Source organism: Polypterus senegalus, chromosome 13 (assembly GCF_016835505.1).
Source record: "Polypterus senegalus isolate Bchr_013 chromosome 13, ASM1683550v1, whole genome shotgun sequence".
NCBI classification, from domain to species: Eukaryota; Metazoa; Chordata; class Cladistia; order Polypteriformes; family Polypteridae; genus Polypterus; species Polypterus senegalus.
The window spans coordinates 143,304,595-143,436,427 of NC_053166.1; the positions used below are offsets into that span (position 1 = coordinate 143,304,595).

General features: G+C 41.1%; 1 protein-coding gene across 1 annotated transcript; it reads left to right on the forward strand.

Annotated features, from left to right (window-relative positions):
- Positions 1–33,638: 33,638 nt before the first annotated feature.
- emp2 (epithelial membrane protein 2) lies at positions 33,639–120,344 on the forward strand. The gene is made up of 5 exons (XM_039774552.1): positions 33,639–33,812; positions 90,819–90,934; positions 103,167–103,257; positions 109,103–109,243; positions 119,669–120,344. Exons 2-5 carry the CDS (start codon positions 90,857–90,859, stop codon positions 119,836–119,838), a joined length of 480 nt encoding a protein of 159 aa, XP_039630486.1. The 5' UTR covers positions 33,639–33,812; positions 90,819–90,856; the 3' UTR covers positions 119,839–120,344.
- Positions 120,345–131,833: the final 11,489 nt, after the last annotated feature.

Genomic DNA, 131,833 nt, shown 5'->3' on the forward strand with positions numbered 1-131,833 from the left:
GTTATTAGTGTATTGCCGATAACGTGTGTTTATTGGAGCACAAAGCAAGGAATACAAAGAAGTACTGTAGGATTTTACTTCTATTGCGGTCCATGCCTGTGTATGTTCTTCTATTTGTGTCCAGGTTCTTAAGCCTTCAATTCTGACATTATACCTTCTATTCCCATCTTCTAAAGCAGCCAGTCTGTCTCCAAGTTTTTCTCCGAGTTTTTTACATTCCGAACTGACATTTACTGCTCTTTCCTCGGCACTGGCAGCTAGATGTTCGGCTATTTCGATCCGATTCGTGAATGTCTCACTAAGATGCTCCAATCGATCAGCAAGCGTGCTCAGTTTAGCCGAGTTTTTCTCAATGCGCTCTTCAATTTTACCCAGCACCTGTCGAAGTTCAAGTTGTACCTCTTGACGCAGCCTTTCATTTGCCTGTTGGAATTCCTGTCGCAGCCTTTCATTTGCCTGTTGGATTTCCTGTCGCAGACATTCATTGGCATGTTTCATCTCCTGTTTTAATTCCTGTTTCAGTCTCTCAAGTGCCTTTGCCGTTGCTTTCTCATTAGCCTTCTCGCTTTTCTTTATATCTTGCGTGAGCTCAGCGAGCAACACTTTCAGTTCAGATAGCTCAAATGTGCCTTCTTGTACCGTAGATGAAGCAGCAGACTCTGCTGAAGCAGGTGTCCCGCTGCTCCAGTCCCGCGTAATTGCGTAACTGAAGCCGCGGACCTCCGCCTTTTCCAGTTTCAGGTAATCCTCTCCAATCGGCGAGCTATCCACATCTGCACTCACGATCGCACCTTCGCTCCCCTTTTCGCTCTCAGCCGGCGACGATGTAGCGGACCGTGGTCCCGAGGAGTCTGTACTTTCGCCCATCTGATCCAGGTCTGTCTCTGAGAGGCCGTATCTCGAACTAGGGCTTGCTGATCGCAGCTTGGATGTAGCTTTAGTCTTCGATTCTTTCGGAACCCCCTTTCTTGTTGGCCATGTTTATATGTGTTTACATATACTGTAGCGGTCCCTCTCGGGTTGAATAAATACAGGATATCTCAGAATAATAAGCAAATAATATGAAAAATAGCACCACTGCTAGCGGAGCTCCACTTCAGACGTCCATCTCTCGCATCGGACGAGACCAAAGCAAATGCATTATTTTTTAACGCGTTATGGAGCACATGCATCGAAGCTTCTCAGCTGTGCTTGTGCTAAGAAAAGGAAACATTTTAAAAATAACGTAACACGATTGTCAATGTAACCTTTTGTAAGTAGTGCCTGGAGGATTCAGTGTGGAGAAACTCTATAGAGACAGCGTGTGTATTAACTTGTGGATTTTTCTGTAAGTATTTGGTGGCAGCGTCACAAAGTCACTTCTGTAAGACTGCGTTGGCTGCGGAGCTCAGCTCAGAGCGAAATGAGGTGAATGGGAGGGGAGATGATGACGTGACTCCTCCACCCGCCTTAACTGTCAATCCCCCACAAACACAGTCTCTCAGAATTTGCATGAGCACAGCCCTTCACCTGCAATTTTAACTAAGTTACAAAGTGATCAAAACTCTCGTTTATATCCTGCGTCCTCTCATTAAACTTTTATCCTGCATTACCCGTGGGCATGACAAATGCCAGCGGCAGCGTGTCTATGAACTTAATTTAAACTTTAGGTTTACACCGTGCTTTGTTTCCGAAGTAGCAGCACTCATGAATATGGTTGTATGTGTCACTCGCTCACTTCTTATTGTTTCACTGCCTTCTCAATTATATAATGCATGTCTTCTTCAGCGCTTTTTGGATCTCTTCCTGGTTTTCTACGTACTGCGTTGACAGTCAGTTCACGTGATTACGTGGAAGGCGTGATGATGTCACACGAAACTCCGCACCCCACGGCTTTCGAGCTCAACTCCATTACAATATATGGAGAAAAATAGCTTCCAGTTATGACCATTACGCGATGAATTTCGAAATGAAACCTGCTCAACTTTTGTAAGGAAGCTGTAAGGAATGAGCCTGCCAAATTTCAGCCTTCTACCTACACGGGAAGTTGGAGATTTAGTGATGAGTCAGTGAGTGAGTGAGTCAGTGAGTGAGTGAGTCAGTCAGTGAGTCAGTGAGGGCTTTGCCTTTTATTAGTATAGATATTTGAATGATGTTATTTCTGTTAGTTTTATTAATTAATTCCTAAAGTCATGCTGTTCCTTTAAATAACCAGCCATTCCTTATACATTGTGATTGGTTCCCAAGGATGCAGGGCCACCATGACATCACTGCTACTGGCTCCTCCCTCTGGCTTTAAAGCTCTAAGGCTACCAGTGCTGCTACTATTTGCCCCTTTGCAGATGCAGAGTAATGCAGCTCAACTACAACTTCTTTAAATAAAAAATAATGAAATAGATTTGTAGAATCACATTGTAGTTTTCTTGTATTCTGAGAACATTTTCCATGTGTTTCGCCATCAGGGAGAGATTTGTACCTCTTGCTCCTGACAAAGTGTCACCAAACTATTTTTTGTGAGGTTTTTTTCTTTTATTATTTATACAGTTGTTTAGATTTACATTTATTTCCAGGTAATGCTTAGTGATTAGTTGCTTAGTGATTAGTTGCATCGGGACTATTCTCTTTAGCCACCTTCTTGTCTAACAAAGGGCACGTCTTCCTGCACATCTCTAGTGAAAGCAGCAGTCACACCCCATTCTTTTAAAATTACTTTAAGTATCTAATGGTAAAATAAACTAACTACAGAAATGCTAAAAGGATTATCTCAAATCACTGTAACATAACAATAGTTCAGGAACAGCAAAAGACGTCATTTGTAATAAAAACATAAAGGTCAGCACAATGGTGAGCACTGCTGTATGTCAAGCCAAATTAACATTTAGAGATACCTCAAAGTGCATCTTAAGATATCTGGGAATGCATTTAAGATAACTGAAAATGGCACTCCTAAATAAGTCCTAGTGCAGTGAAACTCAACTGAGGCCCAGAGGTCTGCAGTGGGGGCAGATTTTCATTCCAACCAGTTTTGTAAATAGAAGCCAAGCCTAGCAGATAACAAACCTTGGTATTTAATTATATGACTTGTTAGGGCTTTCATTCTTCAAAGACAAATCTTTATCACACAGTAGATTTTTAATTTTCTGAGAACATTATCCATATTATGGTCTGAAACAGATTTGTCCATCTTGGCCCTTCCCTTCTCTGTCATTTATTTTAAAACATTGTATTAAGACAGATACTTCATGATGCAGGTACAGATGAATTCGTATCTCTCTATTATAAAAAAATTCTTGGGAGGGAGATGAGACGTGATCTTCTCGAAAGACACTTTGACATCCCGTGAGACAAGGCAGTGAGACAAAAGAACAGCTGCTGTACAGGCTTTTAAATGATTGCCGCGCAGCGCGACAAGCAGAACATGCAGCTTGCCAACAGCAACAGCAAGACAGCAGCTGATCCGACCGCATCTCCTTAACGTGCTTTCAGCCCCCCCACCTTCACAACGCAAGCAGTGTTATATTTTCATTCCAACCAGTTTTGTAAATAGAAGCCAGGCCTAGCAGATAACAAACCTTGGTATTTAATTATATAACTTGTTAGAGCTTTCATTCTTCAAAGACAAATCTTTATCACACAGTAGATTTTTAATTTTCTGAGGACATTATCCATATTGTGAAACAGATTTGTCCTTCTTGGCCCTTCCCTTCTATGTCATTTATTTTAAAACATTGCATTAAGACAGATACTTCATGATGTATGTACAAAGATTTAAATGGAAGTATAAAAGCTGAAGAGCTGCTGGATCCTTTGTCATTTGCACCTCTTTATTAACTGATGGCTGGTTAAGAAGACAGGTGACAATGAATGCCTTAATGCAGTTGTTTAAAACTAAAGTATTCACCTCAGGCTTCTGAATCATATCAAACAAGTTAATTAAAATGAAGTCCAAAAAACATACTGCTTCAGTAATAAATAAATGGGATCTAATTAAAAATTTGGTTAGAGCAACAGCCTGCAGCCAGTGTGGACGGTCCTGACCACAGTTGTGTGTGTGTGTGTCTGTGATGGACTGGTGCCTTGTCCAGGGATTGTTCCTGCCTTGTGTCCAACGCTTGCTGGGACTAACTCCTACTTCCACAAATCCCTGCTCAGGATAATGGATGAATTACAGTACAGATATCTGAAAGTATGTCTATTTCCAGATATCTTTAATACATTTTAATATATCTCAAAAAGATTTTAAGATATCTTGAAATGATATGCTGCTCATTTTATGATATCTCAAATGCATATCAAGATATCTTAAAATAAGCCTGCAGACATTCCAAGATATCATGAACTGCATTTTCGATGTCTCAGAATGACTTCCTCTATAATGGCGTAGGTTCTCAATGAGATTTCCTATTTATTTTATGGCATCTTGAAATAAGCAGGAGGCTATTTTAAGATATCTTCACATTGACTCATATTTCAAATACATTTTTAGACATCTCAAATTCATTTCATGATATCTTAAAATAGATCTCTGCTCTATTTCAGATATCTTAAAATGTATTTCAAGATATCACAATTTTTTGTTTCTTTAAAAAGTCGTGAACTTATTTTAAGATATCCAAGTATCATTTTCTGATATCTACAATTTAGTTTTTCTGCAATGCAATTAAAATAGACAGTAAGGTCCACTGAAAGATAATTTTAAAGCAAGTGATTTTGAGATATTCCAAAATGAGCTCCAGATATTTTAAAACACATACAAGACCAACCTGACATATCTCAAATGTATTTTGGAATTTGTGAATTTTTGTGAATCTACTTAATGGCATTTAACAATCTATCATCTTAAAAAATATTTTTTTAAAGGAATTCATTAATCACTAGATACAGATGATGATGCCATGGCAAGCAAGCATTGTTGACTAAGTGATCCAGCAAACAGAAGAGAGATCCCTCTGTCTGATGTGTCATGTTTTACATAACAAGACAGAAAGGGGTAAAAAGGGAAGAGACTGTGGCTGAACACATCATACTTGGAAACCATTTGCACACCATCAGCTCCATCAAGCAGCACACTATTGGCAGTCAGAAAATGATGTGAGCTTGCAGTACGTGGGAAATGTGAATCTGTGCTGGACAGTTGTCACAGAGTTGTGTAATTTATCATACCCTGTGATTTCTAGTTGTGTAATTTAAAACGGTCTGTCAACAAGATCAGTAACTGCGGTCATCATGTCTGACACCCCCTCTGTTTAGTCTTGGTGGGGCCCTAGGTTGACCCTGTTACCCTATATGTTCTTCATTACATGGACCATAACAGAATGACCTAAAAGCCATACTTTTACCATACTATCAGAATTAACTGTAGTTCTACAATCAGAACAAGCAGGAGTAAAAGGTACAGATGAATTCATATCTCTCTATTATAAAAAAAATCTTGGGAGGGAGACAAGGGAGATGAGACGTGATCTTCTCGAAAGACACTTTGACATCCCGCGAGACAAGGCAGTGAGACAAAAGGACAGCTGCTGTACAGGCTTTTAAATGATTGATGCGCAGCGCGACAAGCAGAACATGCAGCTTGCCAACAGCAAGACAGCAGCTGATCTGACCACATCTCCTTAACGTGTTAAAAGTGTTATATGTCCCACAAGAAAGAGATTTAACCAAGCCCGGGGATGGAACTAAAAGACAAAGAGTAGATGACAAAGTAGAAAGAATTCAAAAATGTTGGTGTGGTACACATGCACAGCAGGTTAAAGATAATGGAAGTACGAAATTTCCAAGGTTCAAAAAATGGATAGGAAAGATCGCATTAGTGCAAACAAATGGAAATTATTACTCGGTGAAATAACAGAACAGCGAAAAGAGATTGAATATATTGTTCGGATTTAAACTTTAAGTTGGAGATTTGTAGATCGTTTAATTCATGTTGCCAGCAAGAAGATTCCAAAAACGTCGTTGCAGTATGAAGTCCCGTGAGAGGGAGACTTTTATCATGAGATTCTTTCATGTCACGCCCTACTTACAACTATTTTCAAACAAGATCACTGTCATCTAACCTCTCAGTTATGCGAATGCTTTTGTCCGACACACTTCCTGCACTCTCAGCTCTTATAAATTTTATCAGGACAGTTTTATATGTTCTAAATGACATATCAACGGCAAAGTGAAGAAGAAAGGGCATGAACAAACAATCGAGAAAGTAATTTTATTTATTAGTGGTAAAGAAACGATATTCACTCACAGGCATAGATATATGTTGCGCTGTCATGATGTAAGTCCAAACAAGGAATCAAAATTCAATGCGATCTTGAAGAAAAGTTCATTCCAAATATTGTTTTTAAAAATGTTTTAAAGTAAAAGTGAAAATAATACCTATGTAACAATTCCCATGAAAATAACAATCTCTCTCTGTCACTACACTGGTTACCTGTGTCATTCAGAATTGACTTTGAAATACCGCTTATGGTTTACAGAGCCTTAGATAATCTCACTCCATCTTATATATCGGAATGTCTGACACCTTATGTTCCAAATCATAACCTTAGATCTTCAAATGAGTGTCTGCTTAGAATTCCAAGAGCAAAACTTAAAAGAAGTGATGAGGTGGCCTTCTGCTGTTATTCACCTAAAATCTGGAATAGATGACCGATAGAAATTCACCAGGCTGATACAGTGGAGCACTTTAAAAACTGCTGAAAACACATTACTTTAACATGGCTTTCTCATAGCTTCATCTTAGTTTAATCCTGATGCTCTGCATATTCAATTAATTATCATTACTATTCATGGTGGCTCCAAAACCCCTACTCTCTCTTCTGTTCTTTTCCTGGTTTTCTGTGGTGGCGACCTGCGCCATCACCACCTGATCAAAGCACCGTGATGTTCCTACCTTGATGGATTAAAGACCAGAAGTCCACGTGACCGTCATCATCAAGTCCTTCCACGAGAACCCTGAATACAATGAGGACTGATCATTTATGTTAGGTAGAATGCCCAGAGGGGGCTGGGTGGTCTCGTGGCCCCTGAACCCCTGCAGATTTTATTCCTTTTCTCCGGCCGTCTGGAGTTTTTTTTTTTGTTTTTTCTGTCCTCCCTGGCCATCAGACCTTACTTTTATTCTATGTTAATGAGTTTTGTCTTATTTTAATTCTTACTTTGTCTTTTTTTCTCTTTCTTCATCATGTAAAGCACTTTGAGCTACATTATTTGTATGAAAATGTTCTATAGAAATAAATGTTGTTGTTTAAATTGCATATCCGGTAAATACAACAACAACAACAACATTTATTTATATAGCACATTTTCATACAAACAGTAGCTCAAAGTGCTTTACATATTAAAGAATAGAAAAATGAAAGACACAATTATAAAACAAAATAAATCAACATTAACATCGAATAAGAGTAAGGTTCAATGGCCAGGGGGGACAGAAAAAAAAAAACTCCAGACGGCTGAAGAAAAAAATAAAATCTGTAGGGATTCCAGACCATGAGACCGCCCAGTCCCCTCTGGGCATTCTACCTAACATAAATGAAACAGTCCTCTTAGGATTTAGGGTTCTCACGGAAGGGCTTGATGATGATGATGGTCACGTAGACTTCTTCCTTTTAATCCATCCATCATTGTTGGAGCATCATGAAGCTTTGAGTAGGTGGTGGTGGCGCAGGCCACCACCACAAAGAAACCGGAAAAAAAAACAGAAAAGAGAGTAGGGGTCAGTACCGATTTTAGAGCCACCATGAATAGTTATTTTGTGGAGATTGAACATATAGAGTATCAGGATTAAGTTAAATTACGATTAAAATGAAGTTATAAAAAGGCCATGTTAAAGTAATGTGTTTTCAGCAGTGTTTTAAAGTGCTCGACTGTATCAGCCTGGCAAATTCCTATTGGCAGGCTATTCCAGATTTTAGGTGCATAGCAGCAGAAGGGCCGCCTCACCACTTCTTTTAAGTTTTGTTCTTGGAATTCTAAGGAGACACTCATTTGAGGATCTGAGGTTACGATTTGGAATATAAGGTGTCAGACATTCCGATATATAATAAGGGATAAAACCCGGGGATGGCCAAGCGAAGTGAGCATGGGGCAGAGCCTCCTAGTATTACAGATAATATTTCCCCAATATAAACAAGTAGAATACAAATGTTGGCAAAATAAAAATAATGTAACCTGGTTTATGTTAAACATCCAGTATGCTTAGATGGCCAGGCGGTGGTCTGTCTTAGTCTCTGGCAGCCTACACTGATTGTCACTCTGTAGTCCCCGACACACCAATGAAATGGCTCAGGCACAACCAAAACCCCAGTACTGACGCATTGGTCAGCATTTTCTCCAGTTTGAAAGGATGCACAAATGTAGTTACAAACAAACAAGGAAGAAAGGATAGGCAAGTAATTAAGTTAAAAACTGGCCCACACTTGTCAATTCTCCCCTCTCTGTTTAGTAATGAAACTTCAGGAATTACAATGGCTTTATTTTCCTTTAAAATGAGATCTTATTAGATAATGAGTTTTCTGCCCGTTTAAGCAATTTAAAATATGAGATTGTTTGATATTAATGAAAAAATAATATTAACTTATATGCTAGATATTATTTCCAGTTACACCCTCCACCTAGAATTTGTGTAAAGTGCCACCAAGTTTTGGGTGACTTTAAATTGGCCCAGTGTGCATTTGCAGTTCCTGCCTTGTGCTTGATGCTGCCAGATCAGGTTCTGACCCTCCCTAACCCTGACTGAAATTAAGCAGGGGTGAGAATATTATGTTGTATAACACAATGAAGACCACAGGATTACTAATGGCCATTCTGTCAGCCTTTAAGGATCAATTTCATACCATTAGTGCACACAGAGAATCACACCAAGGGTTGGTGGACATTTATTGTTTATTCTACTACTAAGATTTCAAGGGATTTGAAAAACTTCAGTTTTGGATTCTATGACCATACATTTAATAAAGTTGAAATCAGTGATTCCCATGCATTCATTTTTAAAATCAATTATTCCTCTGGCAGCAGAGAGTGGAAAGCAGGAATAGATTGTGAAACGGAGGTCCTTCAGTCACAGCAAAGGCAAACAATCCATTTTTAAATGAATATAGCAGACATTTGCTTCTGTAATTAGTCAGATAAGTAGGCCAAATAATGAATTAGTGTCTTAAAAATGTGCTTTATTAAATAATTACAAAGAAAGTGTCTATGGGATGAGTGCCAGTCATTTTTCCTTTTGCCATATTGAAGACATTATATTATTCAAACTCTAGACAAAGAATGTTGGCTGACTTCACAGATTTTGCAATAATCCAGTTGCATTTTGTCTCAAAGTTGAGACCAATAAACTTTCCAAAGACGGAAGCCTGTTTCTGGCTCAGGTTTGCTTGAGATCATGTTTCTATAAAATGCACATCTTTGCATTTGCTGAGCTATGCTTTACATTTATGTGTTAAAAGGAAAAGTTTACGCAGTTATTTGCCATGGCCTCACATGACTTTCCCTTTTGAGAAGAAAGGTCATAATAAAAATGGCAGAGTCTGATTTGCCTAATAAATAAGAGACTCGTTTATATCCTGACTAAAGAAAAAGAAACACCCATCACAGAGGAGTAAGCTGCTCGTCTGGAGAATAGAAGGCTGTAAAGGAAAGGCAATAAAGACCTAAAAAAGATTTTGATAATTTAAATGTACATGCACTGAGCAAATTATTAGGAACAGCTCTACACCTGCTTATCTATGAAATTATGAAATCAGCCACTCATGTTGCAGCATCTCAGTGCATAAAATTGTGCAGATCCGGGTCAGGAGCTTCAGTTAATGTTCGTATCAAATACCAGATTGAGGGAAAAAATGTCCTCTCAGTGATTTCAACTATGGTATGACTGTTGGAGATAGACAGGCTGGTTTGAGGATTTCTATAAGTGCTCATCTACTGCAGTTTTCAGACCCAACAGTCTTGAGAGTTTACACAGAATGTATGAAAAAGTTCTGTCGATGAAAATTGTCTGCAGACTTTCTAAGTATCAGAGTCCTAAAACACTCAAAATACCCACTAGAGAGAAAAAACATCAAACCAGACTAGACACAAAAAAGGGAAACCTTCATAAATAAAAAGATTTAATTTGTACCAAAAAAGCTTTGTAATAACATGAAGCTCCACAAGGCACAAGAGACAAAAGAAGTTGCCCGCAAGGCCAAGGCAATCCAGAGGCAAACAAGTCCTTATACATAATTCAGTAATCAAAGTCAATCCATCCATCCATCCATTATCCAACCCGCTATATCCTAACTGCAGGGTCACGGAGGTCTGCTGGAGCCAATCCCAGCCAATATGGGGCGCAAGGCAGGAAACAAACCCCGGAAAGGGCGCCAGCCCACCGTAGATTATAATTTCAGTACCTATTAAAAATTAACATAATTTTTGAGGTGACATTTTAGCAGCTTTTTGTAAGTTTTGAACCTGGGAATCAGCATTTTTTTGCAGGGATAATCAAAGTCAAAACAGAGAAAAACTAGAAGTATTACTTGTTCCTCCATATTAAGGGAAAAAAAGTTATTGGATCTAGTGTGTGCGTGTGTGTGTGTGCGTGTGTGTGTGCGTGTGCGTGTGTGTGTGTGTGTGTGTGTGTGTGTGTGTGTGTGTGTGTGTGTGTGTGTGTGTGTGTGTGTGTGTGTGTGTGTGTGTGTGTGTGTATGTGTGTGTGTGTGTGTGTGTGTGTGTGTGTGTCTGTGTGTGCGTGTGTGTGTGTGTGTGTGTATGTACTCTATCTGCAATGGACTGGCACTCTCTCCAGGAATTGTTCCTGCCTTGCAACTGATTCTTGCTAGGATAGGCTCCAACTGCCCTGCAACCCTGCCCTGGATAAGCAGGTTAGGAAGATGGAAGGACAGCCGTTCTTGACGATTTCACCAAAGTAGGTGTTGCAGTCACTGTCTAAGAGACTCATATTGTCTTACTAGAGGCTCCAGATCACTATGGAAAACGCGATCCTGTTTGTTATAAAAACATGATGGTGTATTAAGTGCTCTGGTGAAGAGATGTATTTTCCTGTTACTGGCTCCCGTATGGGAAACAATTTTTTGATGATAAGACCAATCTGTTTATATATATACTACTGCAAAAACTTGTACGGCCTTAAGAGAAATCTCCAATCGCTACAGCACATAGGATCACGCTTTAAGGATGAACATAATGGTGCACTTAGTAGTCTGATGCAGAGATTTGCATTGTTCCATGACAGCTCTGCTTTTGTAATTTGAAGCTGGATTTAAATAGTTACATCATTTCTACAGCCTAATGCATCTCTGCAGGGTCTCATATCGACATATCCTAAGTCTCCTTCTGTATGAAAAAAGGCTCCTGCTTATTATACTCAATAACTTACTGAATGAGACTTGCACGAAAATCTGTTACTCCAAAATTATTTTTCATTCTTTAACAGAATGTTGAGGAATAGCAGGCAAGTGTAAGAGTACCAAGTATAAGGTAGGAAACCATCCTGAGCAGAACACCAGTCTATCAGAACTGCATACACACCCATACACTCTTATGTTTGGCCAGTATTGAGTCAACATAGCGGGTCCATCAGCTAAAGCTTAAATTGGTCTTGGACTTCTCGGCTCTTTCTCTGTCTTTTGCAAACCTCAAGTCTGCAGTCTTGGTGTTATCTTTGACAGTAACCTCTCTTTTGAGAAACAAGTCCATTCTGTAGTCAAGAGTTGCTTTTTCCAGCTTTGTCTTTTAGGTAAGATCAAGCTTTTTTTATCTTCTAGGGATCTTGAGAAAGCTACTCATGCTTTTATCTTTTCTCGCCTTGATTATTGCAGGTTACAGTTGGCCCAGATTGCTGCCACTCACTTTCTGGTTGGGACAAGAAAGTCTGACTCTGTTTCTCCAATATTAGCTTCTTTACACTGGCTGCCTATCAGTTTTCGAATTGATTTTAAAATCTTGTTGCTAGTTTTTAAATCTTTACATGGCCTTGCTCCTACCTATTTATCTGAATTGTGTGTTTTACACCAGCCATCTAGAGTGCTTAGATCTTCTGGTCAGTTGTCTCTTGTTGTCCCTTGTACCGAGTGTCAAACTAAGGGGGACAGACAGGACTTTGGCAGCCGCCACTCCTCGCCTGTGAAACTCTTTACCTCGTCACATAAAGGAGTCGTCTACAACTGAACTGTTTAAAACGAGATTAAAGACTCATTTCTATTCACTTGCATTCCGTGACCTTCAGTAAAACTGATGGTTTCCTCATTGTGATTATGTAACATTGCTTCAATTTATTTTTTATTTTATTTATGTTGATTTATTTTATTTCTATTTATGTTACTTATGTTAATTGCATGTTTTTTCTTTTATTCTATTATTGTAAAGCACTTTGGCCACAGCACTGCTATGTTGTTTTAAATGTGCTATATAAATAAATTTGACATTGACAACAATGTATAACACCAAATTTGTAATTAGGTTTTATGTAGAAAGCAAACAACTTTGGCCAGTCAAGCCAAAGGACATCTCCGTTGGCTCAACTGACTTATTAGACTTGGTCTCTTTTTCTCAGTGAGTTCAGTTCATTCAAACACTGCTACAAATTAACGTGATATACAGTACTGTACATGACTTTGGCAAGCAGTAGGAAATTTGAATCACTGTGAGAAACCCCTCATGGGCATAGGAGAATGTGCCAACTCCATAAAGGTCTGGACTGATCTCACTCGCAATATTATCCATCCATCAGTCTAGATCCTTGGAGCTGTAAAGCAGCAGCATTAACCACTGTGTCATAAATTTGCATTCATGCCTTTGTAAAATTATGCATGATGCGTATTACAAGCTTTGTTTACTTATTTATTGCGGGCAAATGTGAGTACGTTTTAAACTGTCCTAGTGATATATGCCAAATAAAGCAACTAACATGTTGTCTGCTACATCTTCATGGAACCTTTTGTATCAACGTCTAGAAAAACACAGCTACCTCAGAGCGTTTTTGTAGCAACATTAGGGCCATTTACTTTTCCATTTATTGTGTCTTAAACCAATTAAGCTAATTTTTCAGCCAGTTTAGAGTTTTCTTTCTTCCTTTCTAGTTATCTGCAATTTCAGTTATCAACACATTTGTGATTTTAACTTTTCAGTTGGTTAGCTACTCTGCATACTGATAACAAATCTTTCAATATCTTTAATGCACGATCAAACTTGGTACAATCCATTCACGTTCATATGTGTCCAGAGAATAACCTGGCAGCATTTGAGTTTATATGTGGCCAGAGAATAACTTGGCAGCATTTAAGTTAAGTACCAGCCTTGGAGAGGAAAACATACTCAGATGAAAACACTAAAAAGACTGAAACTAAACTCACAGCCAGAAATCAAAAGTTCATTTAAAATGTATCCTGCATTAGGCTTGGGTTTTTTTAGGTGTATTTGCCAATTATGTGAGAAGCACCTACTACGATATCCATGTCTGTTTGCCTGTCTGTTTGTATGAAACAAACCGGCCTCCCGTGGACAGATTTTGTTACAAAATGGCATAGAAATTTGTTGGGAAAGTTTAATTTTACTTGAGATATTTTAAAGAGATCATGCTGTATAAAGTTTTTAAATTTCTAAATCCCCATTGAATGGTATTAGCAAAATTGCCTATTTTAAAACAGCAAAACATTCTGTGCAACCTCAACTACGAATTAGTGTACTCTTTCAATTTTATCTTGATGTAGTTACACAAATGTGCATATTTGTATCTATATAGATCTTGATCTGAATCAAAATAAAACGGAGGTGCTTATAGTGAGTCCATCAGCTAAAGCCCAAATTGGTCTTGGGCTTCTCGGCTCTTTCTCTGTCTTTTGCAAACCTCATGTCTGCAGTCTTAGTGTCGTCTTTGACAGTAACCTCTCTTTTGAGAAACAAGTAAATTTTGTAGTCAAGAGTTGCTTTTTCCAGCTTCCTAACCCTAACCCTAAGATCAAGCCTTTTTTGTCTAGGGATCTTGAGAAAGCTACTCATGCTTTTATCTTCTCTTGCCTTTTCTAGTTGTATTCTGGGATTAGCAAATCTCTGATATGCAGGTTACAGTTGGTCCAGTATCCTGCCACTCGCTTTCTGGTTGGGACAAGAAAGTCTGATTCTGCTTCTCCAATATTAGCTTCTTTACACTGGCTGCCTGTCAGTTTTTAAATTGATTTTAAAATCTTGTTGCTAGTTTTTAAATCTTTACATGGCCTTGCTCCTGCCTATTTATCTGAATTCTGTGTTTTATACCAGCCATCTAGAGTGCTTAGATCTTCTGGTTTAGTTGTCTCCTGTTGTCCCTCATACCAAGTGTAAAACCAAGGGGGACAGACAGGACTTTGGCAGCTGCTGCTCCTCGCCTGTGAAACTCTTTACCTCGTCACATAAAGGAGTCGTCTACAACCGAACTGTTTAAAACAAAATTGAAGACTCATTTCTATTAACTTGCATTCTGTGACCTTCAGTAATACTGATGGTTTCCTCTTTGTGATTATATAACATTGATTCCATTTACTATTTATTTTATTTATGTCCATTTATTTTATTTCTGTTTATGTTATTCATGTTAATTGTATGTTTTTCTTAAATTCTATTATTGTAAAGCACTTTGGCCACAGCATTCCTATGTTGTTTTAAATGTGCTATATAAATAAATTTGACATTGACATTATATATATATATATATATATATATATATATATATATATATATATATATATATATATATATATATATACTGTATACATATGCACACACATTTATGAATTATATATCTATTATATAAAAAAATGACAAAATGTCCAGTGTCTGTGCCCAAGCATAATGTCTTACAGTAGCTACAATGTCTGAGTAAAAAGGGCAACAAGATGCACGAAGAAACAGAAACATAAGGGCTGGCATATCTGATGGAAAGAGTTTCCTAAATGCATGGCATGATCAAACACAACAAACTTCCCATTGTACAATTGTGCTTTATTTTATTATTATTTTTTTATTTTTATTAAAATCAACTAACATTCCATACAAATAACTCAAGTTTGACAAAAAAAAAAAAGGTTTAAAACAAATCAACCCCCACTCCTGAGAAAGAGAGCTTGCCCAGCAGTGTAAAACTGTATGCTAGTAAAAATAAGTAAATAGATAAATTAATAAATGAATAAAGATAAATGGAGTAAAAGATTGGAGAGAACCTGCTTCCTCAATTTAAATGCTTATTCTAAAATCTTATTGATTAGATCCTGCCAGGTTTTGAAAACGTTTTGTACAGATCCCCTAAGTGCGAATTTGATTTTTTCCAGTTTCAAATAGTATATAACATCAGGTCAAATAGTCTATAACTTTAATATATACTGCATAACTATATTTTTATTTAACAGGCATTTCACTATGCTAGCTTTGTATATTCCTCTTTTTCACCTCTGATAGCTGCCATTAATAGCAAACAGATCCCCAGGACAAGTTAAGGAAACACCAGCAGACTGAATTTGTGGGAAGGAAGCCCCTGTTACGAGCTGTTTCAGTGTATGCAGGTGGGCAATCCTCTGTTGGCAAGTCCAGCTAAGCATGACGGAAAACCTCTGCATCAGTAAATTGTTTCTGCTTTAAAAAGCCTTCCCTGCTGCTTGGAGTGCAAATGGAAAAGAACCTGTGCATCAGCATCTCATTCCTCAAGGTGCTTTAAGTCATAAGTAAGCTAGATGATCCTACTAACTGTAAAAGTTTAAAATGCAAGGAAAGCAAAACATTATTTAGATATGAATGAAATATCATGAGGCATGTAAACTGCTGTACACATAGTAAACAATCATTCAGTCAGTACTATTTACCTTACACTAAACCAAACTCACAGCTCCACTATTAGCAGATTCTAATGATTCAATACTTCACTGACACTATAATTTGCCATCAGAATGCTATATTCACTTGATATCAATAATGGTCAATAATGGTTTACCTTTCACTTCTGTTATTACCTAAGATTTGTTATAACTGAATAGTTTGCAAGTCTCATGTAAATTACAATGGCCAGGCATGCTCTAGGAAAGATGGAATTAATTGCAATATCATTATTATTATTATTATTATTATTATTATTTAGGTTATGTTAATGGGCAATTCCAAATTTTAACTGTGTGTGTGTCCCTGTGGTAGACTAGAGTCTGTCCAGGTCTTTTTTCAGTCTTTTGACCATTCCTGGTGATATAGCCTTTGGAGTCAGCAACCCTCAAATGGACCGAGAGCTTTCTAGAACCAAGCTACTGTTCTCAGTCTACTGAAGGATACAGTGCCTGTCCAGCCCTCAAATGCACCTAAATGTTACACCATACGTACATCTTCCAACTTGCTTTCTCTTAATTATGCTAGGAAATACATTATTTAGATGTTTGTTTGATCCACTGTGGGAAACCTCAAATGCTGGCTGGGGCCATTTTATATAGGAAGCCGAATGGTGTTACATGCCACATCAAATGTGGTAATGTGGTTCTGATTTGTCTCTTTTATAATTTTTGGGGGTTGAGCAGATTTATCCTAAGCAGCCCTAAGAGTTTCAGAGGTTTTAAAATATGTTAGTTTCAAAATTATCACTAATTCCTTTTATATTTCATTTTAAAGCAGTTACTTTTTTGCATTTAACACAATGTCATTTGTTTTTACTTGCTTACCACAATTTTGTGATTTCTGCTACTAACGATGCCATCATATTTGCTAAGCCAAACCTGCTTTCAACTTGGGAGTCCTAATCACAAAAGTCCCAAAACATTTCAAAATGCCCACTAGAGGGGAGAAAACCATCAAAACCTGACTAGTCTAAAAACAGGAAACACAGAATCTTTATAAATAAGATCTGTTTTTTTAGAAACTCTATTAAATAACAATAAGCTCAGAGAAGCAAAAGAAGTTGCCTGAAATAGCAAGGAAATCCAGAGCACACATACCCCAATACACAAATCCAAAGAAGAGTCGGAAAACAGAGCCCAGAGGTCAAAAACCCAGCAATTCATAAAGCACAGAAAAAATCACAAAAAGAAAAACTCACCAACATCAGTGTATTCAATGAACCGCGGAGGACTGTGTGTTGTCTTCAGCCTTTATAGTGTTGAGAGCAGCCCTTACACAGTGAAGACCAGGTGGTCTCTTGGGGGTATCACCAACAAAACATATGAAACATAACAGAACAAACATCAACACGCAGAAATTAAATAACACACAAATCTAATAAGAAATACAGAATAATGGAAATAATTAACACCAGAAACAGTAATAACATAAACAAAACAATCAAAAATGAACAAAGTCAAACAGAAATCGCATCACATGACGTTACTAGTGCAATGCTATTTAAGCTGGAGTCACACTAAGCTCTTTGTCCAAGAATGTGGATGAATCTCTAAAACAAATTCTGATCCCTCAGTATTTGTTTTACTTCTTTTACCTCAAGGTTTTTGACATTGTTTTCAGAGAGAAGTCAGGTGTAGAACTTTGTTTCTTGGTGCAGAAAGAACTGTCTGCAAATAAAAATCAGCAAAATCAAGGAATTGGTTATTGAATTTTGTCACAATAAAGCGACTCTATGTCCAGTCACCATTCAAAAAATGGATATAGAGGTGGTGCATTCCTACAAATACTTGGGGTCCAAAACAATAATAGGCTGGACTGGTCTTGAAACACATACGATCTATATAGGCAAGGGTAGAGAAGACTCTTTCTTTCCTTAGGAAACAGTGTTCCTTTAATGTGGTTAGTGGCATCCTTTACATGTTCTACAACTCTGTGATGGCTATTGTGATTTTCTACACTGTTGTAGAAGTAGAGGAGAGGAAGAAAACAAAACTGAGTGCCATTATGAACAATGATGTCCATCCTCTATCTGACACATGAACACTGAGGACTTTCAGGTAACAAATTATTCAGCAGAAGTGCATCAAGAAACGTGATGGGTGCGACTTTATACCAATAGCAATACACCTGCAGAAAGCCTCATTGTGACTTTGTCATGTCAGAAGTTTTTCTTCCTCTTTAGTCATTTTGATGTGAGTTCAGACTGCAGTGAATATCTATTTATTTGCATTCATTTATTTAAAGCTCTTCTGCCAAAAGCCAAATTTCCCCCTGGAGATAAATAAAGTTCCAACTATCTGTCTAACTTTTGAGTTGTAGAGGAAATAGACTGAAACGTGATCCTCCACACTTTCCCTTTTTTGTACTCTTTAGCTTACTCTGTGTAGGCACTGCTGAAGGAACACACCATTGCAGGGTGGTGTAGATCACATGAAAGATGTGAAAGGGCAAGGAGCCAAAAAATAGAGGACACATTTGAGGATGTAACGTTCCTCTGTAACCTTTGTCTTCAAAATGTTATACTCCACTGCATAGTCATGTAGACCAGTAAATTACCATTTGTACCAATGTTAAGGTGGGCTCAACACCAACAGATGGTGACCCAAAGCCTGCAATGTGTAACAAAGTGCTCAGACTTCAGAGAGACCATTAAAGCCACACCTGAAGAGAAGCAAATATGTTTTAATTATGGTGCCTTCACAGAGCCATTCAAACCACCTCGGATTTATTTTTCTATTGCATCCCTTTTAATGTGTTTTAAGTTTAAATTGAGCAGAGTCTTGGTTGTTTAGGTACTATTTTACCTGGAAAGTCTTTTATTTCCACACCATCTTGAAAGACAAGTTAGCTATTCCTCTGTCATCTTTAAAGAACTACTTTTTATATTGGTATTGTCTGGATGTTCAGTGGTAAAAGAATTTTGCAGCATGTAGTCAGCCGATAAAGTAAATATTTGCTTAGGTCGCTTCAGGAGACTCTAAACGCTACTTGATCGTTAACAGAAAATTATTTGTTTGTGTAAAAGATGAAAAAAGGCTAACAAGGATATGTGGGGAAATGCAAGTCAAACATTGTAAAGCTCTGTACATTTGAAGGAAAGGGATGGGTTTGGAGTTTTCAATGTCAGACGGTGTTATCTGTACCTGCTGTATGTGCGTGGAATAACTTCAGTCCTTGATGGCATTCTGTCCAGATGACAGCTTCTTTAAGCTCACGTTTGAATAATATTTGTCCCTAAGGGTAAAGTCTTTGCAATTCATTCATTCATTCATTCATTTAAAATTAATTCCAGCTCCAAAGGTTGCCAGTGGCACAGACGTTATATTATATTACACTCTGTTCTTTTTAACTAAAACTGAGATGGCCTCTTCAGCTTGAATCTTTGATAGCACACGTGAAGCTGACAATGCTTTGCTTTAATGCTGCAGAATTAACTGAATAGCTGCTGAATGGCCACACCCTGCACCTGCTCGCATTGCAGACAGCCCAAAAGAAACCTGTTTTCAAACAGCTCAGCAGTTTTCCCACAAACTGTAATTTTGAATGCTATTTTTTAAATTTAATGAAGGGAGGAGCTGTAAACATACTTGAAATGTTATTACTAAATGAATATTTTAATTGGAGACGTATTGCATAACATGAGTCTCTAAGGCATTTTGTGGATTCAGAAATTATTCAGACCCCGTCCGTTTCTGCACAATTCATTATGTTGTAGGTTTCGTTTTAAATGGATAAATCTGTCACATCAATAACAAAGACATTTTTTCAGAAAGGCTTGCAGGTTTACGAAAAATAAAAAAGTGAAATTTCTGCTTTCTTTAAGTATTCAGAACCTTAATTCTGTACTTTGTAGAAGCCCTTTGGCTGCAATTACATCTTCTAGAGACTTAGCTACGGAAACTCGAAGCTGGAATTGCAGCCAAAGGGACTTCTACAAAGTACTGAATTAAGGCTCTGAATACTTCTATGAATTTCCATTTTTGAATTTTAAAAAATGTGTAAACTTTTCAGAAATCAGTTTTCATTTTGTCATTAATAGTCATTAAATTAAACATTGGCAAACATATTCATTTAAAATGAAATCTACAAAACAAAGAAGTGTGCAAAATGTGAAGTGGTCTGAAGACAGACAGATAGATAGATAGATAGATAGATAGATAGATAGATAGATAGATAGATAGATAGATAGATAGATAGGAAAGGCACTATATGATAGATAGATAGATAGATAGATAGATAGATAGATAGATAGATAGATAGATAGATAGATAGATAGATAGATAGATAGATAGATAATATTTTGGCAACATATTTAGTGTTCTCTTGGTTAATGAGACAATTTTGCTGTCTGATTTTGGGTCATCTCCCGGTTCAGAAGTGGTGAGGCGGCCTTCTGCTGCTATGCACCTAAAATCTGGAATAGCCTGCCAATAGGAATTCACCAGGCTAATATGGTCGAGCACTTTAAAACACTGCTGAAAACACATTACTTTAACATGGCCTTCTCATAACTTCACTTTAACTTAATCCGATACTCTGTATGTTCAATTCATCATAATAACTATTCATGGTGGCTCTAAAATCCGTACTGACCCCTACTCACTCTTCTGTTTCTTTTTCAGGTTTCTTAGTGGTGGCGGCCTGCACCACCACCACCTACTCAAAGCATCATGATGCTCCAACATTGATGGATCAAAAGCCAGAAGTCTACATGACCATCATCATCATCAAGTCCTTCTGTGAGAACCCTAAATACAAAGAGGACTGTTTCATTTATGTTAGGTAGAATGCCCAGAAGGGACTGAGACGGTCTCATGGTCTGGAATCCCTACAGATTTTTATTTTTTCTCTAGCCGTCTGGAATTTTTTTTTTTTTTTTTTTTGTTTTTTCTGTCCACCCTGGCCATCGGACCTTATTCTTATTCTATGTTAATTAATGTTGAATTATTTTATTTTCTTACTGTGTCTTTTATTTTTCTATTCTTCAATTTGAAAAGCACTTTGAGCTACATTTTTTTGTATAAAAATGTGCTATATAAATAAATGTTGTTGTTGTTGTTGGTTGGAGAGTTTGTGTTACTTACACTATACCACTTTTTCTTTTTCACTACTGGTTTGGTGACCCAGAGTTGCACTCTTGATGGCAGATTTCATGCCCTGACAGTGGAGTGCATAGGTGCTGCATCCATGTCAGTGTGGTGTCCTCCCTTCATTGCAGATTTGCACTTTTACTGCTCCTGCCCTCTGCCAGCTTGCTAGCTGGGCACCTTGTCACAATACAATTAGTAGTGCTGAAGCTTTAAAAGCAGGACAGATAAAATGTGGTGCTCTGGCTTCAGTGCTGCGACACACCCTAGAGTGACTTGCTGCTTGCTTTCTATCCAGAAACAGGCTGCACGAGTTGTACGGCTTTGTAAAGTCAGTCTAATCTGCAGGACTCTGTGACAACGGCGAGTGTGGAGAAGCAATGCATACAATAAGAGGGACTGCGACTCATGTTGTTATTTTTATCTTTCAGTAAGTCGTGTTACTGTGCAAATGGTTATCCTGATTTAATTATACATGTGTAACACAACACATGAAAGGGTGTTTGTAAAGCAAAGTAAAGGTTATCAGGTGAATCCAAATCTTAATGTTTACTGCTGAGGTGCTTTCACTGGAGGCCTGCCTTGCTCCTTAGCTGGAATGTGCTTGACAAAGCCTGCAAGTGGCCTCCAGGATACTAATAACGCAGGTGGCATGAAGGCACCTAGAATGTGCTTTACAGGACACCAGTCAAACACGGCTACAGATGACTGAGGGTGAAGTTCACCTTCTATGACTCCACCCCAGGGTAATTTTAACACAAGCAAGGTGGAGGCTCAGTTCTCCTCATGATACAAGTCAAAAATGGCAGCACTGAAAGTATCCCATAATCCCCACCAGGATGCTAATAAGATATAGACCAATTTCTTTTTTTTAAATTTCCGGTATTGAACACGGTAGTATGCTGCTAATCTGAGAAGAAAATGAGCAACGTTAAGTAAATGTCGGTTACACCCAGAACCATTGTTATTTTTGTGTTCTCAGAAAGTGAAGTGGCTTCTTTAAGACAAATTGTTTCCTCCATTACTTTATTCTCATAAACAGCTCTGGGTTGCCGGCCTCTCTTTTTTTTTCATATTGGAAGAAATGTATTATACCCAGACTTGTTTTTGGTCTTTCAGCTATGAGCATCGACCTTCCTACTTCTTGGCCCTAATCAGCAAGTGTGCTTTCTCAGCTGAGGTCTAATAATCCACTGGGAGACTAAAGAAAACTGGGCATTGCTTCTCCGGCACATTGTGTTGGCGGACAAACAGCAGTGGCAATGTCTTTCAATTTAAAAAGCTTGAAAATCCATATTCCTTTACTCACATGAATCTGCTTTCATAATGTTCCAATTTGGAGAATGAATTAGTCGGCAATCAGGAAAAAATGTCAAAAATCACATTAAACAATATATTCTGCACATAGCAGAGACTGAAAGTAGGTGCATTTTTGCAACACCTGTTTATACTTAACTGCATGATAACAATTTGAACAGCATTAGCTGGATCTCTCTGAGAGAAGGATATAGTTTGTTCTTGACAGCTGGCAACAAGGAAATGACAGTAACTGGATAAGTCTGCAACCAGGGGTGAGGCTGATGGAAATATGTTTCCAAAGAACTTGCAACATATTCATTCTCAGACACGTGAATGCTGGGAGTGTCTCACGGGTAAAGGTTCGGGTGTTATTGAGGGAAAGAAGGGAGCGAGGCACCTGAATTAACACGCTTTCCATTTCCTCTAGAATGGAAGAGAAGCCATCTGCATCAACTAATGTCGCCTCCAGTACACTCACCACGAGCCTGTCTCTTCTGGTCTCCAGGAGATTTAACTAATAACTAACACCACAACCAGAAGTCGGCGTTCCAAGACAGACCTAACTTTAGTGATGGACGGAGCTACCACCTGAAGTATACATGCACCATGACAGCAAGAGCATCACTGCAAGAAGATCACCACAAATTACTTTATCTTTATTTTCACCAGGACAATAAATGGGGTGTCCCTGCTGAGCCCTAACTCTTTTTTGTTGTCTCCTTGTATTTTTGCACATCCATCACTACTTCAAGTCTGCTTTATTTCTAATTCTACACTTAGAGTACATGCACAATAAACTGAATTGTAACATGGGCACTGAAGTCCCATACCAAAAACTCTGCCCACATTTAAATCGAGCATTTTGTTTCACATAGTTAGGGTGAAATAATGGCTATTATATATTAAATTTCAGGATTGTTTTTTTTAAATCAGCTACTTCAGCACACTACAAACTAGGCCTGTCTCTAAATCTCCAAGTTACAGGAGCACATCATGGCCGATTTAGAATTCATTAGCACAAGTAAGGAAGAGTGTCCCAGTACTCTGTACATGTTGACAAGAATGACCTGTACATACTCATAATAAAATGGACTTCAACTTTTTCCTTTCACAACACACATGAACCACTAGTGATAAGTACAACAGGCAAATTTTGATTTGCATACAGTTTTTTAAAACTGAAAGTAAAATTTGTTTTGTAAGCAATTTCATTATTGCAAAAAGTGAAAGTCACTAAAGACTATTTTTGGGGTTTTAAAGTCTTTTTGCAGTGGGGAAAAAAGAAATATTGCTCCCTAAACCTCATTAACACTATTGTGTGTACCTGTTGTCACACACATGTGCTTGGGGGACCACATGATGGCTCATATAAATGGAATTACACTCCCAACCAGGGGTTGGTGTTCTGATCGGAAAAAAAAAACCCCTCAAAGTCAAAAACAATACCAGGATAAAAGAAAAAAAAAACAGGAAGGACTAAATAATTATCTTTCAAATCAATAAAACAGGGTTTATCCATCATGTTTAGATGCCCCAGAAACACCAAGGGTTGACCTTTGTATCATCATAATATTGACTTCACAAACGAGCGCACCCCTGGGGAATTCTGGGAAAGATCTTAATGTATATCAGAAAATAAACCTCTGGTTGGATCCGTGTCAATTATAACAGGGAAAATCAAAGACAAAGTCAAACCCAGTCCGATTCCTGGAGACCTGGCAACCAGCTACCTCCAGGGCATCCTATATCAGAGTCTACATTGGGCCGTCCCATCCCATCCAATAATTCCAAGACTCCCAGTATCTCAGATGACTTTTCAACAGGCAGGAGAACATCTTGGTAATTAAAGCAGCAGTAGTACCAAGTGCCACAGCAAGATACCATGAAGAGAATTCTGATCTACCCACTACCTCCTCTCCCCATATTGTAATTACGTTCAAGTTCACATTCATGTTTAAGCAATTCAAACTGAACTAAGTCATTCATATCGATAACCTCCCCACTGTAATAGTTGTACGACAAAATCAGGATTGCTCACTCTGTTATAGACTAGGCCTGTTAAGACAGCAGATTTAACAGGGAAGCAGGCATCCATCCAATAGGCACCAAAAATTCACTAAGCCCAAACATAGAGCCATAATTCACCTAATGACAATTCTGATGGACTGGTTTTATAACTGGAATTGGTTTTAATCCAATCAAGAAAGACTAGACCTACCTTCAAAATCTAGCTGCCCTCATCTCTCAGGGGAACTGTGCTGTTTATTCAACAAAAATAAATTCTTGTACTCTCTAAAACCTGACAGTTGATGGGCCGCTCCCTCTTTGGGGAGCTGAAAGCTGACAATTTCTTCTTTCTGTGGACGAAAGTTGAGATACACTCTGTGAAGCTAAGCTGTGCCAGTGATTGAGCTGAGTGTGAGAAGACTAAAAAGCAGCCATTACTTCAAGAGAGGAACTTCAACATGTAAACTCTGGTGCCAGAAAGAGTAATCCTTTTCCCTATGAAGATGCAGAGAACACAGCACACCACAAACAAAGGACCACCTCACAAGGAGGAAAAGTGCACAAGAAAAATGCTCAGGAACAAAGCAACAACTCCACACATCATCAGACATCATCTTTAAGGACTTGGTATTGTAAAACTGATTGTCTGTGCCAAGATAAATTAAAACTCTAAATAGAAAGTAAACACCCAGCGTTTTTGTGTTACATATTTGTCTGTCTTGTAGCGCCCTGTCTTATATAACAATAGATATATGTAGTTATCATATTTATATAATGCTGGTGTTCATCAATAAATTGTATTATTCCATTTTCTCAAAACAAGAGTGCTTCAGTTACCTTGAGAAAGGTCTAACAGTTGGAGATCACCTCCTACAACAGAGAAAGGTAGAGAAAGTAAAGTAGGAGCCTCGCCAAATTATTTTATTAATTTCTGGCAATGTCGAAGGCACAACTGGTAATTAATTAACCAAGCCCAATCTCTTCATATTCCTACACAGTAATAAATACTAGTAAGGCCTCCATCCCAAACAAACTGAAATCATATACTGTATACTGTCTACACCAGTAAGATCCATTAACATAATAGGTAATAAATAGTGTTAATGCCTTTACTGAAATCAATAATTCATACTGGTAGTCCCTACTTATGCATACCAGTAACATCTCATTATAATAATCAATAATAAGTCCTGTTGAAACCAGTCCACCCATCATATATCATTAATTAGCAATAATTTCCGATGATCACGCCCCATATACTGTAATCAGCAATAAAAACTGGCATTGCACTGTATTTGTGAAATAAAAGGTGGATCTAATTTCCACATCACATTAGTGGTGAATGAAAAGGTTCTCTGTTGTCTCTGTAAAGCACTTTCAGTGGATTTGGAAAATGCTATTTAAATATCATGATTTGATAATTTCCATGTACCGGTAATATTTCCAAAAGATAATGAGGTAATCGATGAGGTGTTGCCATGAAGAAGTCTGGAGTGAATACAGTTGTCAATATGGGTGGTAACAGTGGTGGCCAAGAAATCTTCCCCAGCTAGGACCTCCATAGAGAGGAATTGCAGGTGTAGGTGCAGGATAAACCATGTTGAAGTCAGAGCACTATCCCCTGAGGTTTGTACTGACAAAAGGGACTCCTGCATGCCTGCTAAACAGACGGAATATGCCAGGCAGACACAAATTAGGCAGCTTTGAGGGGGAACCTGCCACCCTGCACTGCTGTGGAAGCGAAATGCTTTAAAGCAATTCAGGCTGATGAAAAGCTTCCTTTGTTTGTAAATCTCCTGTAAGTCTCTTCCTGTTAGTAGCATTTACCTTGTGGCCTGGGAGTAGGGATGGTTCAGGCTTCGTTTTCATGTGTGTGTGTGTGTGTCAGTGTGTGCATGTAGCTTGTCTACAGTTTGCTTGCTTGTCTACTGTGCTTTCAGTTATGGGTTTCAAATTGGCTCAGCAATTACTAATGTTTCACACTACTTTAATCTCTGCTCGACTTCGGACATCGATGTCTATTGTGACAGATTAAGGCGCTTTTCTTGCACCCTTGCACCCTCAGACCACACATCAGACACCAGATAAAAAGTCCAATTATTATTTATTATAATAATAATGTGCACAAAGCACCCTCCTCTCCACAATACTCCAATAACAATCACAATAATCAAATAAACAATAACCAATCCTCCACTCTCCCAGACACGTTGCCACCCTTCCACCCAGCTCAGCTCGTCCGTCTGGGATTTCCCATAGTCCTTTATACTCCTTGACCCGGAAGTGTTTGAGCCCTCAGTCCATGTGATTATCCAAAACTTCCGGGTCGGGCAATTCTCTTTTTCTTCAGCCCGGAAGTATATCATTCCTTCTATTTCCGCAATCGTGAATTACTTCCGGGCTATAAGGAAAGTATAAGTCCCTGGGCCTCCCTGCAGCGTCCTCTGGTGGCCCCCATGGTATCCAGCAAGGCTGTGGTGAAAAACTCCAAGTTCCATAATGCCCTGCTGGAATTCGGGGCCCTTTCATGTTGCAGGGATGGCTCCTTCTGGCGGTTTGGGGGTGTTGGCTGGGATACATCGCCGGCAATCCCTCACACTATAGATTGGGTTTCTTTCAGGAAACTAATTTCCAAGGCATTCGGTCCAAGAAAAAATTTGGGTTTGCATAACGGTTCCTCCCATAATGGACAGAATCACATGTTCATCTATGCTCCATTCACCAGCAAGTAAAAATATCCCTTCTAGTCAGGTCCTTGAGTTTCACTATTCAGGCTGAACAGTTACCCCCTTAAAGAATACAGAACTGCTCCCCTGGGAAGCAGGGGGTTATTGAGGAGCTGGGACTGGGGGTTTATGCTGCTCATACATATGCCAACTCTAAAGAATAAAGCCAAACAAACTCAGCCCTTAAAGCCACTCCAATAATAAGGTGCTTTATTACGTTTGTATTTTAAACCAGTGTTTCTCAGCTTGTGAGTTATGACCCAAATGGGGTTGCTGAACAATGTAGATGAGTTGTCAGCTTAAGTAAAAAATAAATAACAGCCATTGCTTTAACATTTTAGGAGGCTCCAGATTGCAAACTTCAGTTCTGTATCTAGTCATAGGAACGATTTGTTCCCACATACCAAGTCACTGGAACGACTGACATACTGCAAGTCCAGTTATTGGCAGGTGACAACCTGTTATACACCGCACACTTCACTAAGAAGGCCGACAAACATGGACACGTGCATTACAAGCTCTGTAGCATCACCTACTCTGAACTCTACCAATTCCATTTCAGCTTCACAAGATTTATTCCAAAAATCCTGAACCAAACAGGAGGGTTTAAAGAACATTAAACACAGGTTTTCTGGGGTATAGATTTACTTTTACCATGAAGCATGATGAGCAATGGCCATTGTGTGTTATTAGAACTTTAGATCAATCTAGATGAGAACAAACAAAGCCCAACAAAGCTTGCCAGTCCAATCCACTTAATTCTTCTAAAAAGTTCTTCTTGAAAGTCGATAAAGTCTTACAGTCTATCAAACTACTTGGTAGCTTATTCCAAGTGTCTATGGTTCTCTGTATAAAGAAAAAGTTCCTAATGTTTGTGTGAAGGTTACCCTTAACAAGTTACCAATTGTGACCCTGTGTTCTTAATGAACTGATTTTAAAATAACAGCCTTAATCCACTGTACTAATTTAAACACTTCAATCTTCTTTTGCTTAAACTGAAAAGGCTCAGCTCTTTTAATCTTTCTTCATGATTCATTCCCTTGTAGCCCTGGAATCAGACTAGTCGCTCTTCTCTGGACCTTTTCTAGTGCTGTGATGTCCTTTTTTGTAGCCTGGAGACCAAAGCTGCACCCAGTACACCAGATGAGGCCTCACCAGTGCATTATAAAGGTTGAGCAGAACCTCATTGGACTTGTACTGCACACATCAAGGCGCTATATAACCTGACATTCTGTTTGCCTTCTTAATGGCTTCTGAACACTGTCGGGATATTGATAGCGTAGAGTCCACAATGAATCTCAAAACCTTCTCATGGGATGTACTCTCGATTTTCCGACCGCCCATTGTGTATTCAAATCTAACATTTTTACTTCCTATGTGAAATACTTTACATTTACTGACATTAAATTTCATCTGTCACAGATCTGCCCAAGCCTGTATGCTATCCAAGTCCTTCTCTAATGATTTAACTGATTCCAGATTTTCTGCCAATCCATCTATCCTGGTATCATCTGCAAACTTAACCAGCTTGTTAGTTATATTCTTATCTAAATAATTTATATATATATATTAAAAAGAACAGCGGGCCCCAGCTCTGACCCCTGTGGAACACCACTCTTAACATGGGCCAATTCTGCTGAGGTTCCTCACACCATCACCCTCTGCTTCCTGTGTGTGAGCCAGTTCTGCACCCATCTAAAAACATCACCCTGAACTGAACTCCCAATTCTTTTAGTTTCATGACCGACCTCTCAGTTGGCACCTCATCAAATGCTTTCTGAAAGCCAAGATAAATAATATCATAAGCTCCACTTTGATCCTAATCTTCTGTTGCTTCTTCATAGAATTCCAGAATTTTAGTAAAACATGACCTCCTTCTTCTGAACCCATGCTGACTGTTCAGAAAAACTCCCATACTTGCCATGTGCTATTCAATCTTATCCTTAATAATTCCTTCCATTAATTTTCCTGTGATGCATGTTAAGCTTACTGGCCTATAGTTCTTTGGATCTGCCTGGTCACCCTTTTTATATAATGGGATGATATTTACTATGTTCCAGTCCTACAGAATCTCCCCAGTGCGCAGTGACCTCCTAAAAATATGCGTCGTGTTTATATACAGTATGTACCCGCTAACCTCCTTAAGAACCTGAGGGTAAATATTACCTGGTCCTGGTGATTTGTTTGATTTCAGCCTATTTAATCTGAGAGGTACTTCTCCCTCTAAAATTTCCAAATCCTTCAGTACCTCCTTAGTAGTCCCATTTACCGCCGGGAGGTTATCCACTTCCTCACTTGTGAAGACCTCGGAATAATGGAAGTTTAGAGCGCCTGCTGTTTCACTTTCTGTATCTTTTAATTCCCCTTTTCTGTTTCTGATGCACTTCACCTCCTCCTTGACTGTTCTTTTACTACTAAAATATCGAAAGAATCTCTTAGGGTCTTCTTTCGCTTTATCTGCTATGTTCCTCTCCAGCTGTGTTTTAGCCTCCCTAATCCATTCTTAATGGTTGTCCTTACATTCTCATAAGCCCTACGATTCACTAGATTCACTTTGGAGTTAATAGTCTTATATGCCTTATGAAGCTGTTTCCTTTGTAGCTTCCTTTTTAATTCTTTATCAACCCATTGTGGAGTTTCTTGCCTAAAACAAGCCGTCTCCGATCTAAGTGCCTTGATGACGCACATACACAGATGCCTCTTACCGTTCATAAATACAGAGTAACTGATTGGTCTGCTGTTGCCTGTTTTGAATAGGATGGATACGATTGGTGACTTTTTATACACTGAACGATGTTCCGACCTAATTGCTCCTACAATGAACTTCATCTTATGAGGGATGATTTGATAAAGGAATTGTGTTTAAAAAACTGAACAATAGAGGATTTTTAAAACTTGGACACCAAAATTGTACAGGAAAATTCGCTACTGCCCAGGGGCATACAGGACTCCTATTAACCATATCACTATTATCCTTTCAACTTTTTGGGAAAAACGTATGAAGAAATATTTTGGACAAAAATTAAACAAATAAATAAATACACAAACAAATCAAAATATTGTCAAATGTGAAAAATTAATGATTAATAATTGGAAATGAGTATAAATAAAATACATTTTGTTGCATATTTATTTATGTACTTACGTAATTATTTCTTTATTTATTCCAGTGACACAGCACGCAACATGAAGTAAGCCCTAAAATGAAAACTGGTCTCGTTTGACTCGTTAAAATACGAGAGGGTGGGCTCTAGCATGTACTGTTTTTTGATGGGTGAATCGTTCACAGAGAGTACCTGTGGACTTTGCTTGACGTGGGAATCCTGTGGCTCATGCGTACGCTTACATTTGTGACTGTGGGCGTCAGGTACGAGTGAAAAAAAAGCTGTCCAGAATTACCGTGCGAAGTGGTGACTTTAATTCCAGAAACTCCGAATTCATCATTAGCGGCTTGCATTTGAAGTGTGTGCTGTAAATGTGGCACTAAATAGCCAACGATTTACGTCCACTTGATTCACCAATCAAAAAACAGTATGGTCTAGAACCCGCCCTCTTGTGTTTGACGAGTGAAAGTGACAGTATTTGTTTTTTTTGTGTGCGAAATGAAAGAGGTAAAGTCAAAATTAAAAAGAACATCACAAATATATATCTAAAAACTTGTAATTAGTTATACTCATATTTAATGTTGCTTCAACACATCAATCTTTCTGGGGTTCCCTCTAGATGAAAGCATTTTATTTTAAACAACTCTGGACCATATGTTGTACAGGACATTACACTCTTATGACAAAAAATAAACCAATAGTTGTCTTCGGCAAAACTGATCTAAGGACTTAAAGTCGTGCATGCTGCATCAACTGACCCCAGGGGTTCACCCACTAACTGGATACAAGGGTTCAAACGTACTCGTTTTCACTAAACTTCTAGAAATGGGGATCAGTAATATAGGCATGTACTCTCTTAAAAATAAAGGTGCCAGAGTATTTCTTCAGAGCAATGTGATATGGGGAACCATTTTTGGTTCCTGAAAGACACATCCACCTGAAGGTTCCATAAAGAACCATTTACTGTATTCATTTACATCCGTTGTGGACTTTGGCCGGCAGCTTATCCTGGCCAATACCCCCAAACCACCAGAGGGAGCCCTCCCTGCAACGTGGAGATGCCCCGAATTTCAGCAGGGCATCATGGACTATGGAGTTTTAACGCACAGCCCTGCTGGATAACGTCAGGGCTGCCAGGGGACACTGCAGGGAGGCACAGAGACGTTTATTTTCCATACAGCCCAGTCACATGGACAAAAGAAATGATTTACTTCTGGGTTGAAGAAAAGGAGTTTTCACCTGACCCGGAAGTGTTGGATAATCACATGGACTGAGGAATCACAAACACTTCCGGGTCATGAACTATAAAGGACTGTGGGAGATCCCAGACGGGCGAGCTGAGTCGTGTGGCAGAGTGACAACGTGTCTGGGAGGGGAGGAGTGTTTATTGTATTGATTATTGATATAGTTTATGAATATTGTGGAGTGTAAGTTGCTTTGTGCACATTATTATTGTCTGAAAATACATTATTGGACTTTTACCTGGTGTCTGGCGTCTGGTCTGAGGGTTCAAGGGGACGACAGCACCCCCTATCTGTCACACTTTATAGAGGCTCCATACTATAAATAACAGATGGTAATAGATTTGTGAAATACCAGTGGGTTCCTGATTTTAAAAGGACTCTTGTTGTTACAATATGGCTTATTTTAGATTTTCTTAATCTGTTAGTGACCTACTAGGTAGCCTAAATATTTCAGTTTTTTATTCTACATTTCAGGAGGATTTTCAGAGCTCAAAGTACCAGCTTCATATTTAAAGAACCCTTCCCAGAATGAAATGGTGCTTTGTTGAGCAAAGGTGAAGATCCACACAACCCAGTAAGGAAACGTAAAATGGTTAAAATGACAGAAAATGCCATTACACAACCGTTATTCTTAAGGGGATGTGGAAAGTTGTTTTATGTCATTTCCAGGCTGCTGATCGTGAATATGGTCATATTTGTGATATTCGATTCTTTACCAGTGGTCCTGCTCCTCTAAGAGCCTCTCTCTCAGAAGATTAAAATATGGCAAATGTCAAACATTAACATGTGGGGTATCATTTTAGACTTTCATTTTAGTGATTACAAATATGATGTTACTTTGGGTTTTTGATTGTTTACTGAGACTCAGTCCCTCCATGGACCTCTATCACAAGGTGAAAAATGACAAATTTCTTTAACCACCTGGAATATTTTGACTTTAAAGGTTTACACTGAATTTTGCCCAAAATATTTCTTCATAAAAAGGAATCTGCACAAATAAAATAGGAAAAACAACCATGGAGTTCTGAGCTGTAATTTATTTTTTCTGTACTGCAATAAAATTTACTGAAGCTCTGAACCACACAAAGAAAAAATTAAGAAACAGCCGTAATCTCGCGAGTACATCAAAATATCTCCCATGTACAATAGTTTTATGTTCCTACGAGATGTTTTCAGGTACGTACGGAATACTTTCACATAGATATTTTCACTAATCTAACTTTATTTCGTGAAAGTACCATGTAGTAAGTGAAAAGATCTCGTGTGTGCATAAAAGTATTATACGTACGAGATAGTTTCATGTACGTACGAGACAGAGGTTATCCCATAATTTGTTTCATTGTGCGGTTCACAGCATCCGTAAAAATTAAATGTAACAGTCTGCATTATTGTGGCGTTGGTATTTAAAATAATAATAATAATAATAATAATAATAATAATAATAATAATAATAATAATGTAGCGTCTTTCTCACGCTAAACGCTTTTTTTAATCGATGGGTTCTTAAATTAGCTGAACGGTGGCTTCGCGGCACTTTAGATGGGCGGTCACGATGTCTTCAGTATGCAGGTTGTCTCAGACTGACCAGACGTTACGTTTTTCTGCATCATAATCCCGTTTTCCCCACTTTTAGCTGGCTGAAACGAGACGGGGGATCCTACCCTCCGATAAAGTACATTTCTACAAAGCTCAAGAAGTTCCAATGGGACGCCCCTTTGCGTCTAACACGCTCATTGGATTAATGGGCTCTGTCCAAGTTTAGGAATCACAAAAATCTGGTCAGGGTACACTTTTGGGACTGAAATCCCGACCAGGGTTGGGCTCAGATGCTGTTACGGTACACACTGCTGGATCGTCATTAAAAATGAAACATGGATGAAGAAGGTGCCTTATCTTGCCCTTTTATGCTGGTCTAGTAGGATGCCTCAAACAGCGCGTCTCGTTACTTAAAAAAAAAAACTATTTTGCAGGCAAGCGCCATATAAAATACATACAACAAGTATTAAACATCAAAAAGCTGCCCCATAAGATGTGCTTTCCCGTGCGTACACTACACAATAAACTCTGACCGACCCGTTTCATTTCGTTTAAACGCACCGCCTATCTTGCCCGATTATTTCTCGCCCCTATGCTGTCTGAGAAAACGGCGCCTCGGGATTCTGTTTTGACGGACTTTCCAGTCTTATTTTTTTTTTCTTTACTTCTGTGATGCGTCGTCTTTTGCGTCAACTTTCTCTTTCTTCCTTTTTTCCGCCAGTAAAACAACAAAATGTGCTCTCCCCGCACCAATCCACCCCCGCCCCTTCAAGTGGAGCACAGGCTATCCCGCCCAGCCACTCACGCACACACCACGCCCAGCGTTTTGGTCCCGACCTCAGTCCGATTGAGTCGCAGCAGTCGGAGGAGGGATCATCTTTCTTTTCCAAACTTCAGAAAAACATTAGCCACCGACATCGCGCTCTGTCACGTTTCTGTTTACATCAAGCCGCAAAAAACAGATTGGATTCCCAGCAGACCTTCATCCCGGTGAGTGTTTCCTTCTTTTTTATCCACTCGATTTGCTGCGCCGGTGGACTGCGTACACTTCTTACTTTGTGAACCTTCTTCTGTATATGAATTATTGCGAGACAGCTACACCTTTATGGAAGGGGATCGCTGGGGATGAGGGGGTTGGGGGAGCTCTTTCATTAACCAGAATATAAGTTTATGTTTTACGTGGATACTCTTACAGGCGCTGTCCAGCGTTTGATTCCAGCTTAGTTAACTTGTCGAATACCTGAAAGTTCTTATATCTTATTGAATCGTCACTGAAAAACTAATCGGAATAGGAAAAAAGAAAAAAAATCCTATATAACAGAGCAATTTCCCACGGTGCTCATTGTTTTTTAGAAGAAGGTGCGTGTTTGGAAAGGGAGGCAGGGGTGGTGCTCCTCCTTTGAAAACTAAAAAGCGCTCCTTGGACATTTTTCATCAGCCAAATTTAACAGCGAACGCCTCCGATAAACAGGCACTTCAGTGAAGTGAATGCCATTAGAAAATCGCGGAGAAGAAACTTATTGTTTTGCGCCACCTGGCGGCAAGCGTTGAGAATAAGGAAGGAAAAGTTTAATCGTAGAAAATCTAAAGGCAAGGCACACTGCTGCTGGCAATTTAAACTGGTTTTGTGACTGTTGCCAAACAGGGATTAGAGTCCTGACCACAGTTGGTTCTTCCTTCTTGATTTGCCCCAATGACTGAAGTCATATGCTGCGGGTCGGATGTGGAACAAGCAGCTTCAAAAGACTGATGGGATAGGTGGCCACTGAAGCGTCAGCACTGTTTTTGGTTTTACGATAAATTGCAAGTGAAGAAGACAAGTAGCTGAGAAACAGGCCTTCTTCATTTTCATGAATGACTTCTAATTTTGATTTCTGTCCACGTATGTTTTTGTGTTTTGGTTGCTTTTGCAAAAATGTGGAGTGCTTACCAATATGAAATATTTGTTAGTTGATCTTTACTTTGAACTGGCCTAATATTTGAAATCCCGTTGTTTCATTTTCTAAAACTACTTTGTCCTGAGTAGGGTTGTGGTGAAGCTGGAGCCTCAGGGTGCAAGGCAGGAAGAATTATTGGGTAGGATGTCAGAGGTTGAACAGGTAGACACACACACCATTAACAATTTAACTTTGCCAGCTCACCTAAACTGCATGTCTTTCAACTGTGGGAGTAAACTGGGGCTTCGGGAGAACATGCAAACTCCACACACAGGGAGGACCCGGGACGTGAACCCCGGAAAGTATGCCAAATAAATATTATAATACAAATGGAGGTGTATTATTATTAAGCACTAGTGTTGTATCATTTATTCCTTATCATCTTTATTGCTGTCATTGGAGACAAAGGTGGAAGATGAGAGGCTGATCTTTGACACCCACAGATAATGCCTTGAGGTGTAATGGAAGGTGCTCTGTTGTGCGCACCTCTTTGAGTTTTTCAGCGTGAAGTGCGGAGAATCTTGACTACCATTCTGGGTGGCGGTCATCCACTCACTGCTCTCAGGATTAAATTGTTGATCTTGAGGTATGGCGGTGATGAACCTTTGGTTTTGTCTGAATTGAGAGCCGCTTTGTCAGTCCTGTGACTGATGGTGTAGTGGTGTTAAAGGCTTTGGACTTCAGGGTTTCAGATCCTGCTACTGACACTGTGTGACCATGAGTATGTCACTTCACTTGCCCGTGCTCCAGTTTGAAAAATAAAAGAAATGTAACCAATTGCATTAGCCAAATGACATAAATGATATCTGGGCTACATGGCTGATCTAAGACTCCAGGTTGTGGATGATCACAGAATTTTTGGTGGACAGTGGCCCAGAAGGGGAGTAGGTGCGCTTAACAGGATGGACTTTATTAATAATTAGTGCCCCCTTTTATCTCTATGCTTTTAATTTCATACAATGAATTCATTTTTTCATCTAGTGGAAAGAGGTGAAGAAGTGGGAATTCAGGGTATACTCTTTAGGTGGGTGTAAAAATGGCTCAAACACAGGAAGCAAAGGGTTATGGCGAGGGGAAGCTTTTCTAAATTAGGTGATGTTGAAAGTGGTGTCCCGCAGGGGTTGGTGCAAATGCTACAGTTCTTTATAATACACACTAAAGCTCTGCCAAGAGTATAATGAACAAGCTGGTTAAGCCTGCACATGATACCAAACTAGGCAGAGTGGAAGATAATGGAGAATCACTTGAATCATTGCAGAGGCACCTGAGCAGAATACATGCTTGGCCAGACTGGTGACAGATGACATAAATATAAAACATTACACATAGGAAATGGAAATATTAGATATGAATATACAGTGGGAGGTCTGAAACCGATCTCCTTTAGATCTTTATGAGAAGGACTAAAGAGTCCAAGTGAACCTGTGCCCATCCACATGTAGACAGTGTAAAGAAGTGATCAAGAAGGCTCCTAGTATGTTAGCTTATACTCCACAAGGTCTGAAGTACGGTGTCCAGTTTTGGTCTCCACATTACAGAAAAGACATAGCAGCACTAGAGAAGATTCAGAGGAGATCGACTAGGCTGAGATGAGGACTGAGAGGTTTGAGCTATGAGGAGAGATGGGAAGAGTTGAACCTTTTTCAGTTTAGTGCCGCATTTGTGTGCTCTCGGACTATTCACAGGTCTGAGTTGTGACGTTTCACTTCAATGTGTTCATGGGAATTTCCATTTGGACTGTTGGGAGACACGTGAAGTTGCTGTTGATTTGTTACTTGGACTGAAAAAAGCAACAAAAGACAAAGTATATTCTTCATGAAAATAAAGAGCTAACTAAACGTATTAAATGTGTATCATTTCACTCCAAATGCAATTTATCCATAAAAACGGCATTTCTGGTGGACCAGGTGTGGTCTTTGGCCAGAATACCCCTGCAGTATGGAGGTGCCCCGAAAACCAGCAGGGAATCATGGACAATGTAGTTTTTATCCACAGCCCTGCTGGATACCACAGGGGCCACAAGAGGGAGCTGCAGGGAGGACCAAAGAGTCATATGTGCCCTATAACCCGGAAGTGCGTCATAGGCAGAGCGACGGCAGAAGTGACGTACTTCCGGGGTGAAGAAAAGGACTTGTACCGGACTGGGGATTGGGAACACTTCCGGGTCAGGGAATATAAAAGGACTGTGGCAGCTCCCAGACGGCGAGCTGAGCTGGGTGGAAGGGTGGCAACGCGTCTGGGAGTGGTGGAGAGTTTATTGTATTTGTAGTGATTGGTGATTTATATGAGTATAGTGGAGGAGAGGGTGCTTTGTGCACTGTGAAAGATAAATTAAGTCAACGTTTGGACTTTTATCTGGTGTCTGGCATCTTGGACAAGGGTTCAAGGGAGCGATAGTGCCCCCTATCTGTCACACAGGTTAGATTTTGAATTTTATATCATTTGCTAGCAAGCGTAGCTTTGTTTTCTCAGAATTGTCGGACTTTTAGTTCCAAGTTTGTAGGGAGTATATGTGGAATTTCCATCTCAGAAGCTCAGATTTACTTTTTGTCTGATAGCAGAAGCAAACAGAGGGGACATGACTGAAGTGTTTCAGATTATGAGAGGAGATCCCAGTTGCTTCTTTAAAATAAATTCTGTAACAACAACACAGGGACACAGTTGGAAATGTTTTATGGCCACAAACGTTTGAAAAGTAACGAACCACAGACTCACGGAATAAAATGTCAAGTAGTGTGGTGGATAGCAGGACTTTAGGGACCTTCAGATCTCGACTTAATATTATTTTGGACAATTGAGGTGAATGAGACGGATGGGATTATTGGGCTGAATGGCCCACCACAATTGTTCTAATGTTCTAAAAGGTCCAATATTTTACTACAGGAGGTTCTGTTAGTTGTTCCAGCATTAGCTGAAGGCTGAAATCCTACCCTGGTGCTATGGATGGTACAACAAATTAACTGTTAGGATTTGAGCTTTTTTTTTAAATAATTTTTCTGAGCCTCTCCTGAGGAATAAATATGAAAATACTGAAAGGTTTTTAATACTCAGGGAATTCTTTCTAACAACAAAAGAATTCTAATTCTTTTATTATTTTCTGGATTGACAAAATAAGAAGATCTGAGAGCCTTTCGTGTCCACATAGGTTTCTCAGTTTGGACTTGAACTGAGCTTGGTAAAACTTTGTCTAGCAGTTGCTGTTGACACAGGCAATGTGGTACTGATTTGAAGGAACTGCAACAGTGTTGTAAACAGTCAGTGGGCATCAGACTCTCAGAATAAATCTGGCATTGCTTCAACATGATTTTTTAGGGATGCAAATGCAAAATGATATACTGTCAAATGGTACTGCCAAAGTCGGTTTTTCCTTCCAAAGCAAACAGACATCCATTACAGAGGTGCTCTCACAAACAGTTTTATTGGTTCATGGGGTCATCGTTGTCACATGTACAGAGTCCAATGAAATTCTTGCTTGTGGTACATCATCACTCTGCGCTGCCATGATAAGCGAGCATGACTATCCATCCATCCATCTATTATCCAGCCTGCTATATCCTAACTACAGGGTCACAGGGGTCTGCTGGAGCCAATCCCAGCTAACAGAGGGTGCAAGGCAGGAAACAAACCCTGGGCAGGGCGCCAGCCCACCGCAGGAGCATGACTAGCTTACCTCAAAATTTGTGTCTTCTTTACTTCAAAACTGTGTGATGCTTTGCTGGGTTGCATTGAGCTTAATAAGCAGACAATGTTGTGCACTGTAAGAAACGGGTGTTGTATAAATCTGTAATACTTTACTAAAGCAGATCACGACCATGGCTGGATCTACCAACATCAGGATGACTTGGGTACACAGCCTGAAGCCCTGCTTGTGAAGAGGCCTTCTTATATGCAGGAGAGAACAGCACACACCTAAAAACAGGAGAAGTGCACAGTTGCACTGCCAGACACTCAAAGCAAAGTTCTGTCCAACACACACCCCTGCTCCACTTTGATCTTCACGGTCATACGCCTATCCGTTTAGACCGGGATAAAAAGCCTTTCAAGGAAAAAAAATGTGAGCTGGGGTTGGTTGATATGAGTGAGTCACAATGGGAGTAGGGGTCTAATAGGTCACTTTGTACATCTGATTATTGTGAAGAGGTTCGCATGGATGGTCATTCAGAATGAGAGGCCAGTTTAAAAAGGAGATGCAAAAGACACTGTTTTGCTGAAAACTACACGTTTTCAGAAAATTAAGCAACATGGTGATTTGAACAAGCTGTAAACCCTGCAATTGAGACTAATGAGAGTGACCTTGCAGATAGTCAGGAATAGGGCTGATATCACCACTTCCAGCAGCTTTAGCAGCAGTCCAGTCTCATCACACTGAGACAGACATGAAAAACAACACGTTAGACGACAAGGTCGCTGCTGGAGATAACAGCACCAAACATCTCACCTCATCTCATATTCTGAAACCCCTTTTCCTGGTGAGGGTCACGCCTAGATTTCCTTGTTTCTAGTTACAGATTCCAGCTCTTCCTGGTGTACATATGGGACCCCAAAATGCTCCGTTAAATATCACCCTTTTGCCAGAATGCAAAATGTTCGATTGACGCGTGTTCCGCACTTTCCACACTCTTTAATCTATTTGTTACATTCGTTTGGATACTCTAATGAACCACAAGCAAGGTGAAGTTGACCCGAAGTCTAGAAAGCCAATGTTTTTCCACAACTACAATAGCGAGTGTCGAGGGAAGGAGTGGGGTGGACGGGGAACTGAAAGGAAAGCTGATGTTTACTTCTGGTACCGAAAATGCCAAAATGTTGGTAACATACCATTTAAAAATGTGTTTTTCAATACCTCTCCAGTACCAGTATATAGCATAACCCAACTCTGCGCTTCGTTCAAGAATGAACTCCTCCAAGTAAGCAGCCGACTAATGAAGGCCACGTGTCTTAACAGGTGCCAGACATTTATTATTCTGTGGAATTCATGGTAATGACCACACCTTCAAAACTGGAATGTGAAGCCCCCATAGGATGACTAAACATGTGTGGTGCTTTGACACAGGGCGGTCCTTTATGAATTTGTAAAAGGTTCAGTGAAAACAATGTAATGAATGACTGTACCGTCGGCTCGTTTGTGTATTTTTTGATGAGAGTGCACACACTCACACACACACATACAGTGGCTAAACGATAAAGATTAAGCACAATTAATGTCCCGTCTTCTTCTCATTCTTGTCATGTTGTCCAAGACTTGCTTATTCACTTGGTGACACATCACTTTGGCCTGTGTCAGGATTCTGACGTGCTGCTCCCCTCTCTAACACGGTTATCAGTTTTGTAAACCACTCCATGACAGCACTCACTATAAAAAGCACCACAGAAATTTCTATGGCACTTGATTAGCAGCAAACCGAAATGGTTTTACTAGTACACTTTAGTGGCAGTTTTTATTTAGCTTGTATGATTGCAGTGTTACATGATTATTTTAGGGGCACCAAGTACGTCACAAGCTGGGATCTCTTGTAGTTACGAGCCACTAGGCCACGCTGCGGCACTCAAGTCAAAAACAGACTAACAGGAATGCTAGCTTTATATATCTTGGTTAATTTAAGTTAAAGTTATGTATGATTTGGCCTGGCGGTGGACTGGCACCATATGCAGGTGTTGCTCCTGCTTTGCTCCTTAGGAATGCTAGAGTAAAACATTTGATATCAGAAAGCATTTGATAAGGTGCCACATGAGAGGTTGGGCATCAAGTTAAAAGAAGTGGGAGTTCAGGGTGATGTTTTCAGATGGGTGCAGAATTGGCTCAGGCACAGGAAGCAGAGGGTGATGGTGCCAGGAACCTCATCAGAACTGGCTGATGTTAAGAGTGGTGTTCCACAGGGGTCAGTGCTGGGGCCGCTGCTATTTTTAATATATATAAATGATTTAGATAGGAATATAAGTAACAAGCTGGTTAAGTTTGCAGATGATACCAAGATAGGTGGATTAGCAGATAATTTGGAATCCGTTATATCATTACAGAAGGACGTGGATAGCATACAGGCTTGGGTAGATTTGTGGCAGATGAAATTTAATGTCATTAAATGTAAAGTTAGGAAGTAAAAATGTTAGGTTTGAACACACAATGGGCGGTCGGAAAATCGAGAGTACACCTTATGAGAAGGATTTAGGAGTCATAGTGGACTCTAAGCTATCAACTTCCCAACAGTGTTCAGAAGCCATTAAGAAGGCTAATAGAATGTCAGGTTATATATAGTGCCTGGATGTGTGGAGTACAAGTCACAGGAGGTTCTGAACAACCTTTATAATGCACTGGTGAGGCCTCATCTTGAGTACTGGGGGCAGTTTTGGTCTCCAGGCTACAAAAAGGACACAGCAGTGCTAGAAAGGTGGCTCTGAGGCTAGGGATCTGCACTGGCAATCGGAAGGTTGTCAGTTTGAATCCCGTAAATGCCAATAGGGACTCTGCTCTGTTGGGCCCTTGAGCAAGGCCCTTAACCTGCAATTGCTGAGCGCTTTGAGTAGTGAGAAAAGTGCTATATAAATGCAAAGAATTATTATTATTATTATTAGAAAAGGTCCAGAGAAGAGCAACTAGGCTGATTCAGGGGCTACAGGGGTTGAGTTATGAGGAAAGATTAAAAGAGCTGAGCCTTTACAGTTTAGGCAAAAGAAGATTAAGAGGTGACATGACTGAAGTGTTTAAAATTATGAAGGGAATTAGTCCAGTGGATCGAGTCTGTTATTTTAAAATGAGTTCATCAGGAACACAGGGACACAGTTGGAAACTTGTTAGGGGGAAATCGCACAAACATTAGGAAGTTTTTCTTTACACAAAGAACGATAGACACTTGGAATAAGAGACCAAGTAGTGTGGTAGACAGTAATTTTTTAGGGACTTTCAAAACTCAACTCGATGTTTTTTTGGAAGAAATAAGTGGATACAACTGGTGAGCTTTGATTGGTTGAATGGCCTGTTCTCGTTGAGAGTGTTCTAAGGTTCTAATAGGCTGCAGCTGACCTGTGACCCTGCCCTGGGCAAGTGCGTAAGGGGGGTGGCTGGACGATTAAGTTTGCTGGTGTTACATAGATGTTCTTAGTTGTATTCATGTCTCTTAAGTGTTACACTAACACAATTAATTGATTTTGAACCAGAGACATAATTTGTCACAGAGACTGCTGTCGTTTTTTGATAATATTTACATAGCGCTTTTGTAGACACTCAGAGCGCTACATAGACAGTAGGGGAGACACCACCAATGTGTGGCATCCACCTGAATAATGCAACGCCGTTGTTCCTGTGCCAGTATGCTTACCACACTTGAGCTGTCAGGTAAGCCCAGTTAAGACCCCTACAGGCCCCTGGCAGATGTAATGTACAGAGCTCCTTAACAGAGAGTCGATGATACGTGTAACAATGCAGTTGCCCAACACCCGGCCGCTAAGTGCAGTAATTCTCACTCTTTTCCTTTTGGCGATTTTGCCGCACAGAAACTCAGTTGTTTCACTAGCAGGGGGTATCACCCAGAATGCTCTGATAGTAGAACTACCCCTGCTATTAGGTGGTGAAAGAGAGGCTGTGTTTGGTAATTTAGTCAGGGCCATTGGGGGCACCCCAGCCTTTTTGAAGGATGCCCAGGGATTTTGTATAACCACAAAGAGTCAGTATACCTGCTTTATGTCTTATCCGAAGGATGACACCATTTTTAAAGCATAGTATCCCCATCACTGCACTGGGGAATTGGGATCTCCACACAGACCGCAGAGTAAGAGGCCTACAGATGGTCTCACCAACACCACTTTCAGCAGCAACCCAAGCTTTTTCCAGAAGGTCTCCCATCCAAGTACTGGCTGGGCCTGAACATGCTTAGCTGCAGGTGGCTGACCTGTTCCTGAAGTGCGTATGGTATGGCTGCTGACCAATTATTTGTCTATTTTTATATTAATCTTACTCAACATTAACAATACTCCAAACATGGTATGCCCATTTTCCCTATGCACAGTTCCTTTATGTTGATTTAACTCAAAACTCAAGTTTGAGGCACATGACTGTCCTATTAACTACTGTATATAAAAAAAAGACACTAAGGTCTGTGTGTCCAGACCCTTAGGGCAATCTGACTGATCATTTTGGCTTTGGTGACACGACAAAAATGGAAGTGCGAGCAGGAATAAAGGCACCTAATGAGACAGTCGCCGCACAGAAGGTAAGAAAGGTGCCTTGAAAATAAGCAGGCATGACAGGAAAGAAGGACCGCCGGTGAGGAGAGATTCACACACATATGAATCCTGAAGAAAGGCGCAGAAGGTGCACATAGGCCGAGAGGCAGCAAATATTTGTAACATGTACAATGGCTAGTATTTCCATAACGTCTAATATTTTGAATTAAAGGACAGCATGTTGCTGGGACTTCCAAGGAATCCCCACACCTTTGTAGACTTAGAACGAAAGTCTTTTCTGAATGCTGTGGAGTTTGTGTGGCTGTGAAGGCCAATTTAAGAAACTTTTTTTGATGCCCTGGCAAACTTGTTGCCCACCCAAAATCGGAAGAACATGTTTTTCTTTTTTTTCAATCCAACATGGCATGTAATTGTAGTATTACATGGGACGTGCAATCAATAGAAACAAATATTGATTATTAGATAATAATGCGTGAACTGTGAATAATGCGTGTTGCTAAGCTTTATTTCTTGGATTGCTATAATCTAAATGGATATTTGTTAATGTTAATTATCCCCAACATACTTAGCTAGCTTTAAAATAACCCTGGGAATTTATTTTTAAGTGCGTCACTTTTTAATGGGCTGATTTAATTGGTTGAAAATTAACACACACTCTTAAAAACAATGGAGCTTCACTGGGTTGTGTAGGTCCTGGTAGAGTCATTCTGGGACGGGATCTTTACGGTTTAGGGCTTTGGAAAGGTCCCTAATAAGGGGACAAAACAGAAACCTTTAATGAATAGTAGGCCACCTAGCTGAATATAAACAGGTCAAGAAAACCTGAACGGAGCCTACGTTACTGAATGCAGCTTCTCTTTTAGAATCAGGAATCCATTGGCATTTCACAGATCTGTTATCATGTCATTATGGCTATTTAAGAAGCCTATTACAGATCTAAACAGATAAAGGTTCTATCAATAACCTTCTTGGGGATAGCTGTTTTGGGAAAGAAAAATGGTTTCCCCAATGGCAGGGTTTCTTAAACTTTTTTGTTGTTGTAACCTGGTCCCGACCTCCTTAGTGTCTTCAAGATCCATTCCTTGACGATTGTCAGAACGGGGTGGGGAGGTCCCCTTTGGAGAAACGGCGTTGATTATCAAGGGGGTTTCTTGGAGAATCACTGGCCATTTCTCAGAGAAGGGATTTCCCTTAGGAGAATCTGCGCTGATCCACAGAGTGCGGGTTGATCTATCGAAAATCGTCTAAACTAAGTCAATTGTTTAATCAACCCATGGTGACCCATAACGATCCTCTTCACAAGCCATACGAGAAACATTCTCAAGACATACAGTACAACAGTGTTTAGAAATCTCTGTCCTATGGTGTCACTCTAAAGAGCCACACTGGCACATTTACTGTATTTTTAAGGGTATATCAGTTCATTTTATAATAACCATGTTCCTTAGGTTTGGGTAAATGAAAGCCTTTTACAGCTACCCAACAACACAATCTTAAACTGTTATTAGTTTATGCATAAAATGGCAACAAAAATGTTTACAGATTATTTAAACCAGTTACATGGGATATACAGTCATAACTAGATCAAGTAATGCCAAACATTTTATTTTTTTCTGTGTACTTTCATAACACAGTGCTGTATATATTGATACTTACCTTTCTTAAGCTTGTATTTATTTGACGATGGGGATCAAACATACGCTATCAAGTTAAAGTCAGATTCAAAATCTACAATATTCAAAACAAAATTTGATTTTAGCATGGTGTATGTGTGTGTGTCTTAAAAATATACTTCTGGTTGGAAAATTATGCCGTTTTTTTCCATTATGTCGAACCCTTGGGTGGTTACATCCCAGCAAAGACAGAATATATTAGAATGAGCATCTCCTATGATTGGCGATTCTAAATTGGCCCTAGTGTGTGCTTGGTGTGTGGGTGTGTTTGTGTGTGTCCTGCGGTGGGTTGGTACCCTGCCCAGGATTGGTTCCTGCCTTGTGCCCTGTGTTGGCTGGGATTGGCTCCAGCAGACCCCTGTGACCCTGTATTCGGATTCAGCGGGTTAGAAAATGGATGGATGGATCTCCTATGATATCCGCCCTAAACCCTGAGACCTACTGTAGGTACAATAATGACTTCCAAAAACTGTGACCTGACATTTGCGCGATAGACATATGCGCACCGACAAAATAGCGCCGATTAAAACGTGCCAACAAAATCGCGAAAGTTTCCTTAAATATGAATTACTAGTTTAAAGCATATATAATAATGTTTATTTTAGAAGTCAATATTATGAGACCCGGCATGCCATCAGCACGGCACGCAGATAGTCCTTAAGATCACGTCCTGCAATTCTATGTAGGAAGAATTACAGCAAGGGCGTCCCATTCTCTTGGCCTCTCTCGCGATTTTGTCGGCGCGCATTTGTCGAAAACCAGTTAGCGGGTTTGTCGGCGCTCATTTGTCGGTCGCGGTTTTGTTGGGGCGCAAATGTCTATCGCGCTTTTGTCGGTGAACCTCCAGAAACATGGATCTGTCTTCTTCAAACAAGTTGATTCGTGTTTGTTTTGTTACAAGCTCTAAGCCTTTTGTTTCTCATCCAATACTTCTCAAAACTGTTTGACTTACTGTATGACCAGAGAAGAGCGACAAGGCTGATTCCGGAATGGAAGGGAATGAGTTATGAGGAACGATCAAAAGAGCTGAGCCTTTTCAGCTGAAGCAAGTAGTACTAGGTTGTTGTACCGTGTTAGCCATTATGAATGTAGAGAAAAGCCAAGCAAAATGACACCTTTTATTGGCTAACTAAAAAGATTACAATATGCAAGCTTTCGAGGCAACTCAGGCCCCTTCTTCAGGCAAGATGTAATACAGAAACTGAAGTTTCCTGTGTTTATATCCACACACTAGGACAAGAAACAACAATGGTAAATTTTTAAATGAAAACTCTTAAAAATTTACCAAAATTTAGCAAAAAAAGATTAAGAGCTGACGTGACTGAAGTGTTTAAAATCATGAAGGGAGTTGGTCCAGTGGATCAAGGCCGTGACTTTAAAATGAGTCCATCAACAACACAAGGACACAGCTGGAAACTTGTGCAGGGTAAATTTCCAATAAACATGACTAAATTCTTCTTCATGCAGACACATGGAATAAGTGACCAAGTAGTGTGGTAGTGTAGGGAACTTCAAAACTCGACTTGATGTTAGGTTAGAAGAATTCAGTGGATAGGACCGGCGAGCTTTGCTGGACTGAATGGCCTGCTCTCATCCAGATTATTCTACTGTTCTAATAGCCAGTGAAATAGTTTCATTTCACTAGAATTTTGTACCATTTAGTCATCAGACTAGGTCTATTAATCTGCAAAGATAAGATACATATTTTTTTTTAATATACAAGTGCATGCACCTACACACACACACACACACACACACTTAGAGCCATTTATAAGTGAAGACAGCTGAGAGCTTGTTTGCTCTACTAGAGCATGTGCTTGATGATGAAGAGAAAGAAACAAACAGAGAAACAGAAACACAAGCACATGCTCACACAACACATGCTCACACACACACATCAGATCTTTAAAGGTCATTCCACCACCCCGGAACAATCTATGCAGCTCCTTTACTTCACTTGACCCAATGTGTTAAGTTTCAAATGAGATATTATTGACATTCTTTACTTGATTCAACTTCCTATTTTTTTTTACTCTTTATTTGTGTCATTAAATAAATTTTACATAAGTTAATGTATTAGATCTGCGGTGGGCTGGTGCCCTGCCTGGGGTTTGTTTCCTGCCTTGCACCCTGTGTTGGCTGGGATTGGCTCCAGCAGACCCCCGTGACCCTTTAGTTAGGATATAGTGGGTTGGATAATGGATGGATGGATGGATTAATGTACTAGATTGTATATTATTGTACAGTACAATTTTGTTGTATTATATTGTAAAATCTTCTGAGTGAAGTTTACATGGAACTACTGTGTAGTTCAGTGTTTATCAACCTTTCTGGTGTTGTGGCCCACTTATTCCCATGTAAGTGTCTTCGTGGGAGCCTCTTGTTGAATCAAGTGTGACCATCAGAGTATTTGAGGATCGAGTGCGATTGTCTGAGCAGCGACCCACTAACATTATAAACAACTCGCAACCCACCAGTGGCAGTCAGCAATCAATCCAGTGGTTGAGAAGCACTAGTGTAGACGATTCTGAACAGTTGTTCTGATGCGGCCATTGCATTGTGCAGTGATGGTTCACAAAAGCTCAGCCTGTTCATTTAGAGCAGGGGTCATCAGTTCCAGTGCTGGAGGGCCGCAGTGGCTGCAGGCTTTCGCTTCAACTAATTTCATAATTGCAACCATTTTATTTGCTGCTAGAGAAAAAATGTTTTTTGGGCTTAATTTTAGTTAACCGAGTTGTTACAATTAACTGCTTATTTCAGTTTTAAATAGTGGCATTTAGTCTTTAATTGTTCCCTATTTTCCTAATAAGCCTCTCTTTCATAATGCGGTACAGATGACAAATGAGGCACATTACCTGCATTGTGAGGGCAAGTCAGTTATGGCACTGCAGCCATGTGGTGCGATTCCCAGAGGGTGATCTGGCTTGCAGGACCCTCATTGTTGAGGACCCAAGTGGCTGCACCTGGCCAAGGAGATGCCCACGTAACACCTGGCAGCAGCAGATAGATAGATAGTCATTTCCTGGAGGTGGGACTGAACCTCATGTCTCCCTGGGGGGTTGCCAACCTGGATCCCAAGCTGTTTCATCGTGTGGTGGGTGCAGCAATGTGCTCTACTGGTGCATACACCCCAATCTCACCTGACATGGCCTGATGGCAAAGGCACCACCAGCTCTCCAGGTATATTGGGTTCTATTTTAAACTGGGTGTACATTATGAAGATTTTGTGTTGATTAGATGTTTAGAAAAAAAAAATGAGAGAGAAAACAAAAGGGCCAAGAAGTACAAATCTGTCTTGTTCATAACAAATACGGATTATATTCTCAGAAAAGGTAAATTCACAGTGGAATAAAGATTTGTTGTGCAAGACTGAAAGCATCAACAAGACATATTGTTAAATAACAAGTTTCATTATCAGCTAGGATTTGCATCGTAATTAGGAAACTGGTTGACATAAAAAACCTGCAGTTGCTGCACCCCTCCAGGACCATAATTGAGGACCCCTGATTCAGAGAGTCTAATAATGGAAAAATGTGTGCATAAAATTGGGGGTGGGCTATTGGGATATAATTTCATCTATCTATCTATCTATCTATCTATCTATCTATCTATCTATCTATCTATCTATCTATCTATCTATCAATTATATAGTGCCTTTCATCCATCCATCCATCCATTTCCTAACCCGCTGAATCCGAATACAGGGTCACGGGGGTCTGCTGGAGCCAATCCCAGCCAACACAGGGCACAAGGCAGGAAACAAACTCCGGGTAGGGCGCCAGCCCACCACAGGGTGCACATGCACACACACACACACACACACACACCAAGCACAATTTAGGATCGCAAATGCACCTAACCTGCATGTCTTTGGACTGGGGGAGAAAATCAGAGCACCCAGAGGAAACCCACGCAGACATCGGGAGAACATGTAAACTCCACACAGGGAGGACCTGGGAAGTGAACCCGGGTCTCCTAACTGCGAGGCAGCAGCGCCTAGTATTAAAATGTATTAACCAAATGTTTGTGATGCACCATCTGTTGGAATGACAAATACAATACATGTGTCTCTATTATATGCATTTTCTTATAGGATTCCTGAAAGCAGTGTTAATATTTATGATGTGCAATCTGCTGGAATTGAAAATGCAATACATTTTATTACCACAAATGTTTGTAATGTGCCATCTGTTAGAATGACAGAGACATAGCAACCAGACAGACATGCAGATACACAGACACTTATCCTTTTTTTTTATTAAAATGGATCATTTTTAGGTCAGTCCATGGTACCTGATGCTGCCATCCTGTCAGTCTTTCCATATGAAATAACTTGGTTCCACATTGACTGATTTAATTCAGATGTATTTATTTTTCAAGAAAACCTGTTGGGAAAGTTCAGCTTTCTATGAAATATTTCCAATAAAGCATGCTTTACATTTTTTTTTAAAGTTTCAAAAGCCCATTTGCAAGAGCAGTGGCAAAGTTTCGAAACTGTTTATCTAAGAAGAGAAACATTCCCTGTGACCTCAATTACTGAATTGTTTACTTTTTTAAATTTAGCTTCTGAGAGTTTATTTCAGATTGTAAACTTTCCTCTTTAACTCATCCATTAGCCTTTTCTGATGCCAAATAAATCCCAAGTACATTTTTTAAAATGCCAGCTGAGTCACACACATGACAAGACTTCAATAAAGATGTAACCTGTTCGTTGAGTACTACTTGCAGTAATGTTATAGTCCTCAGATGGCCAAAGCCCCTCTCCCTTAATGGTTTCTCGCCAGTGTTAGGGGGCAGGCTAGGGTTGGTCTGACAGGGTATATCCTTTTTGTTCACAATAATATGTATGCCTGTTTCAAATATGTGCTGGTGAGAGGATACATTGATGGTGGGCGAGTGTAAGTGTTAGATTGGTACTAAACTCTTAAATTCAGCATTAATGCCATCTTTTGCACCTAAGTATCACCACCAAAACCATTCAGAAAAAAATAATGGATAACTACAAACCAACCATCTTACTCCAGTCTCCCTTGTGCACCCTGCCATCGTGCGACACAATGCACCACTTCCCTCTTGGTAGCCATGAAGTCCGGATTGCATCAAAGAAGTTCAGATGTCAATGTGAAGTTCCAATTGCGTCAAAGCAATAAGGGGGTGAGGTGGGGGTCTGGGTCCCCTGTGAAATTATGATCACAATGAAGTGTGTAGTTGTGTTTCATGAAGTCTACAAAACAATAGATGCAATAGTGAATGCTAAAGTAAAGGGGGTGGTGGAGAGAAGTGTTGAGAAGAAAGCTCATGTTTACTTGCAGTACCGAAAATCGTAAAATTTGGGAAACTTACCATTTTAAAATTAAAAATAATTCACGGGAGCCTTTTGTTATGTTGTTTCTAACCTCTTTTCCTGATTCTTAGTCTTTTATTACTTTTGAAAGATAGGATGGACTTTCAGTTTTGATCATTGTGTGTCTCCTGACGTTTCTCTTCTACTCACCTCCATTATTTGTAATAGTTTATCCATCTGGAAAAGTATGACAGAGACTAGAAGTCTCGTAATGTGAGATTTGTTTAAGAGGATAAACTTAACAAAACATTCTCAAAACTATTTAATCCAATTCAAATACCATTTAAATTAACCTCTGCATTTATGTTCTAGTTTATCATGGCACTGGAGAGTGACAAAATGTTGTATCAGAACATTAGCACAGTCCAGACAAGAAGAGGTCATTCGGCCCAACAAAACTCTTCAGTCCTCTTAATTGCTCCTAAAATTAACATCGAGTCGAGTTTTGAAAGAACAATCTGGACGAGAGCAGGCCTTTCAGCCCAACACAGCTCGCCGGTCCATCCATCCATCCATCCATTTTCTAACCCGCTGAATCCGAATACAGGGTCACGGGGGTCTGCTGGAGCCAATCCCAGCCAACACAGGGCACAAGGCAGGAACCAATCCTGGGCAGGGTGCCAACCCACCGCAGGACACACACAAACACACCCACACACCAAACACACACTAGGGCCAAGTTAGAATCGCCAATCCACCTAACCGGCATGTCTTTGGATTGTGGGAGGAAACCGGAGTGCCCGTAGGAAACCCACGCAGACACAGGGAGAACATGCAAACTCCACGCAGGGAGGACCCGGGAAGCGAACCCGGGTCAGCTCGCCGGTCCTGCCCACTGAATTCTTCTAAAATAACATCAAGTCGAGTTTTGAAGGTCCCTAAAATCCTACTGTCTCCCACATGACTTGGTCACTTATTCCATATGTTTGCGGTTCACTGTGTGAAGAAAATCTGTCCTAATGTTTGTCTGAAATTTACCCTTAACAAGTTTCCAACTGTGTCCCCGTGTTTGTGATGAACTCATTTTAAAATAACAGCCTCGATCCACTGGACTAATTCCCTTCATAATTTTAAACACTTCAATCATTTCTCCTCTTAATCTTTTTTTGTTTAAACCAAAATGTTTCTGCTCCTTCAATATCTCCTTATAGCCACTGGAATTGGCCTGGTTGCTCTTCCATGGACTTCCTCTTTTGCTGTTATGTCCTTTTTGTAGCCCGGAGACCAAAACTGCACACAGTACTCCAGATGAGACCTCACCATTGCGTTATAAAGCTTAAGCATAACCTCCTTAGTCTTGAGAAAGGGTTCAGTAAGAATTTACCTAAATGAAAAATAAAGACCTTTTATTTTTTTATCTTGTCTCCAGCTAAACTATATTTGACACTTACACAGATCCCCTGTTCTGCTGGTTATAAAATAAAATCTGGATGCTTGGCAATTCTTCCAAGAAGAAGAAGATTATACCTCACACTCCTGTGGTCCCCAACCCTTCCAGTGTTCCAGACCTCGGGATACCACCCATTGTACAGTGGCTGATCTGTGTGGTGCCTTTTTCTCTGTTCCAATAGATAGATAGATACATAGATAGATACTTTATTAATGGCATGGGAAATTCACATACTCCAGCAACAGCATACTGATGATAAAATACAATATTAAATTAAAGAGTGATAAAAATGCAAGCATAACAGACAATAACTTTGTATAAATGTTAATAAACCGGTGGAAATGAAGAGTCGCATAGTGTTGGGGAGAAACGATCTACTCAGTCTGTCAGTGGAGCAGGACGGTGACAGCATGTGATGATCCTGTTCAGTGGATGCAGTGGATTCTCCATGATTGACAGGAGCCTGCTCAGCGCCCGTCGCTCCACCACAGACGTCAAACTGTCCAGCTCCGTGCCTACAATAGAGCCTGCCTTCCTCACCAGTTTTTCCAGGCGTGAGGCGTCCCTCTTCTTTATACTGCCTCTCCAGCACACCACCACGTAGAAGAGGGCGCTCGCAACAACCGTCTGATAGAACATCTGCAGCATCTTATTGCAGATGTTGAAGGACGCCAGCCTTCTAAGGAAGCATAGTCGGTCTGTCCTTTCTTACACAGAGCATCAGTATTGGCAGTCCAGTCCAATTTATCATCCAGCTGCACTCCCAGGTATTTATACAGTAGGTCTGCACCCTCTGCACACAATCTCGTCTGATGATCATGGGGTCCATGAGGGGCTTGGTCCTCCTAAAATCCACCACCAGCTCCTTGGTTTTGCTGGTGTTTAGTTGTAGGTGGTTTGAGTCTCACCATTTAACAAAGTCCTTGATTAGGTTCCTATACTCCTCCTCCTGCCCACTCCTGATGCAGCCAACGATACCCAGATTGTTATTATTTATTTGCCTTAATGTTTGATGGACAGTTTTGCCCCAGCGATCTTGTGAATCCCCATCTCCTTTTTGTCAAACTGACCTTGAGTCTGTTCCGTTTAGTGTCTCGGTTTTGATTCGATACAATTGATGATTTATGAATTTTTGAGTTCACAATGCTGTAACACTACTATGCACACTAACCCTTTCTAAATTGTAGTTTTTAGGACACATCCTGGATAGGCCATCTCGAGAGCCGTTGCTGACCAAATCTGAGGTATTTTGTCAGCACCAAAACCAGTTACCCATCAGCAAGGTTTCTAGGGATTATTGGCTCTTACTGGCAGTGGGTACTAGAATTTATTTTGCTGACCCACTTTGTGTAAACCGGTCTTCGACAGAGCCACTTAACTGGAATCAAAGAGTCGGAGCACTGAAGCAACTTTTGAATGACACTATTATACCTAATTATAGTAAACACTTTTTCTTGTTTGTCAGTGAAACTGGAGGCTTTTTGCAAACCATATTAACGCAGAAACATGGACTCCACCAAAAGCAGTTTGTTGGATGTGCAGGTAAGAATTCCAGTGTGCACCACGCACGTGACAATCCTGCTATTACTACTACTACTATGACTGCCATGGTGGTACAGCAGTCGATTTCATAACTCCAGGTTATGCTCACACATGCCCAACTAGATTAGAATCCCTGATTAACCTGCATATCTTTGACTGTAGGAGGAAGAAAGAAATTAACCGAGTACAACTTGGTCACAGATTGTGCCGAGCTTTTCCATGTACACAGGAGTTTTCTTTGGTGTTCATTTTCCTCCTACCCTCCATGTTATGCACTTCAGATTGTGACTCTAAACTGAACGAGTATTATCATCCTTTTTACTTTCTCTGCTCTTTCAAGGCCATGGGTGGTTTTTGAGTAATTTTTCAAAATGTCTCACATAATCTGGCTTTTTTAGTGTGCTCAATCAGAGTTATTTTGTGCATTTTCCTTTACTGTGACATTCCTTGAACTCCTCAAACGTCCTCTGGCTCTTTCTGTTCTCTCTGTTTTATATTTCCAGCACAGGCTGTTCTCTTTTGACACAACCTCTGTACAATTAGCCTTGTCCTCTTGCTGGAAATCCTCTAATACCTTATCTCTGAATTTCTGGAAATCTTTCTTCTTTAAATGTCTATTATCTTTTACTTAGATTAATGGCCCCCATGTTCTGGGAAAGGCAGCCTACTGTGTGCAGTCATATTGAGGAGGGCCATGGACTACAGTCCACCTAGCTTGTAGCCGCTCTTCCTTCTTATAAGTAATTTGAATCTAATTTGCCTGTCATTATACAGGAGAGGGTGGTATGTGCCAGTGGGTTGATGTTCTGCTTTTAATCTCATGATGTTGGTAGATATCACCAAGTATTTGGTTATTTTCATTTAAGAAAAATTTGACAATAAAATAAAAAATTGGGCTATCATATGTCAGAGACACCTTGTGATGGACTGGAATCAAATCTAAAGTTAGCTTTTCTACTGCGGAGATCAGCATGAAAGAGAAACAAGAGGTCTCATCTGTTATGATTTGAGTAGGTTTCAAATAGTGAAAGAGTATGAAGCCTTGCGAAAGATGCATAAACCAGGCTGCCTACCTAGAATAGGCCTCACCCCAGGCTGCCTGAGCCCAAACTCTGTTGTTTGGCTTAGGGTAGGGGATAATAGCCTTGTGGCAATGCATGGGTACAATGATTCAGGTATAAACATATTTATTTAATCAGGAATCCTTATTCCATCTACTTATATAGTGGTCTGTTGACCTTTATCAGAGCTGTTCCTATGCAATCTACCAATAACTATTTCACTTTAAATTTTATACATTTGTAAAAGAAATTTTGAATTTTATTTTTAACAATAATTCCTCCATACGGATCTAGACCATTGATCCCTTTTATTAATAATTTTCAAAATACAAATTATTTTAAATTCAAAATCATATAGTTAACTGAAGATATAAAAAGAACATAAGCCACAGTTTGAACCTGACCACCTATATTTATTTTCTAATTAGGTATTCCCATTCACTATTACTATGACCCTAATTTAATTTACTCCTTGTCCCATTATTATGCCCATTGTCTATTTTATCTGTCCTATGACTCCACACATGATCACAACAAAACACCCCCTTACACTCATTAAAAAATCATTAATCCCTTGGGGCTACCCCCTTCCACTATCTTAGGCTTAGGGCCTTACCCCCTAGGGTTAAGTTCAGGGTTTTTGCAAGGGGTAGATCATCCTAAAATACACTGAACATATTCAAGGTCTACCTAGAAGTTCAAAGGGGAGCTTGAATTTAAAAGTACAACATACACCTTAATATCATGACATCCAAGGAATGAATCCTGGCATACTGTAAAATGTCGTGGGAACGGCAGATGCTAAGCCCAAGGAATGGGTGCGCATATTGACAAAACAAAATGGCATCACAAAAGATGTGACCTAAAAGTAAACTATTAAACAGAGGGTCTAATCCATACAATAATCAAAGAATTAGATTCAGAAATAGTACACAGAGAAAATTTTTATACCTCTTGCGAAGCTCTGGAAAAATGAATAAAAAAGCTCAAACTATAACACTACCTAGTTAATTTGTTGTGTATTCCATAGCACCAAGGCAAGAGTTCAGCCTTCCGCTAATTTTGGAACACTAACAGAACCCCCTGATCGCTACTTTTAGAGCATTAGCCCATTAGAACAATTGCGACGAGAACAGAACATTCAGTTTAACCTCTTTAGCATTAGACCCGAGCGTCACTCGGGCTGTAAAAACAGTGCTGAAAGCATTAGTCCTGAGCGTCACTCGGGCAACTGTATAGTCGCGTCTCACGTAAATGTTAGACCCAAGGATTACTTGGGCTGTCAAAGTGCCAACAGCGTTAGTGCCAAGCGTTGTTTGGGAAATGAGGTAGACGTGTCTTGTGTGAGTGACAGGCCCGTGTGTTACCCAGGCAACAGTGCGGACACATCTACTCTTAGCCTCATAATGGCATCTCGGAGGAAGTGTTTTCTCATCAGCCCAGGTGTTACACGCTCTTGACAGGGATACGAGCAGAGATTGTGAAGTGAATCTGTTCTCAGGCAGTAAAATTGAAATGGACGGTGAAATCAATAGTGATTCAGATCAATCCGAAGGTGATGCTTGTGTCAATCGCACATGTGCAGTGTGCTGTTCAAAAGCTGATCAGTCTGGAAAGAAAATCTGCAAGGAATTATGCTACTGTTATCCCAAATGTGACATTGGGTTGTGTATTTCACTGCGTTTCAAGATATATCACATGAGTGACACATTTTGACATATGATGACGTGTCCAGAGGAACGAGGAGAGAAGGAAGGTAAAGAGATGGTAGGAACTAAGGGTAGGAACTTTGGAGAGAGGACATGCAGGTGATGAATGTGACAGAGCAAGATGTAGAGGATAGGAAAATATGGAACAAGATGATCCATTGTGGCGACCCCTAATGGGAGCAATCGAAAGAAGAAGATTATTATTTATATCATCATTATGCCTTTTACACTTCTGACTTTGTACTTTCAGTATTTCGCATGCTTTACAGTAGAAAGATCGGATTAAATAAATATGTAATTTTTCAAGCCAAAAATTGCAATGCTTTTTACATGTCTTTTCAAGACAAAATGTAACGCTAAGGAGGTTAACAAGCTCGTTCCTCCTATTCACCTAGATCTGTGTTTCAAAGGCCAGGCCATTACGTGAATGCAATAATTGGGTGTCGCCAGTCTGCCAAAGTACTTTGTGTGAAATCAACGGTCTATGGCACTTCTCATGTATTTAACTTGGAAGAATCTGGAAGGACGATCGATCGTCAAGAAATGAGCAGCTCAAAGTTCCTAGGGGGACATCTCCTCCCAGAAGGAGAATCGATTTTCATTAAATAAGCAGCTCGAAACTCTAAGAAGGGACCCGACACACACCAAGGTCAATAAAATGTTTCAGCTTTTTAAAAACATGTCCACTTGCCAATACGGTTAAAAACCACTGTCTTAGATCATTCAAAATTACATCAAGTCGAGATTGAGAGTGTCCAGCACTCCGCTCCTTGCACTCCAGGCCCTCTTAAAGCTTTGTCCCGTCCCTCATGCCCTTGTAGGCTTGTCCTCCTCTTAGAATGTCTCCCACAGCCCATAACTTGCGCTCGTAGTTTAGCCAGAGGCAGCTTGCATGTCATTGCACTAACAGTTGTGTTCAGAAAATGAGTTAGAAGGACAGGTAGTGTGGGCAAGTGGCTAAGAATGTGGGTGCGAACAGCGCAATCTGAAATTTAGAACAAACATTACATTCATTGTGGTTAAAGAAAAAGAAAAACTCTAAATCAAAAACTGTAAACAAATGAAAAAATGCATGCTGATCATACTTTAGATAAAAACGACGAAAGCTTCACTGATCGTATCCAGCTCTGAGTTAGAAGCAAATCTTCATTATTTTGTAGGTGAGCATACCAATCAATTTGCCATGGATGAGCTGGCATCTTTCCTGGGTTGGCAGGTGTTCCTTTACCAGGCCGGGAGGCCAAGAAGACGAATGATGAAAGTGGTTGGAAGAGCATTCTTAGGAGTTTTGGTGTTCCTTCTCACAGCCAGAGGGCAAGCCTGGAAAGATAATGCGATGGATGAACAAACAACCCATCCTGCTTGTACAGCAATCCCTTGACTGGCCAATAGGGCCATTTCTAAAGAGGCGCAGTGGGAGGGATGGATGGGCACAGGACTTCTGCCTCCCAAAGACAACTGTTCTTCCATATGCTAGTTGGCAGTGCTCCACTTTGGGACCTGTAGTCCTGGAGGGCTGCCCTTTTATGGTGCCACCAGGGAGAGGACTCCCGTATTTTATGGCAGTTCTGCCTGACCCAGAAATGCCTCTAGGGTGCAATGTTCTGGCACCGAAAGTGTTCCAGGGTCTGGCATAAAAATAGCTGCTCCATTCCACTCAGGTGAGTCGGAACTGGAAAAAGGAGGAGAAAACTCACCTGGAATGAGTGGAGCAAGAAAGGAAAAAAATGTCCAAGAATTGTGCACTGCGTTTAGATGGAAAGCAGCCTGCAATTGAAGTACAGCATTTAATAAAAGCAGTCGCTTAAACCCGGAACTTGTGTCTTTATAGTTGTGTCAAGGTTTTGGAGCTCTGCTTTGCCCCCTAGTGGCCACATATTTTATAGAAAAAAAACAAAAATGCCCCAAAGGGTAAGAAACAGATATTTTTTTTATACCTTTATATAAAATGCTAATGTCTTTCTGTCATGCGATTAGTCATGGAGTAAACTGATGAAGCTACAGCCTAAATCTTAGTTTTAATCGAAAGCTTATGACCTTATATGTTCTGGAATTTCAGAAAAAAATTAGGTAGAAGCAACCTGGTGGGCACTTTACTACTGGACAGAAAAGTTTCTAGTAATTAAAGGATGGTCCCTGAAAGCCCTTCTGTTGAGAATTCCTCAGGACCCTTGTCATATTTGTTCAGAATTCATAATCTATTGTACGGTATGTTCTTATATTTGTCGACAACCGGCAGAGTTTTTACTGTTGTTTATATTTAGCTTTTTGCAGCATTTTATTTTAGGACCATGGGTCCATGTGTTCCACTAGTTCGCCTAAATGAAAGGATAAGTGTTTTGTGTGTCTGTCCGTTTGTTATATCCCTGTCTTTCCAACAGATGGCGCTGTCGCAAACATTTGTTGTAATAACATGCATTGCACCAAGTTTGGGAACCGCTGATATACACGTATAAATCAGTCTTAAGTCCTCTGTGAACCCCCAACTACCCTGCACGTTGCACCGCTTCACTCTAATTTGTACATCGCGTACTTTGCATAAATTGGGAATGAAACACACGAAGGTATCAAATTCCCACAGTGTGGCCCAGGGCCTACTGCGTAAGGGAACTCATTGGTTCCTGAAAATAAAGTTCCTGTAGTGGGAAAGCACTCATTGTTTAACTTCAGCCAGACAGTCAGCCGATGCGGGATTAAGGTTAGCGAGGGTCCAGATGGACTTAAGTATCATCATCAGCATAGCAAAGGAACTGTAAACCGTACCGTCTGGTAAAGGCACCAAGGGGAAGCATATAAATAAGAAAGAGTGAAGTTGTTTTAACATGATGTTTGCTCATTTAGTAATATTCACATGAGTAATATGCTTGAAAAACAACCTAAACTTGACATTTTTATTATTTAACTATATCAGCTCTTTATGACTCTGCTGTCGCCTTCTTCTTTGGTCCCAGTATGGTACTGATTTTTCGCTTTGGATTCTCAGATTAAAACGTTTAAGAAGCCCTGCTGTAAACACTTTTTTTTTTTTTTTGTAAATATAAATCCCCTCTCCCTCGATCGTCGTATCCCCCCTTCCTGGTGCGGGAACTGCGTAAACAGCCGCATTCCTGCGCTTGTCAGTTCCCCCCACTCGCGTGTGTGAGCGGCTTTGAAATGCCGTCGAGCTGCTGCTCTTCTCACGCTGGCATCTGCATCACAGGAAGAAGAGAAACATTCCCAGTTTGGGACGTGTCCTGTTTTAACTTGAAGGACACTTTGAAGGATTCTTCACTAAGCGGATGTCGCTGCGTCCCGTCTTCAGATAGCTCGCCTTCACTGCGAAAATAACCAAAGCCATGCGTTTGTTTTAACGGGGTCCCTGCTTTTGTATGACCACTTTGGAACTGAAAACATCTGCAGCTTGTTGTGACTTTCCATAACAGGATGGCCTCGAGCCCAGACGAGCACCCGCTGCTAAAACAAGCCTGATGTTCGATATCTGCGTCTCCAAAATCCACTGCCCACCCCTTCATGTTCTTACCCCTCTCCTGCAGAGCTGGCCTGTGGGGAAGCTGGAGCCAATCCCAGCAAGCATCAAGTATCCCATCCCAGCCCAGCATCCCATCAAGCATCATGTTGTAAACTGGAAGATATTGTGACACCAAGTTTCTGTATCTGGCTGGTGGGTGACCTGGATGTGTTTTCCATCTGGGGGTGGGCACTTTTCAGCTTATCTATCTATCTATCTATCTATCTATCTATCTATCTATCTATCGATTAATTATATAGAGCCCTATCTATCTATCTATCTATCTATCTATCGATTATATAGAGCCCTATCTATCTATCTATCTATCTATCTATCTATCTATCTATCTATCTATCTATCTATCTATCTATCTATCTATCTATCTATCTATCTATCTATCTATCTATCTATCTATCTATCTATCGATTAATTATATAGAGCCCTATCTATCTATCTATCTATCTATCTATCTATCTATCTATCTATCTATCTATCTATCTATCTATCTATTAATTATATAGAGCCCTATCTATCTATCTATCTATCTATCTATCTATCTATCTATCTATCTATCTATCTATCTATCTATCTATCTATCTATCTATCTGTTATAATAATTTGCCAGCATCACATACTGAATGTCAGTCCTTTTAATTTATTAAAGCTGTTTGTGGCCACACAGGCCTGGAGTCTGTCTCATTAGAGAGTGGTGCCAGGCTTGAAGATGTCTGAGATGGGACGATGGAGAGTGTCAGTGTAAGTGCAATTAGATGAGTGCCCATTGTTTGTTACTGTTTTTCCTAATGCTGTCTTCTATGGCTTTTACAAGTTGCTGTCCTAGTGAATGTAGTACTCCTGAAACTGAAGTAATAATTAAAAACTGAACATTTGATCATTAGAACTTCAATCCACCTGTCAATTTTCAGGACCCTCCTAGTTGCTTAAAGGGTTGTGAGGTCACATAACGTACCTGCAGCAGATGTAAGATGGAAGGAAACCTCAGAGAGAATGTCATTTCACACACAGCCATACTGACTAGGGTGTAGGAAGATGTGAGTGTCAGAAGAAAAACCCACAAGGACACAGGGAGAATGTGTTCATATTGGGTCACTTTAGTGGGACACAGACATGTGGAGATCCTGCAAACACTGCATGTTGTGTCAGGGTCAGGATTTGAACCCAGGAATTTGGAACCATGAGGCAGCACCATTCATGAAAAACAGATTGAGAAGTCACTCTGGAGCTCTTAATACAAAATCCTATAAGTTAACCAAAAAAAAAGGAATATCCAGACAGGAAATGATGCAAGTATGAGATTGTTTGAAACAGAAGTGAGTACTAAAAAGACAATGGACTGGCATGAGGCTATTTATATTGCACAGGATCTGTTTCTGCTTAAAAAGAAATTAAACCTGTTTACACAGCAATGTGGTAACATTTACAAATGACTGCCAGAACATAATGTGAGAGCAGAAATGTGGAACATTTCATAAAAATCTGGAGGCTGAGGTTGGGATTTACTGAATCTTCAACCTGGAATGAGGTGCAATTTATTACATTTGAAAGTTCTCACCAGACTTTAAAGCTGTGGAGGTTAGGCTCCCACTTCTCTCTGAGTCTCCGCTTGACAATTCCTCCAATTGTTAGAAATAAAGAAATGTCAAAATGAATAAATGCAGAAATAAATGAATATTAACACATTGTAAAATAAGAATTTTCTGTATCTGGTGGGAGTGTGTGGACATTTGTCTATCTATCTAGCAGATGAAACCAAGGTTAAAAACATCAATAAGAGATTATAAAATTATCAAATAACCGATAATCAAAGCCAAATACACAATAAAAATGAAGCACAAGGGAAAGGTCTTTATACACTACTGGATTAATTATTCATGACACTACAAAATCACCATCTTTTATAGTGTTGGCCTGCTGCTGTGTTGAGACAATGGTGATCATGTGACTAGTAACGAGGGTCTTAACCAACAACAGTATGGCTACCATCATAGAAAATAATGCAAAAAATGCTGACTCCCAGGTTGAAAACATACAAAAAGGTGATAAAATGTCACCTCAAAAATGATGTTAATTTTTAATAGGTACTGAAATTATAATCTACGGTGGGCTGGCGCCCTTTCCGGGGTTTGTTTCCTGCCTTGCGCCCTGTGTTTGTTGGGATTGGCTCCAGCAGACCCCCGTGAGCATGTGTTAGGATGTAGCGGGTTAGAAAATGACTGACTGACTGAAATTATAATGGTAATAAGAAAACAAATGAAAGGGTAAAGTTGGGAAATGAATTAGGATAGGTTCCCTATCATAGGGTGCTCTATAAAATTGCTGTTTAGGATTTCTAACGTCTGCTTTTTGTGGATTCAATGAAGCTCAGCATTAAGGTCAATTTTACAGACACTGAGCCCACTTGTTTTTATGAATGATGTTTTCTTCGCCTTGATATTTCAGAAGTCTAAGTCACATATATTTCATATCCTGGATTGCCGGAGTGGTGTATTATTATTATTTTTTCTAATAAACAACCCAGTTATGAGGATTTCATTTGTATTTGTTCTCTTGAAAGTGCTTTGAAATCTGAGCCTTCAAATGCGCTTGCCCTTCCTTAATTTGGAAATTTCATTAAAAGCACATAGTGAGGAACAGCCGTCTCCAACAGGCTGTATGTAGCACAGTAGCCATATTTTGTATATCTCTATAGTGCAGCAGAAAGTATTCAGACCCCTTCATTTTTCACTTCATTTTAAATGCGTGACTTTGCTATTTTTGCCCATCACTTTACACTCAATAATCCATAATGACAAAATGTGAAAACATGTTTTTTTGAAAATCTCTCCCTCATGGAAGTCTGCAGACACTTAACTGTGGCCCTCCAAACTGTGCTCAGGTGTATTTTTCCCCCACAATACCCCAGAATGACAAAGCGAAAACAGGATTTTAGGAATTTTCACAAGTATATTAAAAACAAACTAGGAGGGCTTCGCCCCCTGCTCGCTTCGCTCACTCACCACTGGGTTTGGTTTACCAGATATACAATCAAAAGAGATTGTTATTTTCAAAGGAGTTGTTACATATGAATTATTTTCACTTTTACTTTAAAACTTTTGTAAAAATAATACTTGTCCTTTATTTCCGGCCCCAGGCGTGGTTAACTAACTCTCTTTCTCGCAGGATGTATAATGCTGCTCGCATTGTGAAGGGGGGCGGCTGAATGCACCTTAAGGAGATGGCATCGGATCATCTGCTGGCTTGCTGCTGCTGCTACCGACGAGCTGTGTGTGATTTTTGTCGCGATGCACGTCGATCATTCTAAAGCCTGTTCTGCAGCTGTCCTTTTGTCACTTCGCGTCTCTGCCGCTCGCGTTGTTGGGGGGGTGGGGGGCTGAATGCACGCCAAGGAGAAGCAGTCGGATCATCTGCTGCCTTCCTGCTGCTGCTGGCAAGATGCGTGTTCTGCTTGTCGTTGTTTTAAGAGCTGGGAGCACATGATGTCTGTCTGCCATAAGCATTGAAACAACTGCTTGGTTAGCTGTCTGTGAACTTGTTTTAAATGTGGTCTCACTGCCTTGTCTTCATGACGTTAAAGTGTCTCTCGCGGGACGTCAAATTGTCTTCTGATAAGATCACGTCTTGTCTCCCTTGTCTCTCTCCCAGGATTTTTTTTTTCAATAACAGAGAGAAAGCTGAATAATCCCACTGACACAAGTATTTAGACCAGGGGTGGGTAACATCAGTCCTGGAGGGCCGCAGTGGCTGCAGGTTTTTGTTCCAACCCAGTTCCTTAAAGAGAGATCTATTATTGCTTTAGTGCCATTTTGATGTTTTGTTTTAGTGGTCTTGCTTGTTAATTTTCCCCACCCTTAATTTGCTTATTTCAGTCTTAAACAGCCAAGTTCTCAGTTTTTAATGGCTCCTTATTAGCAGTTAGATACAAATGACAAAGGAGCCAGCAGTTGTCCATCTAACTTGTTTCCATTTACACCTGTGTGGATACTTCATGCACTATTTACTTTAATAAAACACTTCAGAGGAAAATATGATGACAGACTGTAAATGATCTGTTTTAGGCTTCACATCATTTGGATGATACCCATGGAAAGGAAAAATCTACAATATAAGAACTGTAATAAGTTTTCTCAAAATAATAAAGCACTTCCACAAAGGTTAAAGATCTGGAGACCGTCCCCATATAATGTCTGTTGGACAATAAAAGAAAACGCAAAAGACTTTGCAGTGATTAGAAAGCATGTATAGCAATTGATACAATGACAGTCAAAAATGGCGTTTATATACAGAGGACAAAATAGAGACGGGAAGTGAGCTGGCAAGAGATGACGTTGAAACTGTGGTACGGATACAACATCATCAAAGTGGACCGGAAGTGAGGTAATGATGGAAGTGACGTCATCAGATGGAGCCGGCAGTGTCATCATTTGGAAGGGCTGGAAGTGATGTCCTGGCGGCCATCTTGGAACACGGAAGTAAGTAACGTTTTATGTTTCTCCTTTTTGTCTGGTGAAAAGAGAGAAAGAGAGAGACATTAATACCGCACATCAACCCCTTTTCTCACGATGATTCACTCACCTTTGGGCTTGTTGATTGCCTCCTAAGCGCACATGTGTGACAGAACCTAACATTACAGACTAGCAAGCCATAAAAGTAAATAAGGTCCTAGACTGGCAAGGATTTGCTTCTAATTAAGCCATTAGGTTGGAATGAAAACCTGCAGCCACTGTGGCCCTCCAGGACTGACATTGCCCACCCCTGATTTAGACCCCTTACTCTTTACTCAGTACATAGTTGAAGTGATTTCTGCAGTCTTATTAGGTTTGAAGTGACAAGCTTCACATAACTGGATTTGAGTATTTTCCACCATTCTTCTCTGCTGGTCCTCTCAAGCTTTGTCAGGTCGCATGGTAACCATCAGTGGAGAGCTATAAGGTCTCTACGGAGATGTTTGATTGGGTTCAAGTCTGAGCTGTCGCTTGGCAACTCAAGCACATGTCCCTCAGGAACCCCTATGTTGTCTTTGCTTTGTGATTTGGCACATTGTACTGTTGGAAAGCAAACCTATGACCCACTCTGAGGTCCAGAGTGCTCTGGAGCAGGTTTTCATTAAGGATATCTCTGCACTTTTCTCCATTCCGCTTTCCATCAATCCTGACTAGGCCTCCAGTTCCTACAGTTGAAAAACGACCCAACAGCATGATGTTGCCACCCCATGCTTCACCACTGGAGTGGTACTGCACAGGTGATGAGCGGTTCCTGGTTTCCTCCAGAAGTGATGCTAATCTTGCTTTTATCAGACCACCGAATCTTGTTTGTCACAGTCTGATAATGTTTCAGTGCCTTTTTTTGCAAATTCTAAGGCAGAGAGGCTTCTCTGGAGTGTTGCAGTGGTGGTTGACCTTCTGGAAGTTTCTTCCATCTCCACACAGGTTCTCTGGTGGTATGCCAGATTGACCATTTAGTCCTTGGCCACCTCTCTTACCAAGGCCCTTCTGCCACAGTTTGGCCAGGCAGACTTCCTCCATTTAAGAGTTATGGAGGTCACAGCACTCTTGGCAGTGTTGAATGCAACATAATTTGTTTGTAACTTTCCTCAGATCTGTGCCTCGACACAATCCTGTAATGCACATTGCCGACTTTGGGACCTTCTATAGGGAGGTGTGTGCCTTTCCTAATTATATCTGAGCAATCACGGTGTAGAAACATCTCAGTGATAATCGATAAAATGGGATTCACCCGAGACAAATTTCAAATGTAAATGCAAAGGGCCTGAATACTTGTGTTACTGGGATGTTTCATTTTTTTGTCTACTATATAATAAAACAGTAAGGTCAATATGTGTGTGCCTGGTCCCTCAGAGCAATCTGATTGGTTGGTCTGGCTTTGGTCTGATTGGTCAGTTTGGATTTGGTGACAACAATCAAAAGAAGAAGTGTAAGTGTGATACACACGAGAAGGTGTAAATGATTGGGGGGCACGCTGAGAGTCACCTTCAAAGACGGGAAGTATACTGCTGAAAAAAATTAAAGGAACACTTTTTAATCAGAGTATAGCATCAAGTCAATGAAACGTCTGGGCTATTGATCTGGTTAGTTAAGTAGTAGGGGGGATTGTTAATCAGTTTCAGCTGTTTTGGTGTTAATGAAATTAACAACAGGTGCATCAGAGGGGCAACACTCCCAAAACAGGAATGATTTAACTGGTGGAGGCCTTTGACATTTTTCCCTTCTCATCTGTTTTTTCACTCGTTTTGCATTTGGCTACGGTCAGCGTCACTACTGGTAGCATGAGGCAATACCTGGACCCTACAGAGGTTGCACAGGTAGCCCAACTTCTCCAGGATGGCACATCAATATGTGCCATTGCCAGAAGGTTTGCTGTGACTCCCAGCACAGTCTCAAGGGCAAGGAGAAGATTCCAGGAGACAGGCAGTTACTCTAGGAGAGCTGGACAGGACTGTAGAAGGTCCTTAACTCATCAGCAGGACTGAACGGTATGTGCTCCTTTGGGCATGGAGGACCAGGATGAGCACTGCCAGAGCCTACAAAATGACCTCCAACAGGCCACTGGTGTGAATGTCTCTGACCAAACAATCAGAAACAGACTTCATGAGGGTGGCCTGAGGGCCCGATGTCCTCTAGTGGGCCCTGTGCTCCCTGGCACCGTGGAGCTCGATTGGCATTTGTAATAGAATACCAGAATTGGCAGTTCCACCACTGGCGCCCTGCGCTTCTCAGAAATGAAAGCAGGTTCATCCTGAGCACATGTGACAGACGTGAAAGGGTCTGGAGAAGCCATGGAGAATGTTATGCTGCCTGTAACATCTTTCAGTATGACTGGCTTGGTGGTCTGTCAGTGGAGGGGCCATGGAGGGACGTACAGACCTCTACAGGCTAGACAATGACACCTTGACTGCCATTAGGTGTTGGGATGAAATCCTTGGACCCACTGTCAGACCCTATGCTGGTGCAGTGGGTCCTGGGTTCCTCTTCTCATGTGGCGAGAGTATGCCGGCAGTTTCTGGAGGATGAGGGAATTGATGCCATTGAGTGGCCCCCACAGTCACTCGCCTGACCTAAATCCAATAGAATACCTCAGGGACATTATGTTTCGGTCCATCCGACGCCACCAGGTTGCACCACAGACTCTCCAGGAGCTCCATGCTGCCCTGGTCCAGATCTGGGAAGAGATCCCCCAGAACACCATCCATCGTCTCAATAGGAGAATGCCATACAACTTATGGGGCCATACACTACTGAGTACGATTTGGAGTTGCTGCAATGACATTTCGGCAAAATGGACTAGCCTGCCGCATCATTTTTTCTCTTTGATTTTCAGGGTGTCTTTGAATTCAGCCCTCTTTACTATAATAATTTTCATTTCCATCAAATGATGTGTTTTCCTTTTGTTCCTAACACATTACCACACATCAGTCCATATCAGTAGAGATATCCAGCAGGACTTTTTTTCCCCATTGAGATCTGAAGTGTTTTCAAAGTGTTCCTTTAATTTTTTTGAGCAGTTTATAAAAGTGGACAGCAGAAATAACAGAGTCTGAGAAGGAGGCCTCACAGAGATCGTGCTCGACAGAAGGATGTTCAGCCACACGAGTATACAAGCAGTCCCCAGGTTATGTACGAGATAGGAACTGTAGGTTTGTACTTAATTTGAATTTGTATGTAAGTCAGAACAGGTACATTATTTTAATAAATGCTATTGTTGACCGACTGTAACCAAGTGCTCTGCCAATGAATGATGGAGTTTCACCTCTCTCTGACCTTTTTATTATTTCTACTTTATTTTCAATGGTGATGGTTTTTCTCTTCTCTACCGTGTCACCAGCACTTGCATCAGATTTGTGTTTCAGGGACATTCTTGAAGGGTGAAGACAAAAGGTTAAGAGGAGCTCTTCTGCACAGCACTGTACACACTATCACAGCAGGCAGGCACCTATCGTCAGCATGTCTGGTGTACTGACGAGACACAACTTTCTGCTATGTGCGTAACAGTACAAGCAGGCTTGCTATTGAGAATGACTGGGGGTGGCAAGGGGGGGGTTCATCACTCGCCCACCGCATAGTCACCTCCACTACAGTATGATGCCTGCAGTGTCTGCCCACCAAGAATGAACACGGTGCGACCAAAGGCGGGCAGTGAATCGCCCACCATCACCCCCATTCAACAGGCAGCCACCTGAGGCACACTACAATGCTACGCCCTGCTGCCCCGTTCACCCTCAACGGCCTCCATTCAGCCACAACCGGGTCACCGCTTGCAGCAGAGAACGGACGGGGCAGCCGTGTGTGGTGGGCGGGCAGTGAAACGCCCCCCTCCGCTCCATCCAGCCTGCGTCCAGTCAGGAGCAGTAGTTGCGGCGGCTTGGTGGGCGGGCAGCGAACCGCCCCTTCAAGCCTCCGTCCTGCACACGAGCAAAAGTTGTGGCACCGGTGACTATGGACCACGGGTCACTGCTTGCCGCCGGGAGCCCCCCGAGGGATGCTACACTGCGCGAGCAGCGAAATCGCCTCCCTCCAGCCTCTGTCCAGTCACCGCTTGCAGCGTCCCCAGGCCAAAGAGGACGGAGCGGCAGTTACAGAGGCGCATGCGTCGCAGCTGAGGCCCCATTCGTAAGTCGTAGGTCGGATGTCCGTAACTTGGGGACTGCATGTACTGAGGAAAGGTACATATAGGGAAGAAGAGAGCAATTACTTTTAAATATATTTTGTTTTCTATTTTTGACAGGTAACGTGGATAGTTTAAAATAAATGTGCAAACATTTCAATAGTACTGTTTTTGCTTTGTTATTCTGGGATATTGACAGTTACTTGAAGTGGGGAAAAATAAATTGAAATGATTTGAAGGTTTATGGCTGCAGTATAACAACATATGAAAAAGGTGAGGGGCTCTGAACACTTTCTGAATCCACTGCACGCCCCAATTGTGTGTGGTCTGGTGGTTTAGTGGTCAGGTGCTCTCCCAGTGTCTGTGTGGTTGTGATTACTAAAGCTGGACTGGACATAAGGAGAATATGAAATCAACACACAGACAGTGAGCCTGATGTCAACCTGTGAGGCAGAAGTCCTAATTACTTTTTGGACATCTCTTATAAAACTGCATCAAAAATTGTATTGCAGTAGCTGTTTATTTGAAGCAAAGTGGATTGCAAGAACATGACAGAAAGCAAAAATGATGGAATTTTTCACATTATAATAATTTGTTCTATTTAAAAATAAGAGGAAAAAAGTGATTTCTGAGTTACTAAAGAGAAAGAGTATGTGGCTGTTTTCTTCTGGAGACTGCGGGTTTTTGTGTTTTTGAAAAATAAAAAGAAAAAGACAGTAAAAGTTTATTGGGGAGTCAGCAGTTTCCACTGTACTGAGGGGATTGAGCGTAAGCCGTCTGGCACTTGCCAGGTCTGAGCGGCGGAGACAAAACAGCCACAGGGAAACGGAGTGCAATGAATGTGCAATGCGACTTTAATGAGATCTTTTATAGCTCTTGTGAACGCGAGAGTTTTAGGGACGCTCGCTTGCCATTATTTACCCACAGGATTTCTGATTGCCAGTAAAGCGTGATGCTCTGCTGCAGATTTCCCAGATAAAGCTGGACATTTTGAAATCCTTTTTTTAAAGTATTCAGTAGATGTTGAGGTGTACCTTTTTGTAAATGTTCCCTGTAGTTCACACATGAAAAGGCAGACAGTGTTGACTAGTCTCTAAGAAGATAAAGTTGCAGGTTGAAGGTCACCATTAGAGACCCTGCAAGACTCTTTATCAGCCTTCAAAAACAAAAAACTAAACAGCATTAGTCCATTCTGTGAAGTGACGCGTTCCTTTGTGGGGTCATGTGGAATCTGGAATCATCAGTGAATACGAGAGCAGAACCGTCTTCATAATGGATGACAGACAGTCTATTATCGGGCACATGAAAGGTTGAGCCTCAGAGTAAAAGATGTGGGAGTTCAGGGTGATGTTTCTAGATGGATGCAGAATTGGGTCAGAAACAGGACTAACATCTCTAAATACTCTCAATCGTAAAAGAAATTTGTCTTTTTTCATGACCCTGATAGAGTTCTGCAGGAGGCTGCATCTCTAGGAAAGGATCATAAATAGCATAATGTTAGTAATCACTGACCTTGAAATGGTCTAAAATGATACCCCACAGCTTATGTTTGGGAGTGACCCTTAGAGGGCTCGGACCACTGGGAAAGAATCGAAGATCAAACATATTATCACATTTGGGATCAGCAACTTCACAATAGCATAAAATGACACTCCACATGCCTAGATTACCAATCCCCATTTTTTCAAAGTTTTGTTAGAAAAATAAGTAACTTTGACCCCTTTTACACACTGTGTCAGGGGATTCAAACTCCGGTCTTGGTGGGCTGCAGGTTTTCATTTTAACTAGAGATGGGAAAATGATACTGAAGCGTCAAAGCTTGTGTCAGTCAATCTGAAGTGTATTGAGTCGAATCACTGTGTCCAAACACCGGTATCATGTGACCTGTGACGTCATCAGCACTTCACAGCGCCCTTTATTGGTTTGACAGCTTTGGCGCTAAATTAACAGGTAGCCTATATATAGCAACGACAAAATTTATTGCTATAGCACATTTCCAAACAAATGATGTAGCTCAAAGTGCTTTACAGGATGAAGAAAGAGAGAGAAAAGACAAATTTTATAAAAAAAAATAAAATTAACATAGAATAAAAGTAACGTCCGATAGCCAGAGAGGACAGAAAAAAACAAAAAAACTCCAGACGGCTGGAGAAAAAAACAAAATCTGCAGGGGTCCCAAGGCCATAAGACCATCCAGCCCCCACTAGGCATTCTACCTAACATAAATGACCTCAATCAGTTTTCATGGTTTTCAGGCTTCACATGGAAAAACTTGATGATGATGATGGTCATGTGAACCTCTGGCCTTTAATCCATCAATGTAGGGACAGCACAGTGCTTTGATCAGGTGGTGGTGGTGCAGATCGCCACCACAGAAAACCGGAAAAAGAACAGCAGAGAAAGTAGGGGTTAGTACGGATTTTGGAGCCACCATAAATGATAATGATAATTAAATGCATACACAGAATATCAGGATTAAACTAAAATCAAGCTGTATAAAATGTATCATTCTCATTCTACAATGTTGGGTTGTGAGGAGAGAGAGATTTGGAGAGCTTTGGTGACAGATGGCGACTAATAGCAGAAAACAGCATTTCAAAAGTTAAATAGTATAAATGGACAAGGACCTTAGCACAATAAAATGAACATAGGCTTTTCTGACCTTTTACTGGTGACATGAGACTGAAACAGTGAGTGCTGCTTTACTTGCGCTCTTGAGAGCTCGACTTGACTTCAGTTAACCACCAAATGTCACTATTTATTTTGGGGCTGAGGTTTCAAAGCTTCAAATCTTTTTCAGCACAAATAGAAAGAAAACCTCAAAGCTTCACAAGGCTTCATTTTCCCATCACTAATTCTAACCCTTTTCTTAATTAGTGACCTGTTTTTGCTGCTAATTAACTTCTTTTGAATTAATTTTAATTGACTTGTTTTTTAAGATTTGTTCCCCTGAATGTCTTCATCCTTCCTCTGAATTGCAACATTTCTTTCCTTAAATGGCATCCAAACAGAAACGGGACGTGAAACGATCCAACAGATGACCAGAGTAAATCAGGGCTTCATACTCCAACCAGTTTCACTCCAACCAATCTCTTAATGAGAAGCTGATTCTTCCTGTTAACTAACCTGTTATTTCATTCCATGGCTTGTTGCTGCTCTCATTTTGCCACAGCAGACTCTTCCAAAACTGTTGATTTTCTGTTTTTTCTAAAGAACATCCTCACAATGTTTTGGTGAACTGAGAGATCAACCTTACTGGGACCTTCATCTTTTTTTATTTTCAGATATTGTGGGTACCTGGTCATGTGGTGGCTCGTTTTGTGTCTCATTATTGTTTGGCTGCTAATTAAGGAAAAAAGAAACAACTAAGGGGCCTGAGTCAAACGTTAATTAGCAGCCAAAACCGGTCACGAATTGAGAAGACGGTTAGAATGAAAACCTGCAGCCACTACGGCCCTCCAGGACGGAAGTTCGACGCCCCTGCACTATGTGTTGTATAAAGGACCCCGCAGACATACTTGATTAAAAGTAGCGATACCGTCTTGGAGGTTGACACACGTAAAAGCAAAATGTTAGGCTATGTCCACATTACTATGTTTCCTTTACAGACACAGTCATTAGTCTCCATTTTCATTTTTTGTCCACACTACCCTGGCATTTTTTATCCCCCAAAAACGCTCTCTAGACCCGTATATTTCTGAAAGTGCCAGCTCAGCGTTGCAGTGTGGATGGGTGAAAACGTAGAGTTTTGAGAAAAATGCAGACTCTAATCACACTCTGATTGGTTCATGCTTTTTACATGGCCCTTCCCTGATTGGATCCTGTTCATTACAATGTCTCAATTCCTGACTGGTCACTCTTCATGAAAGGTAATCATATTTCAACATGGCAGACATAGAGGGGTTGCTTTCCATGACCCTTGTTGCGTTGCTTACTTGTACAGTAAGTGTCTAAATTGTTCTTTGTATAGTTTGAAAGCTACATACTTTACATGCACAAAAGGAAAATAATTTACTACCCGGTAGGTTTTTGGTAAATCCCATGGCTAGTGTTGTAACCATTCCATTGATGAGGTCACATTGTCTTCCTGTTTCTGCCGATGTGCTAACATGCCCAGTGTAGGCAAATGTCAACGTCACATGCGTTTTTGGTTATTTTAATGTAGGACAAGATACAAAATGTGAAAATACTAATGTGGACGAAGATCATTTTAGTTTAAAAATGCAGTTTTTAAAGGAAAATGTAGTAGTGTGGATGCAGCTTTGGAGTATCTGTATTCAAGTACATGTACAGGTGCCGGTCATAAAATTAGAATATCATGACAAAGTTGATTTATTTCAGTAATTCCATTCAAAAAGTGAAACTTGTATATTAGATTCATTCATTACACACAGACTGATGTATTTCAAATGTTTATTTCTTTTAATTTTGATGATTATAACTGACAACTAATGAAAGTCCCAAATTCAGTATCTCAGAAAATTAGAATATCAATTAAGACCAATGCAAAAAAAGGATTTTTAGAAATGTTGGCCAACTGAAAGGTATGAACATGAAAAGTATGAGCATGAACAGCACTCAATATTTAGTTGGGGCTCCTTCGGCCTGGATTACTGCAGCAATACGACATGGCATGGAGTTGATCAGTCTGTGGCACTGCTCAGGTGTTATGAGAGCCCATGTTGCTCTGATAGTGGCCTTCAGCTCTTCTGAATTGTTGGGTCTGGCGTATTGCATCTTCCTCTTCACAATACCCCATAGATTTTCTATGGGGTTAAGGTCAGGCGAGTTTGCTGGCCAATCAAGAACAGGGATACCATGGTCCTTAAACCAGGTACTGGTAGCTTTGGCACTTTGTGCAGGTGCCAGGTCCTGTTGGAAAATGAAATCTGCATCTCCATAAAGTTCGTCAGCAGCAGGAAGCATGAAGTGCTCTAAAACTTCCTGGTAGATGGCTGCATTGACCTTGGACCTCAGAAAACAATGGACCAACACCAGCAGATGATATGGCACCCCAAACCATCACTGACTGTGGAAACTTTACACTGGACCTCAAGCAACGTGGATTCTGTGCCTCTCCTCTCTTCCTCCAGACTCTGGGACCTTGATTTCCAAAGGAAATGCAAAATTTACTTTCATCAGAGAACATAACTTTGGACCACTCAGCAGCAGTCCAGTCGAGACACTTCTGACGCTGTCTCTTGTTCAAGAGTGGCTTGACACAAGGAATACGACAGCTGAAACCCATGTCTTGCATACGTCTGTGCGTGGTGGTTCTTGAAGCACTGACTCCAGCTGCAGTCCACTCTTTGTGAATCTCCCCCACAGTTTTGTTTCACAATCCTCTCCAGGGTGCGGTTATCCCTATTGCTTGTACATCTTTTTCTACCACATCTTGTCCTTCCTTCCTCTCTATTAATGTGCTTGGACACAGAGCTCTGTGAACAGCCAGCCTCTTTAGCAATGACCTTTTGTGTCTTGCCCTCCTTGTGCAAGGTGTCAATGGTCGTCTTTTGGACAACTGTCAAGTCAGCAGTCTTCCCCATGATTGTGTAGCCTACAGAACTAGACTGAGAGACCATTTAAAGGCTTTTGCAGGTGTTTTGAGTTAATTAGCTGATTAGAGTGTGGCACCAGGTGTCTTCAATATTGAACCTTTTCACAATATTCTAATTTTCTGAGATACTGAATTTGGGACTTTCATTAGTTGTCAGTTATAATCATCAAAATTAAAAGAAATAAATATTTGAAATACATCAGTCTGTGTGTAATGAATGAATCTAATATACAAGTTTCACTTTTTGAATGGAATTACTGAAATAAATCAACTTTGTCATGATATTCTAATTTTATGACCGGCACCTGTAAATATCTAGTTAAAAAAGTTCTTACAAACTTAAAGTAATTCAGACTCCTATTTTTTGGCGTGTGAATCGTATTACAATCAGTAAAGTATGAGCCGTGTACACTCTTAAAAATAACGGCTCTGTACTATGTTGCGTAGTTCTTGAAAATGATCTGTTTTGTTCTCAAAAAGGATCTTGTCATATGAAGTTGGTTCTTTGGACTTTGAAAGGTTTCTTTATGTGACCGTAACACACATGTTTAATGTGTAGTAGATAACGGACAGGAATCTAAAAGATCAGGAAGACCTGAACTGAGCTTTTGTTATTGTATGTAGCCCGAGTCATTTTAAATTCAGGAACCCTGTGGGATTTTACAAATCTGCCATCATCTACTTGTGGTTCATTTTGGAGTCTATTACAAAGCTAAACAAATAATGGTTCTTTCTGGAATCTTCCTGTTGATGATCGTTTTTTATGTCGAGTAAATATGTTTCGCTCTTAAAAATCAAGATGCCAGAGTGGTTCTTGAGATCGATGTCATAGGGGGAATTGTTATTGGTTCCCAAAAGACCCACCATATGAAGGTTCCAGAAAGAAGTTTTATGTATTTAGATTCATAACAGGTGTCCATCAGTAAATAACCCTGAATAGATGGTAATAGATTTGTGAAATACCAATGGGTTCCTGATTTTTAAAGAAATCTCCCTGCATACAATAACACTAACTTCAGATTTTCTTAATCTGTTAGTGTCCTACTAGATAACCCACCAAACAGTAAAGATTTCAGTTGTTTTCAGCATATAAGGAAGTTTTGCAAAGCACAAAGAACCAACTTCATATGCGACAAACCCTTCCAAGAATGAACTAGTCAAGCAATGGCTCTAGGAGGAACCACACAAAATAATACAATTTTAAAAGTATTCCCCATGGCATCTCTCTAAAGAACCACTTTGGCACCTTTATTTTTAAGAGTTTAACTGCAACATGAAGCAGTGACATTCAGCACAAGCAGACATCTTACTGACTCCATTGTAACCAGTAAACCCCAATCTAAGAATGGCAATCACTTTCTGTTCCCTCCGATCTTTGGAGGGATGAAAAATCATGGAGGGTGGGAGCGTCCTGGGAAAGTTTTAATTTAATGAAATAAATATATTTGTACTAAAATTAACCAATTTATTAAAATTAAAATTGACATTTAATTGTTATATCATTTAAGTCCAAAATGTGTTTGAGTTTCTGAAATCATAAGTAAAAAAATAAGGTGCAAAGGTTTAAGTGAAGTAATTTGGAAATAAAAAATTCAAGTTAGGAATCATAATTGAACTTACTTTTAACACTGAATTACATTAATGTGATTCAAATAAGCCACACTGACAGTTGTCACACTGACTGCTGGCACTGTGTAGTTGAGTAGCTGGTGGCACTGTGGAGTGGAATACTGTTGGCACTGTGTAGTAGAGTAGCTGCTGGCACTTTGGAGTGGAGAACACTGACTGCTGGCACTGTGTAGTGAAGTACTGGTGGCACTGCGGAGTAGAGTAACTGGTGGCACTGTGGAGTGGAGAACACTGACTGCTGGCACTGTGTAGTGAAGTACTGGTGGCACTGCGGAGTGAAGAACACTGACTGCTGGGACTGTAGAGTAGCTGACTGCTGGCACTGTGTAGTGGAGTAGCTGGTGGCACTATGGAGTGGAGCACACTGACTGCTGGCACTGTGTAGTGGAGTAGCTGGTGGCACTGTGGAGTGGAGAACACTGACTGCTGGCACTGTGGAGTGGAGTACTGGTGGCACTGTGGAGTGGAGAAACTGGTGGCACTGTGGAGTGGAGAACACTGACTGCTGGGACTGTGTAGTGAAGTACTGGTGGCACTGCGGAGTGAAGAACACTGACTGCTGGGACTACAGAGTAGCTGACCGCTGGCACTGTCAGTAAGGACACCACCAAAAAGGACCCGATTTTTGTGCAAACAACACCAAACTACATGAAAATTGACAGAATTAGTTAACAAACATTCGTCATCAAAGCAAACCCTAATAAGATATCGCCCTTTCTTGGAATATTGTTTATTAAAGCACTTTACCTAGAATTTATCGCTTCTATTTTCACATTCAAATGAATGGCATTTCGGTTTTTCTTGGGCTTTGCCAACTGTTTCACGATCTGTTTTGGAGCCATGATCCTGAGGATAATGTGTGAAGACATATGAGCAGAATACATGACAAGGTAATAGACTGATGGCCCCTCGTCGCAGTCTGCGGATCATAAGGTAAGTTACTGTGGGGGCAGAGTCTGAGCAAAGATGGAGCACCAGCTCTGAGAATGTCGGAGGCTGGGATAGTGCGTCCCAAACGTCTGGTCCAACCCAAGTCCATGGCGTGTGCTTGGAATGACTACATAGAGATGAAAATGCATAGAAAATCACCCCAGCTTCTTTGAATATGTGAATTTTACTAAAGTGGGGGAAGTCGGTATTATAGATCATTAAGTAAAATGTGTGCATAGTTGCGTAGCCATTTGTTTTCCTTTGTTAATATTTCAGTAAAAGTAGCCATTTGCATTTAAAATAGTAGTGAAGTAAAAGTGAAAACCGAAAATTTGATACTAAAATAAAGCAGAACTATTCTCAAAACATATTCAAGTACAGTAATTCTGCGTTCTATTTACCTCCGAAGTCGGATGTCAGACCTGACTTGAGCCCGTTCCAGTAAAATATTCGGAAAACCAGTAAGGAAAATCTTTGTTGTGCTTGCTCTTTTGAAAATACAGACAACTGCTGAACAATGCGTTACACGCTGGTATTTTGGGATTCTGTCTAGCATGACCACAGACAGAAGTTGGACAGAACTGTGTGTACAACTGATGTACTGGGACACAAATAGACAGAAGACCTAATAAACAGTATAACAATACAGCGATCACCTCTGTTGGTGTGTAGTGCAGCCATCTTGGATTTTGAGATCAGGATTGTTTAAGCTCTTTTGACTTTCCGAATAGGAAATCTGACTTGTGGGAGGCGTTCCAGTTGAAACCTCCTACTTGAAAGTCAAGCAATATGACTCCTTTTATTGGCTAACTAAAAAGATTACAATATGCAAGCTTTCGAGACAACTCAGGCCCCTTCTTGCCTGAAGAAGGCTATCCATAATGGCTAACATGGTACAACACCCTAGTACTACTTGGAACTTGGAAATTCTGATTTCTCAGTTGAAATGCAACACCACATAACTATACAACACTGATGGGACGTCTCAGGATGCAGAAAGGCTGGAAATGATTCTCTGAGAGGGCTTAACAAGATGAGACAGAGGGACTTGTATTTTAATGTTCTATTGTACAAACTAACTTTACATTACACACATAAATTCACTTATTAATCTAGAAACTTAATAGACATTTCCCAGAATTGAGCAGACATTTAATAGGGAATTTTGCAGACTGAATGTTTTCTATTAGAGTTCCTCCGTTGTTATGGTTTGCTGCAAAAGCATGCATGATGTCCTCCACCCTTTGCCGAAGAGTTTAATGAGGTTATTACTGCCTGGTGGTTCATGGATTGTTGCTGCAGAACTGAGAGATGTGATATGCCAAAGCGCCTCCAAGGTTTCTGTTTCTTTTACATTTGCATTAATAAAACATCCATCATTATTAACACCATCCACAATAACCAGCATCGATGATGTCCGATGATGATATCTGCTACTTATGAGTCTGTCCTTTCCAGTTTATGTAACCCAAGCCTACTATTATTGCATCTTCCCGGAATGCACAGAAAGTGTAAACATTTAAAAACTATCTGGCAAAGGCTTATATTGATTTGAAGGTTTTCAAATAATCGCAGGCTGAATTGAGCAGCGAAATTTGCTGAAGAGTTTATGACAGTAAATTCGCTGGTTTGCCAATTACCTCATCCACCAAACTGTTCCCTAAATTTGCTGGGTGGCCAGCTTAGATGAACTTGTTTTCCTCCAGTACCCCATGATGCTTTGCGAAGTCAGAATGACATAACAGAGCTATAGTAGCCATGTTGGATGAGGATGTCACTACCCAATCTGTGCTGCTTGCCTGGTTTCTGTCGCACATGGGCAGAACTTGAATGCTTGAATATTGTAAGCATACTCCACCTTACACTTGCCCAGGAGGCCCAAGATAATTTGTGAAGACATGTGAGCAACATATGTGACAAGGTGAGAGATCCACAGCCTGCAGATTGTAAAGGAAGCTGCTGTGATATCAGAGTTCGAATACAGAAGCATCATCATCTCTGAGAATGATGTGACATCACAGAGCTGTGGCAGCCAGGTTGGGTGGAGAAGTCACTGCCCGATCTGTGCTGCTTGCCTAATTTATTACTTTGTCGAGGACTCTTTTGCTGCAATAACAGCCTTCATTTTTTGAGCTAAGTATGTCCCAGTTTAGCACATTATTCAGGGGGGATTCTTCCCAATTCTTCTCGGCAGAATTTTTAGAGATCTTCCAGGTTGGTGGGATGGCATGTGTAGCTGCTGGTAAGTAAGGCAGGGTCAAGCATGGGTCAGATGCATGCCATAAGAAATCTCTCGGTCCATAAAGGTTTGTTTTAAAAAGGTTTCATGAAAATTCAAGCGAACAATCCACACAAGAATAGAGATGAGTTGTTACACACATAGAATAAAAGGCAAAAAAAAGGAAAAATGTTTCTTCTTGTTAAACTTCAATTGTTTCTATACTTAAGGATGAATTATTTCACTATGCTTTACATCACATTCAGTATGTTCTACACTTACAGCTCTGCACATATAACTGAGCACGCTAAGGCACGGTTTGAAACTGTGTGTTCTCCATGCCTTACCTAGAATAAGGCAGGTCACTAACTGAGACTAATCTATGTCAGAGGGACAAGAAATAGTTAGAATATACCAATTCAATTCAGCTTGTGGGGTTTATAAGAACCTCCCATAGACTATGCACTAATATGTGACCTGACAGAATATTTTAGAATGAGCATCTCCTATGATATCCGCCCTAAACCCTGAGACCTACTGTAGGTACAATAATGACTTCCAAAAACTGTGACCTGACATTTGTGGTATAGACATATGCGTGCCGATTAAAACGCGCCATCAAAATTGCGCCGACAAAATCACGAAAGTTTCATTAAATATGAATTACTAGTTTAAAGCATATATAATAATGAATTACTAGTTTAAAGCATATATAATAATGCTTATTTTAGAAGTCAATATTATGAGACGCGCCATGCCATCAGCACGGCACGCAGATAGCCCTTAAGATCACGCCCTGCATATGTAGGAAGAATTGCAGCAAGGGCGTCCCACTCTCTTGGCCTCTCTCGCGATTTTGTTGTGGCGATTTTGTTGGCGCGCATTTGTTGAAAACCTGTTACCGGGTTTGTTGCCGCTCATTTGTCCGTCGCAGTTTTGTCGGAGCGCATGTGTCTATTGCGCTTTTGTTGGTGAACCCACTAATATATAGGCAAGCCTTTAATATAAAATAAATAACTAGCAAATGACTCTTACAGCATCTCTGGACAGCACTTTTCAAGCAGTGCCACAGATTCTCAATAGGGTTAAGATCAAAGTTTTGACTTGGCCATTCCAGAACATTCACTTTTCTGTTTTTGAGCCATTCCAGTGTCACTTTGGCCTTATGCTTAGTGTCATCGTCATGATGAAAGATTAATGTTCTCTCGAGCCATAGATTCATAGCAGACTGAAACAAGTTCTCCTGCAGTATTGTGTGGTATTTATGTCCATCCATTGTCCCTTTAACTCTGACAAGATTCCCAGTTCCAGTGAATGAAAAGCATCCGCATAGCATGATGCTGCCACCACCATATTTTATCATAGTTATGGTGTTTCTTGAGGCACAGAGAATGTTAGTTTTACCCCACACATACCTCTAAGAAGTCTGGCCAAAAAGATCTATTTTGGTCTCATCTGACCATAAAACCTTCTCCTACATCTTAAGTGGGTCTTTCTCATGCTTTGTAGATAATGCCATTCGTGCTTTTATGTGGACCTTTTTAAGGAATGGCATCTTTCTTGCTACCCTCCCATAGAGGCCTGTTTTATAGATAGCTCTTGGAATTGTGGACCCCTGGACCATCTCTCCAGTTTCAGCCAAAGGGCATTGCAGACTTTGGAGAGTGACAGTCGGATATTTAGTGGCCTCGTTGACCAGTTGACGTCTTGCTCTGATGTTTAATTTTGAGGGGCGACCTGTTCTGGTAAGAGTCCTGATGCTGTGATGAACCTTCCACTGTCTGATGACGGATCCAACAGTGCACAACGGGACATTCAAACTATTTGACATTTTTTTGCAGTCATTTCCTGCATTTGTGTTTCTCACATCAGCTGAGTGCTCATTTGTCTTCATTTTTGACCCTTACAAAGGGGGCTTTGTATATCCAGATAGATATATAGGACTCACAAGTGGTACCTACTTATGTTTATGTCAAATGACTGTCACCTTTGTGACATTTGTGATTCATTTGTCATTTGTGTAAACCTGTTGCCTCCAAAACACAAAGGTTTAAATACTTAAACAAACACAAACTTTGGAATTTTTCTTCTTCAGTTAAATATTATTTTGACTTTGAAAAAATATTGTTACAGCAGAAGAGTACACATAAAAAATACTAAATAATAAATATGGGGACAAATCTTTAGTCCTGCAGTAAATTAGGATGACCTTCAAGGGGATTAAATACTTTTACATGCCACTGTATACCCTGCTGTTCTGTCTGAGACTCTATGAAGCACCTTGAGCATGGGAAAGGTGCTATAGAAGTAAAATGTATTATTATTATTATTATTATTATTATTATTATTATTATTATTATTATTATTCATGGAGTCAATTGAGGCTCTCATCAGGGCTCTCGAGAGACTGAGCGAGGAGTCTGAGTGTCTGTGCTTGCGAATGTCCTGGATAAAAACCAAGATCCAGACCATTAATGACCTCTTGGGCACGGCCATCAGCAGTGTGTCTGTCTTTGGAGAGAGTGTTGACATCGTCGAGACGTTTACTTACCTCATTAGTGACATTCATGTCAGTAGACGGATTGGAAGAACACTGGGGGGCCGAGAAGTTGCAGGAATGGGGTGTGTGGCACTCCTGATATCTTCACAAAAGAACGAAGGTCCAAGTCTTTAGAGTCCTGGTGCTTCCTGTCTTGCTATATGATTGCAAAACATGGATGCTATCCAGTGACCTGAGATGAAGACTGGACTCCTTCAGTACGGTGTGTCTTCAGAGAATCCTTGGGTACCGCAGGTTTGACGTTGTGTCGAATGAGCAGTTGCTCGTGGAGTCCTGAATGAGACACATTATCTGCATTGTGAGGGAGTGTCAGTTATGGCACTACAGCCATGTGGCGCAATTCCCTGAGGGTGATTCGGCTCATAGGACCCTCACTGTTGAGGACTCGAGTGGCTGGACCAGGCCAAGGGGGCGCCCATGTAACAATTGGCTGTGGCAGATAGGGGGTCATTTCCGGAGTGTGGGACTGGACCACATGTCTATCTGGGGGGACTACCAGCCCTGTTTCATCATGTGGTGGGTGCAGCAACTCGCTGTACCAGTGTATGCTCCCCAACCAGACCTGATTATTATTATTATTATTATTAATAGCTAATGTCTGGTGAGCTTACTGGTGCAATAATGGTTGCCGTCTCATCATCCATTTAGGTGCCTCACATTAGTGCTGGTTGAAGTGTCTGTGTAAAGCGCTTTGAGTAGCAACATAATTGCTATATAAATGTATTTAATTATTATCATTGATTACTCTCATTTTAGGATTAGGCTGAAGCCATGGCAAGAAGTGCAAACAAATAAACACTACTTTGTGGGGTGGTTTAGAGGATTATTTTGTTAGGAGAGTTTCAATTGATGGCACTTTGTCTTTTGCCATATTGTGACAGGTTCTGTATAAGGTGCTCATGTACAGATTGTGACCACCAGGGGGTGCTGCAGAACCCCAGACCCCAGACACAAGTCCTGGTATAATAAAAGTACCTTACACAGAGACTTCAAAAGTATCATAAATACACCGCAACACAATTCTTCTTTCTCTTTCTTCTCTTCCACACCTTCCAAACAAGCTTTGTCCTTCTTCCATCCAACTCCAACTAGCCTGGATGAGGTCGAGTGGCTTTTTTTACCTGGGAGGTCTTCTGGTGCTGGGGCATAGCCTGATGGAAGCACTTTTAGGTCAATTGGAAGTCCAAAAAAGTCGGGTTTGTGAATCCCTCCAGCTCAACCTTGGTGGCCCCCATGGAACCCAACAGGGCTACTTCATGGGACTACAGGTTCCAGCAGGCACTGCAGGTGTCCATGTGGGGATGCTAACCCAAGGAGTTGCTGCCACCTAATGTATTGGTAAAGAAAATCTTTTATCTATGCTCATCTCCCCCAGTTATCGTAAGGTTCCTTGTTCCAATCCAAGTTGGGATGCCAGTCCATGTGCGCTGTCCATTGCGAGATTCATATTGCAATTTTAAGAAATGAGCATCTTAAAATTTACCATCATTAAGGTTCTCTACTGCTTTGTTTCAGCCCCTAGTCCATATCTGAAGCACATTCTGTGACCCATCCAGCACATGTCTAAGCCAAACCTCTCCAGCTGGCATCATGACACAGGACAACTACTGGAATCCATCAGCTGAAAAAAGTAGAGCAAAGTTAGTGCCAGCATTTCACTCTGTGGCAGCTGAGAAAATGTCACGCCAGACAATGACCTGGCTGTGTTCTTTAACAATGAAGTATTATTTTTCCAGTGAAGCCTTTAGGGCATGGCTGCTTACACCTCCCCCCTCCCCCTCCCCAACACCACCATCCTATCCCACCCCCTCTTGAAATGCAAAATGTTTTTTTGGAAGATGGCCAGATTCTTTGTTAGTCTGATAGGCTGGGGGGGGAGTGCGGGGGGCGGGGTCAACGGAACACCTTGGCCAAGCCCGTCTGTTGAAGCTCAAGTCCGATTTACTCATTCAGTAGTTTCTGTGACAGAGCCTCGGTGGTAACAGCTTCAAAGAAAAACACTTTTCAATGTGTGTGTGTTTCATTATAATCCACTTATATTTTTGTTGGTTAATTCCCTGAAATAAAGTGGCATCCTGTACTGCGTTGGTTCCTGTGTTACATCCGACCTGCAGCCCTTAAAAGAATACTCCACCCAAAAATGTCTTTTCTTTTTCTTTCTTTTTTATATGTTATTTGCGCCATGTTCTTTACAGTGATGGCTGAGAAAAAATTTGATGTCATGTTTTCATGTAGGGCAGCAAGGTGGCACAGAGTTACCCCTGCTGTCTCTCAGTAAGGAGACCTGGGTTCATTTTCCTGGTCCTTCCTGGGTGGAGTTTACATGTTCTCCCCGTGTCTGCGTAGGTTTCCTCCGGGTGCTCCAGAGTCCAAACACATGCAGGTTAGGCGCATTGGCGATCCTAAATTGTGCCTAATGTGTGCTTGGTGTGTGTGTGTGCCCTGCGGTGGGCTGGCACCCTGCCAGGAGATTTGTTCCTGCCTTGCACCCTGTGTTGGCTAGGATTGGCTCCAGCAGACCCCCGTGACCCTGTGTTAGGATATAGCGGGTTGGATAATGGATGGATGTTTTCATGTGTGCAAACTCTTAGGACCACTTTACTGATACAGGGCAGGGCTTCCCTTTGGATCTCAAAACAACCTCAATTCTTCATGGATGGATTCCACAAGATGGTGGAATTATTCCTTTGGGATCCTGGTCCATGTTGACATGATGGCATCACACAGTTACTGCAGATTTGTCAGCTGCACTTTCAAACTCCACTCCTATCATATTCCAAAGGTCAGAAGCATATCTACCACCAGGGCATACCCAGGGGTCCCACGATGGCAAAGGTGCTTTTTTTTTACCAAAACCCAACAAACCCATCCCAAACCCCTCAATGAAACGCTGGAGTATCTGTAAGTTGAAATTATTTGATCGAATCTTGCGCTGAGATCAAGAGTGAGAAATAAACGACCCGGTGTCTGTACTCTGCATTATTAAAAGTCTGATCAGCTCTCCGTTGAGTAACCCTGGGTTGTCTCAGGCTTTGCCAAAGCTCTTCTATTGCATTCCGATCAAGAGACTGGGAAGGCCACTGCAGAACGCTGAACTCATTGTCATGTTCATGACAGCAGTTTGAGACGACTTTTACTTTGTGACATGGTGAATTATCATGCTAGAAGCAGCCATTAGAAGATGAGCAAACTGTGGCCATGAAGGAATGTAAATGGTTAGCAATAATACTGAAATAGACAGAGGCATACAAGCAGTGATTGATTGGAATTAACAGGCCTAAAGCATGCCAAGAAAACATTCCCCACATCTCTGCACCCACCACTAGCACAAGTGTGGACTGTTGACACAAGGCAGGTTGGATTCATGCTGTGTGCCTCATCAGAAATCGAGATTCATCCACACAGGCTACACTTTTCCAGTCTTATTCCAGTTTTGGTGACCATGCAGCCTCAGATTTCTTTTCTTGACTGACAAGAGTGGAACCCGAAGTGGTCTTCTGCTGTTTTAACCCATCCGCCTCAAGACTTGACTTGTTCATTCAGAGATGCTTTTCTGCACACCACAGTTGTGCCGGGTGGCTATCTGAGTTACTGGAGCCTTTCAGCTTGAACCAATCTGGCCATTCTCCTCTGATGTCTTTCATCACCAAGGTGTTTCTGTCCACAGAACTGCCGCTCACTTTTTTGGTTTTTCGCACCATTCTAAGTAAACTTTGGGGACTGTTGTGAGTGAAAATCCCAGCAGTTACACAGATACTTAAATCAGCCGGTCTGGCACCAATAACCATGAGATTACATGGTGTTTGATGTGAAAATTAACTGAAACTCCTGGCCTGTATCTGTATGATTTGATACTGTGGCCACCAGGGGTTGCACCAGCTCCCCATACACCTGACACAATAGACACAAGGTACAAGTTCAGCACAACACACGTTTAAATTGGATGTGGGAAACGTTTCCCAAGGCAACGTTTTCCCACCTGCACAGTACGGTATACAGTAAGTGACAATAAAACAGCACTTTGTCTCTTGTCTCTTCTCTTTCTGTCTTTTTCCTTCCACATCTACTCCTCCAGTAAGTTTTGTCCCTCTGGCTCCCTGAGTAAAAGTGAGGTGGTCCCTTTTATGCTGCACCTCAGAGCACTTCATGTGGCCCATAAGCATTATCTGGAAGTACTCCCAGGTATGGTGGCCCCCACGGACCCCAACAGGCCTGTGCCAAACTCTAACTCCCATGGAGCCCTGTGGGAATTTGAGGCACTGCTGTCATTTAGCACTCCCCCGGTCCTTCCAGTATATTGGCCTTCCAGCCAGGAAAGGACCCCAGCAATCCATCACAATTAATTTTGCTGCTGCCACATGATTGGCTGATTAGAGAATTGCATGGATAGGCAGATGTACAGGTGGTCCTAATAATTTACTCACTGAGCGTAAGTAAGGAAAATGTTATTTATATAGAACATTTAAAACTGCTCTACAGAACACACCAGAAAACAGAACACACCAGAAATTAAAATAAAATACCAACAGCACACAAGGTAAATAAACTTTATTAAGCAATACAATATAATATAATAAAACTGCACCAGCAGCAGCATAAGCGATAATATCTTATATATAAACATCTACGCGTGGAAGTGAATGTGTCTGTCTGTATGGCCCGGGTGGCTCCGTTATCTTCTATTAGATTTAAATCATACCAAGGCGGTCCCAAGTTAACGAGTTGGAAGATGAAAGAAGTGCAAAGCTACAGCATGAATCTGAAAGAATGCGACTCCGTCGCCAAAGTGAAGCCATCAAGGAAAGAGAAACTTGCTTAGCCACTAATACACAAGTGAGGCGAGCACATAGGCAAAACAAAGCCTCTGAGGAGAGAGATACTCACTTAGCCGCTGATACTCAAGCAAGGCGAGCACGTTGGCAAAATGAAACCGCCGAGGACAGAGAAACTCACTTAGACACTGATACACAAGTGAGGCAAACACATCGGCTAAACGAAACCGTCGAAGAGAGCTGAGCCACTAATACACAAGCGAGGCGAGCACATCGGCTAAATGAAACCATCGAGGACAGAAAAACTCACTTCGACACTAATACACAACTAAGCACATCGGCAAACGAAACTGCCGAGGGCAAGCACATCGGATACACAAGTGAAGCACATTGGCCGAAAGGAGAGAGAAACTTGCTTAGACGCTGATACACAAGTGAGGCGAGCACATCGGCTAAACGAAACCGTCGAAGAGAGAGAAACTCACTTAGACGCTGAGGCGAGCACATTGGCTAAATGAAACCATCGAGGACAGAAAAACTCGCTTAGCCACTAATACACAAGTGAGGCAAGCACATCGGCAAAACGAAACTGCCTAGGAGAGAGAAACTTGCTTAGACGCTGATACACAAGTGAGGCGAGCACATCGACAAAATGAAAATGCAGAGGAGAGAGAAACTCGCTTAGATGCTGATACACAAGTGAGGCGAGCACATTGGCAAAATGAAACCACCGAGGGCAGAGACACTCGGTTAGCCACTGATACAAAAGCAATGCGATTGATTGATTGATTGAAGTGCCAGAATCGATGATATGCCGTGGTTGCATTGTTAATGAAATATTTTGAGACAGAATCTCTAAGGACATGGCACAGTCCTTTGCCAAGCGAGCCATTCTGTGCCCAAAAAATGATGTCGCTGAACGACTTAACAATCAAGTGATTGACATCATTGATGGTGAGTATGTTACTTCTCTAAGTGATGACTCCATTGTAACTGATGACGACCAGGAAAGACACAACTTTCCTGTAGAGTTTTTGAACAGCATTATACCATCTGGAATACCAAATCATAGTCTTGCATTGAAAGCAGGATGTATTATCATACTTCTTCGAAAACTAAATACAAAGTGTGGACTGTGTAAAGGAACTCTCTTGGTTGTTTAAAGATTTGAAACAACATGTAATTCAAGCGGAAGTTCTTACTCGATCAGCTGAAGGTGATACAGTGTCCATCTGAAACTGGATTGCCCTTCAGATTGAAACGGCGACAGTTTCCCGTAAACCCAGCCTTTACAATAAATATTAATATGTCGCAAGGTCAAACATTGGATTGCGGTGGAATTTATTTGCCAGAACCAGTTTTTGGGCATGGTCAGTTATATGTGGTGTTCTGCATAGTGAGACAAATGAAAAGTGTCAAAGTAAAAGTAGAAGAATCCTCAATTCAGGGCAAGTTGGTTAAAGATTGTGACAAGGGTTTTTTTATATGAAATGTCATTTACCATGAACTTTTTTTAAGGTTTATGACATCTGATGTAAAGCCTGCAGAGACAATGAAAATCATATCAAGAGTGCCGACTTAACTGAGCCAGTGGGACAACATCAGACATAGACCCTCATCCCTTGCCGAGAGTAGTCCTTTCAATTACTTCACATCTCTGCATTTCAATTTTTTTTCTGACGATTTCAATAGTTTCTAGGAGCCCAGGCTTTTTACAGCAAGGACTTACACAGCTAGTTTAAGAATAAATAATAAAAATAGGATGAGTTTTCATTTGAGCTTTAAACTCCTCAGGAGATGAAACCACTCGGATGTCCAAGGCCATAACTCGGGTGTCATAATTGACTTCAGTCTGCAGTGTGAAACCACAAGCAGTTGTTGGTTAGATGACCACAGTGCCCCCTAAGGTGTGATAAGATCAGAAATGTAAGAGGATGTGCATTAAAAGCAAACATTAAGACCTTAAACTGAACCCTATAATACATAGGAAGCCAATGAAGAGAAGGCAGAACTGGTGATTTGTGGACTTTTGTTTTTTTTTCTTATTACCATGAGCAGTTGAGCTGCAGCATTCTGGACCAGTAACTAACTCGCTAAAGAAGGCTGACTTAAATCAGCACACATTGAGTTACAACTAATTTAATTGTGTGGTTACAAAGGTGTGGATCACCATCTTCAAAAAATTAAAATGAAGGAACGACTTCATTTTAGAGATCATCCTGAGCTTTAAGAAGCTGGCCTTCACCAAAGAGCTGATTAGCTTATCAAATCTGAGGGCACCGTTAAAAACGACCCTCTAATTCCTAGCATCTGGATTTACAAATGGTGAGAACTGAGCAAAATCAAAGGAAGAAAAGTTGAGTTATCCCTTAGGACCACCTACGACAGTCTCCTTTAACTGTAGATTATTGGCCATTCATGTTTTTATCTCTTCCAAGCAGTCCTTAAGTACAGAAAAAGTAAACTTTATGGGTAGATAAAGCTGAAAAACATCAGCGTAAAAGTGAAAGGAGACTTTATATTTACAAATGATGTCCTCTAATGGGAGCAGTTGCAGTGTAAAGATTGTGGGCCCCAAAACTGAACCAAGGGGACGTCATAATAAAGAGTCTCCGTAGATGAGTACTCATCTTCAGCGTTAACCAGCATGGTTCTGTTGGTTAAGTATGACGTAAACCATTAGAGGGCATTACCTTGAAGGCCAACAAAACCCTACAAGTCTTGAAGTGTGTCAAACGCGGCAGGCACAGAGACAACAAATTTTGACAGAATGGGAGACCAACACTGAACAACAACATACAACACAAACATCTAAAAAAAATCTCACTTTACTTACGCACTGTGTCATCCAGTCGTATGCTTGCAGTATATAAAATGTTTGTATTTTTTGTTAAATTATTGTTAAACTAACTGTGCTCCCCATCAAGACAGGTTGCAATCTACAGTAAGTAATCAACATAGGACTCAGCATTCATTTTTGCAGTGCACCATCTATTGGAATGTATTTTGTAATTTATGTGGTATTGTAATGCATCACGCTCTGTTAATATGCCATTTGGTATGAGATTGGTTATTGACTGGTAGAACATTTCCATCAGTTTGCTGCACACATCACAAGACCTGAGCCCCCTCAGGAAGGACATTCTGCTCTGGTCCTTCTCATACAGGGCCATTGTGTTGTCAAACCAGTTCAGTTTGCTGTTCTTATGGTCCCCCCAGGTACCCGTAGCTCTGCTGCAACTCCACTTTCTTCACCTGGTTTCAGGAGCTCCTTGTCATACTCAAGGTCCACCGCCAACTCTGTTGCCTTGTTGATGTTGAGTTACATGTAGCTCTTCCTACACCATAAGACAAAGTCCACCTCCTGCTTCTTGTACTCCGACTTGTCTCCATTGTCAATGTAATCTATGATGGTGGAATTGTCTGAAAACGTTTGTAGATGGCAGGAGCTGGCATCATACTGGAAGTCTATTGCGTAGAAGGTAATCAGGATAGGAGACACACCACCATCTCTGATAAAGAGTCCCTTAAACCTCTCAAACTGCCATCTGTTGGTCAGGTAGGCCTGATCCAGGAGACTGGGGGGACATCAAGATACATCCTGTGAGGCAGGATGATGTGAAAGTTTTACTCTGGGTACTCACAAATGTGAACAGGTTAATCGGCGAGGTTAAGGTGGCACCATATGGTTTGGGTGTTGTGAGCGTAACATAACTTTGGACTAGTATCCCATTGAGGACTGGTTCCCACCTTGCAGTCTGTCTTGACCACTTATGACCTTGACCTGGACCATGTCCTCTAAGGAGACCCCAAATGGCCCACCGTTTGAGTGCTTTCATGTGGACTGGCATCTCATCCAGTGTTGGCTCCTGCCTTGTACCTGATGGTGGATGCTAAGCTCTGTCCATCCATGATATATAAGGGGAACTCAGAAAGTGGATGGATGGATGGATGCACCTGCCTTTTCAAGGCCACATCCAGCCATTAATGTCTGTGAAGTGGTTCAAGATGGGTTTGGAGATATGAAACTGTCCTGGAAAGGCAATCACAGAGTCGTGCCCTTTGATTTGTAGTCGTGTAGTATGACGTGCACCTAACTGTTTGCAGGTCAGGTCCAGTCATGCCTGTCAAACGGGTCAGCATGGGTTTGGGAATATAAGAACATAAAGAAATTTGACAACCGAGGGGCGACCATTCAGTCCATCAAGTCAGTTTGTTTATCTAATAGCTAAGCTGTCTCAATATCTCATCCAGAAAGGACAGACGCATTCAAGTGATAATCATGCATAGGCTTAAGTGAGCAGCATCTTCCATCTGTTGTGTGTACATCACATCCTCGTTCATTGCAGAGCAACCTCACGCACACATCCATGTTGACATGGGAACGATTTTGCAATGTGGGTAGAAAAACTCATGGAGACATAGTGGTGAATGTGCAAGCAACACCCAGAACTCGGAATCTTGCGGCACTATAAATATTATAAATGCTTTGTGTAATCCATCCATCCAATTTGAAAGCCAGATATGGGAAGCCAGGGCATATCCTTTGCAGCAGTACACATATGGTGGCAACCATGATGCTGGTCCACCTTGAGCAAACACCTATAATTCTATAGGACCAAATTAGTGACACCAATGAACAAAACAGACATTCTTGGGGTGTGGAAGGAAAGCACGGCCATTCAGATTTCATTCTTCTCAAGTGACTTGAGGCTGCAAATCAGTCTTTCCCAACCTTTGTTCAGTGGTGGCACACTTACTGTTATTAACAACATCCCAAGACACACCACCGTTCTTCTAACCACAAACACATTATACCTCAGATAGGAGAGGGAGGACTATTGGTGAAGCCGGTAAAACGCTGCTCTGAGATCAACTTTCACGGTCAGGGCACCTAGTGAGCACTTTGGTGGCATCTCCTATACCCACAATCCACCGGCCCTGTGAGACTTACTGGCAGCAGCAAATCCAAGCAAATGGACTGTAGCAGCTAGGAGATGAGTCCAAAGCATTCTAATAATAATAATAATAATAAAAAAAATAATTGTAATACATTTTATGTATATAGCGCCTTTCTAATGCTCAGGGTGCTTACTCTAAATGCTGTATCTTCAACATAGCGATTGTGGAGTTGCTTATATGCCAACGTTTCCAGGTAGTCCTGTCCTCTTCAGACAGGTCTCGAGCTCCTGAGGAGCTTGCCCCCTCTCATGTTCAGACCCAGGTGCGCTAAACTATTATTTCCATGGCACACCTGGGTAGCTCTTATGGCACACCACTGTGCCAAGGCACACTGGTTGAAATTCACTGCTCTAACTTGTGAACCTATGTTCTCTTTTCTCTTGCAGCTCCTGTAGGTGTCTAGACGGAAAGCCGTTTTATTAGAATGTTGGTGGTGCTAGCGTTCATCCTCCTTTTCCATATAGTCTCGGCTATCCTGCTCTTCATCTCCACAATAGATAATGTAAGTAGATGAAAGACTTTCTTTTTTTTTTTTGTTACTTTTTCTTTGCTTTTCTCCTGACTGGCATGGCGCTCAGCTTGGATTTACTCTTCTATAGTGTATGGATTTTATTTCCTAGCAGATTCATTGCCCTGGGTTATGTTTTAAACATTCTACTCCCCTCTCGCAGCCTTTAGGCAGAGGCCTCTATTGTTTTGCTCCAGAGAGACAGGGACGCCAGCTTGGGAAAAAAAAAAAAGACTCCACCGACTTCTACTAATGCATAACAATTTTTAAGGCCAGAGATTCAGAGCATCAAAGGACCTCAATGAGGTGTCAATGGCAGCAGGCCTGATTTCTGGTATTTCATGACTGGTGGAGCGTCTTATTATGGGAATGCAGCGCTTGGCTTATTTACTGAGGCCGTAAAGTAGAATGGCCTGAATGAGGAAAGAGCTCTCCTTACCAGGGTCAAAGTCTCTGAGATATCTATTACAATTTAAATAGTTTCAATAATGAATGATAAACTTCAATTTGAAAATAAAAACAAAAGACAATTTTTTTTTTACTTTTGTTGCAGGCAACATTTCCATTTCACTTAATACTACTGGGAACAGTAGGGGGCGCCACCGAGCTCCCAAACCCCAGACACACACAACCCAACACAACTCTGCATGCAAATGTTTGGATTTTTGAATCCAGACAGCTCAATACAACTACCCTTACAGCCAATATACAGCCTTTAAAGTTCTCACTGTCCCTCTCTCCTCCAAGAGCGTAGCCCACTAGCCCCCCACCCAGCTCCGACTCTGACTCGTCCAAATGAGGCAGCAGGTGTTCTTTTAAGCCCGACCTGGGAATTGCTTGCCTTAGTCATCCAGAGCACTTCTGGGTTGTGCAGAAACCAGGGGACCCCCTCCCCCCCCCCAACAGTTCCCACTGGTGGACCCCAAATATCCCGACAGTGTTGCATTGGTGGACTGCATTTCCCATGCAACCCTGCAGTTGTCCTGATTGGGTTTAGCCCAACACTGCCATCTGCTGTATGGTGGAATGACCTGCTCCTGGTGAATACATTTTCCCAGTTCTTCCACTATGGCCTCCTGGCTGGGTATGAAACCTTCCTTTACCCTAGCCAGGATGTGGGGGCACCCACACTATGTATATGTGGGGTGGCTTTCAAACTGATAAAATGATGGGCCCCTCACAAACTGCCACGTGTGTTAAAAACGATTTTCCAAAGAAAAGCACACAATATATTATGAATGGTGGAAAAGAAGCAGTTGTGAGCAGGAAGACATGTTGGGCTACCACCCCAGTAACCTCATGTAATCATCTCAACAATTAAAACAAACAAGTGCATTTGAATTTCAAGCAATGTTAGTGTCAAAAAAAAGTATAGAGCCTTGATTGCTCCTTTTACTTTTTCAAGACAACCCAAGGTGAGCCGTCTGGTTGTCTCTGTTAATGTTACTCCTGGTAAATGTTGCTAACGTGAACTTTCCAAACCATATTTTAAAGAGCATGACCTTGTGGACGCAAAGAACTGTCCAGTCGCTATAAATAGTTTGCATTTACTCAAGGAGCAGTTTAATGCGGACGTAAATAGCCATGGATAGAACATGATAAAGAAAAATGTACGTGGACCTTAACATTATTTAACATACAGGAGTTGGCAACAGTTGGTTTACAGTGGTGGGTATGGCAGGTTAGGATTATTGGAATAGCTTTATTAATTTTATTAACTCAAAAGAATGTCACAATGGCACGGTGCACTTGGGTATAACCTCTTAAGTGCTCAAATTGTCTAAAAGATATACAGTGTATGGTGTGACAGATTGGGGGTGCTATCGCTCCCTTGAACCCTTGTCCCAGACACCAGATAAAAGTCCAAAAGTAGACTTTATTAATACAGCACATTGCACAAAGCACCCCCCTCTCCACAATACTCATTAAACACAATCACTAATCAATAATACACAATCTTGCACTCCCAGACGCGTTGCCACCCTTCCACCCAGCTCAGCTCGCCGTCTGGGAGCTGCCACAGTCCTTTTATAGTCCGTGACCCGGAAGTGCTTCTGAACCCTCAGCCTATGTGACTTCTTAGCACTTCCGGGTCAGATCAAAACTCTTCCTTTTCTTCATCTCGGAAGCACGTCATTCCTTTTGTCCATGTGACTCAGATGTACTTCCGGGGCATAGGGCAAATAATAGTCTTTGAGTCTCCCTGCCACAACCCCTGGTGGTCCCAATGTTATCCAGCAGGGCTGTGGATGACAACTCCATAGTTCATGATACCCTGCTGGAATTTGGGGCATCTGCATGTTGCAGCGAGGGCTTCCTCTGGCGGCCTGGGGGTATTGGCCGAGATGACAAGCCAACCATAGACCACAATAGACAAAAGTATTGGGCACACCTCAGGTACTTCAGTCAGCCCCACTGCCACTTAGCCATGCTGTCTCCATTTACAAACATTTGTGAAACCAAATGAGTCGTGCCGAAGAGCTCAGTGACTTCAAGTGTGGTACTGAGATAGGATGCCACTTTTGCAATAAGACAGTTTGTGAAATTTCATCTCTACTGAATATTCCATGGCCAACTGTAAGTTTGGATTATTGGAACGTGGAAGCATTTTAGGAACAAAAGGAACTCAGCCATGAAGCTGAAGACCACGTAAAGTCACAGAGCAGGATCAAGCATTTATAAGGTGCATGGTGTGTAAAAGTTGCCTACGCTCTGCTGATTCCATAGCTGAAAAGTTCCAAACTTCCACTGACATTAACTGTGTGGCAGGAGCTTCATAGGGGTTTCCATGGCCGGCAGCTTCATGCAAGCCTGACAACACCAAGTCCAATGCCAACGCTGGATGGAGTGATGGAAACGTGTTCTATGGAGAGATGAATCACGCTTCTCTGTTTAACAGTCAGATGGGAGAGTCTGGGTTTGGTGGATGCCAGGAGAATGTCACCTGCCTGATTGCATTGTGCCAACTGTGAAGTTTGGTGGAGGAGGGATGATGATATGTTGCTGTTTTTAAAGGTTTGGGCGAGGCCCCCTACTTCCAGTGAAGGGTAATCTTAATAGTTAATAACATTTTGGACAACACTGTGCTTCCAACTTTACAGAAACAGTTTGGGGAAGGCCCTTTTCTATTACAACATGGCTGTGCCCCAGTGCACAAAGCAAGGTCCATAAAGACATGATGGGATGAGTTCAGTGTGGAGGAACTTGACTGGCCTGCACAGTTCTGACCAACCCCATCAAACACCTTTGGGATCCACTGGAACGCAGATTGTAAGCCAGGCCAGGCCTTCTCATCTAAAATCAGTGCCTGACCTCGTAAATGCTCTACAGAATGAATGGGCACAAAGTCCCACAGAAGCTCCAAATTCTTGTGGAAAGCCTTTCCAGAAGAGTGGAAGCTGTTATAGCTGCAAAGGGGGGACCAGCTCCATATTAAAGTCTGTGTATTTGAATGTAATGTCATTAAAAGTCCCTGTTGGTGTAATGGTCAGACAGCCTATACTTTTGTCCATATAGTGTATGTGTTTCGCATACTCACAACTGTAAATCTACTTTTGCCCACCCCTGTACAAAGACATGGAGGTCTCAGAGATTAATGAATAAAGGTGTTTAACCCAACAAACTACAGGGAGATTCACTCAAAAGAGGCCCGGAATATTCTGTAATAACTCTTGCTAAGATGAAGCAATCTGAACGAATCAAACTTGTGATATGCTCCTCAGTATATGGAGCTTCGAACAAGCTGGGATGTCCCTGCGTTGGAGTGATGAGGTAGGCACCAGACAGCAGTTACCATGTTTAACCTCCGTTTGCAACTTCTGGGTGAATACCACCCGTACCCCTTCACTCAGTCACTCAACTTCTCATCAGGATGGTGGTGTACAGTATTGAGCTGCACGTCTTCATGGTGAAAACCTTTTGGGTCACCAATTTGTTTAAGCGATGTCAGAATCAACCGGATGATAGTGAGTTAACGGAAGGTTACTTCCAGCAAGATGGAGCAATGTGTCACACATCAGCAAGGAGCATGGCATGGCATGTCCTTCTTCGGCAACAAGGGAATTTCACAGGGGCTTTGGCCACCATGGTCACCGGATCTGACACCACCAGAATTCTTTCTTTGGGGTATGCTCAAAGGAAAAGTCTACCGGAACAAGACCTTGCGCTGTGGAAGAAAGCATCCAGTGTGAAATTGTTGCTATTCCCCCCAAGACACTTGCCAATATGTTCAGGAACATGGAGCACCGCATCAAAATGTGTCTGGCAGAAAACAGAAACCACTTCCAGCATCTCATGTAATGAAATCGATTACACAAACGTCAAGTTATAGAGCGTATTTTTTGGGTCAGATTGCTTCATCCTAACTGCAGTTACAACAGAATATTCCGAGCCTCTTTCGAGTAAATCTCCCTGTAGCATATTGAACCAACGTCGTTTCTGGGAGATCCTCTCAAACTCCAGTGTGCAGGCCACCCACCTCAGACTGGGGTGACGGTTTACCCTTCAGCACAATAATAACCCAAAGCATACAGTCAGGACAATGCTGGAGGGGCTTCAAGACAAATCTCTGACTGTCCTTGAGTGGCCCACAGAACGTGTGTGGAGAGTCCTGTAGATGAGCAGCTTACAGACGCTTCCCATCCAATCTTGGACTTGGGAAGACAACAACAACAACAACATTTATTTATATAGCACATTTTTATACAAAAAAATGTAGCTCAAAGGGCTTTACAAAATGAAGAATAGAAAAATAGAAGACACAATAAAAAATAAACATAAGTCAACATTAATTAACATAGAATAAGTAAGGGCCGATGGACAGGGTGGACAGAAAAAACAAAAAAAAAAACTAAAAAAAATAAAATCTGTAGGGGTTCCAGACCAAGAGACCTCCCAGTCCCCTCTGGGCATTCTACCTAACATAAATCATAAAGTCCTCTTTATATTTAGGGTTCTCATGGAAGGACCTGATGATGATGGTCATGTAGACTTCTGGCTTTCAGTCCATAAAATAATAATAATAATAGATTTTATTTATATCGCGCTTTATATTTAACAATCTCAAAGTGCTACAAAAGAAGAATAAAAATTAACAAACAAAAAATCTATAGAAATAAATTAACAGAAAGCCTTTCTAAAAAGATAAGTTTTAGGCTTTGTTTGAAGGCATCAATCGACTGTGGGGCTCTCAAGTAGTCGGGGAGGGAATTCCACAGCCTCGGCGCCACCGAAGAAAAGGCTCTATCACCCATAGTGCTAAGTTTAGTTCTGGGAACTTGAAGAGTGTTGGTATGCACAGAGCGGAGGGTGCGTGAGGAAGTATGAGGGATAAGGAGTTCCTGTAAATACAGGGGAGCAGATCCATAGATGCACTGATGGGTAAGGAGGGAAACCTTGTACTCAATTCTAAGTGGTACAGGGAGCCAGTGAAGGGTTTTCAAGATAGGAGTGATGTGGTCATGCTTTGCACCCTCATCAGGATCCTGGCAGCTGTTCTGAATGTACTGGAGTCTCTGGATACTCTTGCCAGGAATCCCAATGAGGAGCGCATTACAGTAATCCAGCCTGGACGAGACAAAGGCATGGACAAGCCTCTCTGCATCTGCCAGGGTAATTGTTGGACGGAGTTTAGCAATGTTCCTGAGATGGTGAAAAGATGACTTACAGAGATGTTTAATGTGGGTGTCAAAAGTTAGTTGAGAATCCATTTTAACACCCAAGTTTGTAACAAATGTAGAAAGAGGTATCTTTTTTCCAGAGAAGGTGATACTGGTGATGGTAGTGGAACGAAGCTGGTGTGGTGTGCCAACTAAAATGGCTTCTGTTTTAGATCTGTTTAGCTGAAGGAAGTTGAGCCTCATCCATGCCTCTATTTCCTCCAAACAAATAGTCAGTGCAGATGTTGGCAGAGGAGCAGTAGAGGAGGTGGGAGTAGTCCTAAGATAAAGCTGAGTGTCATCGGCATAACAATGAAAAGAAAACCATGTCTGCTAATGACACTTCCAAGGGGGAGCATATAAATGTTGAAAAGGATGGGGCCCAACACAGAGCCCTGTGGAACACCACAGGTAACATTATGGGTGTGAGATTTTGCGCTGCCAAGTGCGACATACTCAGTTCTACCGGTCAAATAAGATGTAAACCAATTTTGAACAGTTCCTGAAAGTCCAAGGGTGTATTGCAGACGGTGAAGAAGAATATCATGATCAATTGTATCAAAAGCAGCTGTCAGGTCAAGGAGAATGAGTAAAGAAGGAGAACCAGTATCTGCTGACATCAGAAGGTCATTTGTGACCCTGACCAGGGCTGTTTCGGTGCTATGGCCAGGGCGAAAACCAGACTGAAACTTTTCAAACAGATTATTCAGTTTGAGATGATCACGAAGTTGTACTGCAACTATTTTTTCCAGAACTTTAGAAAGAAATGGAAGATTAGAGATGGGTCTATAGTTAGACAGAACTTCAGGATCCAGGGTGGGTTTTTTTAGTAGTGGTCTGATGACAGCAGTTTTTAGTGCTGATGGAATATGGCCAACCAAAAGGGATTGGTTTATAATCCTGGTGATAAGTGTAGAAATAGCAGAAATGTTGGCCTTCAGCAAGGCTGAGGGAAAAGGGTCCAGGTAACTGGTAGACGGTTTCATTTTCCTGATGACGTCCTCCACCTCTTCCCGTGTGGCAACAGAGAAGGAGCAAAGGGGCTGGACAGTCTCAGGCAGCTGGTCGATAGTTGAGGATAACAGAAAATCCATGGTAGAGAGGTTTAAGCGAATGTTATAAACCTTTTGTCTGAAAAAATTGATATGCAGATTACACCTCTCATCAGTGGCCTCGGAATGAGCACATGAAGGAGGTTTAAGAAGATGATTTATAGTAGAAAAAAGTTTTTTTGGATCCCTGGAGCTATTTGTAATGATGGTAGAATAGAATCTGGACCGTGCAACCTTCAAAGCTTCCGCATACGCCCTTCTATGTTCCCTATAGGCCTGTTTGTGAACAGTCAACCCAGAAGCCAATCAATGTTGGAGCATCATGATGCTTTGAGTAGGTGCGCCGCCACCACAAAGAAACCGGAAAAAGAAACAGAAGAGAGAGTAGGGGTCAGTACAGATTTTAGAGCCACTATGAATAGTTATTATGAAGAATTGAACATACAGAGTATCAGTATTAAGTTAAAGTGAAGTTATGAGAAGGCCATGTTAAAGTAATGTGTTTTCAGCAGTGTTTTAAAGTGCTCCACTGTATTTGCCTGGCGGATTCCTATTGGCAGGCTATTCCAGATTTTAGGTGCATAACAGCAGAAGGCTGCCTCACAACTTCTTTTAAGTTTAGCTTTTGGAATTATAAGGAGACACTCATTTGAGGATCTAAGGTTACGATCTGGAATATAACGTGTCAGGCATTCCGATATATAAGATATATAAGACCTGCCAGAAGGAATGGGGTAAACTGCCCAAATCCAGGTGGGCAAACCTACCCAAGACGACTTGATGCTCTGTTATCTACGACATACTGAATTAAGGGTCTGCGTACTTTTATGAATGAGGGATTTGAGCTTTTAATACATTTTAAACCTTTCTTAAAAACTATTTTTAATTGTCATCATGGGTTCTTCAGTATAGTATAGATTGATGGGCAAAAATGGCACAATTACCCCTGTAGCCAGCAGGAGGTGCACCAGCTGCTCAAACCTGACACAAGCAGGCACCAGGTTTCACAACACAGCACACATTTATTATGAGGGGAAACGCTTCCCAGTCATTCCCATTAGAAGCACATTACATAAGCACAAGCACAAGTACAATGCAATACAGTGCTTTTCTTTTCTTCTTTCTTTTTCTCTCTTTCTCTCTCTGACTTGTTCCTCTTCTTTGCCTCCACTCCTCCTTCGGCAAGCTTCGTCTTCCTCCCTCCCGACTCTGACTCCTTTTAAGGAGCCACACCTGGGAGCCCTCCGGGTGGCCCATAAGCACCTTCCAGCAGGTGTGGGGGAAGCCCAGCATCGTAGGGCTCTGCAGTTCGATAGCGCCCCCTGCCGGCACCCACAGAACCCAACAGGGCTGCAGTGAACTCCAACTCTCAATTGCCATTTAGGAAACTGCAACACCACATCCACCCAGGGGGGACTGCCCTCTAGCACCCTCCCGGGGGAGACAATGTCTCTTGAGCCCGCTCTCTCCCCGGGTCCTTCCATCATATAGGCATCCCGGCCAAGCAAGGGCCCCGTCTGTCCACCACACACCCCATTAAAAATAAAATGTACATCACAATAAGGTGTGCAGAAAGTGAAGGGGTCAGAATACTTTCTTTACTGTCAAGGAAAATGTGGCCATCTCACTCCCCAGTTACAGTCTCTCTGAGCACATCCTTTTACCTAACTTGTGCTCCAAATGTACAAAACAGACATAAACAATTGAATTCTTATTGATCTGTTCTCCTGTAGTGTCCCGGCACACTGTATTTTACTAGACTCAGTGTGGCCTAGTGTGTAAGATGCCAGACAATATCGAACCATTAGGATGCCGGGTCAGTCCCCACCACTTTCACATATCAGATTTTCAAAATTAAAAGAGGACTGCATTAGAGTGCAGGCAATGTGGCTTAGTGTGTAAGGCACTGGACCATAAAGCGTGCGGCTCGTGTTCAATTCCCACCATTGACTCTGACTTGGCCACTTAACCTAGCAGAGCTTCAGCTGTTGAAAAACAATTTTTCTGCACCTGTGAAGGTCCTCGGGGTGGTGTTAACATCGCTTAGTGTGGTCTAGTGTGAAAGGCACTGGCCTGTAAAGCACAAGAGATATCAGACAAATGAATACACACAAGCCAAATTATAAGTGATGTTTAATGTGTTAAGTAGTGGTCTCAAATGTCCATCGGTCAGACTGTTTAAAGTACGGGTGCCGGATTATGAAGGATGTTAGAAGGCACACACTTTAAACAACGCCTATAAGAATACATCTCTAATTAGGAGTCTGTTGCACTCTCGATTGCTACTTTGTTGTGTATTTGCAAACTTTAAAAAAAAAAAAATACACCTCCAGTGTCCTTAAGGGTAAAAAGAAGGCAGTCGTAGATTACAGGGGTCTTTTAAGGTGGTATAATGTGTACAGAAGACACAGCTGAACTGCAAAAGCACTCACTGTTACCAATCCTGAGCAGCATTGGCTGATACAGTGAAGCAGCATTGAGCTTTTGTGCTACACACAGTCGTCTAAACACTGCCACCTACTGCCTGACACCTGCCTTACAGGTTGAATCCTCTATTAAATACAAATAAGGGAAAAAAGGGAAATTTGTCCTAAAAATCTGCATTAAATGTACAGGTACCTGATGTTTCAGCTAACACAGAATATGACAGACAAGAAATGTTTTTTATTTACCTTAGTTTTAAAATATGTTGTGTTATACAATGAAAAGGTATAAAAATCTATTTAGGAAATCTTAGGAGTTACTGGGGCTTAGCTAACACATGTTTCCATTTTCATAAACTGGCTTCTTCCAATCCATTGTTTAGGAATGCCGGATCCCATCCTAGCACCTTTAATCTATAAGGGTACTCTCACCAATAATGGACAAATAAAAAATTGCAAACTAATAGCCGCTTTGGGGGGAAAGTGAAGGACAAGAAGAGACCACTAACAGAAACAGAGTAAGTGAATGTGCAGTCCCCACACAGGCTGGGAACTCAATTCGTGAATCCAGGTATTTTTATTGGGGAGGCAGCTGAAATAAGCAAGGCCCTTAATCGGAATATTGCACCAGGGGTACTGTACAATGGCTGACCCTGTGCTCTAACCCCCAAAAGTCAGGTGAAAACACAATTTCCCCTTGAGAATTAATATAGTATATCAAAAAAAAGCACTACCATGCCACCTGTCTGCTATTTTGCTTACCTTATTATTTGGAAGGACACTGGTACAGTGGTTGGTTCTGAGCCAGCATCCTGGCTTCAAATCCCATAACACAGTCAGTGTCTGTGGTTGTTGTGCCTTCTCTTGGTTTTTTTCCCACAAGCCCCACAAGTTCAAGGCGTGAAAGTTGGGTTTACTGGTGGCTCCAAACTGACAAAATGATTTTAGAAGTTTGGGGCACCTGAAGGTAATGCCCAAGTGATTGAATAAACAAAAAAAACATGCAATGAATGGGGAGACATATTCTTCAGATGGAAGTCGTATATGGTCCGACTCCAAAATGGAGGTGGAGCTGAGGCTCGGCACATTTCTGATGGAAGTGTACAATAAGAATTTCAATATGAAATCAACAAGGCTGCCATGTGCTTTGTTTCGATTTTCTTACAAATGCTTTTTTATTTAATAGTCATGTGTAAACTTTCTTTAAAATTTACTTTCCATATACAGGGTGGTCCAGATCTAATTATGCAGATCCAGATCATCTGGATGACTTTGATTTATGCGGGGACAGTTCCAGTTCAGCGCAAAGACGATTCTTCTTGTCGTCAGTTTGCACACTTCTCGATGGTCCGGGATTTTTCGGGTGATTTTCTATGTATTAAACTTAATAAGTTATAGCATAATGAAAATTGCATAATTAGATCAGGACCACCCTATACAGTGCAGTACTCCTTTCTAACTTTGTTTATGTGTGTGTATATGGCATATGCATATACTGCATAATATATATATATATATAAATATATATATAAATTACATATATATATATAACATTAATATACCTTTTGATAGGTAAAATTTATTGCATTGTTATGTATATTCTGATTCTTTCCAAAGCGTATCATGGATATCTGAGGATAGCAGAGCCTTACTGGAAATTGGAGGCATTTCAATTGAAATGGGAGATCAGAGGGTATAACAGGTGTGCCAGGAATACATTCAGAGTGTGGCGCTCTGCTGGTTTTTTTTTGTAGCTGCCTTCACACAGCTTCTCCGCTGCTTTATAAACGAACGCCATATATGGCCGTTGTTTCTCTTTGCTTCGCGATTCTATACTGTTTTATTGTTCGTTTATTACGATTCTTATAGTTATTGTGTAGCTATTCGAGACTTACTTTACTGTTCAGGTACCCATTTCCTTTATTTAATCCGCGGCTTGTACGTTATTTTTTGTTCGTTTATTATGATTATAGATATTTATTGATTCCCTTCTTTAGCTGACTGCCTGCTCATATAAGACGCTCCGCTGGTTTTTTGTGAAACAGCCTTTACACAGCTTCTCCGCTGTTTTATAAATGAACAACATATAAAGCCATCACCTTGTCAATTGTGTAATGCGTTTTTTGAACAGGTTTAATGAATGGAAGTTCACGTGAGCTGCTCTCTTGTATGATGTTGCGATGTCCACGGCTTTATTTAATGTTAGCTAAGACCCGGCACTTAAAAGTTTCTCGCCACAGCAATTTTAAGTCCGTTACAAAGTGATCCAAAGTCTCGTTTATACCTCGTGTCTTCTCATTAAACTTGTATCTCACAAATCAAGTATTCGACGTTTTTCTTCAGCGCTCTTTGGGAGCTCTTCCTTCTTTTCTATGTACTGCGGTCACAGTCAGTTCACGTGATTATGTGGGAGGCGTGATGATGTCACACGCAGCTCCGCCCCCCCCCACGGCCATCGAGGCTAACGTCCATTACAGTATATGGAGAAAAATAGGTTCCAGTTATGACCATTAGGCGTAGAATTTCAAAATGAAACCTGCCCAACTTTTGTAAGTAAGCTGTAAGGAATAAGCCTGCCAAATTTCAGCCTTCTACCTACACGGAAGTTGGAGAATTAGTGATGAGTGAGTGAGTGAGTGAGTAAGTGAGGGCTTTGCCTTTTATTAGTATAGATATATATTAGTCAGTCAATCAGTCATTGTCTAACCCGCTATATCCTAACACAGGGTCACGGGGGTCTGCTAGAGCCAATCCCGGCCAGTGACCCTTCTTCCCAGTAAAGCACATATTAACTAAACCCACAAATCTTTAAGATGTAGCAGTCCCAGAGTACCTATAGAGAAACCACCCCTCCACAGGGAGAACGTGTTGAAGTCAGGTTGGAGGTGTGAGGCAGCAGCACCAGATGCTGTGCCACCCTCTTTTAAGTTGTCTGAAAGCTTATTGCATTGCTTTTACAAAATTCTGTTTTGCTCACCCTCATAGTGAGCGGCACTATATCAAATTAAGACTGACAGATGGGTCCATATAGCAGAGTCTTGGACTGATTACATGGAAACCCAGCTAATGTTCATCTGTTACTTTCTTCTTGCAGGCCTGGTGGGTAACTGGAAATGTCTACACTGATATCTGGCAATTCTGTAATAGCACAAATTATTGTATTTCATACAGAGACTCATATGGGGGTAAGTAGGTTGTAAATCTTTGTTTTTGCAATATTAATTATTACTTTCTGTATGTTCACATTCTGGGATGCACTTTGTGAGCCCATTTTATTTGCATATTATATAATATTACAGCAAAATATTTCCTTTTTTTCTGTCATTACTTTTGAACTGCAAAATTGTTTATTAGTTTTGTTGGTCACTTTGAGATAATGATACATAAAATTTCAATTAAAATACATGGCAGCACCCTGGAGAACAGAGGACAGCTTCTCAGACCTTAGTGATTCAGTCATTGTGTCCAAATTTTTCACTTAACAGTTTCAGGCTTGTTTTATTTGTGTTTATCAAGAACTTTAACTGACAATCTTATAGGAAATGATATTCTGTTAAAGACTGGCTTTCATTGGCTGCCATTATTAGAGCAAGACAGGCAATGGATGTGCAGGTATTGTATGCAATAATTACAGTTTAGAGTCCCAAAGACAAAAATAATTGTTTTATGAGTGAATTTTCCTTTCTTTTTTATGGTGTCAGATCACTTGCTTTGGAAAGATATCAACCATCTATCAGTTTAGAGAGCATTTAAATTCACTTCAGGATAGAGGAGTGCTTCAGACCCTTCACTTTTTAAACATTTTGTTATGTTTCATTTTTCAAGCAATACACAACACTCCAGAAAGGCAAAATGAAAAACAGGGTTTTAATTTTTTTTTGAGAATTTTTAAAAAAATAAAAACCTGAAATATCCCATTGACACAAGTACTAACACTCTTCACTCAGTACTTAGCTGAAGCCCCTTTGGCAGCGATTCCAGCCTGAAGTCTTCTTGGGTTTGAGATGACAAGCTTCACACACCTGCATTTGGAGAGTTTCTGCCATCCTTCTCTGCAGATCATCTCAAGTTCTGTCAGGTTAGATAGAGACCATCAGTGGACAGCTGTTTTCAGGTCTATCCAGAGTGGGTTCAAATTTGAGCTCTGGCTGAGCTATTCAAGGACATTCCCTAAGCCACTCCTCTATTGTCTTTATTTAGTCTTTAGGGTCATTGTCCTGTCGAAAGGTGACCCTTAAGCCCAGTCTGAGGACCTGAGCACTCTGGGATAGGCTCTCATTAAGGATATCTCTGTACTTTGCTTCATTCGGCTTTCCCACAATCCCATGCAGTCTCCCAGTCCCTGCCACTGAAAAACAATCCCACAGCTTGACCGTGCTTCACCACTGGAATGGTGTCTGTGTGTACAGACAGTAAGTGGGCTGGATATTGAACCCTAGAGCCATCAGTGAGCATTTATAAGCACTGCACTATGCATAATAAATAGTGTGTTTTATTTCATTTCCTGTGAAGTAGATTAGATTAAGTGAGTTTAGGGAAATAAATGAATTAATACATTAGTTGTCTATACAGACAGCCTGGAAATGGAACCCAGATCCCCGGAGCAATTGGACATCAGTGATAGTTACAGTGGGAGATATGAAATAAAGTGCACTTGAATTCATTTCTTGTGAATCTGATGAGATTATGTGACTTTAGGAAAACTAAAGAATGAATAAATTATCTGTCTGCATAGGAAGGACTAGGCTAGCAATTGAGCTCACAAACCCCAGAGCCATGAGAAAGCACTGATGAACGATCTCTTTCTTATATTAAAATCACTTAATTTTATTTTACTTTAATCTCTGTGAACTTGATGAGATCAGAGGGTGTTTAAGAAAATAAACCATTCAATAAATTATTCCTTCACAGATATTCTGTCAAGGTTGGCAATTGAACTCAGGTCCTTAAAGAGAAGGCAGTAACAATCTCTGTGCCACCCATAATGAACTTATTTTATTTTATCCTCTGTAAACCTAATACCATTAAGTGAGTAATGGAGAAGGAATGAATAAAAATATTATCTAATATTTGTTCAGGGTTTTCTTGTAGTATTCACATTTTTGTATTTTTATTCTGGTTTATGGTCGCTTATTATATTTCAATGTTTTATATATCCTGTACTAATCTATATTTAGTATTTATGCAGGTATCATTTGTATCCACTATTTTATATGTCCTTTTGTTCTTTCTAAATTTTTTTTGAAGTGCTTTTAACCAACGAAATTACACTATATAAATATTACAGTCATCAGTCAGTCATTTTCCAACCCGCTATATCCTAACACAGGATCACGGGGGTCTGCTGGAGCCTGTCCCAGCCTGCACGGGGTGCAAGACAGGAACAAATCCCAGGCACGGCGCCAGCCCACCGCAGGGCACACACACCCACACACCAAGCACAATTTAGAATCGCCAATCCACCTAACCTGCATGTCTTTGGACTGTGGGAGGAAACCCACACAGACATGGGGAGAACATGCAAACTCCACGCAGGGAGAACCTGGGAAGCGAACCCAGGTCTCCTTACTGCGAGGCAGCAGCGCTACCACTGTGCCACCATGCCACCCCACTATATAAATAAATACTACTACTACTATTACTACTAATTATCCATCCATCCATTTTCTAACCCGTTGAATCCGAATACAGGGTCACGGGGGTCTGCTGGAGCCAATCCCAGCCAACACAGGGCACAAGGCAGGAACCAATCCTGGGCAGGGTGCCAACCCACCGCAGATTACTACTAATTATTATTATTATTATTATTATTATTATTATTACAGGGAGTCTTCGGGTTACGACACAGTTCCGTTCCTACAACAGTGATGTAACCCAAATTTTGGTGTAAGTCGAAACACACCCTAGCCTAAGTCACTTACCTATCTAAACACATTTGCAAAATCATAATCTAGAGCATAAAAACACAACTAAGCCACAGAAAAAGAAAAAGGACATAAATATACTGTACTGTACACCGTACTGTAGTAAAAGAAAAAATGAGTGTAAAAAAATCCTTACCTTTATTCCTTCTGAGTCTCAAGTTTTTTAAGTTTTTATGGGAGTGAGTGTTGTAAACTCGAAACGTTGTATGTCGAGACGTTGTAACCCAAGTACCCCCTTCTGTATCTGTGCACAAGGACAGGGAGCAGATATAAAGTTGAACTCCGGTCCCTAGAGCTGTGTGTGAGCAGTGAAAAGCACATCACTATCTGTAACAAATATCATTTATTTTATTTCATTTCTTGTGATGTTGATCGTACTGAGTTTAGAAAAATAGATAAATGAATGTACACGGTATGACCTGACCATCACACCTACATGAGCTTGTTGGACACTCCATTCCAAAACCATAGGCATGTATAAGGAGTTGGCACCTCTTTAGTGGCCTCCACTCTTCTGGGAAGGCTGCCTATCATATTTTGGAATGTGCCTGTGGGAATTTGTGCCCATCCAGCCAAAAGAACATTAGTGAGGACACATGGTGGATGAGAAGACGTGGTTAGCCATCAGTGTTCAAATTCATCCTAGACTACTTGAGGTTCCCAATGTCTTTTTGGACCTGGCTTTGTTCATGGGGGCACAGCTGTGCTGGAACAGAAAATGGCCTTCCCCAGTATGTTTCCACCAAGTTGGAAGTGCACAATTGTGTAAAATATTTTTGCATGCCATAGCATTAACATTACATATCTGGGTCACTATATATATTGTGGTTGACAGCTGGGGCTCTTGCCCAGCCAGGACACCTTGAAGATGGAAGGACCGGGAGAGAGATAATACATCCCTTGGAACACGAGAGGGCAGCCCTATGGTTTGCATCGGGCCACGGGATTGGAGCTTGGAAGCCCAACCCTGCTGGGGCCCGTGGCCACTGCCAGGGGTCACCTGCCCAATTGCAGAGCCCTGGACGGCAGCACTTCTGTCACACTTGGAAGAGCTGCCAGAAGAAGATCCGAGGTCACCTGGAGTCCTTACAAATGCCCGTGCAGCACTTCTGCCACACCCGGGAGTGCTGCCAAAAGCTAATGGAAGTTCATCAGGAGTGGGCAAGTGGAGGAGTATAGGAACCTAATCAAGGACTTTGTTAAATGGTGCGACTCAAACCACCTCTAACTGAAAACCAGCAAAACCAAGGAGCTGGTGGTGGATGTTAGGAGGCCCAGGCCCCTCATGGACCCCGTGATCATCAGAGGTGACTGTGCAGAGGGTGCAGACCTATAAATACCTGAGAGTGCAGCTGGATGATAAATTGGACTGGACTGCCAATACTGATGCTCTGTGCAAGAAAGGACAGAGCTGACTATACTTTCTTAGAAGGCTGGCATCCTTCAACATCTGCAATAAGATGCTGCAGATGTTCTATCGGATGGTTGTGGTGAGCGCCCTCTTCTATGCGGTGGTGTGCTGGAGAGGCAGCATAAAGAAGAGGGACACCTCACACTCGGACAAACTGGTGAGGCAGGCAGGCTCTATTGTAGGCACGGAGCTGGACAGTTTAACATCTGTGGCAGAGTGACGGGCGCTGAGCAGACTCCTGTCAATCATGAAGAATCCACGGCATCCACTGAACAGGATCATCTCCAGACAGAGGAGCAGCTTCATCAACAGACTGCTGTTACCAACCTGCTCCACTGACAGACTGAGGAGATCGTTCCTCCCCCACACTATGCGACTCATCAATTCCACCCTGGGGGGGTGAACGTTAACATTACACAAAGTTATTGTCTGTTATACCTGCATTTTTATCACTCTTTAATTTAATATTGTTTTTTTATCAGTATGCTGCTGCTGGAGTATATGAATTCCCCTTGGGGATTAATAAAGTATCTATCTATCTATCTATTTGGAGCACTTCCGGGTGCAGTATAAAAGGGGCCCCCTTACTCCATTTAGGGAGCCGGAGATGTGAGGTGGAGAACAGGGCTTCTGTGGAGGAGTGAAGGCGGCAGAAGAAACATAGAAGGAAGAAGGAGAAAGAAGAGAGAAAAAGGGACTGAGTAATAATTGTAGGCATCTGGTGCTGTGTAAAGGAAAGAAAGGCAAATAAAGCGTGTATGCTTGGGACTTGTGTGTCACTGTGCCTGTCTGCGTTGGGGCTGATCTTCCACAATATATATATACTGTATATATATATATATATATATATATATATATATATATATATATATATATATATATATATATATATATATATATATATATATAATGACCCATGGGTGAGTGAGATGGTGGAATGGAGTTGGCCACTTTACACCAGAGTGGTGGGATGGGGTCCTAAAAGTTAAAGTTGGCTTCTTCAGCCATCATTTCCTTCACACCGCTCAGGTCTTCAGCATCAGCACCAATTTTTTGCTGCTTTGTCCACTGATACACCCCACCTGGCTCTAACTCAGTCTGCTCACCCAGAGTCAGAGGTAAGCCAGATGCCACACTTTTCCCCAACTTAGGGAGCCACCTCAAAGCTAGGGTCCACTTTCAAGGCTCACCGGTGGCCAAACATCAGGGCCGATGGGCTTTAGCAGCCAGTACATATTATCAAAGTGATTCTTTAGTTGCTCAAGGGGCTATTTTTATAACCAGCTTCTCCAGGTATAGGACAGTACGTGACAACATGAGGAGTGTGTCCTTTTCAGGTCCGGACCCAGGGAAACTACCCAATTTTCCATCATTACAGCCAGTAACAAGGGCAGTAACTGAACCCAGGTTAGATTTGTGATACTACAGCACCATACTCTTTGTGAAGTCCAGTCTGCAAATTCTTTAATTTGTAGGATGAAGGTAGGAGAAGAAGGATGTCAATATTGACACCAGTGGACAAAGAAACAGGCAGATAGGATCACAGGATTAACTAGGGATGTGACATACACTGTGCTAGTGACAAGCTAATGGTGATTGGCATAATGAAATTGGTGTAAAAAATGCAAGGTATTTATCTGGGAATTGCATTATCTGGACCATGTCTCAAGTGGATTTTTATACTTCATTTTACAGGTTATATTGAAGCAATCCAAGCAACGATGATCCTCGCCACCATCCTCTGCTGTGTTGCTTTCTTTGTCTTCATTCTTCACCTTTTCCGATTGAAGCTAGGTGAACGATTTGTGTTCAGCGCCATCATTCAGCTCTTGTCGTGTAAGTCACTCTTCTTTAACAAAGCGTTTTTGAAGCTCATTGCCCCAGAGCATTGCCAGGTGTATGAAGGGATACCACAGTGTGCTGCTCTTCAAAAGGAATTTGTCCTTGAATAGTGGCACCATTAACTCTATAGCATATGGCAGATTTTTTAAGATAGTCATTTCCTGGTATAATTAATTCTTATTATTCAGGTCTGCAACTTATTCCTTTTCCGCTAAAACAATTCATCTTTAGATCTTGGATATTTGGGTTTTGTGTACTTTTGGAAGCATTTGTGTTATTTTACAGGTTGTTACTTTTAGGTTTTTCACTCCAAGTTTTCGTTTTGGACTCATTATTATTCCCCTCCTTAATCCACAATAAAATTCTGACTCAATGCTGTGCCTTCTGGGTACTTTTTGACCCGATTCTGTCACCCCTTTTTAGGAGCATTTTACATAAATTTTTTCACCATGAACCTGTTTTTATTGAGTGATCATCTTAACCCGTATTACCAATGATCCCAAGTTTTCGAACAGATGACATTTAGGATGTCTATATGGGTTGTGAACAGACAAACGAAAATAAAAAAATCCACTAAAGTATACAAGGGAGACCCACACATTTCTGGAATTGACCAATAGCACAGTAGTAGGGTTTAGTTCTTTAATATGTTGCTAAGTATCATATCATATACCTACAGTCTGGTTAATCAGAGGCATTGAGCTAAGGTGATCAAATGTGCATTTCCGCCATCGTACATGTGACTTCAGTGATATTTTTTCTCCAAGCCACCATGGCAGATTTTCAAGAGACGATGATGAGCATGTTTTTTTAATGTTACTGAAATTTTTCATAAAGATTTTGTTCCCAATGAACAGGGCCGGATTAAGACGAAATTTTTCTCGTCATTGGTGCACGTGCATTCGACACTCACCATACATGCGCACTCAGACAGACCAAGGAGCCTTAATTGCTTGCGACGCAACCAGCCAGCCTTTATTGAACATGAATAATAATAACGACGTAGTATCGTAACAACTCGAGATTAACATCAAACTATGTAACATCAACATTCAATAGCAATCGTCTGAAAAGTGCACTTAATGCAGAAAACCTAACAATGAAATATGCAAAATTTTGCAATTCTCTTATGAAACAGAGTAAGAAAAAATCAATTTGCAGAGACATTGGGTCAAAGTGACTCAGTTCAGGCTCTTGAGGGTAAAAATTTGTCCACGATTTAAATTTCATAATAGACCAGAATCCTGTCGAGGATTTTAAAAACTCTAAACATCCATGCCGGGCCTGCAGGCAGGCTTTTAGTTTTACCTTTACAGATAACCGTTTAAATAGCCATTGATTTTTACTGCAAAACTAACTTTCAAGGTGAAAAATTTACTACGTGGCACTTACCGAACAATAATAAAGTGGCAAGAATTGCCAAGATATTGCAAAAAATATTAAAAGTAAACTGTTTAACGTAAAATTGATAGCATTAACTTGAAATCTTCGGTTAACAATAAACACAACAACCTTGTAGTTACGTCACAGCGCAAAGAACAATAGTAACTGTATAATAAGTAACGCTGTCTCTAGGCGTCTGAAAGTCGGACTCCAAATTTCATTCTAAGAATTATTTTGAGGTTAATATAGCAAAGGAAAACTGTTCAGCTTCTGGAAAATTCTCGTCTGTTTTCATCTGGGCCTATTTCAGGAATGGGCCTAATGCTGCAGCATCAATAGCACCCACCTTAATCCGGCCCTGCCAATAAACAGACTGATATTAAATGATATTACTTTGAAATGCTGAGGCATCAATGGGAAAGCATCACGAAATAAATATATGAAGAAGTGGTGCACACAAAATTACATTTTGCACCACAACGACTCACGTGAACTCACCACGCTTATAAAAAGTTTTTGACAGAAAACAACTGTGTTTGTTGCTTTGCACCTACCGTATTCATCAGATCTTGCTCCCTGTGGCCTCTTTTCTACTCTTGAAATGAAAGTTGACATTAAAGGGAAGAAGATTTCTAACATGGAAAAAAATCCAGGAAAAAGCAGGGGTCTAGTAGGCATGGTAACAAACAGTGAGTACAGGAATGTTTCCAGGAATAGGAGAAGCACCAGGAAAAATGTATTACATTTCAAGAAGAGTATTTTGAAGGGAGCTAAAAGAGAACTGCTGAATGTTTTATAATAACAGTTAACAATTTAACAATTCTGCTTCCCCCTTCCCTTGTATGGCGGGTCAAAATTGACCCAAAGGACATGCCAGCGTTCAAAATATGTAGCAGTTGTACAACAATGTGACATTTAGAAACTGTTTTGCTTTTTGTAAAGTTAAGGTACTTTACTTAAAGCCTGCACATTTCTGAGATGAAAATATGCTATTTAAAATGTTTTATGAATGGTAAACAAACTACCTTAAATAATCAGAAAACACTGTTGTTCTATCGAAACACTAGCAGATAAACTTTGTGAGCAAAAACTGAGAGAACAAGATGGTCAGAACCAAACGTTTACGCGTAAAAAGAGCATAATGACAAACTTGGAATATTTCAGAGATTTGGTATCCACAGGGCGGTTAAGGATTTGCACTCATAGCCATCCTTTTAACCTGTCGCATCAATCACACGTTGGTCCTGACCTCAGTGGCCACGCCCATAGCAACACTGTATGCAGACCTAACAACAGAAATAAACACCTAAATCATACCAAATCTTACACCATTAAAATCAAAGGTGGCTCAAAACTGACCCAATAGCATGGCAAGGTAAAAAGCTGTACAGCCTCTTTTTTTTAACGTTTTATTAATTTGGGGAAATGTGCCTAATGTCACAAAGTTTTATTTTGCACAGGTCAAATTTAGGGTGCTTTTTACTCATTTTTAAACACAAGAAAAGGCTTGAATTTAACCCACTCATGTTATGATGGTTAAACGAAACTGATTCTGTGTTTACATTTAAATTGCAGTTTTGTCACCTTTATCTTTGAAAGAGCCTCTTCTCTTATTTAACTTGCAGATTTTTTGACAGCTATGCTTTTGCCTATTTTCTTAATTAATTAAGTTTTGTAATTATTGGGTAAGAGATTTTTAAACATTTCCATGGCCTTTTCTCTCTTTTTCTATTGCCTCTAATTATAACACAAGCTTTGTCTGGTGTATCTAAGCTGGCATTTGATAACTCTTCCTTATAAAAATGAGTTGGGTAATATAAAAGAACATTAGAACACTCTAGACGAGAACAGGCCATCCAATTATTTCTTCCAAAAAAACATCAAGTCGAGTTTTGAAAGTCCCTAACGTCTTAGTGTCTACCACACTACTTGGTCTCTTATTCCAAGTGTCTATCGTTCTTTGTGTAAAGAAAAACTTCCTAATGTTTGTGCGAAATTTACCCTTAACAAGTTTCCAACTGTGTCCCCGTGTTCCTGATGAACTCATTTTAAAATAACAGACTCGATCCACTGCACTAATTTCCTTCATTATTTTAAACCCTTCAATTGTGTCATCTCTTAATCTTCTTTTGCTTAAACTGTAAAGGCTCAGCTCTTTTAATCTTTCCTCATAACTCAACCCCTGTAGCCCCTGAATCAGCCTAGTCGCTCTTCTCTGGACCTTTTCTAATAATAATAATAATAATTCTTTGCATTTATATAGCACTTTTCTCACTATTCAAAGCGCTCAGCCTAGTCGCTCTTCTCTGGACATTTTCTAGTGCTGCTATGTCCTTTTTGTAGCCTGGAGACCAAAACAACAACAACATTTATTTATATAGCACATTTTCATACAAACAGTAGCTCAAAGTGCTTTACATAATAAAGAATAGAAAAATAAAAGACACAATAAGAAAATAAAATAAGTCAACATTAATTAACATAGAATAAGAGTAAGGTCCAATGGCCAGGATGGACAGAAAAAGAAAAAAAAAAACGGCTGGAGAAAAAAATAAAATCTGTAGGGATTCCAGACCATTAGACTGCCCAGTCCCCTGCTCACAGGACTCCAGATGAGGCCTCACCAGTGTGTTATAAAGGTTTAGCAGAACCTCCTGTGACTTGTACTCCACACATCAAGGCGCTATATAACCTGACATTCTGTTAGCCTTCTTAATGGCTTCTGAACACGGTCGGGAAGTCGATAGCTTAGAGTCCACTATGACTCCTAAATCCTTCTCATAAGGTGAATCACCAGAGTCTATCCTTGAACATTTTGCTGGCTACGTTTCTGAAGCACTTTACCCATCTGACCTGCTGAGTTTTGCATGTTATTTTTTTCTTCAGTATCCATTGATACTCTTTTGTGTGTGCTTGTTTATTTGGTCTTTTGTCTTCTTTTTTGTGTTTTTGCTTCCCCCCCATTAGGATGCGTTGTCACCTCTTTGGGAGCTAGTTATTTAGTTAGGCACTCGCATCTTTCTACATTGGGACCGATGAGCGAAGCAAACCCTTGTAGGTTAATCCATTAGGCCTGTTTGTTTAGATTATTTTTCTAGTCTAGTAATGGAGCCGTTCATGGTGTTGTAAGAACATGTAATATTCTTATGATTTGTATTCTTCTCTCTTTAAAAATTATTAGTAACTCAGTGACATGATGAAGAAGTCTCAATATATGTCTTTATTTTTTTTATACCTGACAGGAGAGGGATGGAGATGTGTGGGCAAATGTATACCTTTGCGTCCAGTCCCTGCAAAAAATGAGCACAATACTGAGTACATTGGTTTTTCTTGGCTTTTCCAAATGGTCACATTAGGAAGAAAATAAAAAGAAAGACAGATTCTTGATGCCTAGTGAAACAGCATTTGTACAACAGATTTTGCAGCAGCATTCGGCAGCTTGGCAGGTGTGACTCAAGAAGGTGGTCCTGAGGCACTCACTACCCCTAGGCGCTTACAGCTGTTACCAGTGTCACCTTCAAGTGCCCTGCCATCTGCGAAACAGGAGGCAGCAGTGGACTAAACGAGTGGCACGATCAGCCCATGCATTTAATGTCAGCGGATCTCATCCCTAATGAGTGCATGAGCCGCCTGGCTGCTCAAACGCCTGTCATGATAGGTTTTTGAGTTCATTTAAAATTGATGGCGGTGCCTAAAGGGATCTTGGAGCAGTGTGAGCTATGCCTTGGGAATTTCTAGCCTAACCTTTTCTGAGAACCAGTGCGGGTGATGCACGCTGTGAAGCTGCTGAACTACTCATTTGAAGCCATATAAGGGGTACGACTGGGTGGATCGGTTAGCTATGAATTGTCACTTGGTGCCACAAGGCTGAAGGTTTCAGTCACTTGCCTGGATCTGCCAAGCCATTCAATGTGATGGCATACAAATTACTAAACGTACGTGGATAACACTTTGGGAGTTTCCTCTATTGGTTTTTCCTGTATCGGAGGTGCTATATAAATTAAATTACTTATCCACTTTAACAGTAAAGTACTTTGTCAACTCTTAGGCAGGACCAAAATGAATATAACTTAACACAACATGTTCAGTTCTATTTAATGCAGTCCATGGTGATAGGAGTCAGAATTGTTTTAGGTGAACCTTAGAAAAACCCAAGCAGATGATGGGAGAACAGACAAGTTCCAAATGGGCAATGTCTGGCTGCAGAACTGGAAGCCAGGATGCTGTGGGCATTGAGACAGCAGCACTAAACACTACACCTTGGCACCCTGGATGACAGTGGAACCCAATTGAGAGGGGCCTTAAGCAATGTTGGCATGTGAGTTTTATAGAACCTATACGCCAGTAAGGTATGCACAGGATTTTAATATCTAAGGGTTAAAAAAAATTGCAAAATATTTTTTTTTTAATAAAACCTATTAAAAGTTGTTTACTTAGCCTATAAAAAGTATTCAACCTTATATTATCATGGAATTGTACCTTAATATAGATGATTTATGATGCCCCACGTGTAAAGTCCTATCTGCACATGGACAGCTGCTTTAAGCAAAAGGACTTACTAGCTTAGCATAAGCAGAGCAAATGGTTAAGCTACCCCTGTGCCAATCACCAAAGCAGGTGCCCGCTGACCACACTGCCACGGCTGGAAGGCGCCTTTTCCTCAGCTGCTAGCCCCTGTAGAAATATGGCAATCACCTACACCAGGTGTTCTTATTACTGTACCTCGAATGTATAATTTTAAAGATTCCTGTATTTGTTTTTTTGGTTCACAGTTACTGTTAACTGTATTGTTTATATGAGTTCAGATATTTGCTTTATGGTGCCCCACGTGTACAGCCTCACCTGCACGTGGACACCTGCCTCAAGCAGGGAGACTTAATAACTGTGCACAGGAAGACCAAACTGGTTGTCTTCAGGTCTGACGTGTGCCAATCACCAAAGCAGGTGCCCGCTCACCACGCTGCTTTGTACTGAAGATGATGATAACCCTTGCAGGAATATGGCAATCACCTGCACCAGGTGTTCTAATAAAAACAGAGTAAAACCAATAAGAGCAAAAGTAAGAAATATATTTGAAAAGAGACAAAGGTTAAGAAATGTATTTTTAAAAAAGTCTTATTGAAAATAGATATACAGAAAATTAAGTTGATGGTAGACAAGTCTTCTAACGTCTCGGTGCAGAGTTGCTTCAGATTGGTGTTCAGTCCTCAGAGGTCCTTTCAGTTTCTTTAGGCTCTTCTCTTTCTCAGCTCTCCTTGCTTTTCTCTCTCCTGCTCTGCTCTGCCTGCTGTCGTCCTTTCCTCGCTCCTGATCTACCCAGCATGCATCCAAATTTAAAGGCCTAACTTGACCTCAATGTAATGATTCAAAGAAAAATCAACAAGTGTTTGCCTTCCTCGGGCTGTTTGTTCATTCCAGTACTGATTGCCCCGTGCCTAATAAAGGAACAATTTGTTTGAGATTCTAAAAGAATGATCTAAAGGATACAAGGTTCAAGTTAGGAAAGATACAGAATTTAAAAACAATCTATACCAGTTGTATATAATATATGTAAAAATATGCACAGAGTGTGTTGAACATGGGATAAAAAGAGTCCGGAGTCAAAAAGTCCAAGGAGACCCCATTCAGATAAGGTCAAAAGGTGCAGCTTTTCTAATTGCCGGCTGTCTACTGAGGTGTCTTTATTGCTGGCAGGTTAACCCCTGTTAGCTCACATTCTGTGTTCTTTTACTCAGCCCATGTTCTTATTTTATATATTGATTAAAGGACAATTCAGGATTGTGAGGTTTGAACATTAAATGGTTTATTTTTATGCAAAATTCTCTTGGAAGTTTTCATGTTTTACTGTTATACAACATTGAAGCTCAGTGGGTTAGATTTGGCTTTTCTATTAATGCCAAAGTAAAAGTGGTCTAAATTAATAACTGATTGCATAAGTTTTTACGTTAGTATTTAATACATGCACCATTGAAGCATTTTGTTTACTAAAAATTTTTTTTTTTTTTAATGTAATTTTCCCCCAAGTTGAACACTAAGGGAAGAATCAAAACATCATAGATATAAAGAGCTGTTTTAGATGCCACTTTACTTTTCGATACATAATACTCAGCACTCTCACAGATACAATTTACAGTTTGTAGCGTCTTGTGAAAAAGCAACCTGCCTTTGTGTAGAACACATTGAATGAACTATGGACAGGACCACAGTCAATTACAGGATGTATTTTATAAAAGGGTCACATTCACACCTGATTGCACATGGGTATTTAAATGCCCCCCTAGTAAATGCCGACTGCCGATCCTACTGTGATGTGGGAGACCTTCTGTGACAAGACCCTAAAGGTTGCTGAGGGTTGTGTTGGTGTTACTGGTGTTCCCAGAAGGAGGTGTTTCATCTCGCATGGCACCCTGGACATCATCGAGAAGAGTCACAATTGCTCAATGGCAACTCTGGTCTGTACTGGGAACTGAGAAGGATGGCTGCGAGGGCTCTAAAGGCAGATAAAGAGGCGTTTGTTAGAGGAATCTGTGAGCAAGTGACACACCATCTGTGGTCTAGCAACCCACGTCCTGCTTACAGAGGAATCAAAGCATTACGCACATCTGAGTCTGCTCCTCGGAGAGTCGCAGTCAGGGCAGCTGATGAAACGGTCCTTACGGATGACACTGCAGTTGTGACCCGCTGGGCTGGCTACTTTGAGCAGCTATTCAAAGCTGCTCCTCCGGCTAGGACATTGGATACCTCTGGGTCCACAGTTCTTGAGGCTGATCCTCCAATTAGCTGTGAACCACCCAATCTCACTGAGATTGCACAGGTGGTGAACCAGCTGAGGTGGGGAAAGGCTGCAGGGATCTGTGGTAAGGCTGTCCTCCTGGCATTGTAAGCAATCTTTGCCTCCATTTAGGAGACTGGCATCATCCCAACTGACTGGAAAACGGGACTTGTAATCCCTATCTGGAAAGGGAAGGGTGATCGCCTGGAATGCAGCAACTACAGGGGGATAACACTGCTCTCGGTGCCAAGTAAGGTCCTTGCTAGGATCGTCCTCAATAGGATCCATGATCACTTGCTCACCTAACAGTGACCGGAACAGTCTGGCTTTACACCTAAGAAGTCTACCATTGACCGCATCCTGGCACTGAGGGTTCTCATGGAGCGCAAACGCAAATATCGGCAGAGTTTCTTTGCAGCCTTTGTCGATTTTTGCAAAGTGTTCAACTCAGTTGATTGAGCTGCCCTGTGGGACATCCTGAGGGTTCGTGGAATCTCCTCAAGGTTGCTGGATATCATGGCCGGCCTGTGCACTGGTACTGTGAGTGCTGTGCAGAGTGGAGGCAGGACCTCTGCGTTTTTTTCCTAGTTGATTCTGGGGTTCGTCAGAGGTGTGTTCTGCTCCTACTCTGTTCAGTGTTTGTATGGACTGGGTGTTGGGCAAGGTCGTGGGGTCCAGCGGCTTTGGGGCATCTGTTGGTGAAGAAAGATTCACGGATCTTGACTTTGCTGAAGATGCTGTGATCTTCGCGGAGTCAATGGAGGCTCTGATTGGGGCGCTCGAGAGACTGAGCGAGGAGTCTGAGTGTCTAGGCCTGCGAATGTCCTGGATAAAAAACAAGATCCAGGCCTTTAATGACCTCTTGTGCACAGCCATCAGAAGTGTGTCTGTCTGCAGAGACAGTGTTGACCTTGTCGAGCGGTTTACTTACCTCGGCAGTGACATTCATGTCTCTGGTGACTCTTCCTATCATTAGGTCACTGCAAAGAGGTGTGTGACGCTCCCAATATCTATGCAAAAGGACGAAGGTCCAAGTCTTTAGAGTCCTGGTGCTTACTTTCTTGCTATAGGGTTCGGAGACATGGATGCTATCCAGTGACCTGAGATGAAGACTGGACTCCTTTGGTACTGTGTCTCTCTGGAAAATCCTTGGGTGCCGTTGGCTTGACTTTGTGTCGAATGAGCGGTTGCTCATGGAGTCCCGAATGAGGCACATACACTGCATTGTGAGGGAGCGTCAGTTACGGCACTATGGCCATGTGGCGAATTTCTCTGAGGGTGATCCGGCTCGTAAGATCCTCATTGTTGGGGACCCAAGTGGCTGGACCAGGCCAAGGAGTCGCCCATGTAACACCTGGTCAATTCTGGAGGGTTGGACTGGACTGTGTGTCTGCATGGGGGGCTGCAAACCGGGATCCCGAGTTGTTTTGTTGTGTAGTGGGTATAGCAATGCACTGTGCCAGTGCATGCTCCCAAACTTGACTTGACTAGTAAATGCAGTGCATTCTGTTCTGTTCTGTACTTGGAATTTTATGAACAATCTTCATTTATAAAATGCAGACTTTCCCACACCTAAAACTCCTGTCCTGTCCATGTAAAACTCTGGGTTTGGATTGTTCCAGAATCTGAAAAAATTCAGAAACACATACTACATGCACTTTGGAATCCCCCTGAAGCTAAGCCTGTTTGGGCCCGGACAGTACTTGGATGGGACACCATCTAGCAAAAGCTTGTGTTACTGCTCAAAGAGGTGTTGGTGAGGCTTGTAGGGGGTGCCTACCCTGTGGTCTGTGTGTGGATCCCAATGCCCCAGTGCAGTGACAGGGACACTATGCTGTAAAAATGGCGCCATCCTTTGGATGAGAAGTAAAATCGGGATCCTGACTTTCTGTGGTCATTAAAGATCCTTGGACATCCTTTGTAAAGAGTAGGATGTATCCTGATGTCCTGGCTAAACTGCCCACCACAGCCTAGTCATTCTGGACCCCTAATCATCCCCTGTCTCTAACTGGCTAACTATCTCTCACCACTTCACCGCCTAACAGCAAATTAAATTCACGGGGATTCAAAGTTGCATAACAATAAAATGTGAAAACTTCCAAGGAGGTGAGCACTTTTCACTGTCACCATATGTCAAGAACTTTTCCAGTTGTTGTTATTGGGTCACTCTGACCTTTAACTCACTCAGTAGTAGTTGTAAGCAGACTATCGCCTGAGGTATCTGCAGTTTCTAATTTCTCTTTTGTGTTTTCTTCTTTTTCAAGCTCTCTGTGTGATGATTGCAGCGTCCATCTATACCGCCCAGTACACCACATTCCACAGCGGCTTCAATGAACAAGGAACCTTTGGCTATTCCTTCATTTTGGCTTGGATCGCATTCCCTTTCACCCTGATCAGTGGGATAATGTATCTAGTGTTGAGAAAACGCAAATAAGAAAGGAGATAAGAATACGACGCAAATAAGAATACAACTGGAGACCAAAGTGAAATATATATATATATATATATATTGTATATATTTTCCAGCACTCTGAAACTACATTGACCAATACTATTAAGAAAGTATGTTAACAAGTGCATACTGAAAAAAGTTCATATGGTATATATTTAACTTTTTTTTTTAACTAATACATATAATGGAAACCATTTTATTGGAGAGAAAAAAGACACAACTGGTAAAATAAATGTACTTGTTAGCATTGTAAAAGTGAGTGAGTAATTGGTTAATGAAAACTATTAATATAATAGAAAGGGAAATAACAGTACATTCTCCATATGGCTTTATACACTAATAACAAATGTATCCCAAAAGACTGAATTGGCTCACCCTTCTACAGTCTCTTGAGAAATTTTCAGACCCCTTCGCTTTGTACACATTTCCTTATATTTATTCATTTAAATTCACGTTTTCTGTCATCAAACAAAACTCAATACCCCAGGTTGACAACACAAAAACAGCATCTTACATATTATTATAAAATTTCTATAAAATAAAAGAACAAATATCCCATTGACACAAGTGTTCAGACCCTTTACTCAGCATTAGTTGAATCCCCTTTGGCAGCGATGCCAGTCCTGTGTCGTCTTCTTAAGATACGACAAGCTTCTGACATTTGGATTTGGGAACTGTCTGCCATTCCTATCTGTTTTATCCTGTCTATCCTATCAGGGTGGAATGGTGGAATGGAAACTAAGGATCTGCACCGGTCATCAGAAGGTTGCCGGTTTGAATCTTGAAAATGCCAGAAGTGCCTCTACTCCTTTGGACCCGTGAGTAAGGCCCTTAACCTGCAATTGCTTCGTCCTGGGGTATGACGTTAATCTGCATCTAGCCCTACAAGCAGGTCCTCCAATTTACAGGTAAAACTTGGGGGTTGCTGGCAGGATTGGCACTCCAGCCACTGTAAAAACCTCACACTGTTCTAGTGCGGTGCTGAGCGGGTCACCCGCTGCACTCGGGTCCCAATCCAGGTGGTTTGGTGTGTGGTAGGTGTGGAATTGCGCTATCAGCGCATGCTTCCAACCTCAATCTCTATCTGCAGGTCCTCTCAAGCTGTGTCAGGTTGGATGGAGATCATCAGTGGACAGCTATTCTCAGGTCTCTCCAGAGATCTTTGATTGGATTTGGCCACTCAAGGACTTTCCAAAAGTTCACCCTAAGCCTTTCCTGTTTTGTCTTCGCTGTGTGTTTAGGGACATTGTCCTGTTGGAAGGTGAACTTATCGTCCCAATGATGAGCAGTCTGGGGCAGGTTTTCATTAATCATATCTCTGTGCTTTGCTTCTTTCAGGTTTACCTCAACTCTGACTATTCCCCTACTCCCTGATGTTGCCTTCACCAGGCTTCACCATTGCAACAGTGTTGTGCAGGTGATAAGTGGTGTCAGACCACAGAATCTTGTTTCTTATAGTCTGAGAGTCCTTTAGGTGCCTTTTTGCAAACTCCAGGCATGCTTTCGTGTTTCATCTAGCCACTCTGCCATAAAGGCCAAAGTGTATTGCAGTGGTGGTTGTCCTTCTGGAAGTTTTTTTCTACCGTCTTAATACAGGTTGTCTGGAGTTTGACTAGAATGATCATCGGGGTTTGGGTCACCTCTTTTATCAAGCACTTCTCTCAAGATTTTTTTGGTTGGGGAGCCCCCTCTTCTTCCATTTATGAATTATGGAGGCCTCTGTGGGAACCTTTAGTGCTGCAGATTTTTTTGTACCCTTCCCCAAATCCTGTCTCTAAGTTCGGCATTCAATTAACTTTGACCTCATGGCTTGGTTTTTTGCTCAACTTTGAAACCTTCTCTAGACAGGTGTGTGCCTTTCCTAATCACACGCGATCAAGTGAATTGGCCACAAGTGGACTCCAAACATGGTGTAGAAACATCTCAACGGTAATCAATAGAATGGAATACACCTGAGCCAAATTTCAACCATCATACAAAAGGGTCTGAATAGTTATGACAATGTCATATGTCAGTTTTTTTTTTATTTTTAGTAAAATCTGCAAAAATTTCTAACATTTTTGACTACCACCGTTTCACCCGTGGGGAGAACATTATTCATATCTTTGCAAATAGTTCCCATGTTTGAAGATGACTCTCTGCGTTCCTCCTACACCTTTCTTTGGAATCGTCATGTATGTCAACCTCTCTTTGTATCGCTTGAGATTAGGAGTCCCTAGTTACACTGTACTTACCATGTAGTTACCTGTATAATTATGGAGTAACTAAGTGTTATTACTTTGTGCAGGGTGGTCCAGATCTAATTATACAGATCCAGATCGTCTGGATGATTTTGATTTATGCGGGGATGATTCCAGTTTGGCGCGAAGACGATTCTTCATCTCGTCAGTTTACACACTTCTCCATGGTCCGGGATTTTTCGGGTGATTTTCTATGTAATAAACTTAATAAGTTATAGCATAATGATAATTGCATAATTAGATCTGAACCAACCAATACTTACTGTGTAATACAGTGCACTATACACTATAATTATGTACACAGTTGTAGTTGTTATTCCACAATTTCTGTAAGTTTGTATGTGTATTAATTGTGAAATAACAATTACAGTGCTTAACCATAGCTTTACATTGTGTTACACAGTAAATACAAGGTAATAACACCTAGTTACTCTGTAATTATACAGGTAATTACATGGTACGTACAGCGTAATTAAGGACATTTTAGCTCAAGACTACAACATAAAATGTGAAAAAGTGAAGGGTCTGAATGTTTTCTGAAGGTGCTGTGAGTTGGTATATTGGGCTGGCAACTTACATGGGTGGATGAAGGAATTCCATCACAATGACCCTAAGACACTTCAGGGGTACCATTAGCGCTATTTTGTTATCTAAATGCGCCTCAGTGTGGCCTCCTTAGATTTTTTGTTGTTGCTCTAAACATTCATAGAAATTGTGTTTTTGATTTTTCTCCTGTTTTAAAGTTGACTTGTTTTTATAGTTTAGCTTATATTTCTTTAGGTACATTTAAAATGGTTCATTTTACACGCAAAGGCATGCTATAAACCATAGTTATTTAGTTAGAGATAGTGTTTTGACAATTCAAAAATATATTTAATTTAAAAAGTCGACCATGTCTGTTCCACCAGACAATGCCGAAAAAGATAAAAAAAAAAACTAATATTGTTCTTTGTCACTAAAAATACTAATTTCAACAAAAAGTATACATTATAAAGCACGTTTTTGGATGTTAACAATAAAAATTGCTCTTAAAACAATATTTCTGGGCTATGGATTCTTGAAACAGCAAAATACATTTAATACAGTACATGTGAGATCCATCAAAATTCCACTTTTCTTTCTCCCAGTCTTTTCATGTACTATAAAAGTGTCCATACAAGTCTGAATGTTTTATGCATGGAAATGTCAGCTGGTGGTTTTGTGCCTGTAAATAGCCTCTTATAAAGTGGTGGACGAAGAAACAAAGACACAAAATGACTTGGTAAATAAACCATGTGAAAATGTAAATTTAGGTTTGTATTTATTGTAGCTTTCGTTTTTATACAATTGGAATGATAAGGATTTCACATTTTGTCACTGTTAGAAAAATAAGCAATTTTCTTATAAAAAGCATTATTAAACTAAAAAAAAAAACAAAAAAAACTTTTTTGTCTCTGTCATATTTTCTTTCATGTCCCATTATTCACTTTTTATTGCAGGTTTATATTGATGTAACATGGCGATCTGCTATGAAAGGGATGACACAAATTGTAAGCCATTTAGCATAGGAACAATCAGTGATCACTCAGTCCAGAGTTGGTACTTATCTTGTGCATAATGCTGCTAGGATCAATAAGACAATAAGAACTGTTGACTACAAGACAAGTGAAATTCTCATGAAATAGTTCAACGCTTACAAGAAGAACAGAAGCAACCAAGGCCATCCCTGGATTAAAGAGCACCAACGGGCCAAACATGGAAACTAAATCTTGGCCTACAATTCTGGCAGACATCTCTGAAGTTACGGGACATCTCGGTATCCATTTTAGGCTGCCCAGCCACATACTATCAAACGTCATCATATACACCAGTGAAAAGTACCCTGACAGGAAGTATTGCCACCTGGTTTAGAAGCAGCACACAGCAGGACCCCAAGGCTCTGCAGGGAGTGGAACGGTCATCACACGCTGTACGCTCTCTAACATCAGAACATCCACAGCAAGTGGTGATGGACCAGGACAACGAAAATGATCAGAGATACCAGCCATCCAAACAATGGCTTCTTCTCCGTGCTGTGGTCAGGTAGCGGCTGTCTGAAGACAAATTTAGAGAGACGGAAGAGAACCTTCTTTCTAGTACATCTGCATCCTAAATGAGGACAGTGTCTAGAGTTATGTGATGCCTTACTGTAATTCTAATTTATTATTATATACATTATAATAATGAAACAAAACCAAGGCAAAGGATTAGGGTACCACCTCGTATACCTGAATGATAAGAGTAAGAAAACAACGCGAGTAATCTTAACAGACTGAGTCCACAACTGAACTGAGCTGTATTAGGCAGTATGTCAGCATTATAGAAGAAAGGCAAGAAGGGGTGTGTTTTTAGGGTAGGAGACGGAAGTGAGGTCAGTACTGGAGGCTGGAATGAGGGTATCAGGGAGACTTTTCTTCTGAGGGTCTGCAGAGGAAGAACAACAGGCATTAATGCTCATTGTCAACCGTATTCCTGGCTTATTATTCTCTTTAGTTAAGCCCATCGGCTGCCTCCCATGCGCACGTGTGTGATAACAATTAAAATATTAATATAATGTCGTTGTCCATATGGATATTTATAAAGGTGAGTATATACTATTTATTGCCTTTTTATATTCTTCTAATACACAGTCTTAGTTCAGCAACTAAGCACTTCTGACTGTGTGGCCAATAACTGCTGTGATCACCACAAATGACAAGATGGCCCTGTGTCTGTGTGTGGATTTCAATGTTCCAGTGCTGTGACGGGGACACTGCACTGTAAAAACTGGTGGTCTTCTTCAGTTGAGATCCTGACTCTCTGTGGTCTTAAATGATCCATGGGCATCCCTCATAAACAGCATGTTGTTCCCTGATGTCCTGCCCAAACTGTCTGCCACAGCCTGGTCATTCTGCCCCCCATAATCATCCCCTGTCTCTAATTGGCTCTCTCTATATATCTGACCCCTTCACCACCTAACAGCTAATGTGTGCTGAGCATACTGGTGCAATAATGGCTGCCATCGCATCATGCAGGTGGATGCTGCACATTGGTGGTGGTTGAAGTGGCTCCCCACTCACAATGAAAAGCGCTATAAAAATGTCAGTCAGTCAGTCAGTCAGTCATTTTCCAACCTGCTATATCCTAACACAGGGTCACAGGGTCTGCTGGAGCCAATCCCAGCCAGCACAGGGCACAAGGCAGGAACAAATCCCGGGCAGGGTGCCAGTCCACCACAGGACGCTATATAAATGTAAAGAATTGTTATTATTATGACAGATGGATTCCTGATTTTAAAAGAACTTTAACTGCATACAATAACACTGACCATGTTCAGGTTTTCTTCTGTCAGTATAGCCTACAATATGTTATTTTTTTCTGATTATTTCTGTTTCAAAGCTCAAAACACCGCCTTCATATGCTAAGAATATTTCCCAGAATTAAACAGTTAATTAGTGAAGAAATGGTACGGAACCCGGAAACGTGCAATTAAAGAAGCGTTGTTTCATTTTCTCTGCTCCGATTTCAGGACACATAACTTATTGAACTCCGTTTTCATACCTGTTTCGTTTTTTTGTACTTAACTCTGGAGAGACTGCCTCTGCAAATCCATTTCCTTGAGGTAGATTTGAACTCGCCAATCACAGTAACAGTACTGAGCCCCATTGGAAATGGTGGTCTCGATGGGGTACCAAACGAACACCGACGTATACATTTAATCCCATACCGAGCGATCTAATTCCAGGAAATGGTTTGCATCACATGAAATATTGCAGTCTCAGTATAAAACAAATCTACTCATCCATACAAGTTCGCATAAAACACAACTGCCTGGCAGTTAATCAGATCAATCCTAGCAGCGGATTCAGCCTCCGAGCCTCTTTCACTCTCTCACAATCGCAGCAGATAGCGTAGACCCACCTGGGATCGGGTAGAAAAGATCAGACCGACCACGTATAGGGTCAGTGAGAAACGAGTGCCCTTGAAACCGACGATCAAACCCCGTGATCTTACACCGCAAGGTGGGGCATCCTCTCAATGCGATCGCACTTCTGGAGACGGGGCTTAGAGCATTGAGTGTACTGTAATGTCAACGGTTTCCGGGCAGGTGTAAAAGGTTTGCCAATTCGAATCCCTTTAACGCCAGAAGTGACTCTTTTCCGTTGGGCCGTTCTGGGAATGACGTTAATCTGCAACCAGGTCCTTCACTTTACGGGTAAAATTTAGAGGTTTGTGGCGGGATTGGCACTCCAGCCACTTAAAAAAAACTCACACTGTTCCAGTGTGGTGCGGAAGTCATCTGCTACACTCATATCCCAATCCAGGTGGCTAAACGTGTGGTGGGTGCGGCAACACGCTATCATCTATACTATACTATACTATACTATACTATACAAAGTGTGCTATACTGTTCAAGTTTTCCGGGCCGGTGTCACGCCAGTACCGGTGCCCTCCGTGCTCCAACTGCTGCTGGACTTTTGGTACGACGCATTCATTTGACACATTGAAAAACATATTTGGTTGAGGTTTCATATGTCCAAAACGAAAATAGCAATGTTCGTAAAACTGAATCCTATACGGAAGAAATGAATTAGATGCTAAAGATGAAGAAAAGTAAAGAATAATGCCTTAGAAAGATAGGCTGTACTTAATGTGATTCATTTTCATTAACTTTAAAAGGTTCGAATATGTTAATTTTATTACCTTTTCTGAATTTAAAGATAGATTTACATGTTTCAATCGGATGACAAATATCCATTAAACTAATAAGTAATCATACAATATGTTTTTTTTCGGATTTATAAAACTAAATTTCTTTGGATAACGTAAGCTTAAGCAAAAAGTTTATATAAATCATAATACAACCCAAAACATTTTATTGAATAATCTTCTATCCATTAAGTCACACATTTCCAATTGCAACATTGCAACAATGCACGCTACGAACCAACATACAAATTGTCCGTGACGGAAAACTGGAGGAGCGCCGTCGCGCCTTCTCCTTCCAAAGCGAAGGACGGGGTTGAACGGCGCTAGTTCAGTACGCACTGCCCGCTTATGTGCCCGCCCCCAACTCCCTACTTGAGTCGCTTTCGTCTTTGTACAGTCCACACGCACCTGTGAGTCACTTTGGCTGTTAATTTTCCACGTTGATTTTTCATTGTTCTTTGCGGTTCCGGCTGCTTTTTAAAACATAATCCACCAAGTCACCCGACCCCGGCGGGGAGGGGTTTACAAAGGGTAGGGACGTAATCAGTGTGAGCGTATGACCCGCACGTACTAGGAATTTCTCGTTCGTGGGGAACAATTGCAAGCTACGGTCTCCATCACGAATGGGGTTCAACGGCTTACGCACGGCTCCCCGCTGGGTAGACACACGTTGATCCATTCAGTGTAGCGCGCGTGCAGTACCGGACACACAAGTGCATCACAGACCTGTTAATGCTCAATCTCACGTGGCTGAAAGCCACGTCCCTCTAAGAATTTGGACGCCGACCGCTGTTGGGTCGTGTAACTATTTGGCAGGTGGGAATCTCGTTCGTTTTCGGAAATAACCAGCCAAATCGCTCCACCAACTAAGAACTGCCATGCACCACCACCCACAGAATCGAGAAAGAGCTATCAATCTATCAAAACTGTCCGTGACCGGGCCGGGTGAGGTTTCCTGTGTTGAGTCAAATGAAGCGAAAGGCTTCACACCTGGTGGTGCCCTTCCGTCAATTCCTTTAAGTTTCAGCTTTGTACCCATACTCCTCCCTGAACCCAAAGACTTTGGTTACCCGGTTGGCTGCCCTGTTGCGGGGCCTGCATTGGTGAAGCAGGTGAGACGGTAATGAAACAGAGGCACAGGGCTTATTGGTTTTTAAAGACTGCTTCCTTAATTGGGTTTTTACCAATGCACGGAACGAACCAACACACAATCGTCCGTGTGGCGCGGAGGGTGGAACGAGAGGAGAGGAGCCACTCCGCTCCCTCCGTCATGCTAGTCTGCTGATTTCTCGTCCAGTATGCACTGCCTGCTCATGTGCCCACCTTCAACTCGTCACTTGAGTCGTTGTCGTCTTTGTACAGTCCAGATGCACCTGTGACTCACGTAGACTTTTCATTGCTCTGTGCGGTTTTGGCTGCCTTTCTATATATAATCCACCAAGACACCCGACCACGGTAGTAGCGAGGTGGGAGGGGGGTGTGTACAAAGTGCAGGAGCATCTAAGAAGATGCATGTTTGTCGCGGGTGTGAATTGCTGTATGTAGCGTGTAAAACAGTTTGCTGTGGTGCACGCGGTCGTGCGTCGTAACCGAAAACTCGTTTTTTAAAGACTGCTTACTTTATTGTGTTTTAACCTCAGTTGTAAAGAAATGTTTTAAGGATCCCATGGGACACCTCTCGCAAACTGTTTTACACGCTGCATATGGCGATTCACCTCCGCGAGAAACATGCCTCTATTAACAGTCAGCGTGGGTCGGAGCTGCATGTTGCCTCTACGACAGACGAATATAAATGACGCCATTTTTTCTGTGTAGTCGCGTCTGAGTTGGTGGGCGTGGCTCTGCGAGTTGTCGTCGTATCCAATGTTCTTGGAGTTGGTGGGCGTGGCTCCTTCCTGCGTGCGCCATAGGTGTCTAACTTGTCGGCGGCTTAGTGAATCCACGCCCCTTCCGGCGTGCTTTCCATGGTCGTCTTGCCTTAGTGAATTATATATATATAGATGATTCTTAAAAGGACTCTTCCTGCAGTTGCACGGGTTTTTGTTTTTTAAATTTGTTACTGACTTGCTAGCCTACTATACAGTATATTAAAGATTTCAGTTTTTTTTTCTACATATTAGAAAGTTTTTCAGAAAAACAAAAGGACCAATAAAATGAACTGGTGCTTTGCAGAGGCGGCCTCAGTGGTGTCCGGGGTTGGTTATGTCAAACGCTGTTACCGATATATGTGGACTGTAAAAACCTGCACGCAAATTTAATAAAAATAGTGTCAACATACACCGGATTTTCTGATTACAGTATTCAGCTAAATTTTGGCACGACAACTTTATATACAAAACAAATTGTTTTGTTCCACATATTAGGAATCTTCTAAAACATAAAGAGCAAATTTTAAATGCAAAGAACCTTCCCAACAACAACAACAACAGCATTTATTTCTATAGATAGATACTTTATTAATCCCCAAGGGGAATTCACATACTCCAGCAGCAGCATACTGATAAAAAACAATATTAAATTAAAGAGGTATAACAGACAGTAACTTTATATAATGTTAACGTTTAACCCCCGAGGTGGAATTGAAGAGTCGCATAGTGTGGGGTCTCCTCAGTCTGTCAGTGGAGTAGGATGGTGACAGCAGTCTGTCGCTGAAGCTGCTCCTCTGTCTGGAGATGATCCTGTTCAGTGGATGCAGTGGATTCTCCATGACTGACAGGAGGCTGCTCAGTGCCCGTCGCTCTGCCACAGATGTCAAATAGCACATTTTCATACAAATTATGTAGCAGCTCAAAGTGCTTTACATAATGAATAAAGAGAAAAAAGACAAAATAAATAAGAAAATAGAATTAGGGAACACTAATTAACATAGAATAAAAGTAAGGTCCGATGGCCAGGGAGGACTGAAAAACAAAAAAACTCCAGACGACCGGAGAACAAAAAAGATCTGCAGGGGTTCCCAGGCCATGAGACCACCCAGCCCCCTCTATACATCCTACCTACCATAAATGACCTCAATCAGTCCTCATGGTATTCAGGGTTCACATGGAAGAACTTGATGATGACGGTCATGTGGCCTTTTGGTCTTCAATCCATCAATGTAGGCTTGTTATCAAGCATTGGAGCTACGAGCAATCACATGGCCCAGTTAAATGCCATTGTGGAAACTTCAAATGTATTATTATTATTATTATTATACACAGTATATCTTCGTATATAATACGCTACCATGGCTGTCTGTTTCTCTGTCCAGGATTTAAAATCACCTGTAGCTCACAAACCATTTGACCTGAACTTTGGTACACATATACTACGTGACGTCTACTATCCACTTTCAGGGTGATGATTGATCTCCAAGGTTATTCCTCTTTTCATTTTATTTTATTGTACAATAAACTCTCGTCAGTGGCCAGCAGGGTGGCCGTGCAGCTCATGCGTACAGGCGCCGTTCTCATCCCTACCGCCTTCACCGTCACTTCCCCTACCTCTTCATATCTTAAATCATTCTTGAGGCAGATTGAAGACTTAAGTGCCAGCTTAAGTGAAAAATTAAAGAAAACGTACTAAGTAATTGCAACACAAACACTGACTGAATCAGTTTTAATATGAAAAGATGCCGACGAAAGACGAGAAGAAGTGGGCTGCTAGGGTGGAGACAAGAAGAGCTGCTCAGGAAACAGCAAGCACATAAACCTCTGAACAAACGAATGCCAAACGTACAGAGAAAGAGGATGAAAACTTTAAATCAAGTGTATCGCAGTGTGTCATTACTGGTATATATAAACTGCTCAAACAAATTAGAGGAACACTTTAATCAGAGTATAGCATCGAGTCAATGAAACTTATCTGGTCAGTTAAGTAGCAGAGGGAGTTGTTAATCAGTTTCAGCTGCTTTGGTGCTCTAGAGGGGCAACAATGAGATGACCCCCAAAACAGGAATGAATGGTTCAACAGGTGGAGGCCACTGACATTTTTCCCTCCTCATCTGTTTTTTTACTCGTTTTGCCTTTGGCTACGGTCAGTGTCACTACTGGTGGCATGAGGCGATACCTGGACCCTACAGAGGTGGCACAGGTAGTCCAACTTCTCCAGGATGGCACTTCAATACATGCCATTGCCAGAAGGTTTATTGCGTCTCCCAGCACAGTCACAAGGGCATGGAGGAGATTCCAGGAGATGGGCAGTTACTCTAGGAGAGCAGGACAGGGCCGTAGAAGGTCCTTAACACATTAGCAGGACTAACTGGTATCTGCTCCTTTGGGTAAGGAGCCAAGAAGTTCCCAAAAAAACCCATCCAGGTGAAGATTCTAGCAGGAACCTTTATTTGTTTAGATCCGTAACAAGTTTCATACAGTGAATAGGTTGTAACAGATTTGTGAAATGCCAATTGCTCCTGATTTTACAAGGATTCTTGCTGCATATTCAGTTACACAGGCCAAGTTCAGGTTTTCTTAATCTATTGGTGTCCTGTAGTCTTCCATACATTAAAGATTTCATTTTTTTTCTGCATATTAGAAAGTTTTTCAAAGCAGTAAGAACCAGCTTCATTTGCAAAGAAGCCTTTTTAGAATGAAATCTATGAGGAACCACACAACCCAGAGGAGAACCATGACGTGCCATTAAAGAAGTAGTGGAGGGCGAGGGAGGTTGAGGCTTGTGAAGAAGCCAAGGAGAGATACAGGAAAACTGTTCTTAAATTTATTCTATTACCTAAGCATAGCTAGTTTATAATAAATAGCAAATCTAATAATATATTCTCAAGAAAATCCATCAAACTCAACACACAGCCACCTCCTGACTCGTACAGCCCCATGTAAATTGGTTCTTCTAAAATAAAATTGCAAGTAAAACAAAAAAGTTTAGCAGAGGCCCAGCGTGCTTTAGAGTAACATTAATGAATTCTTGCCAAATTCTGCAACAAAAAAATTCTGAGCAGGTCCCCACCGACTGCAAATTTGATTTTTTTTTTATAATTTTAACACAAGTCCATTACTTTCCTGGCTGAGTTAAACACAGCAGGTGAATTGGGATGT

Bases quoted from the DNA above. Each gene is read 5' to 3' on its own strand.
- emp2 (XM_039774552.1), top strand. From the start codon at position 90,857: ATGTTGGTGGTGCTAGCGTTCATCCTCCTTTTCCATATAGTCTCGGCT. The intron at 103,258-109,102 runs GTAAGTAGGTTG...TTCATTTTACAG, and splicing joins ATACAGAGACTCATATGGGG to GTTATATTGAAGCAATCCAA. The intron at 109,244-119,668 runs GTAAGTCACTCT...TTCTTTTTCAAG, and splicing joins CATCATTCAGCTCTTGTCGT to CTCTCTGTGTGATGATTGCA.